The sequence below is a fragment of the Cucumis melo genome, chromosome 1 (genome assembly GCF_025177605.1).
Source record: "Cucumis melo cultivar AY chromosome 1, USDA_Cmelo_AY_1.0, whole genome shotgun sequence".
NCBI classification, from domain to species: Eukaryota; Viridiplantae; Streptophyta; class Magnoliopsida; order Cucurbitales; family Cucurbitaceae; genus Cucumis; species Cucumis melo.
Genome location: NC_066857.1, coordinates 35,545,993 through 35,685,507, shown reverse-complemented (window position 1 = coordinate 35,685,507; position 139,515 = coordinate 35,545,993). Strand labels below are relative to the sequence as shown.

At 31.2% G+C, this 139,515-nt stretch overlaps 18 protein-coding genes and 1 non-coding gene across 37 annotated transcripts in view; 14 read left to right on the top strand and 5 right to left on the bottom strand.

The window, feature by feature from the left end:
- LOC103499747 (protein MLN51 homolog) overlaps positions 1-2,423 on the top strand; it is a 5,811-nt gene extending 3,388 nt beyond the window's left edge. For all 3 annotated transcript variants that reach the window (XM_008462820.2, XM_008462819.2, XM_051089150.1), the window contains 8 exons: positions 1-81; positions 676-798; positions 1,165-1,217; positions 1,316-1,361; positions 1,498-1,568; positions 1,661-1,738; positions 1,858-1,944; positions 2,051-2,423. The exon at positions 1-81 is cut by the window's left edge and continues 34 nt beyond it. In XM_008462820.2, coding sequence (XP_008461042.1) covers positions 1-81; positions 676-798; positions 1,165-1,217; positions 1,316-1,361; positions 1,498-1,525 — 331 coding nt within the window. In that variant the 3' untranslated portion in view covers positions 1,526-1,568; positions 1,661-1,738; positions 1,858-1,944; positions 2,051-2,423. The remainder of the gene's footprint in view (positions 82-675; positions 799-1,164; positions 1,218-1,315; positions 1,362-1,497; positions 1,569-1,660; positions 1,739-1,857; positions 1,945-2,050) is intronic.
- Positions 2,424-3,620: 1,197 nt separating this feature from the next.
- On the top strand, positions 3,621-6,785 carry LOC103499748 (probable receptor-like protein kinase At2g21480). The gene has a single exon (XM_008462821.3). It carries the CDS (start codon positions 3,822-3,824, stop codon positions 6,444-6,446), a length of 2,625 nt encoding a protein of 874 aa, XP_008461043.1. The 5' UTR covers positions 3,621-3,821; the 3' UTR covers positions 6,447-6,785.
- Positions 6,786-7,552: 767 nt separating this feature from the next.
- Positions 7,553-13,325, bottom strand: LOC103499749 (centromere protein C). Of its 5 annotated transcripts, none has more exons than XM_017047149.2 (13): positions 13,028-13,312; positions 12,151-12,356; positions 11,973-12,061; positions 11,779-11,881; positions 11,463-11,674; positions 10,897-11,271; positions 10,426-10,809; positions 9,843-9,919; positions 9,562-9,655; positions 8,760-8,842; positions 8,308-8,383; positions 8,110-8,217; positions 7,553-7,948 (listed from the first exon to the last, which is right to left on the bottom strand). In XM_017047149.2, exons 1-13 carry the CDS (start codon positions 13,193-13,195, stop codon positions 7,821-7,823), a joined length of 2,103 nt encoding a protein of 700 aa, XP_016902638.1. In that variant the 5' UTR covers positions 13,196-13,312; the 3' UTR covers positions 7,553-7,820. The 5 variants fall into 5 exon arrangements, with proteins under 5 accessions (XP_016902638.1, XP_008461046.1, XP_008461044.1 ...); XM_008462824.3 differs by having other exon boundaries at positions 10,426-10,797; XM_008462822.3 differs by having other exon boundaries at positions 10,426-11,271; positions 13,028-13,325.
- Positions 13,326-14,092: 767 nt separating this feature from the next.
- LOC103499750 (DNA-repair protein XRCC1) lies at positions 14,093-19,111 on the top strand. Of its 4 annotated transcripts, none has more exons than XM_017047153.2 (8): positions 14,093-14,241; positions 14,676-15,031; positions 15,139-15,327; positions 15,824-15,935; positions 17,245-17,327; positions 17,539-17,649; positions 17,860-17,946; positions 18,686-19,111. In XM_017047153.2, the coding sequence occupies exons 2-8, from the start codon at positions 14,807-14,809 to the stop codon at positions 18,995-18,997; spliced, it is 1,119 nt and encodes a 372-aa protein (XP_016902642.1). In that variant the 5' UTR covers positions 14,093-14,241; positions 14,676-14,806; the 3' UTR covers positions 18,998-19,111. The 4 variants fall into 4 exon arrangements, with proteins under 4 accessions (XP_016902642.1, XP_016902641.1, XP_050945079.1 ...); XM_017047152.2 differs by having other exon boundaries at positions 14,112-14,241; positions 14,842-15,031; XM_051089122.1 differs by lacking the exon at positions 14,093-14,241 and adding an exon at positions 14,269-14,439.
- A 2,450-nt stretch (positions 19,112-21,561) lies between these two features.
- On the top strand, positions 21,562-36,474 carry LOC103499751 (N-terminal acetyltransferase A complex auxiliary subunit NAA15). Of its 2 annotated transcripts, none has more exons than XM_051089108.1 (26): positions 21,562-21,818; positions 22,230-22,308; positions 22,459-22,541; positions 22,638-22,787; positions 23,806-23,921; positions 24,581-24,686; positions 24,852-24,923; positions 25,479-25,594; positions 26,310-26,442; positions 27,734-27,811; positions 27,913-27,966; positions 28,127-28,197; positions 29,933-29,987; positions 30,082-30,177; positions 30,599-30,727; positions 30,853-30,935; positions 31,027-31,257; positions 32,146-32,278; positions 32,360-32,464; positions 32,543-32,674; positions 32,891-32,947; positions 34,421-34,518; positions 34,597-34,655; positions 35,135-35,246; positions 35,347-35,447; positions 35,693-36,474. In XM_051089108.1, the coding sequence occupies exons 1-26, from the start codon at positions 21,768-21,770 to the stop codon at positions 35,878-35,880; spliced, it is 2,688 nt and encodes an 895-aa protein (XP_050945065.1). In that variant the 5' UTR covers positions 21,562-21,767; the 3' UTR covers positions 35,881-36,474. The 2 variants fall into 2 exon arrangements, with proteins under 2 accessions (XP_050945065.1, XP_050945061.1); XM_051089104.1 differs by having other exon boundaries at positions 21,563-21,818; positions 32,357-32,464.
- Positions 36,475-38,939: 2,465 nt separating this feature from the next.
- Positions 38,940-40,233, top strand: LOC107991799 (palmitoyl-acyl carrier protein thioesterase, chloroplastic-like). The gene is made up of 3 exons (XM_017047165.1): positions 38,940-39,056; positions 39,320-39,388; positions 39,997-40,233. Exons 1-3 carry the CDS (start codon positions 38,940-38,942, stop codon positions 40,231-40,233), a joined length of 423 nt encoding a protein of 140 aa, XP_016902654.1.
- Positions 40,234-46,256: 6,023 nt separating this feature from the next.
- On the top strand, positions 46,257-48,724 carry LOC103499752 (auxin-induced protein IAA6). Of its 2 annotated transcripts, XM_008462827.3 has the most exons (3): positions 46,265-46,937; positions 47,098-47,191; positions 48,370-48,724. In XM_008462827.3, the coding sequence occupies exons 1-3, from the start codon at positions 46,331-46,333 to the stop codon at positions 48,452-48,454; spliced, it is 786 nt and encodes a 261-aa protein (XP_008461049.1). In that variant the 5' UTR covers positions 46,265-46,330; the 3' UTR covers positions 48,455-48,724. The 2 variants fall into 2 exon arrangements, with proteins under 2 accessions (XP_008461050.1, XP_008461049.1); XM_008462828.3 differs by lacking the exon at positions 48,370-48,724 and having other exon boundaries at positions 46,257-46,937; positions 47,103-47,192.
- Positions 48,725-49,472: 748 nt separating this feature from the next.
- Positions 49,473-54,074, bottom strand: LOC103499753 (D-glycerate 3-kinase, chloroplastic). Of its 2 annotated transcripts, none has more exons than XM_008462829.3 (12): positions 53,543-54,074; positions 51,678-52,063; positions 51,389-51,468; positions 51,225-51,276; positions 51,106-51,147; positions 50,938-51,016; positions 50,821-50,858; positions 50,662-50,730; positions 50,506-50,580; positions 50,266-50,382; positions 49,879-49,929; positions 49,473-49,791 (listed from the first exon to the last, which is right to left on the bottom strand). In XM_008462829.3, the coding sequence occupies exons 1-12, from the start codon at positions 53,739-53,741 to the stop codon at positions 49,648-49,650; spliced, it is 1,332 nt and encodes a 443-aa protein (XP_008461051.1). In that variant the 5' UTR covers positions 53,742-54,074; the 3' UTR covers positions 49,473-49,647. The 2 variants fall into 2 exon arrangements, with proteins under 2 accessions (XP_008461051.1, XP_008461052.1); XM_008462830.3 differs by having other exon boundaries at positions 50,821-50,852.
- A 6,543-nt stretch (positions 54,075-60,617) lies between these two features.
- LOC103499754 (cyclin-A2-4-like) lies at positions 60,618-66,826 on the top strand. Of its 2 annotated transcripts, XR_539916.3 has the most exons (13): positions 60,626-60,794; positions 61,804-62,151; positions 62,380-62,716; positions 63,277-63,401; positions 64,256-64,348; positions 64,602-64,735; positions 64,992-65,067; positions 65,563-65,639; positions 65,728-65,761; positions 65,879-66,028; positions 66,114-66,248; positions 66,340-66,474; positions 66,576-66,826. XR_539916.3 is itself a non-coding variant. In XM_008462831.3 (12 exons), exons 2-12 carry the CDS (start codon positions 61,855-61,857, stop codon positions 66,391-66,393), a joined length of 1,512 nt encoding a protein of 503 aa, XP_008461053.2. In that variant the 5' UTR covers positions 60,618-60,794; positions 61,804-61,854; the 3' UTR covers positions 66,394-66,826. The 2 variants fall into 2 exon arrangements, 1 of the variants encoding a protein (XP_008461053.2); XM_008462831.3 differs by having other exon boundaries at positions 60,618-60,794; positions 66,340-66,826.
- A 2,891-nt stretch (positions 66,827-69,717) lies between these two features.
- Positions 69,718-75,506, top strand: LOC107991810 (aromatic aminotransferase ISS1). Of its 2 annotated transcripts, XM_051089091.1 has the most exons (9): positions 69,718-70,529; positions 70,784-70,831; positions 71,711-71,839; positions 72,904-72,963; positions 73,198-73,354; positions 74,167-74,273; positions 74,409-74,467; positions 74,670-74,778; positions 74,861-75,506. In XM_051089091.1, exons 1-9 carry the CDS (start codon positions 70,467-70,469, stop codon positions 75,323-75,325), a joined length of 1,197 nt encoding a protein of 398 aa, XP_050945048.1. In that variant the 5' UTR covers positions 69,718-70,466; the 3' UTR covers positions 75,326-75,506. The 2 variants fall into 2 exon arrangements, with proteins under 2 accessions (XP_050945048.1, XP_050945049.1); XM_051089092.1 differs by lacking the exon at positions 70,784-70,831 and having other exon boundaries at positions 69,913-70,529.
- Positions 75,507-76,560: 1,054 nt separating this feature from the next.
- Positions 76,561-80,597, top strand: LOC103499756 (katanin p60 ATPase-containing subunit A1). Of its 2 annotated transcripts, none has more exons than XM_017047197.2 (7): positions 76,561-76,855; positions 77,627-78,101; positions 78,369-78,563; positions 78,994-79,238; positions 79,382-79,540; positions 79,666-79,753; positions 80,061-80,597. In XM_017047197.2, exons 1-7 carry the CDS (start codon positions 76,734-76,736, stop codon positions 80,340-80,342), a joined length of 1,566 nt encoding a protein of 521 aa, XP_016902686.1. In that variant the 5' UTR covers positions 76,561-76,733; the 3' UTR covers positions 80,343-80,597. The 2 variants fall into 2 exon arrangements, with proteins under 2 accessions (XP_016902686.1, XP_050945039.1); XM_051089082.1 differs by having other exon boundaries at positions 77,627-78,110.
- A 10,400-nt stretch (positions 80,598-90,997) lies between these two features.
- LOC103499757 (gibberellin 3-beta-dioxygenase 2-like) lies at positions 90,998-93,053 on the top strand. Its single transcript, XM_008462833.2, has 2 exons — positions 90,998-91,518; positions 92,289-93,053. The coding sequence occupies exons 1-2, from the start codon at positions 91,025-91,027 to the stop codon at positions 92,920-92,922; spliced, it is 1,128 nt and encodes a 375-aa protein (XP_008461055.2). The 5' UTR covers positions 90,998-91,024; the 3' UTR covers positions 92,923-93,053.
- A 1,058-nt stretch (positions 93,054-94,111) lies between these two features.
- On the top strand, positions 94,112-94,183 carry TRNAD-GUC (transfer RNA aspartic acid (anticodon GUC)). Its single transcript has one exon. It is a non-coding gene; the product is annotated as a tRNA-Asp (tRNA).
- A 1,278-nt stretch (positions 94,184-95,461) lies between these two features.
- On the top strand, positions 95,462-96,915 carry LOC103500014 (gibberellin 3-beta-dioxygenase 1-like). Its single transcript, XM_008463196.2, has 2 exons — positions 95,462-95,886; positions 96,288-96,915. Exons 1-2 carry the CDS (start codon positions 95,471-95,473, stop codon positions 96,913-96,915), a joined length of 1,044 nt encoding a protein of 347 aa, XP_008461418.2. The 5' UTR covers positions 95,462-95,470.
- Positions 96,916-102,809: 5,894 nt separating this feature from the next.
- LOC103500015 (gibberellin 3-beta-dioxygenase 1-like) lies at positions 102,810-104,225 on the top strand. Its single transcript, XM_008463197.2, has 2 exons — positions 102,810-103,315; positions 103,595-104,225. Exons 1-2 carry the CDS (start codon positions 102,810-102,812, stop codon positions 104,223-104,225), a joined length of 1,137 nt encoding a protein of 378 aa, XP_008461419.2.
- A 5,635-nt stretch (positions 104,226-109,860) lies between these two features.
- Positions 109,861-113,795, bottom strand: LOC127150631 (uncharacterized). Of its 4 annotated transcripts, none has more exons than XR_007823203.1 (8): positions 113,522-113,795; positions 113,310-113,402; positions 111,527-111,586; positions 111,352-111,410; positions 110,794-110,877; positions 110,528-110,732; positions 110,356-110,425; positions 109,861-110,121 (listed from the first exon to the last, which is right to left on the bottom strand). XR_007823203.1 is itself a non-coding variant. In XM_051089060.1 (3 exons), exons 1-3 carry the CDS (start codon positions 110,717-110,719, stop codon positions 110,075-110,077), a joined length of 309 nt encoding a protein of 102 aa, XP_050945017.1. In that variant the 5' UTR covers positions 110,720-110,732; the 3' UTR covers positions 109,861-110,074. The 4 variants fall into 4 exon arrangements, 1 of the variants encoding a protein (XP_050945017.1); XR_007823202.1 differs by having other exon boundaries at positions 110,528-110,674; positions 110,794-110,845; positions 113,522-113,793; XR_007823201.1 differs by having other exon boundaries at positions 110,528-110,674; positions 113,522-113,789.
- An 11,878-nt stretch (positions 113,796-125,673) lies between these two features.
- LOC103499758 (gibberellin 3-beta-dioxygenase 1-like) lies at positions 125,674-127,226 on the top strand. The gene is made up of 2 exons (XM_008462834.3): positions 125,674-126,267; positions 126,348-127,226. Exons 1-2 carry the CDS (start codon positions 125,774-125,776, stop codon positions 126,976-126,978), a joined length of 1,125 nt encoding a protein of 374 aa, XP_008461056.1. The 5' UTR covers positions 125,674-125,773; the 3' UTR covers positions 126,979-127,226.
- A 5,343-nt stretch (positions 127,227-132,569) lies between these two features.
- On the bottom strand, positions 132,570-134,150 carry LOC103499759 (probable 2-oxoglutarate-dependent dioxygenase AOP1). The gene is made up of 3 exons (XM_008462835.3): positions 133,599-134,150; positions 133,070-133,400; positions 132,570-132,926 (listed from the first exon to the last, which is right to left on the bottom strand). Exons 1-3 carry the CDS (start codon positions 133,973-133,975, stop codon positions 132,681-132,683), a joined length of 954 nt encoding a protein of 317 aa, XP_008461057.1. The 5' UTR covers positions 133,976-134,150; the 3' UTR covers positions 132,570-132,680.
- Positions 134,151-135,255: 1,105 nt separating this feature from the next.
- Positions 135,256-137,158, bottom strand: LOC127143784 (probable inactive 2-oxoglutarate-dependent dioxygenase AOP2). Its single transcript, XM_051089044.1, has 3 exons — positions 136,683-137,158; positions 136,084-136,408; positions 135,256-135,726 (listed from the first exon to the last, which is right to left on the bottom strand). The coding sequence occupies exons 1-3, from the start codon at positions 137,060-137,062 to the stop codon at positions 135,484-135,486; spliced, it is 948 nt and encodes a 315-aa protein (XP_050945001.1). The 5' UTR covers positions 137,063-137,158; the 3' UTR covers positions 135,256-135,483.
- Between the last annotated feature and the right edge of the window lie 2,357 nt (positions 137,159-139,515).

The window sequence follows — 139,515 nt, the reverse complement described above, 5'->3', positions numbered from 1 at the left end:
TGGAGTTCCTGCCGTTGGCATGGCATTTCCAGGATATGTTGCTCAGTCCCAACTTGGCATGGGAAATTCAGAAATGACATGGTAGGGACTCTTTCTAGTTGTCATTTTCTTGAGGATGTTATATTACATGCCATAAATATGCTGTGCTCTGGTGGATGTTGTTGATCTTGCAATATTTTGGTGACCAATGAACTGAAGTTCTTTTAACACAGATACGAATGTATGTTAGATATGTGTGTTAGTTTCTTCTATAAGATAAATTTCATTTTATGTGAAATTATAAAAAGACCCAAGCCCAAAGCGAAGTCCATTTTGTTTAATAATGAACATTGAGATGAAATGTATTAATTCACCAAGCAAATGCTGTTTTAGAGTCATTGTATTTAAGGATTTGTGATGTCTGTCTTGATTTTGATTCTTCCATTTTTTATTGTCTGGAATCTCTGGATGGCATTGCCCAATTGGTTTTATGTGACTTGAAGGAGCTGAAAGTCTGAGATAGATTAGATTGACAAAAATTAAGAAAAAGGATCCAAGTGAATGTCTCGATTTTGATTCTTCCATGCAGTTCCTCTAAATCTTCCTTTTTTTTATTTTTTCTTTTTCTGATAAAATCCATTTTACCACCCTATAGCCTGTTAGTGGTTCTCATTTAAGGAGATATATATTCTTCAGGTTACCAGTTTTGGCTGGTGCAGCTGGGGCTTTGGGAGCTACATATTGTTCGCCTTATTTAGCTATGGATGGGGCTTATCATGCTCGACCCTCAGGACAGACATCATCTGCAGGAATGTTGAGGTTAGTATATATTGTACTGGTTTTGATAATTCTGGATGCTGTTCTCTTGTCAGTGCATCATGTTGTTTGCGTCAATACACTTTATTGAGGTGTGCTTTAGTTCAGATACAGATTTTAGATTGTCACAGTTGAACTCTCAGTGTTGTATGAAAGCTAGTAGAGTTTTTACTATCAATATGCTCTTTGTTTAGAATTATTTTGGGGATAGATGGTGCCTCTTTTATATGTATATATATATATATGTATATATGTATCTATATATACCAGAGGGACTACCTGGTACTTTCTTGATATATTTTATGAATCCACTTCGACATGTGTTTTTCCATTGATTATTAGATCTTGATTTATTTCTACTCTCTGCAGCAAAGAAAATAACACAAACAAATCCAGTAACGAGTCAAAGCCTTCACAGAATGGTAAAATTGTCTTATTTTTACTAGAATATGATTGATTTTGTATATTTCTTAGATGGCAAAAACGTAGTTATGGTATAACTGATCTTTCTCCTTTGCAGAACTCGAAAGTGATGATGTTGGACAACGACAAAATAAGCCACGCAGGTAATTTTGGATATATTGTCTATTCACTCTTTTCTGAGTAGAAGACAAGGTTCAAAAACTTAACGAGTTGGCCTTGGCTCATTTGTGGATATCATGGTGTAGATTTTGATTGGGTTTGATGTTTTTCTCGTTTCAGATATTCAGAGATGAACTTTGGCCAATGAAGTAAGCAAGCGTATGTGACGGAGCCTATTTCAATAAGCAAAGGTTTGGAACCAAAAAGATGAACCAAACTTCTTTATATGTGCTTATATGCATCTCTATCTGGTTTCTAACAGTTTATATTTTATATTTTGCAGGCCTTCTTCTATGCCCTTCGTGATCTCTAGCTTTATTCTGGAGCACTTTGGGCTGCTATAGGTTCCAATAAGTATTAGGTAAATCAATTGGATCCTTATTCTTAGTTTGGCTCAAAGAAGATATAAATAAATGTGGACTGACAGTCACAGGCAGCATAGATCTATATATATAACGTTTTGGTCTGTTCATCTGACAGGACTATACGACGAACTCCTCTCCTGCCGTTAATCTGAGAACAGTATTTTTCAGCTTGACGTGTGGGCTTTTCCTTGTTTAAATTGCGGTACGGCGTTTGTTTAAATAATACTTCAGTTTAGTTTGTTTGGTAGGAAGTTATATACAGAAAAAGTAACTTTTATGTTTGGGTGTTGTTGACTCCATGGTGCCAGGTTTTTCTTGTGGTTTGGTTTTTGAATGAAGCAAGTGAGAAAAAAGGGCTTCCCCAAATATGAGAAAAATGAGAGAGAAATGGTGAAGAAAATTTGTTTTAGCAGAAGCTATAGCCTATGATGTGCTAATTGGAGTTTGATTATTACTCTCTATTCTATAATATGAATGAATATATGATATATTATATAGTGCTTTGGTTAAGAAGTTTATTTGTTTGTTACCTTACCACTATGGTTTGAGTATTTTTCTTTGTATGATATGATATTTTCTCTAATGTGGGATTCAATACTTAGGATGCTGTCGAGTAATGAGACCATTAGTATTCGATTTTGCGTGAGAGTATAATAATCAGTCTTGCTTTACTTTACCTTACCATTATGAGTTCTATGTCATTCTCACTCTCTTTTATGGACATATATTTATTAGCTATTTAGATACTCTTGAGGACAAATATATATATTTCAAACATTTAATGTACTTGAAAATATTGATTCATCTACCTATTGAACTTTCGGTTTGCTTAAAATATTGTTTGATTGAAATTTTGTACTATGATTCTATCAGCTTCAATTCCAACGTTTTATCAACATAAATGTCGTCCGTCTTAAGTAATACTATTATCAACTCAACTTTACGTACCAAACATCCTGTCTTTCTATCTATTGGGTTTCTAAACTTTTTAACTTATTAAAGATTATTCAATATGATGTACTGTGGACCCACTTTTATGATCGTTAAATATATGTGATAGAACTAAAAAACTAATCTTTTTGTTTTCTATTCTGAAATAAATGATGTCTAAAAAGGTTTAATAGCAAAGAATATCAACCATAATCGTGCGTAATATTGACTAGATTTAAAGGTATTTCATGAATAATATTTAAATAAAATGATTACAATATATGGTTATGAAATTTTATGGGAGCACTTGTAGAATGTTATATTTCCTCTCGAATATATTCTGTAAATTTCAATTAATTAATATTTCGATACATTATAGATATTAATAACTCTTTTTATAAAATCCGAGTATAACTCAATACCTTATTTTGTTAAAAAAAAAAAAGAAGAAAAAAATCCTTTGAACACTTTGTACCCCTTATTTGATTCTAAGAGGGTAAAAAACTTCCATTTTTGCATGTAATGAGTGCTGGTGGCTTTCGGTTTGGTTTAGAAATGCATAGTTTAGAGTTTGATATGTCCATCCAAATGCAAATCCATTATTGAATAGATTAAATAAAAAGTTAGACTTTAAAAGAGTAATAACTACTTATCATATCTTACTTATTTGATATATATATGTATCCTTTTAAACTAATTTCTCCACGACATTGGACCTTCATCATGCTGTATAAAGAGTTATTCGAAATTTCTTAGACAATACAATTGACATTCTTGTATTTTAATATGGGAGAAAATAACTTATGAAAATGAATTTATGATGCAAAAGCTACAAAGGGGTGAATGGTGAACCACAAAAGTTATGGCATTTTGACTGTTTCAAATGTGAGGTACTTGTGAAAGCTAAAAAAGGGAATTGGCCAAAAACCAACAAGAATTTCAATGGGCCAAAATTGTTGGGACAACCAATTCTTGGCTGAATATTGTTGAGAAATGATTCAAAACTACATCTCATCCATTTAAAAAAGATGGATAAAAATAACCAACTGGTTTAGGAAAAAGACATAATACACAACTCTTTTTAGAAATTCTTAGCTTTGTTTTGTTTTTCTTTTCTTTTTTGATTCAGACCTCCTCACCCAGGAGGGAATGGAGATTAAAGAAAAGAAGAGAACTTCAACTATCTCCTCTCCATTAATGTCATCTTCTTCGATGGCTATCCTCCTGGTTTTTCTCTGTTGCATTTTTAACTGTCCAAACATCGCATTTGCTGCCGGCCCCGGTGGTCCCTTCATTCCCAAAGATAATTTTCTCATTGACTGTGGTGCCAACAAGGAACTTGGTGCACTCCCTGATGGAAGAGTTTTCAAAACTGATGAGCAATCCAAGCAATTCTTAGATGCCAAGGATGACATTATAGCAACTGCTACGCCGGAGATGAAGGCACCGTCGCCAGTCGATTTGACAGCCAGAGTCTTCCTCCAAGAAGCTACTTACATCTTTCAAATGGCAGAGCCTGGATGGCATTGGCTACGCCTACATTTCCTTCCTGTTAAAAGCAATGACTTTGATCTCTTGCAAGCCAAATTTTCAGTGGTTACTGAAAAGTATGTGTTGCTTCATAGCTTCAACATCAACAATGAATCCACATTTGTTCTCAAGGAGTTTCTCCTCAATATCACTGAACCAAAACTCTCAATCAAGTTCTTGCCTATGAAGAATTCAGCTGCTTTCATCAACGCCATCGAGGTCGTCTCGGCTCCTGTGGACTTGATTGCTGATTCGAACGTGGAGTTGTCTCCAGTTGGAACTATTGAGGGCCTGACGAAATATGCATTTCAGACACTGTACAGGTTAAACATGGGAGGTCCTACAATTACTCCAAGAAATGACACTCTTGGGAGGACATGGGAGACAGATGAAGTTTTTAGGACACCGAAAGCTGCTGGTCAGAGTGTGGTTGTTCAGACCAATAGCATCAAATACCAAGGAGGATTGAAAGAAACAGGCATGTTAATTGCTCCTCCAAGTGTGTATGCAAGTGCAGTTCAAATGGGAGATGCTCAAGTTAGTATACCAAATTTCAATATCACATGGAAATTTGAAGCAGATCCCTCATTTGGGTATCTAGTTCGCTTCCATTTTTGTGATATTGTCAGCAAAGTACTCAATGATATCTATTTCAATGTTTATGTAAATGGGAAAGCTGCTATAACCAACTTGGATTTGTCACACAAGCTAGGAAGTTTGGCAACTGCATATTACAAGGATGTTGTGGTTAATGCTTCCTTGATTGTAGATGGACTGACAATTCAAATTAGTCCGGCTAATGTCGAGACCGGTGATATGAATGCCATTCTAAATGGTATAGAGGTATTGAAAATAAGCAATTCTGTTAATAGTTTGGATGGAGAGTTTGGAGTGGATGGTAAGTCTGCAAATGGATCTAACCGTGGGACAGTAGCTGCCGTTGGGTTTGCGATGATGTTTGGAGCGTTTGTTGGGCTCGGTGCAATGGTGATGAAATGGCATAAAAGGCCTCAAGATTGGCAGAAGAGGAACAGTTTCTCTTCTTGGTTGCTTCCTGTACATGCTGGTGATTCAAGCTTTATGACAAGCAAGACTTCATATGGATCACATAAGACCAACATTTATTCCTCTACTTTAGGCCTTGGTAGGTTCTTTACTTTGGCAGAACTTCAAGAAGCCACCAAGAACTTTGATCCCAATTCAATAATTGGTGTTGGTGGGTTTGGAAATGTGTACCTTGGAGTGATTGATGAAGGAACTAAAGTAGCAGTTAAGAGAGGAAATCCACAATCTGAACAAGGCATTACAGAATTCCAAACAGAAATTCAAATGCTTTCAAAACTTAGACATAGGCATTTGGTTTCTTTGATTGGGTACTGTGATGAAAATGCTGAAATGATCTTGGTATATGAGTTCATGTCAAATGGTCCATTCAGAGATCACTTATATGGAAAGGACTTATCTCCACTGTCATGGAAGCAAAGGCTGGAGATTTGTATCGGGGCAGCTCGAGGTCTCCATTACCTGCACACTGGAACAGCACAAGGAATCATTCACCGTGATGTCAAAACAACCAACATTTTACTCGACGAAAACTTCACCGCAAAAGTCGCCGATTTTGGATTGTCAAAGGATGCTCCAATGGGGCAAGGACATGTCAGTACAGCAGTGAAGGGAAGTTTTGGATATTTGGATCCAGAGTACTTTAGGAGACAACAGTTAACAGAAAAATCAGATGTTTATTCCTTTGGAGTTGTTCTACTTGAGGCTTTGTGCGCAAGGCCAGCAATCAACCCATCTTTGACAAGAGAACAAGTGAACTTAGCTGATTGGGCAATGCAATGTAAGAAAAAAGGGTGTTTGGAAAAGATAATGGATCCACTTCTAGTTGGAGCTATAAATCCTGAGTCGATGAAAAAGTTTGCTGAAGCAGCAGAGAAATGTCTAGCTGAACATGGTGTAGATAGGCCAAGCATGGGGGATGTATTGTGGAATTTGGAGTATGCATTACAACTACAAGAAGCATTCTCACAAGGCAAGACCGAAGACGAAAACGGAGCTGCAAGTACAACGGCAACTGTCGCCCCGGCTACACCTCGCACTGTCGAAGCTTCAACAAATGCATCCGACAACCGCCCTGTCGTGCAGCCAGAACAGAATAGGCAACCAGCAGAGGTTCAAGCCATTGATGATCATTCAGGAAGTGCAATGTTTGCTCATTTTTCTAATCTCAATGGTAGATGATTTCAAAATTTGGAGGGCCTTATAGCATACGTCATATGAAGATTCGAATTGGCTACTTGGCTGAGTTTGGATTGGCTAATCTGCATTCGATGTGTGTTCCTTATACTCTCTCTCTCTCTCTCTCTCTCACTCTTCTCTCATTTCTCTCTTTTTTTTTATTTTTTTTATTTATTTATGTGGGAGTGTCTGATTGCTTGAGTCAGAAAGGCAAAAACTAAAAGAAAAAAAAAGTTTGGTAAATATGTTGTGGTTTTCTGTGCTGATGTTCAAGAATGTAAAACATGCAGTAGAGCTAATCCCATAAATACTCCATTTATAAGCTACAACTTGATTTTGTAATCCTTTAGTATTTTTCAATCTTAGAATATGAATTCAGAGAATGTTTCCACTTTTAAAACAAAATTAATTTGAATTTCTATTATCAAGTTTCAATAAAGTTTTGAGCAATTGGTTCCTAACTCCCAATGAATAAATAGTCTAGAGATTCACAAAACTTAGTCAAATTACTACCATTTTGTTTTAGAATATGGTTAGCTTAAAAATTTAAATAGGATGGAGATGAATTAGGACAGCATAGTATACTGCACAATAGCATAAATTATATCTAAGATTCACTTTAATCCTATGCATAAAATGTAAGAGGTGTCTGAGGTAAGATAGGGTAATTATAATGGTTAGTAATTTAGGGATAAATAATTAAATATATAACAATATTTTTAAAAAATTATAAATATAATAAAGTATAACAATGATAAACTTCTATCATTGTCGTTGATAAATTCTTATAATAAATCGGTAATAGACCAATATTATCTATCATTAATAAACTTTTATTATCGACGATCACTAATAAACTCGACAGATTTTGCTGTCTTGCAATTCTTTTAAAAAGTTACTACTTTACATGCTAATATAGTTTGACTCTAATTGCTATATTTGTAACGGTCTCTAGTTTATAAGAGTTTGATATCGGTATATGGGACACTAATGATATTGTATACACATACACATCAGCCGACCCACAATATTTTGGTACAAAACTAGCTGCCTTTGCCCCAAGACAAAAAGAAAGAGTGAGCGAGTAAAAAGACAACGACCCAAGGTAATACACAAAGCTAGATATCTGGGTAAAATATGAAATTATATGACAAGTACATGAGCTCAAATACACAAGCGACACAGCTTGATAGATATATATATGATAGAGAAAGGTTTAGAAATATACACTGCAATGGCATAAGCTTAATTCTCCTCTACAGTCTTTACACGGAGACTGGATGTGTTGTTTCTATTCAAAGAGAATTGCTTGTTGTTGTTATACATGCAAAATCTAAGAAACTTCAAGGCTTTTTGTTCCCTTTTAGTAGACGACTCTCAGTGAAGGGCTGCTAAGTCGACGAGATCTTTGTACTCATTGGAGACTAGAGATTTCACCTTCATGGTTGGTTTGCCATTTCCTTTTTCTGGAGACACATACTTCAACCCGATTACTGTCGCTAGGCCTAACAAAAATGATCCGCACGTCAAAAAAGAGGATCGTAGAGTATAAGATAGAAGGACAATTTAGAAAGCTTTCGGCTTCGATTTGAAACTAAACATTATCAGTCCAAAACATTTACAAGTGTGGAATTGGTAAAAGGGATTTCTTCCAAGGTTCACTTACTCTCATGTACACGTCCGTACAACATCCTTTCACCTTTCCAGTACTCCAAGGGTCGTATTTTGAACCTGGTACTTCTTCTCACCCCACTTTTCCACGTTGTACCAGCACCTAGGGAGATTGGTAGATGACAAAGTATTTTAGAAAGGAAAATCTAAATACCATAAAGATCAATTTTTGGTTAAATCTACGGCTAAACACCTGCAAGGCTTTGCCTCCCAGAAATCTTTTTGCCTTTACGTTGTTTGTTTGCACGAGATTTTGGCTTGACCTGTTCCTACATCAGCAACCAAAAGAAAAAAAAAATTCTTGATCGTCTCTCAAAAGTAAAAACCAGAAATAACCATGTTCTACAAAACAAGTAGAGTTAACAACAGGCGGACTTTTATCATTTTCTTCCTTCCTGGGGTGGCGGCAAGTAAATTAATTTACTTATTTCTAACTTATTGTTATGTACAGACAGGAAGCTGAGTGGAGATGGTAGGCTACTCCCGATTTAAAATTGTAGATGGCGATATACCATTAACAAAATATAGCACAGGTAGTTAAGCAATCGTCAACATACAATAATAGTAATTGTGAGAATAATGGAACAAATACATGCCAGACAAAAGAATTAATGAGAAAAAAGAAAAGAAGAAAATGTCAAAAACCTCATCATGGTGATCCGTTCCACTGCTTCTAGATGTCCCATCGACAATTTTTTCAGCACAAGTAGTAGTAGTAGTTGATTGATCTGTTAAAAACAAAGAACGCACAGCCTGAAATCATCTAGTCCATCTACTGGGAAATGATAAGCAAACATGAACAAATTTCTGCCTTCTCAACATAAAAATAGAAGTGCAAATAAGCAAGTTGAATCTATCAATGGGTCTTCATATGAGAAAGCTGAAGCCAATTCAGAACAATGGCATGACTGAAAAATATTGAAATCTACCTATGCTTTCAGAGAAACAAATATTAAATACGGAATTTGTTAAATCATCTATGAACCCAAAAACTTAAGCTAATAGAATGAAGACAAATTTAATTATAAGTCATCTATCACTCTCCCTCACTTGTGAGCTTGATATATGAACAAGGTTCAACAAGTGAAAATCAATCTTAAATGGTGAGGAAATAACATTGTAGGAGTTTGAACATGGGACCTTCTTGGACCATCAGGTCCGATTAAATCACCGATTGACTCAAAAGCTTAAGCAAATGGGTGAACGCAAGTTTAGTTATATATCAAACAGAGTTCCTTCAAAATATGGTATGCAGTATGCTTCAACTACTAAAATTTAGTTAACTATCATAAAACAAAAACATACATGTCCAAAATTCATAAAACGCACAAAAATGAGCATTCTGCTGCAAGCCAATAACATAATGTTAGGTTTTAATATCCTATTTACATGATGATACAATAAATTATCAGCTAGTAACTAATGATACTGGTATTGAAGATCATACCCAACTGAATCTGAATGCCGACTGGGTACTCTTTAATCATATCCACCTTAGATGAGTTTGGTTGCTCAGAAGCTGATCCTTCGTGATCTTCCATCTGCATATTATCACAGTGTTTGCCATTAGTTACTAATACGTGCCCAACAAAATGAGTAATGAAACTGAGAACACTTCCTTTTAACAATGATAACCACAATACCACAATTTGACAAAGAACTCAGAGTCGTCAATCATGAGATACTGGAAATAAAGGCCCAAAAGATAAAGAAGAAAAGGTCAAAAACCTCATCGTGGTGTTCTGTTCCACTGCTTCTAGACGACCCATCAACAATATTTTCAGTACAAGTAGCAGCTGATTGATCTGTTAGAAAACAAAGAACAGAAAGCCTGAAATCATCCATAACTAGGAATTGATAAGCAAACATGAATAAATTTCTGCTTTTTCAAAGTAAAATACAAGTAGAAATAAGCAGCTGAATCCATGAAGAAAGAAAATGGATTTTCATAGGAGAAAGCTTAAGCCAATTCAAAACTATGACATGACTGAAAAATATTGGAATGTGTCTTTGCATTCAGAGAAACGAAATATTAGTTATAGAGTTTCTTCAAAATGTGAAGCATTAAAGTGGTATACTTCAACTACTAAAATTTAGTTAAATATCCGAGATGAAGTTATATATTATTTCTCAGACACATTTAGTTAAAACATACATGTTCAAAATTTATCAAAAAAAAAAAAGTTCAACCATCAAACACGCTAAAATGACCACTTGGCAGTAACATAATGTTAGGCTTTAATTCCTATTTACATGACAATAAAAGAAATTATCAGCTAGTAACTAATGATACTGGCCCTGAAGATCATACCCAACTGACTCCGAATGCCAACCGGGTACTCTTCAATAAGATCCACCTCAGATAATTTTGGTTGCTCAGAAGCTGATCCTTGGTGATCTATCTGCATATTAGCCACCACATCTGCTTGGGCTTCAAGACAACTTAATTTCTCATTTATTTCCACGTCTGTGCTGCTCCCACTAACATTTTTAGCATCTGTGCTGGCATAAGTTCCACTTAAAGCAGTATTGCTACCAACTTGGAGTACATTTAAAATATTACTTGAAGATATTTTAGACATGGAATCGTCTCCAGAAAGAATTTTGGATGGTTGAATTCCATTTGCTATAGTCCCACCATCTCTGGTTAAAAGTGGCTTCAACTTAGAAACGCTTGAATGCTCTGTAATACCAACTGCATCAGATAAGTGATTACCGAGTTCAAAAAGGTAAGGATCTCTTGCTGGAGATCGGTCGATGCCATGAGCTGAAAATGAATCACCTGATGAATTTGAAAGTGAAATTCGTCTATTTAGGGCTGATAATGATGCCAATGGACTTCTCATTGATGATGGTGTAGAAACAAGATTAACCAAATTTTCATTGTCCTCCTTAGATTTCAAGGTTTCTGTCTTTTGTAACTGATTGTCCACACTGATCAAACTACGCTTTGACAGATTGCCTCTTGTAGATTTCAAATTCATTGTTGGAATGGCTTCTAAATCTGGAAGGCATAATTTCTCTAAAGTAAGGGGTTTAATCTGCAAGCGCTCCTGTAATATGTTGATAGCTCGATCACCTTCTAGATCTTCACAATTGCCAGAGAGAAATTCATCCAAAATATCATTTACTCTGTTCTCTGCCTTCGTAGCTGAAGCTAAAAGGAAAAGGGAAAAAAGGGTCAAAGAGGGTCCATGCAAACCACCTTTAGTTTTAACAGAGACAGTGAGAAATGAAAAAGGAAGAGAGGAAAAGGACGGCAGCATGTGAGATAGATAAAATCAACTGAACCGTGATCCATGCGAAAAGTTGCATTTTGATCTCTAATCTCTATTATAAATTACTTACCAACGAGCTCCTCCTCCTCCTCCTCCTCCTCAAAGGCTACATCTTCATCAGTTTTCTTTTCTGAGTCAATTATATGTGGACTTGGGTGTGTTTCTGTGCCCAATTTCAATGGACTGAAAACACCTGAATCAAATGTCACTTGAGAAGGATCTACATTCTGATCATCTTCAGTTGTTATTGATGAATATTGATGCTTGTATCTAACAGATCTCCTGCATGCACGAGAAGATTTTGGATTGTCAACCACAAGAAAACAAGACACTAAAAAGAAAAGGCACAAAACTTTGTTAATAATATAAAATGTAAGTGATTATACCCAAGAATCCCTGGTCTACGCTGGCGTGTATTTGTCGATGGATTTTGTTGGTTCAAGTCCTTTAAAACTGCTCCCATCTGTTTTTGGATTTCTTTTTTGGCATCTATGGACCAATTGCAAAAGGGAAGAAAATAGTGACACATGTCTATATCATCTGAAATTTGAGTGAAAGAAGAAACATAAGAACAACTTACTTTCATGCTTTTCATAGGCCAAAAAGAACTCCTCAGGGTCTTTCAATTGTTTGATGTCAAATGTTGGTTCCAAGTTCACAGGAGGTTGCCTACAAAAAGAAGATCTCATAAAAGTTGGCCAGAATGTTATTTTTGTTCTTGAAAAAGAGTAGGAAAATTTCACTATTAAAAGCATTACCCAGCATCAGGTTTTAAAGAAAACCTAGCCCGCTTTCGGTTTAAGGCCGGCCTTCTTTCTTGAGGATTTTCCTCTGCCTTCACAGAAGCTGCCTCATTTTTCTCATTCTTCACGAGAAATGTAGCAGCTTCAGATATCATCGATTTTGAGTTGCCATCTAATATTGATCTGGCCTGCTCTAATAGTTTACTGGGACTCCTTAACACCTGACATATTTAGAAGAGAGTTGTTGATCGTTAGTTAAACCAAAAGTAGAAATAGATACAAAATGCTTCTTGAGGAGCCAAGATGGTGAGAAAATGAGGATGAGGTGGGAGAAAGAGAAACAGGGCTGTACCACACTAACACAATAATTTCCAGAATAATTTAGTTTAGCTTGTAATTTCAATCAATCTTGCATCGATATACTTAAAAACCCAGCCCCCGTCTTAAACCGGCGAACTAAACATCACGCCAGGGAGTATCTCAAATCTAAGTTCACAAACCAAATGAACTACCCAGCTATTACAAGTAAACCCAAAGTAGGCAGGACGTTTGGTTTTAAGGGAAGAAGAAACCATTAAATGCAAAGCCAAGAGCATTTCACTTCCCCAAATTTTCACAGTAACAAGGAACCCGAGTCTCCAATTCAACCATTGAGCTAAATCGTCACGACTAAGAAGGAAAACCACATCGCACTCAGGCATACTTACTAATAACGTGGGAACAGTATACGGATTCCAATTCATCCTCAAAACATGCAGAAATGAAAATTTGAAAAAAACACCGGCGATTGAATAGCCGACGGAGCTCTTGGAGCAAGCAGGAAGCACTGTAAACAAACTAAACCGGTAGATTGGAAGCATCATATGCAAGGAGTATGAAAAGATACTAATACCATGGATTTGAGGCGCTTGTGGATGCCGTCGAGGTCTGTTCCAAGATCATGTGGCTTTGACGGATCCGTCAAAGTACCAAATGCGGTCGGAAAGAGATTGATACCAGAATAAGCAGCAAGAGGATCGATTACATCGGAGGGTCGAGTTTCTTCGTTCACCATTGTCATCTCCAATGTTTGAACCGAACCCTAGAACCTCTCAAAATTCGAACGAGTGAAGCAAAGCGCGAAAACTCGTAATGTTTTTTTCCGTTCAAATTTTTATCGTTTGCAGATGAGGTCCTTCAAAACATTCTTCTTTTTCCTTTCAGCCAACTTATTTCAATGAAATTGTATTTATTGCGACTAATAACTTTAAATTTCAATTATTTTCCCCCGTTCTTTTTAATATATTAAAATAAATTAAAATATTTACGAATATAGTTTTATTTTATAATCTATTAAAGATAATTTAGGACAAAAACTATAAAAAATTCCATCATTTACTGCATAAAAATTTATTTAAAAGTTCTAATTAGCCACAATAAATATCGTTTTAAAACCTTTGTCTACTATGATGTATACTAGTTGTTACCTTTTTTTACTATTTTATCTTCATTAGTTTTTTAGTATTTATTATAATATTTACTATTTTCTTTCGAAATTAAGATTATTTACATTTTAAACATATACTTTTATAGTGTAAACTAAAATAACATACTCCGAACACAAATCGTTGTGATCGAACTATAATAACTTAGGACTATAAATCTATAATAATCGATTTTCTAATTCAAACCCATCCAAATAGGACACGTTTTATCTGTGTTTATTAATATATATTATCAATAAATTTTGAAACTATTTTATATTTCTATTTTCTTTCAACCTCTAAATTTTTAGATTACAAATAATTGCATATATCAAATGACTATCAAAAAGCCATTAAAGGTTATCAGATGTTATTCGTTTTTAAATGTTATTTTTACAATAATTTAGAAAATGTAATAACATTATCACGATATCATTGAATATTTTTGCTATTTAAAAAATAAAGAAAAACTTATCGGACCAAAGACACAAATTAATGAAATTGCAGGGATTGAAGTGTAAGTCTAACGGTTTCTAAAATTCGGAACGGTGGAAATGTGGGAAGGTCGCAATCGCGGGCTACGTGCAAACTTCTTGAATCGACTCAGAACCTTCCGAGTCAACTCACTGGAAGTAAAATTCAGGTATCGTTTTTAATTTCAATCATCATCTTCCTGCAATCTTTGCCGGTTTCTTGCTAACCTTACTCGATCACGAAACGCTGTTATGTCAGTGGTCAAATTTCACTTCAGCTTGGCGACTGCATATCGAACTTAATGCACTGCTCAATTTTTGAACAACTTGTGTTTTGACCTCGTTGAGCTTAATACTCCCATTTTCCTGTCGGTTCGCTACCAAATGTTGTGTTAATTTTCTATTATTATTCGTTATTATCTTGATATAAAGTGGCAACATTAGTTTTTCAAGTTCGATTGGGTATTGAGAATTGATGAGATGAAATTGACATGAATTCGTTTAGGTTTGGTTAGGTTTAGTCATTAGTGCTTCTATGTTTGTGCTTCTGGCAATAATTTGAAGTTGTTTCAGTATTGTAAAACAGCGTCCATAATTTTTGTAGGCTCTTACTCGCACCATTTTAGTGCTTTGAGAACGGGTGTCTTTAGAGTTTTCTTGCAAGTCTTCATTGTATTTGAGAAGAGCTGACAAATTTCAGCCTGGTAGTAGAAAGTTAATTGCTCTAGCAGGAGCATGTCAAATTCAAAGGCTAACGAGGGTGGTGGCAGTGCTAAGCGCAGTCTTCCTTCATGGATGAGCGGGAAGGACGATGGAAGTACGTCTCGAGGCAAGAAACCAAACAGTTCTGGTTCTGTTGGAAATGATTTGATGATCGAAGCTGAAGAGCCTAAGCAACAGAAGGGAAATGGTGAAGGTCCAGTGAGCAGCTCATTACACCGTGATTTCTCCAGACTTCTGGTTCACATATTGTCACTTTTCACCCATTGTTTTCCTTTGACCTGCTATTTTTACATATTTTGATAGTTGACGGTCACGCTAAACTAAAATACCAACGTTAAATGCAGGAAGGAGTAGTTTTTGTGTTGTCAGGTTTTGTTAATCCCGAGCGCAGCATTTTGCGATCTCAAGCTTTAGAAATGGGAGCTCAATATAAACCTGATTGGAACTCAGATTGCACTTTGTTGATCTGCGCTTTCCCAAATACTCCAAAATTTCGGCAAGTGGAGTCAGATTGCGGAACCATAGTATCAAAGGTTTTTTCTTTGAACAAAAACTTGAACATCAACCAGAGATTTTTACAAAGAAAAAATGTGTTGGCTTTGATATAATAGGAATCTGAGAGTTGGTTGCTAAATTTTTTTCTAATGCTAGATTTGATTAAAGGGAAAACTTGATAGCAGTATGTTTGGTGTCAATTATTCAACGATGTTGATGATATGAAATAAATGTTCTGCTTATTTTAGTAGGTTCTGAACATTCTTTGGTTTTTTTGAAATATTCTCAGTCTTGCTTTTGTCATGGGTTCTTTTTCTTGGATGATGAAAACTAACAAGTTTTATTCTTCATTAACATGTTATATCATATTGCTCCCTTTCAAGCATATCAATATCGGCACATTTTCTCCTAAATTTAGATGTATTTAGAAATCAAGTCTAAAATGTGACTGTATAATATCTGATTGTCACTGATACGGGGATTCTAAATTGTTGATCTAGGTTCTAAGTGCTCTCATTCTGTCTTCTTTCTTAGGAGTGGATTTCAGAATGTTATGCACAGAAGAGGCTCGTTGACATTGAAAGCTACCTCCTCTATGCTGGAAAACCTTGGAGAAGAAGCGACCTTTCACATGAAGCCACCCAAGGTGATCTAGAAATAATTATGTTTCCATGCTGTTGTTCCACTGAATGTTAATGTTAGTTACAAGACTCAAAACCACCATAGCCATAGCTGGCACAGTAGTCAACTATAGTCAAACTTGGTGCATTTTTTTCCGATCTACCAACTTTAGAAGAAACAAACTTCTTTGTGATCATATTAAAAATACAAAGAGATATACAAATTATAGGAGGTTACAAAAGCTACACCAATTGGTTGCGATGAGAAAGGTGTAATTATTACTTGAGAGGAAGAGAGTGAAAACGTAGCATTTAATCTTTTTTCCAAATAAAAAATATTCTCCCAACCTTACTGATTCCTTCAAAATGTTCTTTAATTCCTTTCCTACTGAACATTCTGAAGTGTTTTTACCACACAAACCCATGAAAACTTATATTTCTGTAGAAGCCACAAAGGAGTTAGTGAAGGTTCATGACTGGAGAATCTACCATACACCAAGGTTAAGTTCCTTAAAAACCTTACTCCAGCAGTTGTAAATGATTCTATAACTAAGAAAAATATGGTTCTTATTTTCACCGCCTTACATCAGAACCAGCTAGAAAACAATTAGCAATTAAGATTTTTTTTCCCTATATATTATTTACTGTGTTATGCTCGTTTTTGAACCAGAAACAACTTGTCATTGATAATATGAGAAGGAAATATTCAGGAAACAAACTCCCGATGGAGTGAGAAGGAAAAGGAAAAAAAATGAACCTTAAAACAACCTCAACTAGAGCATTATAACCAAAAAAAGAAGAAGAAAATCAGAAACAATGAGCCATAATGATCCAGGTACGGCAGCCCCCAAGAACAAGGCTTCAAGTCTCCAACAAAGAACCCAAAAACAAACTCTACGAGAAAATGATTTAAAAAAAAAATAACCAAAAACAAAAATATGAGAGAAGAAAGAAACCCCAACTATTGGAGTCAGCCAAACAAAGGAGAAAAAGTAGGCCCCTAAAAAAACATGGGAGCTTACTATACCCAGAGAAAGACGCCTTTAATCACCTAATGATCCAAAAGGAGAATTCGATGAGTAAATTTCCTCTCCCTGAGGGAGAACTTGATGCCTTAGCAAAATATCCTTGTTTAGTGGCAGTTTGACACCCCCCCCCCCCCCGGTTGGTGTCATGGCTTTGGACACTTGAAGTCTTGTACCTATCATTTTGTTGTTTTCCTGATTTTTTCAAATGTTTTGATGCTTTCCTTCCTTCGCCATGTACCTGATATGCCGAAAAATCATATTTTAATTTCCCGTCATTCATTTTCATCCCTGGGGTCTATGGTTGCAGATATTCCATCAGAATCCAAGAAACCTCAGAAAGTGGTTGAAAAAGTTTCACGTTCAAAACCACATGAGTCAGAGATAGCTCAGGTAAAAAGTCTAATTCTTTTGAAATTATATTCCATTATATCGTCTGTCTTTCCATCCTGATTGGTGATTTGTATGCTTCGTATGGGACGTAACAAAACAAAACCGACCTTTTGTGGGATGCTGGTTATTGTTCGGCTACATCTTTTATATTCGTGCACATACAAATGCTGATATATGGCTATTTGTACCATTGATTGTGCGAGATATCCAGAGTAGACAGAGTAATCTTTCAAGAGACTGCTTTTCTCCTTCGAAATTGAAGAAGTGGGCTATTGATGATTACCATAAGACACTTTCTTGGCTAGAGAGTCAGGAAGAGAAGGTAACACACGTGCTTTTCTGTTTTATGCAATGTATAGATTTGATTCTTCAAGCACAAAGTAACCCAATTGAGTTCAATGGCAACCTGGAATCTTCTCTCAATCCCTTGGTTGATTTTTAGGAATGTATGGGCTCTTTGGTTTTTCACACTTCAAATTTGGATAGATGGTGAGACTTCGTTGATTTTAATTCTTATTTTTAACCTTTGTAGCCAGATCCAAGTGAGATAAAGAAAATAGCAGCAGAAGGAATTTTAACTTGTTTACAAGATGCCATAGATTCTCTTCATCAAAATCAGGTAGACAGTTTTTTCCTATTTATGTATTTACGATCTATTTATTTCTCCTTTGCACTCACTGTGCTACTAAATGCTTGCCTAACTATATGTTGTTGAGATTTCCCTCTAGAAGGATTTGAAGATTCATATTTACTTATTATAAATCCATCAATTCTTCTTGTCTTGCCTTGATCAAGTTAACTTCCCCGTTTGTCACATGTGAATGCAGTATTTAAACATTTTTCATTCTTGGAATGGATTAAATATGTGATATTGGAAAGATCCGTCGCTCTTTTTCTATGTTTTTTTTTTCTTTTCCTGTGAAGCATACCAAATTTTGTTAGTCTGACTCCTGTAAGATTATATGGCTTTTAGCTCAAGCTTCTTATCCCTTGTTTTCTAAATGGTCTCGGTATCTCGCTAGTGTGAGAAAACAGATGATATTTCGGACCAATCAGCTATAATGTGAATGATCAGGCATTTCAACCCTTGACAGTTGCAACTTAGCATGAGAACCATTATAACGCTGATTTCTATTGGCTGGGTATAATTTTGAGTTCAACTGGTGTTGAATTTTGTACCTTCACGGTTCATGCGAGCGTCCTGTCAAATATTTTACTGTCACTTCTCTCGTTATCTCGCCTTTCTCGCCATGTGCTTGCGTGCTTCGTTGTTCAGTTATTTTATTCAACGTGAAATGGAAAAGGTATCTGCTCTCAGCCTTGGATTGGCACTTTAAACACAATTAATTCGTGTGCAGGACATCAATCAGATGATTGAAGAGTGGAAGTTCGTTCCCCAGGTGGTGGAAGAGCTGGCAAAGCTTAGCAATAAGAAAGAGTCGATATCAAAGGATGAACTTTGCAGGCATGCTACAGATTCTAAGAGCATTTATGAAGTAGAACTTAATTCTCTTCTTGACGGCTCCCCAGAAAGAAAGAAGAAGGGAAATATCAAGAAAGAATCGAAGAAGGGTCGTGAAACAAAGGAATATGATAGTGATGACACGATTGAGATGACTGAGGAGGAGATAGACGTGGCATTCCATAAAGTAGTTTGTAAGAATTCTTAGTTTAGGTCCTTTGAGATTTATAAAGAGTAAAACGCTTTTGGTGGTATGCATTGTTGCCATGGTATGCTTGTTTTAATCTAAAGAAGTGAGAATGGGTCCATTTTGTTGGCTCTATATTTTTGTGCTTCTCGAGTTTATTCTTGTTGTGTCTACTTAACATGTTTGATGTTTGGGAATAGTTTTAAAATATTATAATCACTTTTTATTTTGGGATTTTAAAATTGCTCTCAAACATACACACAAGATGCATTGAAAGATAAAAAATAAAGGCTAAATTACACAAAACTATCTTTGTGGTTTTTTTTTTTTTTTTCTGGCCCTTTCTTAGTTAGATTGTAGGGGAAAGATTGAACATTCAATAGTTAACCTTTGGCACGTGTGGGATGCTATTTTTCGTAATATTTGGATGTTGAAATGTAGTCAGAATTACTAGGGATTTTGTAAGTGTTTGAAAAGCGCAAATAATCTAAATCAAAATCAAAATAAGACCGTAAAACATGAAACACTAGAAAATATAGCTAAATTAAAATTGTCTTTATTAAGAATCGAATTCAAAATGCTCGATCAAAACATTGTTCGCATTACAGCACAAATTCATCAATTATGGCTCACTACGTTTAGACCAAAAAGTTGTAGTTTCATTTCTAATATTTTAAATTTTTAGGTGCGTCGTTTGAAACAAATTTAGAATTCAGAGATAATTTAGACTTATACACGAGATTAAAGACCTTGTCAAAAATATTTTATTCTCAAATAATTTAGTTTAACTATCACGTTCGTAGCTCAAAATAAGCGACTTCATGGTTTCCTATAGTCCCGATAATCTTTATTTCCTAATTTTGGTTTCACCCTTTTATGAGATTAGTACGTTTAATCATGTTATTTGTTTGTTTCGTTTCTTAGTTTCAAACACTAACAAAAAATAAAGCAGATAAAATATCTCTAACTTTGGATACAAATATAAATCAAAACTTTTTGGTTTCCCCTATCACAATATTGGTAGAGTTAATGTAATTGCTACTCTGATCTTTTTGCTATAAAATTATATATTGTAATTTTCATATATATATATATATATATATATATATATATATATATATATTTAGAGAAAAAAAATCACATTACAATTTTGAAATGAAAATAGAAGTGCCCAAACTATTTTTTTTTTTTTTAAAGAGAGTTTCTTTTCCTTTACATGTGTTTTATTTGAGCAATCGATGCTTTTCTTTTTAAATGGGTAAAAAGGGAAAAAGTATTTTTGGTCTAAACAAATATTTCTTTAGTTGAGATATATCTCTGTTCATTTATATATAAACCAGTATATTCCAATATTTAATCTATTGACTTAAAGAATAATTTGAATTACTGGTGAATTTTACACTTTGTTATTTAAAAGTAAAGTCTTTATTTTAATTGGAATGTAAATATTCTTTTATCATATACAAATTTGACTAAACTGGTTGTTTCAAAGATGATTTAGATGTACATTGGCTACTTTTTTACATTTGAAAGTAGATGGTTGAACAGGTCTCTATGTATTGTTGGATTAGGTAAAATTATGTATTTTTTATTTTATTCGTGTATTGATAGTACAACGAAATCCAATACGTTTAGATATCATAGTCAAACGATAGTTAGAATGAGAATAATCAAACAAATTATACAGAGTTAATTATATATAAGCGTACGTCGTTTTCGAAATGAATTAAAATGTTGTGTTTTTCACAAGTCATCGTAAGAATGTTGCAGTTGTTGGTATAACGCATGCAAAGTTTATCAAATTTGAACTTGAAAACGATGATATATTATGGTAGTTTTATGTGTAGAACCACATGACCGTGTCACTTTTATTTGTTTGTTTGTTTATTCATGTGTGTATTTTTAGTTCAACAAAGTATAGAGTGGAGCACCTGCACAAGTGTTCTTGTTATCACTACAGTTGCAGTTGACTATTTGTAGAGGTACAAGATTAAAGCTGGTAGAACAAACTTTATGCTTGTTTAATTCAATTTATTTATTTTTTTAATTCTTAAGGAGTGTTCGGAGTACTTGTTTGACTATATTATAGTTTGTGGAAGGTAATAATATGTATTTTATATAGTCCATGAATATATTTTGGTATAGATTATATTAGTATTTGGTTAGGTGCAATCTATTTCCACATGAATAGAGAATACTACGACAAGAAGTGACGTGAAGTAGAAATACAATAGTTTATAGGTTACATATAATAATAAACTATGTTTTTTAAATAAAAAGATTAAAAATTAACGAAATTTACGAGAATAGAAATTATAAACGAGAAAAAATAAAATAAATAATATATAAACTTAGATGGATTAATTATAAATAAGAAAGGATTAAGTTAGGTTGAAAGAATGATTGTGAGGGTTAAGGATTGATCCTTCCCTAACCAAACACCCGCTTGGAAGACAAATTATTGGAGGGGAAGTTCACGCGCGCATTGCGATGTAAATTACAACAAATTACAGAAGAAATATAAATCAATGCTTATTCCCTAAATTCCTCTTTTCTCTTTTTTTTTTTCCTTTCGGTCAATATTAATTAATTAATTGATTTATTTTAATTTTTTTTTCATCTTCTCCTTCCCCGTAGGGTTGCAGCAGATAAACGCCACCACTCCAAACCCACCTGTCTCTATAAGCTCACACCATACAAACCTCAAAGTTCTTATTTTTTTCACTTCATTTTTCACTCTTCTTTCTTCTCTCTTTCTCCTCCTCTTCCCCATCTCCTACTATCTGCAGCAATGGGTGCGTCACTTCCACCCAAGGAGGCTAACCTCTTCAAGCTCATCGTCGTAAGTTCATCGATTGCTTTCCATGCCCTTTATCCATCACTTTAATCATACTTCGATCGAACTGAAATATTTTTGCCCCCCCCCCCCCTTTTTGTTTCTTTTATCTTCTTTTGTTTTTATTAGAACATAAACCCTAGTTTTTGTACTGAACTTTATACTGGGTTTGTGTTATTTCATTAAGAAATGTGGAGAATAAAGGAAACTTTGAACATTCTTTGATTACATTCTCATTTCCTGGAAATAGGGAACGAGTAAGCTAGTTTTTATTATAATTGGGTGTATGCTACTTCAGTGGTTAGTTCTGTGACGTGATTTGGTCATTTTTTTAGTTGTTACGATATTCAGCAGCTGTGTTGTTGCATTGGCTAATTGAGTCTTGTGTTTTTTTTTTTGTTCTTACGTTTGTTGTAGAAATCATACGAAACAAAACAGTACAAGAAGGGTCTGAAAGCAGCTGATCAAATTTTGAAGAAGTTTCCTGAACATGGAGGTAATTCCAACTCTTGGTTAAATAACACTCAATTTGAATTTGTATGTAGCACCCGGGCCGAAATATTGGATATTGGACGAGTACTGTTTATTATCTTGTATTTTTATCTTTTTTACTATCTCGAATAATTGTTTTCCCCCATGATATCAGAAACTTTATCCATGAAGGGTTTAACATTAAATTGCATGGATCGTAAGGCCGAAGCATATGACCTTGTTCGATTAGGATTAAAGGTTTGAGTGTTTTTAATTGTAATTGAGATTCTTTGTTTCTATAATTGCTGATTTGCATCATAGTTCCTGATCATCTGAGTTATTGTTTTGATGCAGAATGACCTCAAAAGTCATGTTTGCTGGCATGTTTATGGTCTTTTATACCGCTCGGATAGAGAATACAGGGAGGCAATTAAATGTTACAGAAATGCCCTGAAAATAGATCCTGACAATATTGAAATTTTACGTGATCTGTCACTTCTACAGGTTTGAACCATATCTCATTTTTTTACCTGTGGTTTTCTGCATTACATTTGTGCAACATTGAAATTCCGTTTGTTACTTCTGAATCTTGGTAATGGTATTTGTTTTTCAGTAAATTTTAATTTGAGCTACTATACTAACAATTATAATTTACAAGAGCTTCTGACTGACACTAACAGGAACTAACGATCTAGTTGAGGTTATTATTAGGGAAGTTCATTTATTGTATAAGTAGTACGAAACAGTACCAAGCCTCTGACAGTGGACTTTTAATTAGCTCAAGTAAAAATTTTCGTTGAACTATATGCAATTTTGGTCACTGAGAGAAATAAACATTGAAGTTTTCTATCCTAAAATTTGTGGCTACTCATTGACTTGGTGAAGCTTCCACTTAAGGCACTGCAATTGCTGAATGAATAGCACCTATGTGTGTTGAGGTAACTAGAAATTTTCAGACTCCAAGCTGACAAAAAGTATTAGGTGATGAGAAGAGATGAAGTGAAGAGTTTAATTTGGGTGCTCAAGCTTTGTCCCTTAAGAGGAAAGTAGATTTCTAGATAGGAGTTGCAACAAATTGTAGCAACAAGGGATTGGACCATACTGACTTATCATTCATCATGAATCTTTTTCACCGGGAACATAGCTTCAGGATGCTTCTAGGATTGTTATCATTTTGCTATCTTTTTTGCGTCTGTTCAGAATATAATGTAAGTGATATTTTAGCCTTTCGCCACATCTTTCGTCTTGGCCTCTTAATGCATCTAATTTCACTTTGTATGAACTATTGAGAGATTTTATCTTGCTAAGTTACCTGGTCTAGAACGTGCATTAAAGGGAAGTTAAAGGATAGGAACTGAGAAATTGTATGTTTTTGTGGTATCTGTTTATTGGATAGCGGGTGATCCTTATTTTGATCTAGTCTTAATGACTTTATCACCATGATGCAATTATTTTCCTTAATATTTCATTTATTTTGGGGTATGGTTTTTTTTGCTCATGTTTCTTACCTTTAATGCTGCAGGCTCAAATGAGAGACTTGAAAGGTTTTGTTGAAACGAGACAACAACTTCTGACCTTGAAACCAAACCATCGCATGAACTGGATTGGATTTTCTGTTGCTCATCACTTAAATTCAAAGTACAGTCCTATCTGTTTGACTTGTAATTATATGTCTCATAGTTGTATCAATTATTTTGCATAGCCTCGCAGTATGATATTCAGAATTTTGAGTCATTTATATTACAATGTATGAATGGGTTTTTCTAATTTGGAATTGTAAAAATTATTCTTTCAGAAAAAGGAAGAGTATTTTTAATCACCATCCCCGGCAATGCCAGGGAAACATTTTAAGCTCACATATGTTCTCAGAGAGCTCCTGGAAATGGAAAAATGCCTATTACACAAATGCCGGAATCCTTCTTTTTTTGCTTAGTTTTGTGTGCCTGTGTATTCTTTTATTCTTTCTCAATGAAAGTTGTGTTTTTTCATCAAAAAAATAAAAATAAAAATAGAAGTGTGTGTGTGTGTATATATATAATATACGTTTTAAATGGTTATTCGAAACCCCATCTCGAGGTTGGTTTTAATTCTGTTTTTGTTAGATAAAGAAGTTGAGAACCTTGTGACTTTAATATGTTAGACAATTCATTGTTCTATCCAGCCTTAAGTAGATATTTCACTATTCTGGGTTTTTATTTGTAACAGTTGCCAGATTACTTGACGCAAGTATTTATTATTTTTGTGTACTTAAAGAGTAACACACGGTTTTCTGCTTAAATTTTTTGGGTCACTTTTAGTCCATCAAAAGCAGTTGAAATTTTGGAAGCATACGAAGGTACACTTGAAGATGATTATCCACCAGAGGGTGAACGCTGCGAGCATGGAGAGATGCTCTTGTATAAGGTTTGTTCTTTAATTACACATGCCTTTTCAATGAACAAAGTTATAATTGCTTTTGTAGTTCTTCTTTTATGAGGTTTCTATACATGTCCACAAGGTTAAACATTGTTGGTAGTATTTATTAGCAAGTTTAGCTTGGTCGATAACCCATCTGTATTCTTCTTTCAGATTTCTTTGTTGGATGAATGTGGCTCTCTTGAAAGAGCTCTGGGTGAGTTGCGCAAGAAAGAGCCAAAAATTGTAAGTTGGTTTTGTTGATTCTGTCTTATTGGTTTTCTAAACTAATTTTTCCACTTAACATGGGGTGAGGACTGAATTTTTTATGCCCATTTTGTGTTTTTATTTGTTATGCATATTATTATTTTTTAAATCATGGAATTATGCCTTGTTAGGCTTGTTTTGGGTGTTCGTTATCTTGTAACTTTTGAATTACTTTAATATTTCAGGTCTTATTCTTTTAAATCAAAATCTTTTACATATATATATTTAGCTTTTAACTAAAGGTCATGAGTTCAATTCATGGTGGCTACTCCAACTAGGAATTAATTTCCCATGAGTTTCCTCGACTCTCAAATGTTGTAGGGTCAGGCGGTGAGATTAGTTGAGATGCGCATAAATTGGTCTAAACATTCACAAATAAAAAAAAAAAAAGAACTTTCATGTAAAACAAAGAACTTTCATGTTCTCAATGGAAGTTTGATTTTTCATTGAAAGAAGTTTTTGTTTCTTGTCCCACCAAAAAAGAAAAATACAGAGTTCGAACCAGCGGTACTGACCACTGTTGCTCATTTACAGGTTGACAAATTGTCTTACAAGGAACAAGAGGTTTCTCTGTTAGTGAAGCTTGGACGTCTGGAAGAAGCTGAAAAATTGTACAAGAAGCTACTTGCAATTAATCCTGACAACTACAGGTATTAGATGGATTTATTTTTCTAGGTTGATTTCTTGGATTTCGATCTCCTGCAGCTGCTTCTCTTTGAGTGAAAAGATCTCAAACTATATGGCTTTTATGGAACATCTAAAGATGGATGGTTTGTGTCTTTGGCTCTAAAGTCCTATAGGAACCAAAAGAAAATTGGTCAAGTTTATTTTCTACTATATAGGCTGGTAGGTTCCATATTTAAATGTGTGTTCATATGTACTTTGATTTGTAAACTGTGATATGTTGGCATAATGGTGAACCAGTGATCAATGGCAGATGAAAAAGTGAGAGAACTTAGAGCGATTGAGTTCAAAGCATGATATGACTACCTGCATATGATTAAATATCCTATGAGTTTACTTAGAAACCAAAAGTACCAGTGTTGACTGCTATTTCATACCATCCATAAAATGATTATGGTTCCTATAAAAAGGAAAAACAAATATAGTAGGGTTGGTAGTAGTCTTGTGAGAGTAGTTGAGACATGCGGAACTTGGGTCGGAGTTAGACGCTTGAGATTAATTAAGATGCGCACAAGCTGATTTTAACAACTATAAAGTATACACACACTCTTTATTTCATTAGTTTGCATAGACATGTGTATACACAGTCTCATATATATATATATATATATATATATATATATATATATATATATATATATATATATATATATATATATATATTTTCTTGCCACTGACTAGATACTATGAGGGGCTGCAAGTTTGTGTTGGGCTGTTTTCAAAAAATTCAGAGTATTCTCCAGAAGAAATTGAACGGTTAGATGAACTGTACAAATCCCTGGGGCAGCAAAATGGGTGGTCATCTGCTGTTAAGGTATGCATTTTGACCATATTTTATAAATCCTTTGAAGTTTTCCTTCCACTCTCTTTCTGCGAGTTTAAGACTGGCTTGAGAAATATAACGGGCCATTTTTAGAACTTGATATGACTAGCAAACTGTAAGGGAATGTTTTGCGGCTTTTGCCCACTTATATGTGGAATGATAACTTCAGCATGGCATGTTAGTCAAGAATGTGTACTTTTTGGAAAAAAAAAGTTTTGAATTAATTAAATGTAATATAAGTGTATAACTTATTGAATGCTTCTTCTTTTTTTTTGTATGCATATTTCCTTCCTGGGTAGCTAAGCTGAATATTTTGTTTCCTTGTTACATTATGATATCTTGGTATGCCCTGTTACTGTATTTCACTAGGCCACGATCCTAGAGTATCATTTCTCTAGAATTTGGTAGCCGGGAGGTCTCAAAGCAGATGAACCACTAGAGTTAAGGGTCCTATATTGATTCGAAGGATGTCGAGTAGAATCTCATTTTACCCTTACTCCTTTCAAAACCATGCAAGTTGTTAAGAGGAACCTAAAATCACGATTCTTTTTTTGTTTTGGAAGGGCCATGGCTGCTTTTGCCTCTCTAACTTTTTATTTAACAAAATTCTTGATTAGAATGGGAGAACTCATTATTGCTTTAATGCGCTGTCTCGTTCTCTCTCAGTGGGGTTTTTATTATTGTCCATTTCGTGATCTTTCCAACCCTTCATTATTTGCCCTATTCCTCATAGCTGGAAACCCTTTATTTAGTGGTTTTCTTTCCTCCCTTTTTTATATATATATTTTTAAAAATTTATTTTATGCCCTTGTATTTTTTTTCTCCATGCAAGCAGTGTTTCTAACCCCCACCCCCCCCCCCCCCCCCCCCCCCACACACACACACACAAAAAAAAAAAAAGAGGCTGATGCGAAATGGAGCTTCAGTGAAGGGTGAGGAAGAAACGAACAATCATCTTTTTTCTGGAAGGGCACGGGTTTTTGGTACTGACATGGATTATGAATCGCAGTTGTGTATCCTATTTCTGAGTGATCATCTTATGTTTGTTTCTGTACCTCTTAATAAAAGAGGTTTCTATAGGGAATTCCTCTGTTAATGTCTGCACCTTATTGGCACTTTCTGGATAACTCGGTTGTCATTGTCCTTTTTGTTACTACTGTTTTAGTTATATTGTTAATGTTGTTATTGTCCATTTCGTGATATTTCCTAGTTTAAATTTATTGATGAATATTCTTATAAAAAAATAAAGAAAAATTTATTGATGAAAATGTTTCATTGGCAGAGAATACCCCTTGATTTTCTGCAAGGTGACAAATTCAAAGATGCAGCTGATAATTATATTCGGCCTCTCTTAACAAAGGTATTCGTGCTATGGTTATTCAATATGTGCCTTGGTTATCTGTTTTCTACTGGACGCTGGATTTCAAATAGTTTTTTTTTTAATTAATTTATTTTCTTCAGGGAGTTCCTTCTCTGTTCTCTGATCTTTCCCCTTTGTATGATCAGCCTGGAAAGGTTAGTTTGCCCAATCCTTTCATTTTTCCTTTTTTTCTTCTCTTTCTTTAAAGAATAGTTTTGGTACCCTTGAATGGAGTTCTAAAACTGTATGTATTGCTTGAATAATCATCAACTCTTATACTTTTTTTAACGTTGCTTTCAATGAATTCTTGTTCAGGCTGACATACTAGAGCAATTAATTCTTTGGTTGGAGCATTCAATCAGGACTAGCGGTCAGTACCCTGGAAGGTAATCTCTTTCTCTGTCTCTCTCTCTGATGATAACAGAAATAGCATTCTATTTATCAAGGGATCAGAGCCAGAAAACCCAAGAAAGGAAGGGATAAAGCATCACTCAAATGAAAGGAAGATTACAAATAACCTACCACTCAAGTGTTCACCCTCGTAGAAGATTAAGATACTCATCATAAAAAAAAAAATTCTTTAACTCTAGCACACCACTCTGGAAGTGCAATGAGCTGCCTTCTTGATGGTGCAAACTGCAAATAGTTTTTTGTTTTAGTTTTTCTGGGATAGGAAACAATTTCATTGATAAAATGAAATTATAAAAAGGCTAGAGCCATCCAATGGGATCACACAAGAATTCTCTAAGAGAGAATTTAGGCACAATAGTTGGCGAAGGGACCCATGTTTTTACAACAAAAGAGCATAAGAAAGGGACAAATCTAAAACTTCTTCTGGAGATCTTTCTTTGTTTTGGAATATCCTTGAATTCGTCTTGCCCCATATCTTTCAAATAACAGCTTTCTCAATAAAGGACCGAAGAATAGGTTAGCAGGCTTGAAAGGATGATCAAAGAGCATCAATTGAAGCTGATCTATGGAATCAGCTTGTGCTACAGTACTCCAGCTGAAAGGGGAGAAAATGTCTGTCCATATTTTTTTAGTGAAAGAGCAATGAATCAAGGATACACTGTGTTATTAAGAAAAAAGAAAGTACAAATTGAAGGACAAGGCATTCTGCTATAAAATTTGTTGGAGTTGCTGAAGAGAAGGAACTTCATGGAGTGGAATATGAAGGAAGAGTAATTGCTCATCATGTCAGTGATTTTGTGGGTTGAATGGCTTCTTCATTTTGGTAAGATGAGTTCATCTTTTTAAATAAAAAAGAAACAACTTCTCATTTGACGTGACAGAATAGATTAGAAGTATAGGAGAATATCCTCGGAGGTCTTCTTGGCAGACATTCATGTGAATTTCTTGGTCTGTTTCATATTGTGATGACATCAATGAGCTGGATCAAGTACTCGAACTAGAAGCTCAAAACAACAATTTTTAAAGGTTTCTTTGAAACTTTTAGGCATTGTTCACTTTGACGATTCCACATCCGTACCACGAAAATAAAGCAACCAACATCATTAATCCGAACCTTGTACAAGACCCAATGCAAATAGGATATGAGTTTCTTAGTCGTTATTGAGATGGGACCCATCCAAGTTCAGCCAAGGGAATATCCAGTTTTCTATTTTATCTTTCTGAAAATAATTTTGGTTTCCAAATTATTATGGAATTATAATCTCTCAAATTGTCACCAGTTCAGGTCTTTTTCTTTTTCTGTAACATTTTGGAGAGATCTGATCACTGGCAACTAGTTTATATGGTTTTTGAATCCTGTTGCTTTGGAGTATTCTTGCCAGCATCTCTTTGCCCTCCATCTCCCTGTTACCTACTTGTTTATATGTTCTATAAAATCGATGGAAGTTTTCTATGCTTGATGAGCAAGCATCAGACAGAACTTGGGCTTCTATTCTTGAAAGGTTTCTATCTTTATCGTGGTGTAGGGATTATGTTATTATTTTATATCCTTTACTCCATGGACGTTGATGATCCACCTGGGATGGTTTTTCTGAAAAATAGTTCAAAGAAAAAGCAAAACATAGTATCATAGGGAGGAGGATGCTTGAGAAATGTTTTTCTCAATTATCATTTTATACATTTTTTATTTTTTTATGGTCTTTGCTACAGTACTGAAAAGGAGCCCCCGTCAACACTCATGTGGATTTTGTTCTTACTAGCACAGGTTAGTGTGTAAGTTTGGCGATTACTTTGACATTGCTTTTCTGGTGATTTTATTTCATTAAAATATTCTTATGGTCACGGTATTTTGCATTCAGCATTATGACAGAAGGGGCCAATGCGACATTGCTCTCTCCAAGATTGATGAGGCTATAAAACACACTCCAACTGTCATTGACTTGTACTCTGTGAAGGTATGCGGAATGGGGAAAACAATGTTGCCATTGTCTATGTTCTAGTAGTGCTTGTTTTACAGTGGTTGGGGATGTTTTCCTACTATATTTAGGATTCTTTTTCTTTCCAAAAAAATATTTAGGATTCGTTTTGGTATGATTTAAATTAATCTTCATCAAATGATGGGCAGATGACTTTTGGATATACACAGGCATTCAAAATATTCTAGAGAAGGTGGCTTTAACGTTACATACTGATGTCTTAAGGCTTATAGGCTTGTTTAAATGTTATGAAACTTATTATCAAAACTTGGTTTTCATAATAAATCTCGTTGTTAATAATGATGATAGTTTTTTAAACTATTGATGAACACTTTCTTCATCTTTTATGATTCGGATTCATGCTTGATTATTATTGTTTTAATGTATTATTATCCTACAGAGCCGGATATTGAAGCATGCTGGTGATGCAGTTGCTTCTGCTGCATTGGCAGACGAAGCTAGGTGTATGGATCTAGCAGATCGGTACATAAATAGTGATTGTGTCAAGCGTATGCTGCAGGCAGATCAGGTTTTACGATGATTTTCTTTTCTTAATTTCTGCATTTTATATTGTTAAAGATGCACAATTTAGTTGCTTGTGTACTATCACTGAGCTTTACTATTAATGTTCCCAAAATGGCATCATACTTGAAGGTGGCCTTGGCAGAAAAAACGGCAGTTCTATTCACAAAAGATGGAGATCAGCACAATAACCTCCATGATATGCAATGCATGTGGTTTGTCTGCATCCTCTGTCTTGTCTGTCAACTGTCAACTATCATTGTTCTTAATTTCAACTAAATAAAACATTTTTTTTCTTTTATAAAGGTATGAACTTGCATCCGGTGAAAGTTACTTCCGCCAAGGTGATCTTGGACGGGCTCTAAAGAACTTTTTGGCTGTCGAGAAGCATTATGCTGATATTACTGAAGATCAGTTTGACTTCCATTCTTATTGCTTGCGGAAGATGACTCTGCGTGCATACGTTGATATGCTTAGGTTCCAAGATCGATTGCATTCAGAGCCATATTTTCAAAAAGCAGCTATAGGGGCCATCAGGTGAAGTCTTTTTATAGGACCTATTTTGTCTTTTTCTCCTCTGTTTGCATCTTTTTACTTCCAATTAGACTTCTGACTATTCTTACTCCGACTAAGATGCCATATGCATAATGATATGCCATTTCTAAGAACTTGGACATGATGGCAAATGTGATCAAAATATATTTCGTCAAGTTCATATAAATTTTACTCATTTTGACTCTTCATGTTAAGAAGCCTATGTTCTAATCGCAATAAGAAAAGAATAAAATATTGAACACGTATGAGAAGGTGAATAAACTAATTAGGTATTTCTCTAATTTGCCTTTTATGCACACCACAAAAAGATTATGAAAGATCTAATACGATGCAGTGTAAGTGTTCAATCAATTGCCAACGTCAACACAAGATTGCGAACTGAGAAGTTTCCAGAACTAAAATACCTTACTCCTTAATTGCTAGCCAAGTGTATACATAATTTTAGGCAGAAGGCCCCAAGACTTTGTTATTTTTTAAGAAATAAAAAATTAGTGATAAAATTTAATGAGATGTGATGTTTATTCAGTTTCTTACCCTCCCAAGAAAAGTGAATCTGATGTTTCATTGATTTGGGTTACAAAAATGTTTGCGAATAACAAAGGCCATTGAAACTTTAGTTTGAAGAATAAAAGAAACAATTACACTGCTCGGGAGCCTTGAGAAGTATAACCTATCAAGAGAGTTGTTCTTTTGTTCGTGCTATCATATTTGCATTCTTCCTTCTCCACTATTTTGAAGAAAGTTTACTTGGTTTCTTACCTTTCAATCCTAGAAAAATGGAAAAATGTTTGTGCAGTTTGTTTTCTATGCGGATTGTCTTCTCTTTTTTTTTTTTTTTGTCTTAACATTTTATTTGAATTTGAGGTGCAGATGCTATATCAAATTATATGACTCTCCTCCAAAATCAAGTACGGGAGAGGATGATGATATGTCAAACTTGCTTCCTTCTCAGAAAAAGAAGATGAGGCAAAAACAAAGAAAGGCCGAAGCACGGGCTAAGAAAGTATTGTGGTTTATTATTGCCTGTTATTGGGAGGCTTTCTCTCTCTGTTGATTTCTAATATATTCTGTTTCATATTAGGAGGCAGATGTGAAAAACGAAGAAACAAATAATTCTGGTGTCTCGAAGTCGGGGAAACGACATGTCAAACCTGTTGATACAGACCCGCATGGAGAAAAGTTGGTGCAGGTTGTTCTCTGTCTGCGCTTATGTATGTGGGTGGGCCAGTTTGTGAAGCTTCATAAATTTCATTTAATTTTCTTATAGGTTGAAGATCCATTACTAGAGGCTACAAAGTACTTGAAGTTACTTCAGAAGCATTCTCCGGATTCCTTGGACACACACGTACTTTCTTTTGAAGTAAATATGAGAAAGCAGAAAATTTTGCTTGCCTTCCAGGTATGTGATAAGTTTAAAATACAGCTTGGAATTCCCCCCTGCTTTTCTTCAGAATAATACCCTAGCTGTGGTATAAGGGATTTATTTAATTTTTCTGAGTGATCTTTTTATGGAAATAATTGCTCTAGCTGTGTCTTAAACCCGAACCCCTATTATTTCCTTTTTTTCCCAGTTCTATTATATTTATTATGCTTTTTTGCTGCTGCTTTCCTGTAGGCTGTAAAGCAGCTTTTAAGGTTGAACGTGGAACACCCAGATTCACATCGTTGCTTGGTATGTAGCATGTAATGTGAATAGTTTCATAGCTACTTGGAGGCTGTTTGATATATGTTTATTTTTCTTGCTTTAATATTTTTTAATCCATTAGGTTCTATATGGCCACTTTACACTGAGATTGTTTTAAAAAACGAGTCTATTTTATAGTAGTTTTTTTTCTCTTTTTTTAATTCAGTATTTCAAAATTATAACAAAAGAACTGCTGTTTAGTTTTTCTAATCACCCGTGAGAGCCTCCAACGAAGATCTTCATGGCTAAATATTCCTTCAAGCTGCTGTTTTTTGTGCAAAAAAAGATGTTGAAAATCTCATCCACCTTTTCAGCTTATGTACCTTTGCTAGATCCTTTTCAGATTTGATTCTGAAGGCTCTTTGGTTGGCACACTGCCATTCAATATGACATTTGGGATCTCCTTTTCATCCTGCTTTGGACATCCCTTTCCAGAAGGGTAAAAAAAAACCTTTGGCTAAACATCTTTTTGTGGTTCATTATCTTCACTGAAAAAGGGCATGATACTCTATTATATACCTACTGCTTCTTGGTGTAAATTAAATTCTCTCTTTAAAAACAATTTATGGTTCGTAGCCCTTTGGAGTTTCATTTTTCATTATAAGTATTGTAAATTTATCACATCAATAAAATGTTTCTTTTAAAAAAAATAAAAAAGAAAAACAAAGCGAGGTTTAGAAATTGGAATGAAAAAGGAATCTGTATTTTATTGTAACTCATAGCCTCTTGTTCTAAGCATCTCTCATCTTCTACTTTTTCCCTCCAAGCATCCCATCCCTCTCTCTAATCTCTAGCTTGTTATCTCTTTCAACTCTTTGTCGAGATAGACAAGAGGCTTCAATCTTGTAACCTCTCCTTCCACATTTTCTCTTCAACATCCCATCTCTCTTAGATTGTTATCCCTTTCCATCCATGGTTGTAAGCCCTCCTCTCTATCTTATGGCACCTCATTATTGACAAGATAGACAAGATGGTTTGGCTTAGTGGTTAATAAGGGTCAGTGTGGAAGTAAAGGGTGGTCAGCCCAATTTAATATCCTGCAGGCTGCTTTGACAACTAAATATAGTAGGCAAGACACTGTTGTGAGAATAGTCGATGTGTGTGCAAACAGGTCTTTATACCATGGATATATAGATATACCTAGCCATCATCCTTCAACTCCCTCTAGACCTCCTTTCTCTATTTCCTTTTACATCTTGGACAAGTCTCTCAAAAATACAATTCAATATATCATTTGATTTCCATTAAAGTTTCAAAATTTTGCGACCAAATTCTTCTATCACATGCACATTCATGAAACTTCATAATAAATACTACATTTGTGTTGTAACTTTTATTTTGATCAATATTTTGTAAATAAATGTTTTATTGTCTGAAAAGGCTTGTATCTGTGTTTTCTATGTATGTATCTTTAACATGTATGATTGTTGTGGTTTGTTGCCCCTATGTATTTGTTCGCAGATCAAGTTCTTCTGCAAGGTGGACTCGATGCCTGCTCCAACAACCGATGGTGAAAAGCTTGTTTGGAGTGTCTTAGATGCAGAGCGTCCTCTGATCAGGTTTTAGAACTTCTTTGAGTTACACCTAATATTCACTCTGTGGTTTACTCTAAATGGTTTTATCTACTCCTGCTGCAGTCAAGTGCATGGAAGATCTTTGATGGAGGCGAATGAAGTTTTCCTTGAGAAACACAAAGGTTATCATCCACTGGATTGCAGTTCCATAAACCATTATTTTAATTATGCATGGGATATCTTGTTCTTAACCACTTCATATCTTCTTCATCTTTTTTTTTCTTTTTTGTTTGGGGGGTGAAAACAGAACTTCTCATTTTGAATATTGGAATATTATCAAGAAAGTACGTCTTATGAGAAAGCAAATTCTCAAGTTCCAAAGCAACCTATAAATACAAACAATGAAAACATCAGGCCCTTTTCTAACTCTATACTTCCTTGAAAGAGTAATAGTGAAATAAACTTAAAAAAAAACCCACTCCAGGACATACTTATACACTTCCCAAATACAATTCTTAACTTTCGAAAGCTTCATGATGTGCTTGGATTCATATATTCATCATGCAATGTGTTAGCATCTGTGCTTCTCAGCCCACTGCTCCCCAGATGTACCGCCATATGCTTTTTATGGCTTCTAAAACAGTCTTTATTCCAATTGCAGATTCTTTGATGCACAGAGCTGCAGTTGCAGAAATGCTAAATTTATTAGAACCTCAGAGAAAATCTGAGGCTATCAAATTGATTGAAGGGTCAACAAACGGCGTAGTGCCAAGGTTAGTACAACCTCCCGAGTCCTATTATCTTCTCTTTATGCTGCATTACCTATATGTTTAGCTTTGCATTAGTAATTGAATTGGGATCTGGTTTTATCAGGAATGGGGCACTTGGGCCAATCAAGGAGTGGAAGCTCAAGGAGTGCATTGCCGTTCACAAGCTCCTGGAAACAGTCCTTATTGACCATGCTGCCGCATCAAGTAAGCGTACTAGATCCCTGCCAATTCATGTGTTCGATCTGATAGTCATAGTGTGCACTATTAAAGTTTTGAATGAATTTATGTTATTGGCCATAAATCTGACCAAACAGTATGTGGTGGCATACTGGCATGTGTACAAGCGGTAGATGGTAATTCATCATTTTGTGTAAAATTAGCATTATTCAAAAGTTCAATAAAAAAATCCTAATCTAGTGTTGCGTGTTGCTTATGTGAATTCTACTTAGGATGGAAAACCCGATGTTCGGAGTTATTCCCTTACTCGACGTACTTTGAAGGCAGCCTTAGCTCTGCCGTACCGAACTCAGTGAACCATCAAATATCCAAAGATGCAGAAAGGGTTGGTGCCAATCGAAGTGCCAACTCCGTTTCAGATAATGGAAAGCTTGATGGGTTCAAGGAGCTTACGATTTGAAGGCTATGCCTAATGCACAACATGTAAGGTATTGCTGCATTTGCAGGTTAAATTTTTGAGATGATATTGTCCTTGGATGATTCAAAAGCATATCATTCGGAAAGCTGCCCAAGAATCTGTTAATTACTTGCAAAGAATCAACAACCACCATCGCATGCTAGATTTTCATAGCTAGCTGTGATGATCCCGGTTTGTAGTTTGTTGAAGATCTTGTTTTGCTCTCTTTTTTCATTTTTCCTCTTTCATTTTTCTTTTTTCACCCATTTCTTCTACTTTTCCCAATTCTCTGATATGTATTCCTTTTGCAAATGTGTATAACTTCAGTTCCCAATTGGATTTGGAGGGTCCGACATTTTCAGTTGCTCACAATTTTTGTAGATTTTAGACACAAAGGATGTTATATGGGTTTTGCTCCAATCCAATCCAATATCTGAGGTTATATTTAGGTTAAGAGCTAGTTTTCTTTTTTCTCCATATCCTCCATGGATACATCATTATGCTACATACACATACTAAACTTAAAGATGTACCTTTCTCCATTTCACTGATTGCCATGTTATATAAAGACTATATATGGAAAATTTTGCCATTGAACTACTGATCTACTTTTTTGTATTTGATTAATGTTTAACTTATAGGAAGATCTGTTGATATTAATATATCATCTATGCATATCGGTTTCTCAGGCGTTGCCCATTGCCAATTTACATATTAGTTACCAACTCAAGGAAAATATAGAAAGCTAAAACATTAGCTGATACATGTTGACATTCTCTGTCTGGATATTTTAGTATTTTCTCAACCAAAAATTATTTTCTATCATTATTGACCCTAATTGATATTTTATTTACTTAATGAACAATAATTTTCTTTTAGTTTCATATGGTGGTGGAAGAATCAGACTTTGACTTTTTCGTAAATTGATGAATAAAACAGTATACATGGGATTCTAAAACACATTGATGTAATCGATCACAAGATCAAAAAATTATGAAAGATCTAAAATAACTAAGTTAATGACTAAGATAAACAAAACCATGAGATTTCTCCAATGTCATGGAGTAGCAAAACATGGTTGGCAATCCCAAATCCCAACAACAGAAAACATCTTTATTTCTATATAATAAAACTTATTTTAGATAAATAATTAGAACTTAAAACAACAGTTATAAACTATGTATCTGTGAGGTAAGCAAATACTCATTCTTTTCTGAGCTTTTTGACATATTAAAAATGGGGAGTTCAAACCTCATACTTTACCGTCACTGATATCTACTGTGTTTTAAGTTTTTAAAAGCTATAGATCTTCGAAATTTAGTGAAGGCATCTCCAAATTGAATTATAATTATCATAGGCGTCTAGGGATTTTTTGCACCATACATAACTACGACCACATGAATGACTCGTGTGAATGTATAATCCAAATTTAATAAACTTACTAAAGAAAAGAGTATGAAATAGTTATCGACAAGATTTTGGTTTTAGAGCTAGTTAATTAGTTGGTACTAGTTGGCTGTTTGTTCAGAAATTGCTTCCTATTATGCAAACTGCATTGTATTTGATGACTGCTTCTTTTTTTGTCATCTTAATGAAATCGTCTCTCTTGTTTACATCAAATTACATAGAGAGACTTATAATTTTAAAAGAAGAAGAAAATAAAACAAAACAATTATGAATTGATTGAGATACAAAACTCCACATCAATTTATAAGAACAATGACTGTCTTCTAACATCTTAAAACTGAAAATTCATGAAAACAATACATTAATGGTAATTATAAAGGTTTAAGTTAGTAGAAACATAAAAACTGATCAAAATTAAATGTAACTAAAGAAAAAAGCTTAAAAAAACCTCTCTTATAAATGATAATTCTCTTCTCTCTTCCAATGCTCCATCTCTGTCACTAAGTATTTTTTTGTGCAAAAGTTGATGATGGCAGCAGTATCCTCATCATATTGTTGCAATCTTGGTAAGAAATTTAACTCAAATTTGAAGAAAGAACAAAGATTTGGAGATTCAAATACAGGTAATTTGCAGCTCAAAAACCATCCCAAACTTTTCTTAGAAGGGCTCCGAACTTCTAATATTATTGCTAAGTCCTCCATTGCCAGTAAGATTTTAAAAACTCTTTATTGTTTTTTTCAACGCTTATGTGTAGAAGAAAGTTATAGTTGATTGATTCTTTTTTTCTTTTCTTTTGAAGGTGAAGTTAGAAAGATTAATAGTTATGAATCAAGAAATCTTGACATAACTCATGGAAACCTAACGATGGGAGAGTTACTAAACGATGGTTTGGTTTATCAACGCCATTTCTTGGTTAAATCGTACGAGTCAGGCCCTGATAAAAAGATGACGATGTTTTTCATCATCAACCAGTTACATGTTTGAGTTTAAATTTACAGTTTTGATCGCATTTTTGTACTATTAAAAATAATTTTAGATGATTTAAAGTAGTTTCCAAATGATTTTGAAAATAACAAAAGTTGTTTTTTCATTAGGAGTCAAAGTTAAACCACTTGAAAAGTTGTGGATTGGTGACGACAGGATTGGGCACAACACCGGAAATGACTAAAAGGGGCCTCATATGGGTTGTTCATAAATTGCAAGTGGTGGTGGACCAATACCCTTCTTGGTAATTTTAAATATTTTAACAAGTAGTAGTTTTGTCATAACAAAAATTCATTTTTGGTATTTTTGTAATATATAATCTATATACATATATATATTTATTTTCTTTTAAAGGAATGACATTGTTCAACTGCAAACATGGAGTTGTTTTTATGGGAAGAATAGTTATCGTCGAGACTGGATTGTTCGTAACTATAAAACCGGTCAAGTTTTGATTCGTGCTTCCTGGTAATTTGGTTGTTTATTCATTCTTCAATAATAATAATAAAAAAGAACATGAAAACCCTTCAAAAAAAAATTTAGTACAAATTGAGGGTATGGAAGTTGATGAAAATCCTCCAAAGTCGATCACTAATCAATGTGTGTTTTTTGCAGTTTTTATGTTTTGATGAACAGAAACACAAGAAAATTATCAAAATTTTATGATGAAATGAAGGAAGAAATGAATCCTCACTTCTTGAAGAGTGATCCCATCATTGAAGAAGAAAACATCATCTCAACAAAACTAGATGTTGATGCAATGGGTTGCAATTGCACATCTTTAGTGGTAATAAGTTTAAGCAACTTCCAAAAACAAAATACGTAAATGATTATATATAGAGATGACAATATTTTAAAAAGTTACAAATATTGGTCTATTAGAGTCTATTAACAATAGGAATTTATAACTGACCATATTGCAAATATTGATCTATAACTAATATTATTGATAGGATGTATTTCTATCGTTGATAGACCTAAGGTTACTATACTCTTGAATGTTGTATGTATTTATTCTCTATTAGTACTAACACATTTTTAAAAATTCAGACTAGACTGAGTGATTTGGATATGAACCACCATGTCAACAATGCTAGTTATATCAACTTCATCCTTGAGGTTTGTTATCTTTTGTCCTCTTCTGTTTCAACTCAAAATGTTTTGAATTTTCTCTTTTATTCATTAAGAACGATAAGTAAAATCTATGTATTTGAGCGATAGAAAATACTTTAAACAATTTATTACTAACAAAGTCAAAAAATATATATATATATATATATATATATATATATATATATATATATATATATATTTAAATATTAAGAGTAAAATTTAATTTAAAACTCATCCAATATAACGTTTGGTATATTATATTATAACTTCAAAGTCAGAAGTTTGATTCTCTCATTCTACCTATAGTAAAAAAAGTAGTAATAATAGATATAATATTGTCCATAACTCAACCCAATATACAATCAAACATGAACATAACTCATTTAAAAAAAAAAGTCAAAATTAGCATAACTCAACTGACATAGTGTTTTCACCCACGCATAAAAAAAATTCTTAAATCCTTATATATTATCAAACCAGTTTAAACCTAAACTCGAGAATTAAACTCAAACCCTATGTAAAAAGTTGTCACGTGCCACCTCATCAGTCTTGATAACACAAAAACATTTTTTTCGAAACTTTTATCACTCACACCATTTTCTTGATGGTTTCAGGGAACTCCTCGATGGATGTTGGAAAGTCATAGGCTTTCAACTGTGACAGTCAAATACCTTAAAGAATGTGGAGTTGACAAAATTTTGCAATCTTTGTCTATGCCTATTCAAAACGATGTCATTTCCAATGGCAACTCTCTCGTTAAAGAAAATTACATCAAACTCCACCACTCCATCGTGTCGGAGGGAATTGAGCTTGTTCGTGCAACAACCCTTTGGATACCATATTCCATTTAATTTGAAAAAGATAATTTACCTTCTCTACCTAATTTAAATTTCATTCAATCCATTTTTCATTTTTAAAGTTATAATTTTATATGACTAAGATATAGAAGATCCTAACATATATATATAAAAATGGGAAATGTAACTTATGTGATCAAAACTGCAAAGGTTAATAAATGAATGTGCAACTGAATTTTTTGACATTAACATCATTGTTCACATTTTAATGAGATGTTAAATATTATATTTTATAATATATAATATTTAAGAGAAAGAAAATTTGAATATAAAACGTTGACGATACATGATTAGAGTTATTCGATTATCTATATTTAGTTGTTCTTCTTCTTCTCTTTTGACGTAATAATGATTCTTTTTCTAAAGATAGTACAAATTGAACTATGCTCGTTTTGATATTTAATATTTGAATTATTAGATATTACTTGAAGCATTTAATTGCGAAAGAAAACACGTAGGTGGAGTGCAGTCGAGTTTATGGGCCATGGTTTGGTCCGGATTTTTCAAAGATTACACATTGGCCCAAATTCAAACAGAGCTTGGCCCATATTCTTAACCGCGTCCAAACACATGGCCCACTTCTATGTATCACATGTTTTCTAATTGCTTTACCCAATTTGCCCTTTTCCTTTTATTCACCCAACCCTCTATCGTTATTTAGGGATCAATTGTAGCATTAATTATGTTGATTATTTGTTGATTGCATTGAATTTGACAATAATATTTTAAACCATTTTTATTGGTGTATCAATTGCTTCTATTGAGTGCGAGAGAATGGATCGTTTCGAAATCAAGTTTCCTTTTTTTAAAATAAAACGTTATCTTACTTTACAAAATATGTGTAATTTAAAAAACTCATCGTTTTTCGTAGAAGTAAATCAATTTAGACTTTTATAGAAATCTCTAAATTCTTTGATTATTTGTAAAATATAATTAATAAAAAAAATTGAAACTTTAGGTATTAGTGATAAATGGAGTTTGTATTAAAGTAGTATTATCGTAATAGGAAAAATAGAAGGACAAACTTCAAATTTTACGATTTTTTCTTCAAAGAAATCAATTTTAATTTAAAGATCTATTTCACGAATAAAACGTGCAACAATTGTTATTTAAAAAATATAGAAAAAGATTGATATAAAGTCAAAATTCTACAGTATATTTACTATAAAATAATTAAAAAAATTATAAATAAATAAATTCGTAAATTAATTGAATCGATATATAAAGTAAGAGAGAAATAATATAAATGTAAGGAGGAGAGGTAACAAATGTTTTGTTTGGTTTGTATTAATGTTCGTAGTATATAGTATTATTATTATATGTATAGACACATGTGACTCTTGTCATGTGTGATGTTTTTGATTTTTAGCTAATTATATAGATTCAACCATCATGCCTTCTTGAGAACAAATATGTTGTTTTACTTTTTTTTTTTTTAAGCTAAACTATAATTTAGAGAGAGAATAGAAAAGATTTTATTTATTTATTTATTTTTAGAAAAAAAATCCATCCATTATATTTGTTTGGTAGAGAAGAAATATGAACAAATTATTGGGTATTTATAAAAAATCATAATATATATTTTTTTTGATATAATATTTTTTTATATTTGTCAAACGCTAATGATAATGATAAATTTGTAAAAAGAAAAACAAAGGTATATACTTAATGTACCGACACTCTTCATAAAAGCCCATAAGTGATTTTCAAAAGTTTTTTTTTTCTTTTCACTAATTTAATTTTTCAATTCAAATATCTTCAAGAAATAAAATTATATTTTGAACATTTCATTTTGTAAATATATTGGAGAAAGGTTATTTTTCTAATAAAGTGAAAAGTACTCTAAGGTGCTTGGGTGAGAAAGTAATAATAATATAAAGTGATATTGAATTGGTTGTTTAATTAAATACTTTTAAGGGGTGTAAAATCAAAGTGATTGGATTTTAAGCATTTGGATTAAGTTATTTTCTTCTCTATATACCAATAATCTTTGGAAAATATAATTCTTATAGATTTAATGTTTATAAGGTTTTAGTACTTAATATTCGGACCGATAATAATTTTTTTTTATAAAGGTTTTGAAAATAAAGATAACGCTTATAAACATTATTTCTTCTTTGACTTATAAGTTCTATATTTTGTTATTAATTTTTTGCTGATGTTTAAAAGATTTTTAAAAACGAGTATACAAATAGTAGTTTATTTTTAAAAATATTTTTGGGTTTATAATTTTGACTAGAAATTTTGAATTATGTTTTTAAAAAAGATGAAACTATAATTAAGAGTTGGATATGAAACAACCATTAATTTCGAAAACATAAAACTAAAATTGAAACCATCGTAAAAAGATTTAAGTATATAATGAGTTCTTAGATGAAAAGAAAGTAACTTTGAAAGGCAAACTAAAGAAAGAAAAGGGAAAAGTAAATGGTAAAGGAAAATGTGTCATTAGGTTTAATAATGTGTCATTCTCCATACTAAACCTTAAAGGAAGAAAAAGAAAAGAAAAACAATAATCATCTTACATGTAATAATATAACTAAGCATCATCATATGAACGGATATAGCGAAGAAAATGGAAAATTAGAAAAAACTAAATTAAAAAGAAAAAAGTAACTATTCAATGAGACTGTCATAATACAACAATTCTTTAAATGATAAATGAATAAAGATTAAAAAATTTATGTACATGGTTTTCTAATAATCACTAGATACAAATTCAAGATACTTTTGTAGTTTTTCCCTCGTATGATTTAAAGGATGAAAAGAACCAGGAAAATATAAAAGAAGAAAGTTGGGCGGTGGGTCCAATTTTGATTTAGGAGTGGTAGAGATATTGTTGAGAAGCAAAATCTAAATAATATTTATGGTCTAATTGTGTGAATGAAATGGGTTTGCGTGAAGGAACCAAAATTAGACATTGATGTCTTTATGATATGGGGGGAGACAACTTATCACGTGTGCCTTTTTCTTAGGGATATGTCTTTCCTCTCTTCTTCTTTCTTTCTCTCTTCTTCTCTTGTCCAACTCCAAGGAAACATATGCTCGATTGCTAACAAACATCTCTTTCTTTCTCTCTCCTTTTCTCTTCCTCTCTCTCTAAATTAAACCATTACTTAACTTACTGTAACACACTTATATTGCATTTATTAATGACACTATATTCACTTTTGGTGTTTCAATCGAAGAAAACAACAAAGAGCCTGAAGTAATTGATATAGAGAGAGTTATGTAGTTTGTTAAAAGTGTGTTAATTACGTCCGCTTGCAAATCGAGAAATCATATCTTATTAAGTTTAACATTGTTTTAACAATGTATTTAGATCACATCTCCCTCTAAATCCTAAAGTCGAACTTTTTAATCTTATGAGTTTTTTAATGAAAAAGTAATTAACAAACTTTAAAAGTTTGAAAAGAAAGTAAATATATAACGTGGTAAAAAGGAAAAGCTAGCTTATTAATTTCTTCTTAAAACTACTAACTAAGATTAAATAAGATTACACAAAGAGATGAAATAATAACTCTTGATGAGGAGCCTCTTAATTTTCCATCAAATCATGTGTTATGTGGTCATTTTGACTATATGTTGTTATTCATCCCTACACATAACATGCTTTATTGACTATGTTATAAAAACTATTTATGTGACAATCACATTATTTATTAATTTCTCAACATGAAAAGAGAGACTAAATCAATATATATTTTATTAATTTGTACTATCCAATTTTCTACATTATTATTTTTAATTAAAGGTCTATTTTAAACCGTAGAAATAATAAATATATGATATTTGAATTAACATTTTAAGATTTAAATATATTTAATGTTAAATCTATCTATTTTGGAAGTCTGAAACAAGTGATTATCTCGATTAAAAAGTGATTATGATATTTGGATAGAAAAATATCTTATATTTTAATTTATACGTTTAACTTATAAATTGGTTTCAAAATGTATAGGAAAAATGGGACCAGCGACCAGCTATCGAAAACATTATTAATTATATATAAATAATACAACTAAAAAAAATTAATTAAAAACTATCACTTCATTACTTTTTTTTTTTCAATTTATTGATTTTAGGTTTAGAAAACTTCCAATATAAAAAATAAAAATAAAAATTATATATAATTCAAATGATTTTAATGTCATCAAACTCAAAACTATACCCACATAGATAAATTACAAATAGAACCAAATTAAAGTTGATAGAATTGAGATAGAAAAGGAAGATTTTGATTTTGATTTATTGAGTTTATCTAAATTCTTTCAAGAAATATCAAAAATCACGAGTAAAATATATATTGAAAATGTACGAATGAATAATTTGTGATCATAATTTGATTTGAGACATAATTAATGTGAGGATTAGTTTATTTCATTATTTAATTTTGCACACCCAAATCTTCTTGAAATGATTCTCTCCTTCTTTAATTTCCATTGATGATGAATCTCACCTCTCTTTTTTCTTTTTTCATTTCTTTCCAACAAAAGTCTATTTTAAAATTTCCTTCTAAAAAATCATTTTGTTCATGCACAATATAATCAAACAAAACTAAAACTAATAAACAAATTTTTCAACAAGACCATCATCATTCATATATATATATATATATATATATATGTATGTATGTATGTATATAGATATTTGAATTTATTAAATTTTTTTAATTTCATATGATAGATTACTTATAATTTTTGTAAGTAATTATTTGTTTCTTGAGATTTAGAATATTTGGTTAAAATTTTTATAATTCGATTAAAAAGCAAAAGGTAAACAAACTTCATACACAATAGAAATCATAAAGCATAGATAATTTTGTTTGAAATAATGAGTACTTTCTTTTGTTCATTATTTCATATCCTAAAGGATCAATTATGATGGATTTATGAAATAGGAAAAAGAAAAAAAAAAAAGCATATCAAATATTATGTATATCATTGATTTGGTTACAATAATTAATTTCAAGTATATAGTAAAAACTAGTTAAAAGATAGAATGATGAACAACTATTTCAATATATTTTATTGAATGTTTGCTTGGGTTTGAGATCTTCTTGATTATTTCCTTTTTAAAATGTTTTGTATTGATATGTTGTTACGTTCTTTTTAAGCTTTAATTTATATATCGAGACTAGAAAAATCGAGAGATGTATGTTCACGTACAATTATCTATTAGTATGGTGTATCCTGAGATGCACTCATCTTTATTTATCTTTTTCTTCCTATCATTCACATAATCAATTAAACGAATCAAAGTTGAAATATTTCATAAAAGAAATGAGAATGTGACTAATTTGGCATTATTTAGAGTCAAACCCCTAATATTTAGAAATATAAGAGAGATTTTCTTCCAAAAAGTTAAAATAGTGAAAGGGAATGGGATATTTCTATGTTTCAATCTGAGTTGAGGCACATGATTTTGTACCTATAAAGCTATACATTTTAATTGACTAAACAAATTTTAACACATGAGTGATAAGTTTTTAAATTCTTAAATGATATTTAAACTAAAATTGGTTTGATTTCTAAATCGATTTTACCTTCTCTTTTATATATTATATAAAAATATAAAAGTAAATATATATAGTAGTTAAAAATGATTCAATTTGGTTTCAATTCAGTTTCAATTTTTTTTAAACCGGATCGAACCGAATTTTTCTATTTCATTGAATATTCAATTTAATTCGATTTTTTTTTTCCTTGGACAACAACCAATTAAGACGATTAACACCAAGGTCGTCTATTGATATTGTTTTCATAAGCAATGGCAATTAATTTCATGTGTCGCGACTACAAACCCAGATGGTTCAACAAATAACTTAAAAACTCAAATGTGAATCAACAGAACAAATAATCCATGTAAACATTTGTGAGAAATTAAAACAACAACGTACTCTTTACAATATAATGTGTGTCTTACTTCTTCAATTCTCTCCGGTTGATTTTGAGATGTTGAAATAAAATATCATGTTTATCGATCTAACATGGTATTCAAGAATGAAAGAAGTTTAAAAGAGTAGAGAATATTTATTAGATTAGAAAGAAGAAAGAAAAACCCTAAACATAAGTGGTTGATCCAACTTATTATGCCGGTCCTTAATAGTGTCTTAGGGAGCACCAAGACCCCACCTTTGCTTCTCATCTCCGCGACCATTAACCCCTTAGTTGACCTGTCATTGTTCCCCACTCCTTTTCTTCAATCTTTCTATATATCCCTCTTTCAGTTTCCATTCCCCTTCTCATTTTTTTCCCATTTTTCCAAACACCCTGTTCTTTTTTTTCAACAAATGGCTAAAGAATCCCTTGGACTTGATATCACCGAGCTTCGTCTCGGTCTCGGTCTCCCTGGAAACAGCGACAAAAACGAAAAGAAACGAGCCTACAATGATATTGTCAATGGGGGTCACGAGCCAACGAGAGACGGTGATGATGTCGGAAGAAAGAACAGTAACGCGACGAGTAAGGGACAAGTCGTGGGGTGGCCACCGGTTTGTTCATATAGAAAAAGAAATAGTTTTGGAGAAAAAGAGTCGTCGTCGTCGTTACCGCATGAGAACGAGAATTCGAAAATGTACGTGAAGATTAGCATGGATGGAGCTCCATTTTTGCGTAAACTTGACTTGGGTTCTCATAAGGACTACTCGGATCTTGCTGTTGCTCTTGAAAAGCTCTTTGGTTGCTTTGGAAGTACTGGTAATATTTTAAATTCATTTATACATGATCTACACACAAATAAATCATTGAGTTATTATTAAAATGGTGAACAAATCGAAAGGGTAATAAAAATAAAAAAGAAAAAGAAAAAGAAATGTATATGTAATGAGAAATAAGTAGTGGGAAAATGGATGGACAGGGAAGACATTAAAGCATGGAGAAAGTTGTGATTACGTTCCCATTTATGAGGACAAAGATGGGGACTGGATGCTTGTTGGAGACGTCCCTTGGGAGTAAGTTTTTCTTTCCCTTTTTCTTTTTTCAATTACTTCTCTCTCTCTCTCTCTCTCTCTCTATTTATTTTCCTCTTCCTCTTTTTTTACCAATTTCAATTTTTTTTCTTATTTTTTTTCAACTAACATGTTCACAAATGCAATGGTAAAGGTTCGGTTTGATAGAGAATCTAAAAACAAAGTTTGAAAACTCTAGATTTGATTAGATCAATAAAGTTGTATTTCATATTTTGTGTTTAATAGTAATAAGAAGAAAATTGTCGTGGATAGTAAAAAAAATATGAAACTCAAGATATATAGTAAAAAAATTAAATAGACTAGAGAGAGTTCGAGGAGTTTTACTATATTTTGTAAATAGCTTCAATATTTTGCTATTTTTAAAAAAGTCATAGCATTTATGAAACGTCGTTCTATGGTAAAAAGTGTAATATTATATAATTTAAAATAAATTGCATAATGCGTGTTTTAGATTTTACAAAATGAATTGAGTTTACAACATAAAAGGTTGTATTTTTAAATGCTTTTAATCTTTGTTTAATATATTTATATATTTAAAAATTAAAATTCAAAAGTTAGATATAATGAAAACATGTCGTTTCAAACTTTGCACGAACTTGTAAACATTTTTCAAGAACAAAATTTGGATTACCTATCAAACGCGTATTTGCACTAAACTGATTGAATTTAAAAACATAAAACGAAATCTGAATTATCAACCAAACAAAATCTAACCAACTATATATTATAATTTTACCTACATATATTAGGTTAAATTTACCATTATGGTCTTATGTTAGCAATGTAAACCTAAGGATTCAAACCTAAATTTAATTATATGACTTAATCTATTGGTTTTATTTATTTATTAAAGTTGTTAGCAGTGCTTTAAATTGAAGTCTTCCATCAAAGTCAATTTGATTTGATTTAATACAAATTGCAACTAATGTTTTTCTTTAACACTTAAATTAAAGCTTGGGCAAAATGGTATTTTCACATCTCTCATTTCATTCATCAGCTACCGACACGAACCAAACCCTAATAATAGTGTCACCCATTTTACTAAGTTGTCCCTCAATTAAATATCATAATAATAATAATAATTATTATTATTATTATTCTCTAATTAAAATTCTAATCATAATTAATTAGTTAACATAACAATAATTATAAATTTTCAGGATGTTTATTGAATCTTGCAAGAGATTGAGGATAATGAAGAGATCTGAAGCCAAAGGATTCGGCCTTCAATTTAAGGATCTATAAATGCCTTAAACATATATATTTCGGTTAATTAATTTTTATATTTGTAATATTTGAATTGCTTAATTGCTATGACTTTATTTTGTTTAAAAAGTAGACATAATTAGAAGTGATTCATATAGTTAATATAGGAGGATTTCTCTGTTAATTTTGTTTAGTTGATATTGTCAATGTCACACATGTGTGTGACTCTATTTTAGGAGGGACATATATAAAATTAGATTCTAGTAATGTATGAAGTTTGTTTACTTAATATGAATATGTTTAGTTTTTCTTTTGGGTATTTATTTTCAATTATTGATTTCTAGTTTTAGGTTGTTGGGTTATATTAAGTACATGGTTTATTTTGTTGGTTTGTCTACGATGTTTTTTCTTTTTATAAAAATGATTCCATTTCTATGTAGACAAGTGGTACAAAGTTTCAAAAATCTATGGGTTTCTTTTAGTAATTTAATGGTGCATTTTTTTCCCATTGACAATTCAATATGAGAAAGTGGAAGAAATATACTTAAAGAAATATAACATAAATCAACATTAAGAAAATATATTGTATTGTAATTTTTCCCTAATTGTAATTTAGACTCGATTGATAGTATATAATAATTGAATTTTATGTATCCTATGACCATACACCTTCAGTCGTATTCAATAGATTTGTATAGTTTTTTCACAAATCGTCGAATAAGCCAAAAACCCATTAATCACAAAATGAAAATTCTAAAACTTATTTGACACAAAAACCCATTATACACACCTTGAATTTTGAATATCAGATCAAAACAATAGATATCCAACCCAAATTAGAAATATGGCATTGATCTAAATCCACAGCAGGAGGCCGTAGGCTGAAGCATTACGGTTGAATTGGCTGAAACAAATCAAGCATGTTGGGCCTAGGCCCAAACTGTCATCTATTGGACTGACAAGCTCATATTGACCCAAACTTGTAAAGTTGAGGCCCAAAGATTTTTTTTTCGGAAAGATAGAGATACCAAAAAGAAAAAGAAAATACTATGATTGATTACATATAAGAAAAACATATTGATATAAATGAATGAATTAAGTAAGAGCTCCTACTTTAGAGAAAAGTAGGCAAGTGATATCCACATATAGGGAGGGAGGGAGGGGGTAGAAAAAGGTGGTCAAAAGAAGATGTGAAAGCTGAAAAAACCAACTTTCTTTTTTTAAATTTCCACCTAATAACCAAGAATTGGATTCCTTTCTTCATCAATTTCAACCACAAGAAGACGCTTTGGATCTGACCCACTTGGCCCTTCTGAGTATAACACGGGAAGATAAGCCTTATAGGCTGGCAGATAACGTGAAACAAAATCTCTAACCTGCAAATAAAAACCACAACTTCTCATCCATACAAAACCAAAACTTTTCCTTTACTATATTATGCAACTTTCAAACTCTATTGTTACCTCTTCGTCGGTCATTCCGGGTTTTCCGGCCTCTCTCATTGCAATCTCTGCCTGCAAATTCATAACATCAAGACCAGGCAGTTTTTAAAAGGTTTCTATAAGACTTCTAGTCATTGAAATAGTAAGATTAGTAGGTAAATAGCCACTAAGTTGGTTCGTGTTGTAGTTAGAAATTTGGGAGAGTCTAGCTCTTTCAAAAGGCTAGAGGTTACCTCATTAATTGTTCTTATGATTATAGCATATTTTTCAGTATATTTCCATACAATCTTATCTTTTAGTGTTCTTGTTGTTTGTTCTTGGTGTTCTCGAGTCCTCTTGTTAGGTGGTATCCTAACAGTTTCTTGAACCCCCAGGTGGTTTGCATGGTAATTGATGTTAATAGTTTACCTGTAGACGCCAATAGTAAACGCAACTGGGGTCGTTTATCTTGATCACGATCCACGCCTTTATGTACTTATCCCAAGCGTCGTAATACACTTTCATATTGTTGTTCACCGTCTCGAGCTGTAAAATTTGAAAGTTCATTTTGTTGAGAATTAAAGGTACATGGTTGAGATAGAAATAGATGTTAATGATTAGATAGACAAAGGAGGATCAAATAAGTTCTGGAAATTGAAAAACTATAACCTGTGGATCGACTGCTGTGACAGCTTCTGTGGGGAGTGGTTTGAAGCCAAGCATCCAGCCTTCGAATAGGACGACCTAGAGGTAACCAAATTAAAGTTCATGTAGCTAGGTGCAATAAATTTTAAGTTCCCTTTTTGTTAAATTAAAACTGCTTACTGTAAGTGGTCCTTCAACCTCTGGCCAAGTGGAAGGATCAGCTCTGTCACCTCTTCCACTGAATGCGGACTGGATTAAATAGACGACAAAGGGGATTGAGAATCATAAGTGGATGAAATAGTATATAACCAAACCAAAAAAATGGCTATTGTCACTTACTTTATCATATCTGGGAAGCTTCATCTTTAAACCTTTATCTTAAAAGAGAACTAAATAAGTAAAAAAATCAAAGTTGGGGAAAGTGGAAACAAAAGCAAAAGTGAAGGAGAAGCTGACCTTCCTTGGTCAACTTGGACAGAGCTGTGAGTGTTTCAACTGACAGTTCGAGATCATGACTTCCAGCATTTCCACGAAGCTAAAAATGGAAGAAAATAATTAACAGAAGAAATATAGATGAGCACAACCAGCTTTCCTTTATCTACAATTTAAAAGAAGGAGAGATACCTCTAGAAGTGCATTTCCGGGGTTTCTTTCCCTCAGTTGTGCCTACCATGAAACACTTAGTTTATTAATAGTAAAGCAAATTGAAAGCAAATGGTAGACGCCATAGATAACTAACCAACCTGCCCCTCAGCTGTCAGATAGAAGTCATCAATGGATAACATAGCAGACTTCCTGAGATAGAACTTCAGTCAGAAATTATATTTTGCCTATTATTTAGTCTTTATCACTGCTTCAGCAGATGCTCAGCTCTCGATATGGTATAATTACTAGCACCGCAGCCTACCTGCCTGTTACTTCAAAAAGATAATTGAGAGCATACACGAGTGTCGTCTTTCCACAACCTTGCGGAGCACTAAATCCTATCTGCATAATCACAACAAAAGTAGTCAGAGGGATAACAAATTTTTAGCTCTGACGGTGATAGTCAGCGTAATCAATAGGTCTCCAATAAAAAAAATTCCATGAAAGCCTAGCCTCATGCTAAACATCTCAATTCCTTGACGCTGAAGAACATATCAAATAAGCAGGTTTGAAACAAGAATAAAGTAGATATGGGAATTTCAAAAGCTTACCACTAAGGGAGGTATTTCTTCTCCTTCTTTAAATGAGGATTGGTGTTGAGAAATCTGATCTTCGCACCAAAAAAAGACGGGTATATAGTAATGATAAAACCTTGCTTTCTGAGGAATTGTGAGCTCCATTTCGTTAGCTTTGAACAATCGACAAAGGTAAGAGCCATAAGCTAGCCATTTATCTATGGCATCAGCCACACTTTCGGGGCTCAAACCCAGCTTTTCTATCAAGGGACCAGAGCAAATGAATTCAAAAAGATCCGCCACAGTGGAAACTTGTGCTGGCTTTGTGGGTAATGAATAACATACGGAACCTCGATAGCCCTCGACGGAGGCAGAAACACTGTGGCACAAGGAGTTATCTTGAATCCACGAGCATCCATTGCCTAGAGTAAAATCCCGAAGAAAACAAAAAGGAAGAGATCAATGATTAAAGCAGTTTGCATCTACACATTAAGAACCCAGTTGCATACTATACAAGATATGGTAGAACAGCATTGACCATCAAACAATAGAAACTTTGGCTTTCTGGAACTACATATAGAAGCTTCACAACAAATATTGGAAGGTTATTCATAAAACACAAGAATTTCAGAAGCTCTCCCTTATTTCATAACTAAGTACAAACTAAACAGTTGCAGCATGTTATGTCTATGGCCTTGGCCATTGTGAAGACCCATCCACACGAACGCAACCTTTTTGATCCCATAACTCATAAGTACACTAAAACGACGACATACAACCAAGAAGTCCAAGTGAAAAGGACAAAGTTGTAGGCTGAGAGTAACATTACCAAGAAACTACGAAGAATTATGTATCAAGTCCTTTCCTCAAGGCTTACTGACCAATATAGCACATTCTCAATCCATCTCAAGGACGAAATTCCCTTGACTATTAGCCCTTGAAGGCCCAAACCAACCTTTTAGACACTCTTTAATATAATTGATGGAGCACATTATTTTGCTAAATACCTCATTTTCAAAAAACCAAAATAACGATATGGAACTGTGATGAGAACTAAGAACTATTTGCACAGCACAATAGGTCAAGACATTATCTCTGTCCCTAAAAGTGAGAGGTTGAATCCTGTTGAACTCTGAGAAGAAGGGGGAAAGACACACACTCAGATACACAGTAACTAACCAAGTAGGCCAAACGTTGATAAGAGACAATAAAGCCCACATCTCATTTAACAGCAGCCCAAACTATTTGGCCGCTAGCTCTTTGTAGGCTTTTTCCAAGCTTATTTAACTTCGTTGTTGCCACCTCGAAGTAGAACGATACAAGCAATAAACCACATATAACTACAACTACCACACATTTGTTGAACCAAAAACGATAATATACCACAGAGAAATGTGAGAACAAAGAAAAAAAAAAGGATTAACTCTATGTGTTACACACCAAAAACATCCAAACAACAAGAATGAACAGAACCCAATTCTAAAAACAAATGATATTGGAAAAAATAAATAAACATAACGAACGTTTCGTTCTTGCGTCACGAAACCAATCCATAACTGAAGAACATGTCCCAACAATTTTCCTCCAATTAGCTCAGACATCAAGAAAGTCCCCAAACTATTCACCAAGATGCCAAACAGAGAATACCGCAAAACCAAACGCATAAAATTCCCATTGAAGTAAACCCATAATCAGAAAGTAGCACAGCATTTGGTAACAAAAAGAGGGTTGAAATTGAAGAACATTTCATAACCTTCCCAACACTTAACAACCAAGTACCAATCATAATCATCAAAAACCATTCCAATATGCAAAACAGAGGACAACCCACAACCAAATATACAAAACCAGATAAACATCAATAGAATTCCACAAAATTCAAGTGGGTATGAGGAAAATACCTGATTTGGGCAAATGGGTTTGCAAATAACATAGTCTAGAAATGGATTGATTGGTTTTAGCCATCGGCAATGAAGAAGAAGAAACAGAGACGTGATGGGAATAAAGGGAAGAACGGAATTTATAAAAACCGACTCCATTACTGTTGCTACAGAAAAGAGAAGGAAAAGTTGAAGTCGAAGATAGCGGCTGAGTTGCCATTCTTATCTAAAGCTCACTGTGAGAGTTTGGTCATCAATTATCATCTCCAAGTCTTGGTGGTTATGGTTTTTGGTCGACTTTTACGAGCCAGAGTGGGGAGGTGGGGGAAGAGAGATAAAGGAAGAAAAAAAAAGAGGAGAGAGAGAGATGTGAGCTTTGCTGTGCGGATGTGAATTGAGAATTTGAGATTACAATTCTCCTTCGTTCTCTTGGGAAAAATCTGTTCAACATTTTTTTTCTCTTTTTTTTTTTTTTTCATGTTTAAGAAAACTCTGTCGGCTCTTTGCATCATATTATTTTTCTTTTTAATTATTATAATATTTATTTGTAAATGGAAACAAACTTTTTATTTTTTTTATTTTACAAATTTATCACAATTAATTATAAATATTTCATTAAATATTCTATTTTGTACGATTTCGTATATTTTTTTCATTTAAATTTGTTTATTTAATCTTTCTATTAAACATAATATTAAAGTTTATAATATTTTGTCCCATTCGAAAGAGAGCTTCGTTCAATTGACGTTAATACATTACCTTTGTGTTACAATTTTAAAAATTTCAATAAAACGGAGGTGTTTCTAAAATAAATATAACCATAAACTTAAATTAATAATAAGTATTTTTAAACAATTTAAGATATTATTTTTATATTAATAACATTTTGCTGTTTATTTCTTTTTTTTTTTCGTGGATTTTTCTAATATTAAATGGTATCAATTCATTTTATATCGAGACTGGATCCATGAAAATGTAGCAGTGAAAATATCTATATGCAAACGAAAATCGAATACTACACATATCAACGAGTAAAGTAAGATTAAACATAATAATCAAAATTTTATAAATTTAGAGACTTATCCAACACTTATGAAATTTTGAAAACAAATTAAATGTAATCTTAAAAGTTCAAGTGTAAAATAAAAAAGAAAAAAAATATTAGTTCAACGATATAAAGGATGTGATATTTGAAATTTTAACCTATATTAATCGGTCATTTATATTTCTAATTTCTAATTGAGTTATGTTCATCTAACCGATATATATCTTATAAATTTAACCAATTTTATTTAGGGATTTTTTTAAATAGAACAATTAAACAAATAATTTTTATTATACTTAATTTTTCTATAAAAGTAAATATTATATTTAAAGAAAAATTGTGAATGTTTTTTTGGATGTAGTATTGTAAATTAAAGGGTGGAGAGTCGAGGGTGTATTGTATGTATATATAATTGTTGTTTATAAATAGAATATCATACTAACCATAGAATAGCTAAATTCTAAATAGAGTTTTTTCTAAGCAATGTCCCTAGATGCTCCATTTTATTATTATCACAATAAAAAAAAAAAAGTCATAATTATTCTAATTCATAATATTCATTTAGATATCACCAAAAAAAAAAAAAGAAATCTAATTTCCACCTCATATTTCAAATTTTATATAAGGTATTTATAAAGGGTGACCATTTCATAACAAATATTGCAATCAATAGACTTCTATTTGTACTATGGTATATTAGTGATAGATTTTCTAAGATTTATTTATATTTGCGCTTTTTCTAGAAGAGTTTTTTTCAAGAATAATAAAAAAATATAAACTATCTGCACTTTATAGTAAAAAAAACTACTAAATAACAAAAACTCATTACACTTAACTTTGCGATAAAGTATAAATAGTTTGTCCATTTTGTCATTTTTTATATATATATTAATAATTTTAACTTAATAGTTTTTGGAGAAACCCGAGTGAGAAGGGTGTGTTATTATAGGTTGGAAATTATATTTTTTATATGAATAACTAATGGTTTATAAAATTTTATTGAAAGATAAAGTAGAAAATTCAAAATTAGATTAGGTGAGATGGGATTTTTTGTCAACTTGTGTTACATTTCCAAAATTTTAAATAGTTCTAATTTCACTCTAATCACTTCATTCATTTATTGTCCTTTTTCTAATCTACCATTATAGATTTGATATCTAAATTAAATGTCAGTAGATATCAATTTAATATTTATACTTTTTTATTATTATGTCTTTGAAGGAATTGTGTAGATACATACACATATGAAAATATATTCTATATTACATTGGCTAAAAATAGTCATAAGCTATGCATAAATAAAGGTGTTAATTAATTACCAAGAGCTCCTGCTTGAAAAAGCAAAGAGAAATTCAACTTCAACTTCATCTTTTTCTTTTCTTTTTCTTTTTTTCCTTTTTCTTTTTCATTCAATTTACAAGATTAGTTATAAACTTTAATTTTGACTTTAGGTGTATGTTATCCTTTTCTGTTCTAACTTTTCCTTTCCATTTAAATTTAATCAGTTCCATCATGTCTTGTGATACAAACAAAAAAATCTTGTACTCTATGATGTGTTCAAGGGGACATGTTTGCTAAAAATTAATTTCAATCATATTTATATCATTAAATGTGAAATAAACTAGTTGATTTATGATTTTAAATTAACAAGAAATAGAAGAATATAGAAATGAGTTATCGTAGATTTTAAGTTTTATTAGATTATTATAGTCTGTGTTTGGAGCGTAGATTATTTCAGTTTGATAAAAAAATAATGAACACTGTAGTAAATAATAAAAAATAATTAATATAAAAAAAGTAAATACGGTAACAAATTATGAGTTTTAAAATAGTGTTTACTGTAATTAATTGAAGACTTTTAAATAATATTTACGGTGATAATTAGAGACAACGGTTATTATAATTATAGATAATATCTGCTTCAAACGGCCTTAGAGATTAGAGAAATTATAACACAAAAAGAAAAAAATAAAAGTTTACCTAATCGCACAAGTATGACAACGAGTACGAAGTAATTTCGAAACTAAGATGATGTTACTTCAACTAAAAATCAATTTTTTATCTTTTGTTGTTTTTCAGTTTAAGTGATGATTTTTTTTTTTAGTTGCTATACACTTCAGTTCTCCTCATTTTTACATTGATCTCGAAAGCTTCTATTTTTCTCGCATCGTTTATTGTTAGATTGATTTATAAAAATGTATCGTTATAAATATAAAGATCAAAAGAGATCGTGTAGCTATGTCTATTTCTATTTTAATGTAAAATGTTAATTATTTGGAGTTACCTAACAAATGTTAGGTATACCACTGAAGGAGCCAATCTACTTGTATTGGCTCGTGTGGGCCTCGTCAAATTAAATGATATTCAACATCAACGTAGGGTTGATATGTTGTTTCTTGTTCATGTGTGTGACTCTTTATTTATATTTATTTTAAAAACTATCGTGACATATCTACAAATAAATCTTAAATTTGATTTCTATCGATCGATGTTTTAGAAAAAAAAAAACATTATCTTATAGTATTTTCACTCTAAATTTTATAAAATATATTTATATATCGTATTTGTAATAATTTAGTCAATTTTAATAAAAATTAATTTTGAGGTAATATTTAAAATTTATTAAAATATAGACTAGAATTAGATATGAATTGAAATGATATTTTAATATTGAGCAAACAAATGTTTTATTTTCAACCATACAAAAATTTATTTTTAAAAAATCCATAAATTTATCAAATTGGGATAGAAAGATTTGATAAAATACATATAAATAAAGTGACCTTTAGATATACAAGAAAGGCAAAGTTTTAATTTTGTTTCTTTTAGAGCAAGGAAAAGGCATTCCTGATGTAAAATTTCTTGTCAAAACTTGAAAATTTCGATCAAACTTTCGAGATTTTTGAAGGATTCAAAATTTTAATCTAGAATTTTTTTTTTTCGTTTTTCTCTAATTTCAATAAAACTTTAAGAATATTCGGAAAATATTTGAGATATCAATAAAATTTTGAGAAATTTCGACCTTCGAGAAAAAATTTGATTTTTCTTTAAATTAACTCCAATTGGTCTATTCCAAAATTTTAAATTTTATGGTTTTGATTACGTACAATCCTATAATTCTACACAAAGCTTTATATTCAATTTAAAACTTTCATTTAAGAAGTAATTGATTTTGCAAAAACTCACAAATAAGTCGTTTAGCATGAAAATTATAGTAATTAAATCACTAATTGGTATAGTAAATATTAGATAAATCCTTAATTAGCTACGATAATCACAATTTCAAAACATTTTATTTGCTATATTATTGTAATAGTGTTTATTGTTTTCTTATTAAATTGAAATAGTTTATTCACCAAACACATACAATTATAACACGAACTTAAATCATTTACACTCCAAATACAAACTATTATAACCTAGACTATAATAATCAATTCATGCTCCCAAACTTTCTAAAAAAACAATATATATTTATTTTTATCATAATTCATTTTTTTTTTAAATTCTCACATCTAAATATTTTTTTAAATGGTAAGTTGTATTTTTATTAATTATTTATAACAATTTTCATCTCTTTCTATCGATTTTCATAATTTTTCTTCAATAATTATATTTTCATAAAATTGAAATCTTGATATTTTCGGACATTGATATTTTGAAACTTAACGAAGATTCTAAACAGTGAGAGTAGATGCGGTGGTCATGAGATGCTTCCCTATTCATGTGTTTATTTATTTGTTATTGTTTTCAGGTCTACCATTCAATGGACTTTTTATCCAAAAATAAAAAGTATATGTTTTCTTTTTGTGATCTCACCCTATAGATTAATAAGAGAAAACCAGGAGTATATAGGTATAAAAGACAAATAATGACATTCTTAAAGCTGGTTCTATTTTATTTTTCCTTAAATCGGTCAAGACTCTGTCTCATAGATTCTTGAAACAAAATCAAACCAAACTGCACCAGTTCGAATTAGATTAGGTTAGTATTGGACCAACCGATGGCGAGAGATCGGGAGCTTGAAAATGAAGGAAAGGAATGAAGGCAAAGTTGTATGTATAAAATTTAATTAACTTTGTTGATGTTAATCTTGTAATTCGGGTCACTGTCACTTTGTCATGAACCGATGTCATTTGGCTACACTATATCTTGTGTTTTTCGCTCTATCACGCAAAAATATAATTAACAAGATTAATCTTTTAAAAATAAAATGTCACGTGAGAGCATTTTATTGAATTACAACGAGATGCACCAAGATAAATGTACCAAATAGAACCCCAAATTTTTTCTTATTGGAAATGACTTTTTTATGCGTACAAAAAATGACCGATTTATCTATGAATATAATAAATTGTCAAAAGTTTCATTAATTCAAACAAAAAATGAAACCAGACCATATCACTTTGATTGATCCATCTTTTCTAGTCTTGATAACTACTCATACATGCAGTTCTTTCTTCTAAGCTACTAATTAAAATTCCCATAGGTGGACTCTCATTAAATTTAAAAAAATTTATGTTAATAATTATTGATCATTTAAGAATTAATCGTAGGTTAACACGAGAAATATTTATGATTTATTTTAATAAGATAAGCTCATCTCTAATTAGGTTTGATATGATTAATAGATGTTTAGGTTTGTTTTATTTGATCATCATATAGTATATGCTTATGTTTTTCACATTGCATAAAATACATTAACAAACCATGTTTATTTATTAAACCTCTATTCAAACATGCGGTACACGTGTATTCACGTACAAACTTTATTTAGAAGCTACCCTATCCATTAATTTCAAAAATTATTAAAAGATGTTTTGTCATCATGTGCACGATAGTTTTTAAATGTGCATCAAATGGTTGTTTAGAATACATACATGATTTTAAGAGACAACATGTTGTGTGTTGAATACATATGAACTTTTTCGGACATGAATTTGCTCTATGTACTAAAACAATACCATTACGATTAGAGTTTGGAAACTACACATACACGATAAAATAACAAAAAAAAGTAGACTTGTTTGACCAACCAATTCCGTAATCATCTTTATTTCGTGGTATTGTTGAATATTTCAACTTAATGTGATGCAAAATACATAATAACTTACTTGAATGGATAATGAGTATAACCATGAACTTAAAGCTCCAAAATTTGTAACAATAACGACTAAAAATAACCGAAGAAATAATTTAAAAGTCGGGAAATTTTACGCACATACCATAATGGAAAGGTAAGCCCAAAAGTTTAGGTCAAAATTTTGACAAAATAAACCATTCAACTTAAATATATTTCAAATTTCAAATTTATAAAGGTGTAAAAATAGATTTTAAAAAAAAAACTTTCATTTTTTTTTTTTTAAATTTAAACAGCTATGCATAAGCAGTAAAATTTTTAAAATTGGAAAAAGAATAAATTGTCACCCTCATATTGCATTAGCCTCTAATTTCTCCCCAAATTAGTGGAACTAAACTAACATAATAACACAAAAAAAGAAATTTAAAAAGTAATAATAAAGAACAAGAATTTATCTCAAAACCATTAAAAACTCCGTGTAGGAAAAACTACGTAGACTCGAAAGCATTGGCCAATAATAAAACACTACTAAATCAAAATCTTTTACGTGGCAGGATACAAGTGGTTAAATTTAAATTTTTAAAAAACGGAGAAGTAGAGGATCGGAGCTTGGTATCACGTAACAAAAATTAACCTGAGGATGGAAATTACAAGGTTACTCTTTTGGTAGGTGGAAAGTGGGAAAAGAATTTGAAAAGAAAAGGGTAATATGGTAAAAATAGAGGTAGAAAAGAAAATTGAGCTTACCGTAAGGTCATAATATAATAAAAATTGAAGAGCTGACAGCTTCGAGTCCACGAAGTGTCCTTTTCACTTTTTTGGTCAAAACAGCAAACGCAATTAAAACACGATTATTCATTTAATATTATTATTAATAACTGTTTTTTTTTTTTTTCATTTCTTTAAATTTCTTTGCCCTTTTTCTTTTTTCTTCTTTTAATTTTGTTCTTTTGAATCTTTTTTTCTTTTTTTTTTTTTTCCTTTTTTTTTTTGCCCTTATTCTGTGTTTCAAATTTCCATTTCGTCCCGCTCACTCCCCCATTCCAACTTTACTCACCCACACTACACTGTCTTTTTTTTGATTCAGCTTTTTTCGATCTTCATCTCGAGCTCCAATGGAGGTCTTGGAGCTTGGAAGATAGATTCAGGTTTATTTCTTGTCTGCATCTTTTTTGATTTCGTGATTGTTTGATGGATGTGGATTAGGGCGGAGTGGAGTGGAGTTGATGTTCTTGAAGATTTGGGGATGGATTTGATGTCTTGGAATGATGGGTTTTCTGGGTTTTTTTTTTTTTTTTGGAACTGGGTGGGAATTTTGGAGAAAGAAGTGGAATTTGGGTTTGAATTATTTCTTAAAATACTGTGTTATAAGGATATGGAGGTTCTGATAATTTGATGTAATGCAAGAATGGGAATTACACTACTGAAACTTGGATTTGGAGTAACACATTGTGTAGATCCTTTGATTTCCCCTCTTTTTCTTCTGCATTCTTGGAGACCAACCACCTTAGTTACTTGTTACATTTATCTTCAAATTTTCTTTATGAATTTATTTATTTATACTGGTAAGGAGCTTGGAAATCCGTATTTTTCATCGCAATCTCTTGAAAGAATGCCAATCGGTCCTTTAAGCTGCTCAATTTTCTAATCTAAGATTGGGCATTCCATTGTCGATGAGCGTGGTGGAGGTACTTCTAGGGATAGTGTAATTAGAGTTATGTTGTCATAATACGTCTGTTTAGATTTAATATGTTTTGGCGTTTCAAGAATTGTAAGATGTTAGAAGTTCGTATTGGATCTATTAACCTTTTAGATTCGTTGAACCCGCAATCTGTTATCTGTCATCCAGTATTGTGCCAATGTAATTTCAATCATGGCTACGGTTAAGTACTGGATTTGTGATAGTTTGCCACATGTGAAAACCGTTGACTATTTTAATCAAACAGTTCACTTGAAATTTGCGGCTACCGTATTGCTTTTTATTAGAAATTTAAACACTGAAGGGTATTTGTTCTGTGGACCTCCGCTATGTTTCTTTTATCCCATAACATCTGTAAGACCTTTCTGTTTAATGCAATGATCGTGAAAGCTTAACAGTAAACACTAAACAGTTAACTTGTTAAGGTCACTTCTTGAGAGCTGTTCATTTTACCACAGGTTTTACTCAGATGCATTTGGATGATTTAATCTTTTTTGAGACCTTCAAATATGAGAAAAGAAGAAAATCATACCAGGGCTAATATTGGAGAATTCCCTGGTAGAATTACACGTGCTCGGGCTGCTGCATTTACTGCATCAGCACAGCTGCCTCCAAAAGTTCCTGCACATCAACATGAGAGACGGGTTGCACGAGCTAATCTGAAAAGAGCCGCTTCTGAAGAAAATAGCTGCAATTCTATTGCTAAATCATCTCGACCATGTAAAAGGAGGGCTGTGCTTCAGGATGTCAGCAATATAGGCTGTGAACCTTCGTACTCAAATTGTTTCAATGCAGCTAAAATTGAGGTGAACGGGCTTCCTTTCTCCATAATATTTGGTTTTGGATCTCTATGAGCCTTAGAGTAATCTTTCCCATGTCTTATGGGCCACTGTTGTATTTAAAAATTGCCTCGTGCATTTGCATGGCCATTCTCTTATACTAGATCTTAACTTGCATCGGGGACAATAGACAAATGTCTTGCAAAGTTATGCAGCTTTGTGGTACTGGAACTTAGCTTTTTTTCTTTTCAACAGCCCAATAGTAGGAAGACAACAATCAGAAATTATCTCAAGAAGTCCAAAGGAGCCTCATCAGTTGGTGTGGTTAACTCCAAGGTTCCTCTAGGTCCTAAAAACAAAGGAACTTCATCAGTTGGTGCCGCTTACTCCAAGCCTCTTGATCTTAGAACGGAAGGTGTACAAGCAAATGTCAAGTCAAAAGCTAAGTTGAAAGTTGAGCTTTCAAGTAATTCTGAAGACCACAAGACACATCATCGAGTAGGGGGTGTAAAGGAGGAGGTCACAAGTGATTTTCGGGATGATAATTGGAGGTCTCAGAGTCATTCAGAGTCTCAAAATTTTCAAAATAAAGGTAATCATTCCTAAATTTTTGTTCTCCAAACTAAAACACATTCACAAGTCTCTGAAGAAGGAGGAAAAAGATAATTCAGCTTTCTACTTATTGTGCTACTCTTTTTACACAGTCATTTTCTACTTTCACTTATTTCAAAATACGACTTAAATGCATTTCACTAGATACAGAGCAATACAAATAAACTGATAAAAGTTGTAAATGTGATTGCAATCTTTTTTTGTAATAAATTTAGAAGGAAATTAATTAGTTTGGTGTGCTTAAGGTGACCATACAATATAACAAACTTGGTTTTACTCTTCAAAACCATTTTGATTTTTATGCTCATAAAAGCCATGTTTCATATGATGAAGTTGGTGTTGGTAATGCTAATAAGAATGCTGGTGTTAGAGCTTTTAGGTAACATCTGAAACCATGTTTGAATCGATTATAGAAGCCATGTCTCATAAGATAAATAAATTACATTGAAATTCTTGATTTCAAGTTTGGACACTGGATAGTGTTGTCACATCGAAACATATAAACTGCTGACAAGTATTTGTTGGAAATGGAAATGGCAGAGAAAGGGTTGCTTCTGGGGACTAGAAGCAACCTGGACATTACAGACATTGATTGTAATGACAGAGATGCTCAGCTGTGCACCGTCTATGCCCAGGATATCTATAACAATTTACGTGTTGCTGAGGTATGTGATGTGATTCTGTTCTTTTATCAACTTTCTTTTCTACTCTTCATATGGCATTTTAGCTCATGGTCGGTGTGAATAAAGGGAGGAACAGAAGGGATATTGCACTTGTACAATTGACAATAAGGAAGCAATATTTGTTCAACAAATCGTGATTATATATATTTTTATTGTAAGGGGTTCTGATAAGTTGGAACCCAAATAAGAAATGTGAGCATGAACCATTTAGTCCTACGCATTTCTCTGTCGGATCATTTGGATTTATGTGTTCTGTGAAAAAAAGATTTAATCATATGGATGTTACTACTTAACCTCAGCTGTTTCGGGCTTTTAGCATTATGAGATGTGAAAACAGTACTAAGCAATAGCTTCTGATGGATGCAAACAATCAAGATGACTCTCCTTGTGGGGGTCAGTTCATCAGGCTTTATATTATCGTGCACTCTTTCAATGTTTAATGAAAGTTTGATTTCTTATCTAAAAAAGACAATGTCCTAAAGTACTAAGGTCGGAAGTGTTAAACAATTGAAGTGTTTTGTTTCCTGACGTGAAATGGAGCATTAAGATCCCACACTTGCTTTCTTCAATTCACATAGTCAACCCTATAAAGCAATCTGTTTGAAATGACGAACACCCTTCCTTGTGTTCCGACCTTTTACTCATATTCTTTTTCTAGGATGATGCAATCATCCCTTTTGCACCTTAGGATCTGTAAGTTTTTGCCATATATTTGAGAAACCTGAATGTATTTGGAATGAAATATTGGTGTTAGGCCATATACAACTCAGTTCCCACTCTCAAGATTTAATTTAAAAATTTTATTATCTTAACTGATTGAATTTTCCTCTCTATAGCTAACCAGAAGACCACGTCCCAATTTCATGGAAACAGTGCAGACTGATATTACCCAAAGCATGCGGGGTATATTGGTTGATTGGCTTGTAGAGGTTAGTGTTGCTTCATTAAGGCTTCTTCAATTATAATCTTTTCTCTTTATTTTGTTTGTAAAAAGAAATTTTAGGTGAATTCTTGATTTCATGGATCTGTTGATGGTACTTGTGTTTCTGATATCTCCTGGTTCTTCCAAATTTCTTAAATTTTAACGAACTTATACCTTGAAAGAAAAGAAGTTCCCTGAGCATTCATTTTGAAGCAGAAGCTCAATTATGCAATGGCTGATCCACGAATTCTTTGTTTCAGGTATCTGAGGAATACAAGTTAGTACCAGATACACTCTACCTAACTGTTTTTTTCATCGATTGGTTTCTCTCCCAAAATTACATCGAGAGACAAAAGCTTCAATTGTTGGGTATCTCTTGCATGTTAATTGCCTCGTAAGTTCCTCACATCTAGAGAATAGTTGTCTATGTATTTCATCCCAAAGTCTAAATAGTGTTCTACGTGAAGTGATAAACCCCCGTATTTCACAATTATTGATGATATTAAAGTGAACAAATTTAATGTCCTCATAACAAGTATTTTGCAAATATTATTCAGTATGAGAGCGCAAAAGCTCATCCAAAAAGATCAGTTGTGCTAAATTAGTTTAAATATGAAGGAAGTAACACCGGTGGTCCTTGTGCCCTCCAGGAAGTATGAAGAAATTTGTGCACCACGTGTTGAAGACTTTTGTTTCATCACTGACAGCACCTACACAAAAGAGGAGGTATGACATATTTGCCATACAGAAAAGTGGATGGTATATAAGATGAATTGATGTTAATCATTGTTTGATGAGTGGTCGAATGGCTGTCCCGGAGAAAAGAAAGGGCAATAATGAAAGGAATGAAATGGAAGGAAATAAAACCTTTTTTTTTATATATATATAAATTGATTAATAACACAGGGTGTTGGGTGTTTGCTTCTCTTTGGAGAAAAACATATAAGATCGAGAATGTTTTGTTAGTGGTTTTGCCATAAACAATGAACAAGTTCTAGACTGGAGTTTCCTAGTTTCATGGGCATGCCCCACCAGATAATTGTTTTCGTTTCTAGAATGGAACTTAAAAACAGTAGGGCAATATATTTTCTCAAGAATTACGTTTTCCTCTAAAAACCTGGTAATTTCAGGTTTGGATTGTTTAAGAGGGTGACTGTATTACAATAGCAGATTTCTCCTTCTGTTCTCTGCTATTTAAAAGTTTTCTTGGTGATTCTTTAGGTATTGAATATGGAAGGTCAAATATTGAAGCACATGGGCTTTCAACTTTCTGCACCAACTGCAAAATCTTTCCTCAGGTAGACGAGCTGCACAAGCAAGGCAGTTCACATATAACTTTTTGTGTATAGCTCAGTGTTCTTATCTGTGCATGTTTTTGGTTTCCAGGAGATATGTTCGAGCTGCACAAACGACATATAAGGTAACAATGAGGTGGTTGTAATTGTAGTTGTAATGTATTGCCAAATAATTTTAGGAGCTTCCTTGCTTTCTCTGTCTTGTACACAGCTTATATTTCTTGACTTCCATTGATTTGCAGACCCCAAGTCTTGAACTCGAGTGCCTCGCCAACTATCTAGCCGAATTAACACTAGTTGACTATGGTTTCTTGAATTTTCTTCCGTCAGTTATAGCTGCATCAGCTGTATTTCTATCCAAATGGACGTTGGATCAGTCAAGTCACCCATGGGTATCATTTTCCCGCCGCTCATCCTTATTCATGTCGTCCTAAAATCCTTACCAGACTTTTTAATTTTTCATTCTCTTTCTGACAGAATTCAACACTGGAATATTATACCTCATACAAAGCATCAGATCTGAAACAAACTGTTGTTGCTTTACAAGATTTACAGTTGAACACCAATGGTTGCCCTCTTAGTTCGATTCGCGTCAAGTATCGGCAAGAGAAGGTAAATGAGTAATAGAATAAGTCTATAAGAAACCATATGTTGTTACTTTGATATGCACGTGTTTTCTCACGAACTGTTGTCCCATTAACAGTTCAAAGCCGTCGCAACTTTGTCTTCCCCAAAATTACTTGATACGCTATTCTGAACCACGTGTTATATGAAGGCCAACCATCCACAAATTGCCAACAATATATACTTGATATAGAAGTTAAAGATTCTCCATGGAGTAAATTTTTGTCATTAACTCTACATGTTTAAGCTTGAGGTCTAATGTTAATCCTTACCCTTTCCCATTAACATTCTTTCTCTTACATTTTTTTTTTGAAGCTTTCTGTTTATAGTTCTGTGACTTTGGTCATGTTCCTCCCGAATTGATCTCGTGCCGGGCAGAGATTGACCGTTGAATATACATTGACAGAAGGACGGTTTGTCTGTAAGACCATGTAGAATTGCCACCCAAGATTTCGTTCATGTATTTACTGCTAATCTTGTACTTTGGTTCACTTGGCCAAAGTTTGACCCGTCTGTTTTTGAGACTCGAAAGTTCTTAATGAATTCTATTACCAGACTTTGTCTCATTGTTTTGCTCTCCTTATGCATAGTTTGCTAAGTTTTTGGCAGAATTTTGGGCATTGTAATGGTGTTGTTTAATAAATTGATTGGTGCCTTAATACATGATATGATGTTTTGTACACCCCAAATTCAACCAATTGTTGTTTCTTGAGGAATATTGTTTCTTGCTTTGAGTGAAATGTTCTTCAATATAGGAAATATTATTCCACGTGGACATCAAATCCTGCCACATCAGCAAGTTCGACCAAGACACTTGGTTTGGCTTGATGAGCCAATGACTGATCTCCACCTAGCTTTGCCAAATCTGGATGGGTAAACCATCGTGTTGGCTTTACCATTAGGCAAGAATGGCCTATTAGGCTAAACCAAGAAGTGGTTATTTTGGTTGCATATGACATTGGCTCATTACAGAAGTGCTAGTCCTGACATTCAAATTAGAAGGATATTGATTCTTGGCTTGGTTACTTGGTTCATATCAATTTTTGGTCACCTCTGAATTGAGATGTGATAAGTACTTTGTATGTTTATTGTTTGGTGTTAAGGTAAAATTTGTTTGATGATGCATCGTTCTTAGGGTTTAGGGTTTGAGGTAAAGTATGTCGGGAAATAAGATGTCTCGATATTAAATGGTAGAGTTTTATGAAAATATTATGTTTGTATTTAATTTATAAAATTAAGCATAAAAATCTAATATAATTGTAATTAATTTATTAATTAAAATTAAATATTATTATATATATTAATAAAAATTAATTAATTAACGTTCAATAATGATTTTATTTGTTTATAAATATCTTCATCTTTTAAAGTAGTTATGTTGATTAAAGAGTTAATTAACTAATTGATTAATGTTCATTCTATGCCTTCTATATATACAAAAGAAATTGATACAAACTAGTTGATTTTATATCATCAAGCAATGTCCTTAATTAATTAATATTTTCAAAAGGCTAATTGATATTTTTAACAAATAATTTTAAAAAAATTTCGTAAATATAACAAACTATTTATTAAAATATTTACGGCTTGAGTAACAAAGTCGTTAGCTATTTTTTAAATATTCCATGTTTGTCCTTCTGTATTTCTTCTCTTCCTCCTACGATTTTTCTATTTGTCTTTCTTCCTTTCATTTTTTTCGTTGTGATTTCTTTTCATCGTTATTTTTCTTTTCCTTTTTTTGTGATTTCTTTCCATCATCTTTCTTCTTTTTCTTTTTTTTTTCATTGCGATTTCTTTTCATCGTATTTCTTATTTTTTTTCTTTTTACTTATGTGTATAAAGAATCTTGGAAAAAAATCAATTTAAACGATTGTATACCAAAAGAATAAAAAAAATGATCGAATTAAATGATGGTGTAACCAAATTAAACAATAGAAATGAAAAGTAAATCGTTTAGATTTAGAAATCTAAACGTGTGACTGAAGGTGCAATTTTTGTATTTTTCATCGTAGATCCGTGGATTTTTCTATTTTTGAAATTGTTGTAAAAATATTTTTTCGATTTGTTATATTTTTAAAAAGAGTCCAATAATTTATTATTGGTGTAAATATATATTGCCAGATAAAAGAAGAATTAAGAAAAAGATAGTTAAATCTTTTTCATTTTAGTTCATAAAAATAGAAAGATAAATTATTATATTAGGGTTATTATCAATAAAAATCAACTATATATGTCAATTATAAATTTAGTTTAAATATATTTATAAAACTGTTTGAATTAAAATAATAACAAAAAATGAGAAGAAGAAGAAAAAAAGTAAAGTAAAATGAAAGGTAAAAGGTAAAAAGTAAAAAGGTAAGAGTTAGGAAAGCTAATGGAAATGGAGAAAAAACCACCAATTTGAGAGGTTGAGAGGCTATGAAAAAAAAGCTCAATTGGATGGAAATATAAAATGCCTTGGTAATAAAATTTTCTCACTCCTAAGGTTTGTACCAAACATGGTGAAAAACTTTTATTCCCATGATTCAACAACTCGATACATTCTTTGATGTCATTTTGCTTAATTATTATTTTTATTCGGACTTGAATATCATTCAACGTTGTAGACCTTTTGTAAATTTGAATCTTTGACTTGCGTCTCCCAACCTTGTCTCAAGTTGTTTCGAACTGCAGTAATGTGGTAGTAAGCTTAGCACACTTTAGTTAGTATGGAAAGTGCAAATTCACACAAGTAAGATTAGAGATATGCTTGGAAGATTACTTACAAGTGGAACTGTTTATATGCATTTTTCTAACAATTGTCTTGAGTTATATGTATACTGTCAATGACGTTAGAGTTGTTCCCAATGCTTGAAGATGAATAGTGTTAGATCGAGATTATCTTGATTGCTTTTTTATTCAATATATATTTACAGACTCTGCTAATTGACCTAAACCTCAAGATACTAACTTTGTTCTTTTGAGAAAGTCATTTTCATGTGCTTCTTCTCATGACCTTGTAGTCTTAAACAAAATTGAAATTTAAAAATAAAAACGTTCTGTTGATAAGTCAATCACAAGTGTGGAAATTTTGTATAATTTAACCCAAAAGAATTCATAAAATTAACTCAAAATGAATGTGAAATCTGTACACCAAAGGGATTAGTACTTAGTACTTTGAAGTTTGAATTCTTCTCTTAGAATCTGTCAAAGAAAACATAATGATGAAAAATGAGATGAGTGGTCCATTTTCGACTCCATGAATTCATCAAAGTGAGCGATGCAAGGAAGCTTGAGCGAGAGTACGAGTACTCCTTTGTCATCTCTCGGACACCGACAAAGAAAAAGAAAAAAGTCTTCATTTTTCAATTTGGGTCCAGGGGCCTGCCAAAGCAGAGCTTTTTGTCTGTGCCGTCGAAGAAATTGGCAATTTAAAAGGAACCCAATATTATAATGCCCAAATTTCTCTCATTTCTTGGAAAGTTATCATATTACCCAATCAAATCAAGGGAAAAACAAAGCTTTCCATGGTCAAAATTGCACAACAAAATGTGGGTTTTGTTTCATTACAGAAAAAAGAAAAGCAATTCCTTTTTGTGGGTTTATTTTAACCCGAAGGGTTTTTTCTTCTTTCTCCATTTTACTGGATTTTCATTCTCATCGGTGGAAGTGGATCTTTCTTCGCATAGGGTTCTCCTAATTGGCGCGTGTAAAATTTTGAGCTTAGAGGACGAAATTTAACAATATTCTGAGGTGAAAACGGACAAAGGCAGTGAGCCAACGAGCCAGAGAAGTCAAAGTAACGCACAAAAGTTCGTAATAGCGTGTAATGTAGCCATAAAACGTCCCCCACTTCACTCTCCAAAGCAGAATAAAAAGGAGGCAGATCAAAAGTCATTTGGCTTTATTTTGCCTTATCTTTGACGAGAATCATTTGTTATTATTACTACATTGGCGTCCTTCAACGCGTGCCTATCTCGATACCTTCACATATAAAAAAACAGTCTTTTCTTTTCCCCCAAAATCGATTTTGGGTTGGTGGGTCTTGGAGGAAAAGGGCTGCTAATCATCTATTTTTAAATTTGTTTGAGTTTCTAGGAAAGCTTCAGAATCTGGGCTTTTAGGGGTTCGAGATCGGTTGGTAAAGTAGTTTTACTTCTAACTCAAGGAGTCTTTTTTTGGGGGATTGAAGTTGTTTGGGATTGGTGTGGGAAGGAGAATTGGGAAATGGGTTCCTATGGAAGACTTGCAAGAAGGGCATTGGAAACCGAGATGCCTATTATGGTTAAGGTATTCGAGCCTTGTCTTACTATAATCAGATTGTTGTTTCAATCCCACTTCTCTTTTGGTGTGTATGTTCTTTTGCTCAACAATTGTTTGTTGAATCGAACCATTGGTATCTGTAATGATAACTAGTGTGTTATCGTGCTCTGCTTGGATTGACATTTTTCACGGGTGTTGATTCGTCTAATGTGCGTGCGTTGTTATTTCTTGGTTAGAGTGATGGGTTCCTATTGAATAACTGATGGTGAAATCTTCTGCAGATTCAAGAAATAGTCCGGGGAAGTAAAAATGTTTTGTCACTTGCTCAGGTTAGAGTTTCATTTCAGTTACTTGGTTTTGTTTTTTGATTTGTTATGAGTTATGATAATGAGGGGAGTTTCTTAAAACGAGTTAAATGGATGTGTTTTGGTTTTTCAATGCTGCCATGGTGCTAATGGTCATGTATAATGTATTTTTATATGTTTTTTTTTTTTTTTGTGTGTGTGTGTTGTACAAGGAGAATCTTCTTTTTATTTATTGGGATTGGAAAGTCTTTGGATGCAGATTTTGATACAGGGGTGAACTTTAACGAAAATGTGTTTTTTGTAAGGTCATTAAAAAATGGTTTCTGGAAACTTTATTTTCCTAGAAACGGATACATGTTTTCCTTTTCTTCTATATTAAATAAATAATCTTTGCATTTCTCAGTTTTTTTATTTTGTCTCATGTTTCTTCCAACTTTTGAGCAATAGTTGAGTCCCCTGTTTGGTTTTTTTCCTTTCTTTTTTTAGTTTTTGAAAATTGTGTTTGTCTATTTTCAATTTCATACAATAGTTTTCATGTTTCCTATGTAAAAGAGTTGAATTCTTAATAAAATTCATAAAAAAAACATAAAAACTACTTTTTCTTTTTAATTCTCAAAACTTGTCCTGGTATTTGAGAATATTTGTAAAAAGTAGATAACAAAGTGAAGATAACTAGAGGTGGATGGGATACTTATAGGCTTAATTTTTAAAAACCGAATGTTTACCAAACAAGACTTTAGTTATCCACCAAGCTGGAATAACAAGCTTTGGACTGAACTATTACACTGTTATGGTCTTTGAACTCTCAAATTAACAGTTCTTACAGGTGCAATCTTCAAGTTCTAGCTGCTTTTATGAGTTTATCTGGTACTTAAAGTTCCTCATTATTATAACATGCTGTAGGGAGTGGTCTATTGGCAACCTCCACAACAGGCATTGAAGAAGGCTGCAGAGCTTGTTTGGGAGCCTTCAATCAGTCGCTATGGGGCTGATGAAGGTATACCTGAGCTGAGAGAGGCGCTGACAAGAAAGGTATATACATTTTTATCTTTATTTTTGTACTCTCTCTACAGGGGGAGAATATGCATTTGGACTCAGCTCTAGTTAATGTTGATGAATCGTTTCGAGGTTTTGGTAGTTGGTATCTTCCCAGAGTGCATCATTGGAAGTTTATGTTAATACTTTTTATAAAAAAAAAGTTGATGTTAATGCTAAAAGAGGTGATGCAAATTTTTTATTGAATACAAAGAAGATTGTACCAATGAAGGAGAATTAAGTGCTGAATGCCGAATATATTAATCAACAACCCGGTACTTACAGTTTATTGGGTCAATTGAAGTCATTTAGTCTCTGGAATTAGTCTTTCTACTTTTACAAAGTTGAAAACAGTTAATTGCTTTTTGATGAATATTTTGTTGAGTTCTTTGCAGAAATTTACTTCCAGTCTATTTAAATTTTCAATGGTTCTCGTGATATGTATGAAGGTCACATACATAACTTCCTTGTGATATTATGAGGGAATATACAAAAGAGGTTCAAATATCTTTTTCTAGGTAAAAATGATCACATTTGCAGACTCCTGGTCAGTTTCGGTTCCCCAGTTAACTGAAATGCGCAACATACAGCAATGTTAATTTCACATCTCTCATTGTAGTACGTTCAAGGTTATAGGGTCTAGGTTCCCCAGTTAACTGAAATGCAAAACATAATTCAAATTCTCCTTGTCTTTTGTAGCTCTCTATTTGACTGCATCCTATCCTGTATCTGTGAATTTGCTACCCGAAGTCGTTTTTCTTTGCTCTGCTCAACCTATCATTTTGCTTGGTTTCTGAAATCTTGAAATGATTGACCTTGTCTACTTTTCATATCGATATCTTTCTTGTTCCTTTATTTTTTTGGATAAGAAACAATTTCATTGAATAAATGAGATATCCAAGGATTTACAGAAGAGACCCTCTTGAAGGGTGCACAAGTAAGATATTGAATTCTCATTCTTTAACATGACAGATTGTTCTCTCTCTGAAATTGTGTTCCTGTTTATATTATGGAACTAGACAGACATGGACTTACTAAATCATTGTTTTTTTGTTTTGCAGTTGAATGAGGAAAATAAACTGTACAAGTCCTCTGTGATGGTTACAGCCGGTGCAAATCAGGTGATGATAGTGCAAATCATTGAAATTGTTTCTAATAATGAATCAAAACTGGCAAGAATGGCCAGCTTAAGTTGCAGCATTACTTATCTATTAGACATCCTACCATTCATTGGCTTAGAAGTACAAAGGAAAAACTCGGTTAACGCTTGCATATATTATCAGCTTTCGTTTTGGAAACACTTCCTTATGTTGATTGTCTTCTTATGGTAAAATGTAGTGCTGATTTTACTGCAGGCATTCGTTAACCTTGTTCTTACATTGTGTGATGCTGGGGATTCTGTGGTTATGTTTGCTCCGTATTACTTCAATGCCTACATGTCTTTTCAAATGACTGGTGTCACTAATATATTGGTTGGTCCCGGTGACCCAAAAACACTTCATCCTGATCCAGGTTAGTCTTACAGGTTGATTTTACATAGCCATGTTACTTTATTCAATTCTTAAGCATTATGTCTTTAGCTCGTCCATTATGACCCTTGCTTTTGTTCTTTCATTGCACTTATTATTTTAGAAAAACATGTGGATATAATGATGAGAAAAGTACTAGCAACTTCTGGTCTTATTATGATGTATAATTTGGGACTGGAACTAGAAAGTCAAGCTTCTGCATATCTGCTTCAGCAAAAGTTTAAAACATCTATATTATTATTACAAAAGAGATCTTTAGTTCAGCTGTTGACTTGGTAGATGTTAGTTTTAATTCTTTTTTAGATGCTCTGTGCAAATGAAAGTTCTATAAAAAGGGTCTTTAGCTGATATATGTTATGTGTATGGTTACAAAATAGCTCAGACCTAATACTAGAAGAAGAAGAACATTCTTCTAATTTGGGATGTGAGAATTAAGACCATAGTCCTTGCCTGATCAGAATTCTGCACAAATAAAACTGTCTTATGTGCTTACACCGAATAAATATATGTATCATTCACTTATTACTGTTGGATGATAATCTTCTATCACAGATCTAAGTTGGTCGTCATTTAGTTATAGAGGGGAATACTTCACTTGAATTTACACCGTTCTATGAATTGCTAGTTATTGGCGAAATGTGCCCATGTACTAGTTTTGATTCTACATGTGAATATCTATTATTGTCAAGGACATTACTTTGTGTTGCTTTTAACAGAATCATATTCTAAAGCATACTTTTGTGGCAATTTATCAGCAGTTTGACTCATAGCTTGTTATCATTTTACAATTTTCAGATTGGTTAGAGAAGACACTGTCTGAAGTCAAACCGACCCCTAAACTCGTTACTGTTGTTAATCCTGGGAATCCATCTGGTACCTATATTCCGCAACCTCTTCTTAAGGTTTCCATCTCTTGTCTCCCTATTACTCCTGCTATCAATATGTTTTCACATGCCTTAAATTTTCCTTTTCTTCTTTTTTCTCTTTTATTTGTTACCTGAATCTACTTTTTGCTGCTTTTTTATGGACTTGCATAGAGATTAGCAAATATTTGCCAGCAGGCTGGATCTTGGTTTGTCGTGGATAATACATATGAGTAAGTTCGTTAAAGTTCGCAGTTCCTTATAATTTCATGATAGACATTGTGTGTGTGTGAACCTTGACCCACAAGGCAATTCAGATTTATAAATAGATTTAAAACAAATTCTGTCAGCAAATTATTGGTTTTAATACTTGTTTTGGATTGGAGGACAAACGAAAACAATAAGTTTTATAGTTGTTGAAATTTGTTGTTGCAGGTACTTCATGTTTGATGGCTTAAAACACTGTTGTGTGGAAGGGAATCATATTGTCAATATATTCTCCTTTTCAAAAGCCTATGGAATGATGGGATGGAGAATTGGATATGTAAGTCATGTCTCTCTCTCTCTCATATCTGTTTGTCGTTATTTACGTGTTGTTGTAACTGATGATTGAAATGTGCAAGCAGATAGCATACCCTACAGAAGTTAAAGGCTTTGGAGACCAACTTCTAAAAGTTCAAGACAACATTCCCATTTGTGCTTCTATATTGTCACAGCATCTTGCTCTCAATTCACTGAAGCTAGGCCCAGAGTGGGTCACTGAGCAAGTAAAAGACCTTGTGAAGTGTAGAGATATCATTCTACAAGCACTCTCACCTCTTGGACAAGATGCTGTAAAAGGAGGGGAAGGTGCCATATACCTGTGGGCCAAGCTTCCAGACGAGTTCGCTGATGATCATCAAGTCGTTCTTTGGCTCGCTCGTCGACATGGGATAGTTGTGATCCCCGGATCTGCGTGTGGGTCACCAGGCAATGTCCGGATCTCATTCGGAGGACTTGTGGAGGACGATTGTCGAGCTGCTGCGGAGAGGTTGAGGAAAGGTTTGGAAGAGTTGTGCAGTGCTGGAATGGTACAGTGTGAAGATTCATGAAAAAGTTGATTAGAGATTCAACTTGCTGTCATTTGAATAAAACCTTTTAGTCTTTCCCACCCTATTGGCTTACCACAAAAAAGAAGTTAGAATCGGGTAATAATATTTATTGAAAATGTGACACAAAACATCAATCACATTTTCATGACTCTTGTTTATATAAAATTGTCTTCTTTCCATTTATTTTCTTTGTTACTTCAGTAATACATTTAAAATGGATTTTTTTTAATGTTATAAAATTAAGAAGTTTTTATAAAAATATATAAAACGAGCGGTAAAGGACAAGAGCCAAAGTTAAAAGTCTTTGTGAAACATTGGCGTTTACTTTCAAGTTTAAGTTTTCAAGTTAAAGGGAAGAGTTGCAACATTTTATTCCTGTCTTTTGGATGGGTTTGAAGCTTGAAAGGTTCTCTCCACTATACCTTGAAATCTTAGTTTAGAAACAAATACTTTAATGATTCTCACTATTGTCATTGCCACTTACTTCCTTATCACTCTTTCAAAGAAATATCGTAGTTTTTAAGAAAGTCCAACGTTGAAAATGAGATCTTATTAGAAAACTCACTCCAAGACAAGAAAAAGAAAGGTTTTTGTTTTTTTTAAAAAAGCAGAGAAGTAAAAGGTAAGGTTAGATGTAGAACAAACACCAACTCCTTTTCCTTCTTTTTATTCCACACTATGGTCATTTATTTTTTCACGAGGTCACCATGTTGAATCTATAGTCATCTGTCGTCTTTTTTTTATGGTAGAAGTATTTTTTCTCTTTTATTTAAGAAGATATGAGGCTTTATAATCTAAATAGTTTAAACAATATATACTTTTGTAAATATTTCTACAAGTTTTAATTGCAATAATATTATCCCATTTAAACCCATAGAAATGGAAAAAGTTTATTATTTAAAATTTAATGCATGCAATGCAATGAAAGTAAAAATCATTACTTTTACAAAAAGAAAAAAGAAAAAAGAAAAAAGAAAAAAGAAAAAAGAAAAAAGAAAAGGCTAATTATTGGAAGTGGGCCCATTTGGCCCAATTTTTAAACTTCAAATTAAAGCGGGCCCATTTTGGCCCAACTTCAAACTTCAAAATTCATTGCGCGGCTCTACGTTTGTAACGGTTCTAACCAACCTTTCCTAAAAGGCAAAAGTGAAATAATGGACCTTTCTCTCAAACGAAGCCCAAGGTTATTTCAGTAATTTTATATCTTCTTCCCCGATTTCTCATTCCTTGGACTCTGAAAGCTCATACGTCTCTGTCATACTTCGCTTCTCATCGACTTTTAGAGATAGAAAGAAGAGAGAAAGAGACGAGTCTCCGGAGCTTTCTTTCTTCTACATTTACATGAGTTGGAACTCTTTTCGTTAGGAATTTCCCGTTAGTGAGTGAGATTGTGTCTGATTGAGAGAGAATGGGGAGCAATACACTGGTGGGATTTCAGGACCATTTGAAATTGGCGAGGGAATACGCTCTTGAAGGGCTGTATGACACTTCAATTATCTTCTTTGATGGTGTTATAGCTCAGATCAACAAGTAATCTCTCTTCTTTCATCTGGCTTTACTAATTTCATAAGTGTAGAACTATACATTTCTTTCATTACCTGATTTTCGTTTGAGTTTGGTTTTTCGATCTTTTTTTTGTTGTTCATTTCCTTTTATCGCTTTGAATTCAGTGTAGCTTGCCTGCCTCTTACTGTATCTTTCTCTTCACTCGTCTTTCAAAGTTATATTGATGCGATATGACTTCTTTCGGTCTGCTGCGAGTAATTTGAAAGAAATGTGTAGTATATTAGTGAAAATTTAGTGTTTTGTTATTGCGCGGAAGTGCCGAATAATGTGGAGGTGTTTAATTCTAGAGAGTATTGTTTTGAGCGTCAATTATGTGCGGAAGTACCGAATGACGAATGGTTTCGTTTCTTCTTATCCAAAACCCTTAATAGGAGGATGGTCGTCAATCCCCTCGTTCTTTTATTCTGAATTTTTCGTTAAAGCTAGGGAATAGCGGAAGAGATAGGATTAATCATCCGGGCTTTTTTTAGTTCATTATGTGAATAGTTAAGTTAGATCAAATGTCTTGGAAAGGTCATAACTTGTGGAAGAGGATTGCATTTTGGTGTTCTTGGTTAGTTTCTGTTTTATGTGAAGGATGTATGAGAAAAAGAGAAAAAAATGTGATGATTGATAATACTTTAGTGCAGGGGAGATGAACTTTGTAAAATTCCTCGTTTTTACATCTTTCATGTTTTTACCTATGATTTTCTTCAGTATGATTCTCATTCAAGTTCATTGATTTATAAATTTTAGGCATCTTAGTTCAGTAGATGACCCTTTAATGCGTGCAAAATGGATGAATGTAAAAAAAGCTCTTTCTGAGGAAATAGAAGTTGTAAAGCAGTTAGATGCAGAGAGAAAGGCTTTCAAGGAAACACCCATGGGTCGGCGTGCAGCTTCTCCTCCAATTCATGCCAAATCATCATTTGTTTTTCAACCATTAGATGAGTACCCAACTTCTTCAGCTCCTCCCATGGATGATCCTGATGTATGGAGGCCTCCAAGTAGGGACTCGTCAAGTAGAAGGCCTGCAAGGGCTGGTCAAGTTGGTATGAGGAAATCACCACAGGATGGGGCTTGGGCTCGTGGTTCCACCACCAGACCAAATACTACTGCTCGTGGTGCGAAGGCTGGTGGTTCAGGTCGTGTTAACTCTGGCGTTCGTGCATCAACCGCTGGAAAGAAGAGCTCTGGTGCTACTGGTAAATCTAGCAAGTCAGATTCTGCAGTAAGTTCTGTGAGCCCAAATTTAATTCTCAGATCTTTTTACTCCATGATGAACTTGGTTCATATGCACGTGTGAAAGCCAAAGATCTCAGTTTGTAAAACAATTTTTCTTAACAAATATTGAAATCTGTTTTAAGCGCAGGTTGCTGCACTAGCCCATAACAAAAACTGATTCGATTTAATGAGTTATTGATTTATTGTGCATGCCATCTCAAGTTTGTGCAGTAGGTCATGTCTATATCATTAAACTAATGAATGATATTGTTAGAATGGTGATGAAGATGGAAAATCTAAGAAGGGACAGTACGAGGGACCTGATCCTGACCTAGCTGCTATGCTTGAAAGAGATGTGTTGGAAACCAGTCCAGGAGTGAGATGGGATGATGTTGCGGGCTTGAGTGAAGCAAAAAGACTTCTGGAGGAGGCTGTCGTTCTTCCCCTGTGGATGCCAGAATATTTTCAGGTGTTCTTGAATTAGAGAACTAGATACATATGTAGCCACTTGATAGGTCTGCAAATTAATGATACGAAACCAATGATTACTTTTATGCTGATATTGATATCGTGACTAATATGCATGGTTTATTTCTTGCTAATCTGTGCTTTAGTCTTCAGCGATCGAAATCATTTCTAGGGTTCTATTCAATCTGGCCATTAGGAGGGATTATTATGTTACTGCCAAATGATTGATAGAGAAATGGGAATTTTACAGAATATGAGCCTAAAACTTATAGCTTTAAATTTTATTCTGCAGAGTGCAAGTGATGAAGTTGGTGTATTCCTTTGCCCCATGTTGGGCATAGTGTGCCTGTTGTCTGTTTGCATGTGTCACGTATGCTTGTTACCTGTGTCCATGTGTCATGCATTTTAATGTTGATGCTTTTTCCCTGCAGGGAATAAGGAGACCATGGAAAGGAGTCCTAATGTTTGGCCCTCCTGGGACTGGGAAGACGTTACTTGCTAAAGCTGTGGCAACTGAGTGTGGCACAACCTTTTTCAATGTTTCTTCTGCCACCCTGGCTTCAAAATGGCGCGGGGAGAGTGAGCGCATGGTCCGGTGTCTTTTTGATCTTGCAAGAGCTTATGCACCAAGTACTATCTTTATTGATGAAATCGACTCTTTATGTAATGCTCGTGGGTAAGATTCTTCAAATAGTTCAAGAGGATTCTTGGTTTCTTTTGTATGCAAGATTTTTGCTTTAAGTTTTACTCCTGTCCCTTTCCCAGTCTCCCTCCCAACTTCTGTTAAGGAAAATAAATGTGTCAAGGTTTTTTCTTCAGGGCCTCCGGTGAGCATGAATCTTCCAGAAGAGTGAAGTCAGAACTTTTAGTTCAAGTAGATGGTGTAAACAACAGTTCTTCAGGCGAAGATGGTAGCCGTAAAATAGTGATGGTTTTGGCTGCTACGAACTTTCCATGGGACATTGACGAGGCACTTAGGTTGGTTCTGTTAACATGTCTTTTCACACTTCATTCAAGTAAATTTTATTGTGTATGTGTGTTGCAGCTACTCTTATCTGGAATTATTTGTTGATTTCTTCTTTCAATTGGTGCTACTATTTCAGGAGGAGGCTTGAAAAGCGTATTTATATTCCTCTTCCTAATTTTGAGAGCAGGAAGGAGCTTATCAGAATAAATCTGAAAACTGTTGAGGTAAATCAAGTGCCTTTTCACATTAAGTATCAGTACCACTGCTGGACTCAATGTACTTGAAATTATTCTGTTAATTCTTATCTTCTTCAGAAATTTGAGACGCCTAATTCTTGTACCAATTGGATTATTTTTTGGGAAATAATTGAACCAACTGGATTGTTTATCATGGTTTGGAAAGAAAGTTTTATTCTTAGTCTGTGAATAATATATTTTAGTAATTTCATAACTTACCATGCAATAAGCTATATTTGCTTAGTTTGTGAATAAACTTATTTAATGCAAACAAATTTTGATTATTCGTATCTAGGTGGCTCCTGATGTGAATATCGATGATGTTGCTCGCCGGACAGAAGGATATAGTGGGGATGATCTCACAAATGTCTGTAGAGATGCTTCCTTGAATGGAATGAGACGTAAAATAGCTGGAAAAACTCGTGATGAGATTAGAAATATGGCTAAGGATGATATTTCAAAGGACCCTGTTGCCATGTGCGACTTCGAAGAAGCATTGAAGAAAGTACAGAGAAGTGTTTCAGCTGCTGATATTGAACGGCATGAGAAGTGGTTTTCAGAATTTGGGTCTGCATAAATTACACACTATTACGAAGATCAGCAACGAATTCACCACTTTCCCTTCTGCCAAGTGATTTGTTTATTAATTTTGTTTTTATGATAATCATTGTGTTGTCACGGTGTGATTAATATCTGCAGCCTTCTATACATCTTGTAAACTTCTGCTTCCTTTAACCACTGATTCCATGTAACTTTATCATTTACGAAGAAATTGAAGCTTCGATCCATTCACTTCTGCACCAAGGAAATGTATTGTTTTCTTTATCTTTTACCTCATTGGTTCCTCGTGATATGAAATTGGTTTTGTAGACTTTTCGAAAACCAGCCTCGAATTTGATCCTTGTGTTCACTAGTTTATGATTAATTCAACTTCTTTTCTTCTTCTTCTCCTCTCTTTCTCTCTCTCTCTCTCTCTCTCTCTCTCTCTCTCTCTCTCTCTTTTTGATAAAAAAATTTAATTTTAAATATGGGTTTTGTACTAGAGATTTTCATTATTTCGTCACAATTTTCAACTTTTATATTTAGTATACAATTTAGCAGGAAACATCATGGAAGAAGGCTAGTCTCTGCCTCCTCATCCTCATTTCTTTTCAATTCTTCGTTGCTAAGCGGAATTCTGAACTCTTTAAGCTCATCACAAGGTAGCAATTGAAATCCTTTTTCTGGCCGGGTCTACAGCTTTTGCTTTTATCGTTCACTTCCTTTGGTTTGTTAGGTAAGTTTGATTCTATTTTGAATCTGCTGCTTTGATTTGCAGGTACTGATGTGTGCTCAGTCATAAATTGTGGGCAAGGAACTTGCAAGGCATCTATCTAATGATTCATTTCTTGGTTTCGATTCTGAAGAAGACAAATGGATGTATGCCCAAAGAATATCTCTATGCATCCACCGTAGCCGAAGTTAAAGCCAAAGCCAAAGCCAAACTATAACTCAAATCACTTTTCTTTCTTTTTTGGATCCTTTTATATTACTCTTTGTTTTTTATATTGTCTCATTTATGGGTTACATACAAAACTTAATATCCAACTTGCTTTCAATCTCATGCCTTCCTTACGTGTGAGCTTAATTCATTGTCATTTCTTCTCTTAAAAAAAGAAAAAAAAAAAGTAATTTTGACCATCATAAAAACGTTAAGGTTTTTAATAGATTGAAAGGAAAATTTTCATAAATATAACAAATTGGTAAAATATTTACTACTTGTATAACAAAATGAAAAAGTCCACGAAGCTGACTATTTTTTTTTTTTTCAATATTTCAGCTTTGTTCTTCTCTTTTATCGTCTTTCTATGTAACTTTTTTCTTCTTTCGATCGTCTTTTTTTTTTCTAAACTGTACAAGATCGTATATCAAATGTACAAGATCTATTTTTATTTTTTATTTTTTTTCAAACTGTTATTTGGTTGTTCAAAATTGTATACTAAATATAAAAGGTATTGAAAAAAAAAATGTCGTACCAAACCTAAATGATCATTTACAAAAATGATCAAATCTAAATGATCGTGTAATAAAAGAATATTGAAAAAAAATGGTTTAGCCAAATCTAAACGAACGATTGTGTGTACCAAAAATCTTGAAAAAAATAAAAAAATAGTCAAATATAAATGATCGTGTAATCAAATTAAATAATTGTGTACATAGAATCTTGAAGAAAAAATCATTTAGATTTGACTATCCGAAGGTAATGATCAAAGATAAATAATCGTGTACCAAATAATAGTCAAATCTGAACGATTGTGTATTAAATATATTATGTGCGTTGTTGATGAGGCATTTTTGATATTTTTTATTGTGGACTTATTGGTTTTTTCTATTTTCGAAATTGTTCTGTACAGTAAAAATATTTACCGCTTTATTATATTTTTAAAAAGACTCCTAATAAAAAAATCCTTAAAAAAAATGTTTGATTTAGAAGAAATATACTTTTTGAAAAATTTATAAAAAAGAAAATCAAAATCAAAATAAATATTTTATCATTTAAGAATGACTTAAAATGTTTCTTATTCATGTCATTATTGCAATATAAACATGTACTTTTGACGTTGAGTACATAGAATAGGTAGACATTAATAAAAATATTGACGTGTCGATAGAATTTAATATGTCAATTTTTAATTTCTCTCGTATAAAAATCATCACTTTTAATTTATTTCACAATTTATATATTCTTTCTTCCAATTACGTACACTTACACACACGTTCTCTATTACATGTTTTCTTCATATTCTGTTGTATGTGTTGTAACTCTCATTTAATGTTCATTTTATTTATTACAAACAACCTCATGAATTACAAGAAAATATCTAAGTTTCGTCAGAAATGTTTTTATTCAATCTTTATTCATTGTTTACTATACAAAATTAAATTTTGTATTGCATGGGATATTAATAAATATGTCCGCATGTCGTTGATGGAAATTTAATACTATACATAAAAGTATCGTAACAATTTTTCCCTCCCACCAAAATTACGACTACTTTTAATTTATTTCACGATTCTCTCTTCCAATTATATATGCACATAACATATTTATACATACGTTCTCTTTTACATGTTTTCTTCGTCTCTTCTCTTGCGTGTATTGTAACTCTTATTTAGTGTTTATTTTTGTTGAGTAATAAATTTTGGCCAATTAAATTCTGTCACGTCATCACAATAAATATTGTGATAATCATAATTTGATTAGGTTTGGATAATTAAGCTTTCTTGTACCTGATCTAATTAAGCCTTAAATATAAATTAGGGCAAGAAATAATGGACCAAGCCCGTCAAACAATTGGGCCCAGACACGAACCCAACAAGCAAATGGGCCCAAGCCCAGAGTGTCAGGTGGGCTCAAGCCCAAGCCCAATAAGCAAATGGGCCAAGCCTAAGTCCAACAGACAGATAGGTCCAAGCCTAACAAACAAACAGGCCCAAGCCCACTTAAAGCCCATAAAATTTCTCTATAAATAGAGACATCTACCATTCATTTGGGGGAACCTTTGGTTGAAAAGAAGAATCGAAGCTCTGAAGAATTTAAGACAAAAACTTCTAAAGACTCTCAAGACATGCAAGTTATCATCAACCTCGAAATCATCCTTCTGAAAGATCGAAGACTTGGAAGATCAAACTTTCCTTGAATTCCAGAAGATTGAAGCTCGAATTGACTTGTAATTACAACATCTTGAAGATCGAAGACCACGAAGTTCTAAAATTTATTTTTTTGGTATTCGAGAGAAAGAATCAAAAGAGTAAATATTAGAGATTGTATCCACAATACATAAATCAATACAAAGTTCGATTCCACGAATTAAATTTCGCCCGAAATCTCGTGTGAACAATTTTACTTGCTACAAACAAGCCCATAAATTGAACAAAAAATAAAGCAAATTTTCATTCTATCTGTATTCGTTGTTTACTATAAACAAAATATTTACAAATATGGTAAAACTTGAACTACATATCACAACCTTGACTCATATTTCCCCTTCTAAAAGGTCCCTCGTGACATCATTAACATGAGAGGAATATATAATCACACAAATTCAAAAACAAGTATGTTATTTTCAATAATGTTGAAATAATAACAGATGATAAAACTTATATATTTTAAAAAAGTTTCATTCATTTTGATTCGATAGGATAAAATAATAACTTTTTTTGTTTGCACAAGGATCAATCAACCTCACAAATATTAATTCTTTTGGGGTTTATAATTATTATTTGATCTAACATATTCAATTTGGTTTCCTACCATCTTAAAAGTTTCAAGTTTGTATTTATGATTTAGTTAATTTTTGTTGATCCTCATAATCACTTCAAAACATAATTGATGTCTTCTTATTGTCTATGACATATCTTGTAACATGCTAAGACATTGTAACCATGAAAGGCTGTATATTCAAGAAAATACTCTTTTTCTTATTTGTCTACGAAGATTTTGTAAGTTTCTTGGTATGTTATTCTTTTTCCACCGCGGAGATGATTTATTCTTCCCTCGAAGATTGTCTCTCGTATAACCCATAATAGATTATGATCTTTTTTCCTTTCGATTTTAGGGTTGAACTTGTGTGTTTTTAAAATCACAAGTGTGTTAATGATCCATAGGGTTGTGAAAAGTTTGTTGTCGTTGCAGATTGATCTTGAGGTGGCTCTTCTAGATCGTTGTAAATCTTATTCATTCGATACTCGAGAAAAGATTCTCAAATTTAAAAAGAGTCAAGTTCATCAAGTGAAGCAGTGTCTTCATTCAAAGATGAAAAAAAGATAAAAGTTCATCAAGTGATTGTTTCACCGATATTCTCACACTCAAGACTTAAGAAGAGCCTAAAATTAGAAAAATATTTTTAAAGAGAAGATAAAGGTTTTAAAAGAATAGTTTTCTAATTCAAAATGCCATATAGTTATTTAATATAAAATAATTAACAATAAATTATTTAATAAATTTTTTAGCTTGTTTTCAAAATTTTGGAGACTAAATTTAACATCGAAGGAGTCGGTAAGTGAACCGAACATCTTAATTACGTTAATACCCCGTAACATCCTCGATAACAATAGTTATCGTATTATTAATTACCCTCTCCACTGGTTTTGCTTATTCCTGTCATATGTGCTCATTTTTCCCCCCATGCAGCAAAGACACATAATATCATTATTTAATTTTAAAGAAAAAAAGATTTTAGTTTTTAATTTTGGTAACAATGTGTTGGGAAGGAAAAAATGAGAGTTTAGGTGCAAATATAGAAAGAGACAATAAAAGATTAACAAAACTGATCAAAATTTGAACACATATGGAATATGAACAAAATGGTGTATGACTTGTGAGAGTTACATGCAATAACCCTAAATCATGAATACGACAACATACTATTCAAAAACTGACATTAAAACCCTTCTTCTTTAATTCTTTCTTAAGGTTCAATGCATCTATTCAATACTATATTATTTTATCTCACACATATACGCTACAAAGTTAGTACTTCCAAATTTCAATCTCGAGAAATACATAACACGTTCTTTAAAAAAATCAAGATCGAAAATATATGGATATAGATAGAAAATAACAAAATTTAATAAAATGTTGTTTTATTTAATTATAAAATGATATAATGTTATAAATATGATTAATATAGTTGCAGATAAAATAAATAAATGATGGAAAATTAGTAAAAAGATAATGGACTTAAACAACAACATAAATGTAATTAAATGAAATTGATCACGTTTTGAATTATTAGTAAATTATCAGTAATAGTATTATTGATTACAATATTATTTTTATTTTACTATAAATGAAAGTGATAGATTTAAACGAACACAAATCTTTCTTAATTCTCGTCGGACACCGAGATGAGTTAAACTAAACTTTTTTTAATGAATTAACGAGTCGATTGTGATTACATGATAGTAAACGGCAATAGGATTTTCTTTTTATGTCTGGGATTTTTCCATCTCCTCCACGTGATTGTTTCTTACATATAACAATAATTGAATAATACATTCTCCAAGAATGTTTCCATTCTTCACAGAATAAAATAATCAAAATTATCACATTGATTTCAATACATAGCTTTTCTTCTCTCTCTCTCTCTATATATATAGATATATGGTCTCTCCCTTATCCATCGTACATAATGTATCTATCAATTCGATAATAACTTCTTCTCTCCTATGGGTTATCTTTTTTCTCTACTTTGTCCCTTCAATTAACTTTTGGACTTTCAAATAAAATATAAAATTTCTTCCTGTATCTTTTACAAGTCTCTCTCTTCCATGATTTGAGGATTTTTTTTTTCTTTTTCACTTTGGAAACTGTATGATTTGAGTATATATATATATATATATAGAATGTAACGAAGGGCAGCAGATTCTTTAAAGGGAGATGATTAAATAGGCAGACTACATTCATTGAAAGGGGAAAAAAAAAGAAAAAGATTAGTTTATATCTTAAACAAGAGATTTGCACTCATTAATTAATATATCAATTTGAACTTTGATAAACTTTTACATCATCGTTTATCAATCATGTGGTATCAACTTTTCCATTATATATTTCGTTTAAATTCTTCAACTTTCGTATGTAAGTTAAACTATACATCAAATTTTATCAACTCGATATTTGAAAAAATCTATACAATGTAAACATGGATGTATATGAATGATTTTTAAAGGCATTTAGATATTTAATCAATAGATAGAATTATAAGTTTCAAACAACATTAAGTTTATATATTAAAGAGAGTAAATTAATATACCAAAAAATTTTAAGGTTTAAATCGATACTATCTTATAGGGATGTAAGAATAATCCGAGCAACTCAACAACCCGGACTACCTAACTCATATTATATGAGATGGATTGGGTTGCGGGTTGGAGGATTGAAAAATTCGAGTCAACCCAACCCAATCAGAATTAATATAATAATATAAATATAAATATAAATAAATAAATATTATATTTCATTATTATTTATTTATTTAATAGAAGTTAAACAATCTTGAGTTACAAGATTTTTTTTTGCTTAACTTTATGCAAAATATATTCGATTTACGGTTGATGATTTCCTACAAACATTAAAATTTAGAAACGAAAAAAATTAAATAAAAATAATACAACCCGATAAACCCTACTCATATTTTTTGGGTTGGATTGTAAACTTAATTCGGATTAACAACCCAACCAACCCGAAAATAATGGGTTGGGTTGAGAATGTCTCCCAACCCAACTCAATCCAACCCGTTTACACATTTACTATCTTATATATTAAAAAGAAAAAAAGAATGAGAAACATAAATTAAAATAATAGGTACAGAAAAGAAAGTTCTCAACTATGATAAGATTTGGATTTTCTCTTTAACTTTTTCAATTTTCTTTTCAATGCTTACAAATCAACACACCTACAACTATTCTATTTTCTTTATGTATACACACATACACATACTGGTAAAATTAAATCTTTCTTGGGAGACAAACATTTGGAAGTTATCTAGTATATATATATATCTCTAGCTAAGATTTGGCTCTTCAATATATAATATATACCCCATTAACATATATATATATATATAGTTTTGCCCAAAATATATAATAATATAAAAGATGATGAATATATAAAACCCTAAATTTCAAAATAGTGAAACTTGTCACATTCTGCTCTGCCACACCCACAAAAATATTATTCTTTCTCTTCTTTTTATTATTATTACTTATTTGATAAACAAACATATATGTATACATATTAAATTATTTGGGGGAGAGGGGGGGGGGGGGGTTATGTTTATAGTGAAATACTCAATAAAAAGAAGAAGAAGAGAATTGATTATGATGATAATGAAAAAAAAAAGTTTTATTCATTTATTTATTTTTATTATGAATTGGATATGAAGATAAAGATTGGTTATTATTAAAATGTTAATGCAAGGGCAGGAAATTGCCATCAAAGCCATGCCTTTCTACCTTTTGTCCTTATCATTTCATTTAGGGCTACACCTCTATCATTTATCATTATTACTATAATTAATATTATTATTAAGGGGAAAATAGTGCCTCTTGGGAAAACAAAACTTGCCCTAGAGGGAAACCATAACATATATTATTATTGAAGATAGATTGAGAAATAATTATCACTACAAGGGTGTCAACTTTAATATATATATATAGAAAAGTTCTCGTACTACAACCTAATATATATTATCCAATCATAATTTGAAATAGTTTCTAAAATTTTACTAATAATTGTGTGGTAATCGATAGGTATAACATAGGAAATATGGACAATCAAAAAGCTAACTTAAGTGCCTTATCAAAAGAAGGAAAGTATAGGAAGGTATGATACATTTAGCTTAATGAAATTACAATAATAGTCATGAGCTAATTAGAAGTAAAATAGAAAGAATTTTGACAAAAGGGGAAAAGGGTTTGGGGAAAAAGAGTTCTTTTGTTTTTTTTTTTAAAAATCACAATGATATGATGGAGAAAAGGTGGGAAATTGGAAATCAGTGGTCTTTTCTAATTGCTCTATATTATTATTGTTTGTTGTTATCATTATTAGTATTTGAATTTTGTCCCTCTCAAACTTAACTCAAATCAACACATATAATCTCTCTATTAATTCATTATGACTGAAAATGGAGAGATCATTGACACCCCCAAAGATGCATGCGTTTGAAAAAAGAAACCCAAAAGAAAGAATATATGATTTTGTTTTAAAGAAGTTGTAATTTCAATTAAAAGTTTTAATTATATCAATTTCAAATAGAGATGGATAATTGTATCAACTCAACTCTTATTTAGTAAATTTTTAGTTTTCTATTTTAAATTTTTGAAAACTAAACGTCATTCTATATCTCTAATAATTTTTTTTAATTTGTTATTACACACTACCAATTTGAAGATCAAACTAAAAGTAGTTTTTAGAAGTTTGTTTCTATTTTTAGAATTTAACTAATATTTCAATACTTTTATAAAAAAAAATAAGATGGCGATAGATTTAATTTTTGAAAAATTAAAATAAAATTAAAATAAAATAAAAAATTAAAATAGAAAACTCATCGTTAATCTAATTGAGATATATATTGAAAGACCAATAGTCTAGTTTGAGAAACCTAATAATTGACATAACCAAAGATCTAAGAGGGTTTGTTTATGAACATTTTAACTAAATAAATCTATAATTAAATCTACGATTTTTTTAATGTATATTTTTTTTCGTTTTGAATGAGAATGTAAATTAATTATTTTAATTGATACAAACTTTTCTTAATTTCCTTTTTAGTTTCTAGGATCTACTGCCATATGATAACTAATAGATTTGAAAAAGTAAACTAATGATCTAATGATCATCGACAATTTCTCTTTAATAATTTCAGTGATTGTATCAACATCATATGTCAATTGAAAACTAATATAAAATTATTAAAATGGAAATTATAGTTTCCTGAGTTATTTTTAAAATAAAAGAAAATAAAAATAAATGGAATAGGAATATGAAGGGATGTCAACTTCAAATTAATAGGATGGAGCACAATTGTTGTAGGTAAATGAAAATGATAGAACCAATTATAAGGTCCGATCCAAACCAAAAAAGCATATTTTACTCTCTTTAATCTATATCATAATCATACAATATTATTCTTAACCAAAATCATTACTCCTAGCTACAACAAAAGGAATGCCACACTTTTCTAAAATTTTGGATATTACTATCAATCCCCACTTTTAATAAATTCTTCTACACCACCTTCAAACTTCCACATTCCTTCTTCCATATATAATTCTTACTTAATATAATTATAATAAAAGATGGGAAAAACCTCAAAATGATTAAACTAGTTTAATTAAGTCAATGTTTGCTTGTAATAATCCATCCATATATACATATACATACATTGATTATGTTGGAATTAAATAATGTCCCATATATTATATGGTCAATCCAACTAGGGAATTGCATGAAATTACATGACAAATTAAACAAAGAACATCATTAAAAATCTTCTTTTCTTTATATGTTTTATATGTCCAATCTGACCATAACCCATAAGAATGCAAAGAGACGAAGGGTTTTGGTTATGATCATAGAAAAGAAGAAAAACAAAAAATTGGTTCGTTATTAATTAAATAAATACAATCATAGGTGAGAGTTAAAATTTTCTCAACCATCATAGCAACACACCATACACTTGAAAACTATTATCACAATAACAAATATCTTTTTTGGGTCTGATCTTTTATTTTATTATCTTGTATTATTCTCCACACACCCCGTCTTTGAGGTAAAAAGAAATTAAAATCAATTTTTTTTTGTTAGTCCTATTTGGATCATTATAAAAATGATTATAAAAACATCTCTTAGACAATGTTTCAAGATAAGTTTTCAAATCAAAAAGAAAGTTCATATAGACAATCCTAATAAATGTGGTGAGAGTATAAGAGGGAAGGAGAGCTAGAGGATTACAAAATAGATAGATAAGTTGATGTATGTAAATTTGGAGCCCCACATTGATCTCAATAAGAAGACAAAGACAATGACAAAAACACACAACTAACTCCTCTCTAGATCTCTTCTTCAAAATCTAACTGATCTTAAAACACCAAAACAAGCTGTACTATTCTTCATGTCCCTAATGTCTAAATCAACAATTGTTTTTGTTTATTATATATATTGCCCTTTCTAATTGTACAATACAATACATTCACTCTCCTCCTTTCTTGTCTTGTCTCCTTACCTATTAACTCTCCTCTTCTAACGTACCATCAAACACGACTAATATTTGGTGAAGTAATCTCTTGATCAAACTTATTTTTATAAAATTTAATGTAGATCCAATATACCTTAACTAGATTGACACTTTTTAGTGTCCTTTCATCATATATATCCATGACTAAGTTGAACACGATTTTATTATTACAAAAACATTTTATCCAAGATAAGCACCCAATTCTTTATATTTTTTTTTACTTAAAATTATTTTCTTTCTCGTTCTTTTCTTCAATTTTATGAAATTAATGAGTTGTAAAAAAAGATAGATAAAGTCTAGAATGATGAACCGAATATTCCTAAATGTGTAATGTAAGTTAATTAGTTGCCAACATCTCTAATAGGCACCATATAATTTAACCTCTATTAATAGGGCTAGAAAACAATGGTGTTGTTTATTTAAATTCCTCATGATTTCTCAACAACACAAAATATAACACATAACATCTAGATATTAATATATGAACACCATCCCCAAATTAACCGATGTTTACAAAACTCATCCTCTCGACATTCCCACCAACAAAAACCTCGACTCTTTCGAACAACTTCCCGACACCTATGATTGGATTCAACCTGATTCTTTCCCTTCGTCATTGACAGACCCGAATGTTTCTCTATCCGATTCTGTCCCTTTAATTGACCTTTCTGATCTCCCTAATGCCCCTCATCTCATTGGCAATGCCTTAAAGACTTGGGGGGTATTTCAAGTCATTAACCATGGTGTCCCCATTTCTCTTCTCAACTCCATGGAATCCTTCACCAATGCTCTCTTTGATCTTCCTTCTCCCCACAAACTTAAGGCTGCTCGTACTCCCGATGGCGTAGCGGGCTATGGCCTCCCTCGTATCTCCACCTTCTTCCCTAAACGTATGTGGTCTGAGGGCTTCACTATCGTCGGTTCACCTCTTGAACACTTTCAAAAACTCTGGCCAGATGAGTATTCCAAATACTGGTATTTTACTTTTCATTACTATATCTTCGTAATGGTTATGATAAATGTGGTAACTATATTTATTTGGTTTTTGAAAATTATGGCACATTCAAATGTATGATTTTTTTAATCTACATTTTACAATTTTTTCTTTTAAAAGTATCCAGGCACATTTCTTAGCCTATAAAATAGTTTTGATAAATTAAACTTTTCTTTTTATTTTAGAATTTTGGTAAGAATTCAACAAGATGCTCATTATTGTAAAAAATTCAAAGAAAATAGTCTTTAATTTAGAAGTCTAAAAATAAGAAACAAATTGGTTATCCAATTAGGTCAAAATAATTCGAATACATATGTACTCTAAATTTTCGAGATGGTACCAATTTGAATTATAAATTTTCCATTACATCCATTTCCAATGTAAACTTAAGCTAATATGCCTACTATTTTAACCCAAAAAGAAAAAAAAAAAAAAAAAACAAAAGAATGTAAAATTGTATAAAAAATTATTAGTTTGATTACAAATAAAATTTCGTTCAAAAATTTGAACAATACATATAAATCATTATTCAAACAATTCCCAACATTCATAAATTAAAAAAAAAACCGTAATAAAATTTTAATTTAGAAAAAAATTCTCTCTTTAATACATATAACAAAAAAGAGAAAAAAACTTCTTAAACAATAATTTGGTTAGAAGTTATTTAGATGATTAAAATTGCAGCTCTAATTTAAGTTGAAGGTTAAAATACTTTTTTTATAAATTTGAAACTTTATAATTTGCTTTGAAGTGATTTAACGGAAGAATACAGCCGAGAGATGGGGAGTCTATGTGGAAGGCTGATATGGCTTGCATTGGGAGAGTTAGGCATAACTCAAGAAGATGTGAATTGGGCAGGCTCCAATGGGGATTTCAAGACCAGTACTAATGCAGTCATCCAATTGAACTCTTACCCTATCTGCCCGGACCCAGACCGGGCGATGGGGCTCGGGGCTCACACCGACAGCAGCCTCTTAACCATTTTGTATCAAAACAACTCAAGAGGGTTACAAGTTTTGAGAGAAGGGAACCGGTGGGTGATGGTGGAGCCGGTAAACGGTGCACTGGTGGTTCAAGTCGGAGACTTGCTACATATTCTTACAAACGGGTTGTACCTGAGTTCAGTCCATCAAGCCGTCGTGAACCAAACCCAGAAACGTATATCGATAGCCTACTTTTTTGGACCATCGGAAGGTGTTGAAATTTCGCCGATTAACAAACTTGTGACCCCAACTCGACCATTGCTTTATCCCACGATAACTTGGACTGAATATCTTCGTAAAAAAGCTAAGCTTTTTAATAATACACTTTCATCTATCCGTCTTTGCGCTCCTCCTAGTGGTGTGTTAGACATTAACGATCACAGCGAGGTGAAAGTAGGGTAATGAAACATACCAACTCTTCCCCATTTTGGCTAACTATTTAAGTAATAATAATGTAATTAATTAAAGCCAAAATGGAGTTTAGGGTTTTACTATTATTATTATTATTGTTTTAATGTTTGCATGGGTTTGTGTGTGGAAACTAAAAGTAAATGTACATCGACTAATCATTATGGTCTATGATGTGTTTAATTTATTTGGGGTGTAATTCACATAATATTACTAATACTAAGGTTTATATCAAACATGAGTTCTTGTTACAAGTTATATATGAATATGTACATTTATGAATTCATATTTCTATGCTTTTTTAGTTTTTGATTTGATTGGAATAATATGGTAAAAAATCAATAATCAATAATCAACTTTTGTTATCGTGGAGTCAACTTTTGATTTATGTGCACATCAAAGTTTCGACAAAAATAGTTTTCTACTCTTTAAGCATATACATCTACTTTGTATCAAATTTAGCATATTAGAAAAGTTTCAATTAAATTATATTATTACTATGATCTATTATAAAAAGACTATTCTTTCATTACAGGTTTATCTCTCTTGCTACGAACTAAATTTATTATAAATTTCATTACATAAGACAGAGAAAATTTCAACAAACAAATTATATACCTTCTACCTAATTAAAAAGTGCAATGCAATTGTGTAAAAAAAAAAGTTATATATATTTTGATCGTTTGTTCAATTTTAATCTTTATATTTTCAAATGTCTAATTTTAATCTTAAACTTTAATATACTTTACATTTAGTCCTTACTACTAGTTTATTGACTAGTTTATCATTACTTTTTATTTTCTTTTAGCATTTTAACTATAAATTTTAAAAATATATTCACACAATGAATTTCTTTGCATGAAAATTATTATGATTATTTTAAAATATAAAATAAAAATTAATTTCGAATGGCTAAATTTAAGATTCACTGAAAGTACAAAGACTAAAATTGAATATTTGAAACTACACAGATTAAATTTAAATTAATTTCAAAATATACGGAGCACAAGAGTGTTTTAAGAAAAAAAATACATATACACACACACACACACACACACATATATATATATATATGATGTAATTTTGTATTATAAAATATATTTTAATATTAGATATTGCTTAAGCTTTATATCTTATTTAAAGATAAAAATGAAGATGACAAAATATTATTTAATATCAACAAGTCGTTGTAGTATAGTGGTAAGTATTCCCGCCTGTCACGCGGGTGACCCGGGTTCGATCCCCGGCAACGGCGATTTTGATGTTTTATTTTTTCAAAATGTGGACTTTAGTTCAATTTTTTTTCTTTTTTTAGTTTATCCCTTTATGTAAATCGTAACGAAATGAGAAGTTTAACTTAAAATTTGTAATCAAATTTTGACAGGAATATTACGTTGGACCCTACTATTTGTTATTGTTACTATTGTGGTTTTCATTGTGATTATTGTTTGTTATTGTTAGGGTCGAACAACAATGATAATGGTAAAATGTGACAAATTCATAATTCTAGGTAAACACGATAAAAAACAATTTAATTGTATTTACAATTCAGATCTATTATATGACTCATTCATCAATGGAATTTCATTTCAATTGCAACAATTTTTGTTGCAATTTGACAAACGTGGCTTGTAGTTCGGTTTGACTAGTACTATTTTATTTTTTGTTTTTGGTTTTTTTTTTGTTTCCAAGTTTTAACTTAGTTTTCTAAAATATTGATATTGACAAAAACGAATTAAGAAACTTAGAGGTTAAATTGGTGTTTACTAGTTTAATTTTCAAAATGTAACTTTTAAAAGATTAAAATGTAATTTTTAAAATGTAACTTTTAAAAGATTAAGACGAATGTACTTCTTTTCATGTGTCTAATGCCTAAATCTAGATAATCAACTTCTCATTTCTCTTTTTGTCTCTTTTCATTAACTCTCTTTTCCTTCGGCACCCAATACTCAACAAGAGTACTTATCTTTATACAACCCAATCCAACTTAATTGTACGTTCCAAGATGTACTAAAAAAATTTCTTAAATCGATACGAGAAATAATTCATAAATATTTTTTCACTAAAACATTGTTTGGTGAAATAACCAACACTTCCTTTTAACACATTAAATCGATCCAATACAATATGCATCCTCTTCAAATCACCCAAGAAACAAAAATGTATCTTTTTTTAACGACACAAGACTAGGTGCAATTCAAAATGCACGCAAGTATTTTACCACATAAAGTTACTTTCTTCCTTTTCTTTTCTTCTATTATGAAAGAATGAGTTTTAAAAAGATAAGATAAAGTGTTAGGATGGATAACAAGAGTATTAATTATATATTATATTAACTTTTTGAGTGCATGTGTGTAAGTTGTCATCATCTATAAGGCCATTAATCTCTATAAATAGCAAGAAGAAGACACATTATGGTAATCTCCTTACACCTATCTCTCATATTCCTCTCTATTTAAACTCACCATCCTATGTTTTAATTGCCACTCTCCATCATATTCTCAACCACAACATATTTTACAATATGACCACCATCCACAACATGAGCGACGTCTCCAAAATTCACTCTCTCAACATTCCCACCAACAAAAACCTCGACTCTTTCCAACAACAACTTCCCGACGCCTCCGACACCGTCCCTGTAATTGACCTTTCTCACCCTGATGCCCCCAAGCTCATGAACAATGCCTTTCAAACTTGGGGGGTATTCCAACTCGTTAACCACGGCATTCCCGTTTCCCTACTCAACTCCATACAATCCTTCATCCAGGATCTCTTCGATCTTCCCACTTCACAGAAGCTTAAGATCGTTCGTTCCCGCGAATCCATCGCTGGCTTCGGACTCGTTCCTCTCTCCCAAGTATACCCTAAACGTCCGTGGGGTGAGGGCTTCACCCTCATCGGTAACCCTGTCGACCATCTTCAAAAACTCTGGCCTGAAGACTGCAAAAAATACTGGTATTATTACTATTAATACTATCATGGCTAAATATTATGATAATGTGGTTAACTATTAATTATATTTAGAGTAGTGCATGTTAATTATATTGTAAGAAATTCAAAAGAAAATAGATTTGATTTTCGAGATCTAAAAACAGAAAACAATGTTACCAAATTGAGCTATAACGAAAGCAATTATATATAATGAATAGAGCTGCAGCGCCGCATACAATAATAAAATAAAGGGAAAGAAGTATTGATTCTACATTTTTCACATTGTATTCATTTGAATTATAAACTTTCAATTTCATCCATTTTGATTCCAAAGAGCAGAAAGAAGAAAAAGCATTTTAACAAAAAATACAGTTAAATTTGAAGTTGGCACAAATTAAAAAATTGATATATTGTATAACTTGTAGTGATTTAGCGGAAGAATACCTCAAAGAGATGAAGAATCTATGCGGAAAGGTGATGTGGCTTACATTGGGGGAATTAGGCATAACTCCAGAGGACATAAATTGGGCTGGATCGGATGGGGAATTCAAGACCAGTAATCAAGCCCTCCGAATGAACTCTTACCCAGTCTGCCCAGAACCGGACGAGTCAATCGGGCTCCCGCCTCACTCCGACTCCAGCGTCTTAACCGTTCTGTACCAAACGACAAAAGGGTTACAGGTTTTGATAGAAGGGAAAGGGTGGGTGACGGTGGAGCCGGTAAAAGATGCACTGGTGGTTCAAGTCGGAGACATGCTTCATATTCTTACAAACGGGTTGTACTCTCCATCGGTCCATCAGGCCGTCGTGAACCAGACCCATGATCGTATGTCGACGGCTTTCTTTTTTGGTACGCCGAAAAACACCGAAGTTTCACCGCTTAAGAAACTTGTGACCCCAACTCGACCATTAATGTACCCTACGGTAACGTGGGCTGACTACCTCAGTAAAAAATATGAGCTTTTTGAGGAAACACTTCCATCTATCCGTCTTTCCGCTCCTCCCCCGGGTCTGTCAAATGTCAACGATCAAAACCAAGTGAAAGTAGGCTAATGTAACCTTCGTCAGTACTTCCTTCGATTCCATCCATAAAATAAAAACACATCTCTAGAATTAAGGTAAATTAAAGCCAATATGGAGTTATTAATTAGGGTTTTCTTTTTTCTTTCTTTCTTTCTTTCTTTTCAATCGGAGGAAGAGATGTCTATGTTATATCGATCTATGTAAAAGGACACATCATGAATTAATGAAACTATGTATTTTCTTTTTCAATGTTTAATCTTCTTAATCCTTACTACCTAAAATGGTTTTCCAAAATGTTTAACTCAATCGTTAAATCTCTTTTTCTTTTAAAAAATAAAATACAATAATGGAGGATCTAAATTTCAATTTGTAAGAATAATGGATTACATACTTTATCCATAAATTAGCTAGCTGATCTAATTGTTACAAAGTAAATTTAAATATTATTAAATGATTGAGTGAAAACTCTTTTTAGTGGATAGATTTTATTATATTTCCAATTTATAAACTTTTTTATATATATTTAATTATTATTCATAAAATTACTATTGATTATAATTATTCAATCGTTTTAGCATACTAATTACATCATGCTAAGTGGGTTAAATCTATTAAAGTGTCGTACTTGATATAATATCAATTATTTAATAGATATTTGGGTGTTATAGTAATAAATTTTCAACAAACATATCATAGATTTTCAACTGAAAAATGATGCAAACCTTTGAATTCTAATTCATATAAATGTTATATATTTGATATAATCAATATACAACATATAGTTATGGTTTAATTGAAAATATTATCTTTTGTTTGTGCATTATGTTTACTGAAATACAATTAGATTTTGTGAATATGAGTCCATATCGTGGATTGTTAAGTTCTTTATTAATTCATAATTGTAGAGGTAAAAAATATAATGTAATTTTGTCTCTCTAATTTAGTGAAGATTCAATAATGCATTAAATTAAATAATGCCCCAAGAATAAAAGAGACAAAGAGTATAAATAATATATAAAATTGAAAAATTAAGTCTATTTTTTACTCTAGTTTACATTCTTCAAAAGTATTAGAAAGATTGTTAGTGAAGTTTAGAAATAAAAAATACAAACAAGAACAAAAAACAAGCTAAAAATATTGGATACAAATATTGGAAATAGTGCTTATAGGTTTAACTTTTAAATAAATACGATCCAATGAGTTATGAAATATGACCTTACAAATTTTTACCTCAATTGTGAAGCATATGTGGTAGCAGTAAATATGAATTATAGAAACCTCTAATCTCTAATAATGAAAGATCGAGATACTTTTTATCATTTGAGATGTATATTTAATTATATAAAATAACTCTCAACGTCTATTTGAATAATCTATAGTATATATAAAAGTCTCAATGTGGAGAAATTTTCCATTGAGTTTAGTTCTATGTTTTAAATCACTCTTTGGCTTTATGGTAGATTCAATTTTAATTTTTTATCGTAATATATATAATTATAAAAGACACACTCTCTTCCACTACTTTTTGAATTAATTATACTTAAGTTTAGAGAAATTAAAGTATATAGGATGTGAAGAGTTGGAATGCAAAGAGTATTTCAGTTACATTTTAGAAATTAATTAAAAATTAAATATCTTATTAATTATAATTAACAATACAAATTTAATTAAAGACTTGAAAGTTCAAAAATTTTTGTAACCTTTTTTTTCTATTATATAAAAGACTTCATTGATTTTTTTTTCTACCAACGTTGTTATTGAGAAATTTTGATTCATGATCAAGTGGATTGTGTAATGAGATAAGATTGATATGTCGATCATTTAGCAAAAATATTATACATGCTGAAATAACAATGAATGATCACTTAGAAAAACAGGTTTTTTTTTTTCACGAATACCATTAAGTCCATCAAATGACAATGAATATCCATTCAAGTTCAAGAGAAAACAATTCTCCATTTATTTATGCTTTGTAATGACAATTAACAAATCATAATGACAAACGATTCCTAATGTTGGAATATATAAAAAATGTGTTTTCTCATGAACAACTTTATGTTGCACTATCTAGAAAAATTTCAATGAAAAAGAAAAGTTTGAATCAAGCCTATAGGTAACAATAAGTTATTTTCAAATTGAACAAAAAATATTGTTTATAAAGAAATTCTTTTTGATATATGCAAGTCTTACATTTAAATTCTTATATTTTAATCTAATTATTAACTTTTTCAATGTACATATAATTCTATTACATTTTAAACTTCATACCTTTAAATTTAATATAACCTAAACATATACATGTAATATTTAGTATAATATAAAGTTACATAATATACGTGTTTGTGTCTTTTACTAGTTTGTAAAAGAAAGCAAGGGTGACAATGAATCAAGGTTTAGTTCTATCTATGCCTTTGACCATATTTGAGAAGAAGACAATTGCATGTGGCCAAAGATTTCTACATCCACCATAAGCATAATCAAAGCCAAAAGAAAAGAGTTCCAAATACTTTTTTTTCTCTATTTTGTTTAATTGTATGTCTTTATTCTCTTTTATGGTACACCCATAAAACTTAAATAACAACTTGCTTTTGTGTGATGTATTATTACTTCATGGCTTCCATTGCATGTGCATGCAAATAAATAGAACAAAAGGGGTTTCTTTTGCTTGAATTTTGATATGGGGATATTTAATTTGCTTAGGCTGGCTAATTCATTTCCCTATGATGTGTCTTTTTTGATTCTTTTTGCTTGTAACTCTCATATTCTATAGTTCATTTATGTCTAACAGAACACCTCACGTTTATATATACTATCTTATATACAATAATATAAGATAATGTTATCGATTTTAAATATAAAATCTTAATGATTTATTTGTTGGTAGGATACTATCTTGTATAAAATATTGTCTATTTTAAATATAAAATTATACGATTTATACTATATTGTTAAAATATTGTCTATTTTAAATATAAAATTTTTACGATTTATTTGTTAGCCGGATATAATAAAATTAGTTGTTTTCATTTATATACTATGAATTGAGATTTTATTTTGTACCTAATGTTTGTAATTAATCAAATAAACAACAAAATTTACGTGTAAAAGAATAAACCAAATTTACATAAGTCATAAAGGGGGTGTCCACCTTATGGAAATGTGCTAGTGCAGCTACTGATCCATCGTATTTTTTTTAAAAAAATATAAGTCATAATGTATCATTTTTACTTTATTTATATTCAAAGTTTAAAATGTTGATATCAACACAAATATTCATGGAAATACCGATAAAACATTGTTGTTATTGAATATTTTAGAAACAATTATAGAAAAGAAAAGACTCAAGTAAATTATTTAAATTAATAAATAAATATTTTGTGTTTTTTAAAAATGTTGAAATGGTTATTATTTATATTAATAATATGTATGAATATTAAGATATCTCAACTAAGTTGATATATTCTTAGTAATTTCGTCATACTTTCAAGTCAATAGGTCACGATTATTATAGAATACAAAAGAAATATCACTCCTCCATTCCTTATGTCAACTTTGAACCAACGCAATAAAGAAATTATACTATGGAGATATGTCAATATATATATATATATATATATATATATATATAGTAAAATACCATAATTGCATGGAGATATAGAAATCTATAATTTTTGAACAATAATCGTCACAAGGCAAGAGGGATTCCATGCATGGCAGTATACTCTTTAATCCCTCTATCTCTAATATTTCATATATTTATTGTTTAATTTTAATGCATGTCGCACGTAGGACCTTGTCGTGTTCTCTTTCAAGTCTTGCATGTAACTGTCGAACGTAAAACCTTCATCACCTTTTGAGAATATTCATTTAGATATTAACAATGTTAATTACTATTCGTTTCTATTTGCATGTAACTGATCTTATGTTCATATGTGGTTCTGCATGCTTTGCTAAAATGGACACTGATGAGAGAAATAAGGAAACGAGCAAAACAATATTAACTGCAGTTTGTGTCGTATGATTCGACGACGAACAATTCTTAAGGTCATCATGTATCCATCATCTTACCTTGTATATTATTACATGAAAATTGAATTAAAATATTTTCGAAAAAGAAATTAAACAAATTGGTGAGATATACAAGGATAGTCGTTGCTACCAAGGAATTCGCCCGATTAGTATTTTTGTGGATAAGTTAGTGGAAAGCATGCATGTACGATGACGATTCTAACATGGATTGTATTAAGTATTTTAGTCCCCTATTTGGTTCGTGATTCATCTTTGTTTTTATGTTTATAAAAACAATGAATATAAGGAAAACAATTAAATGGTGTTTAATGTACTTATTTTTTAAAACTATTTCCAAAATAAATTTTTTAATAATAATAAATTGTCGTTTTTTTTGTTTTAATTTTGTTTTGATAAATTAGGAACATAAGATACACTATTGTATTTTCAAATTCACAACCAAATTCAAAATTTTATTTCTCCCTTCCTCCCCTCTCATTTTCCCTCTCTTCCTATTTTTCTATAATTCTCTCGCTCTCTATTTCTCTCTTCCTTATTATCTCATGATTTTTCACCTTTCAATAATTGATTACTAATTTAAAAATATTTGTACGAACACTATGAGTTGCACCCATATTCTTTTTTATAAAATACATAACGGGTTAATAGGTTGCACTCATCTTTCTGCAAGATACCAAATTGTCAAATCACATTTTTTCTTGTGACGGTTGGAAATGTGTGATAAAAGAGTATAGACATTTAGACCAAAATTTCTTTTGTTATTGCTCCTTCATTCATTAATTATTCTAAACATTTCATACCTTCTTCACCATTTAAATAAATATAAATTAAATATAATATTCTTTTTTGATATTAACATATTCACATATATTTTCTAGTTTTTATAAAAATTATTCGTTAAAAAAGTTTATCAAATAATTTAGATTAAAAATTTCAAATAATATATTTTTTTAAAAAATATATGTACACCATAATTAATCAACCAAAATTAATTAAAATATTAAGTCTAATTATATGGTTCATACAATTAAAGCTTGCCAATTTAGTATTATTTTATCTAACATGTAATTTCTTAATTACAAATTAAAATTTATCAAACACTACTTTATTTTATTTTATAGAAAATTGCGACAAATTTTTTATAGAAAAAAACAGTCTATAGCATCTCTTTTTCTACATATTACAAATATGACAAATAAGACAAATAATTATATATATCAGACGATTATAAGAAGACTATTAGAGAACTATTCGTTTTTAAATTTGTTACTTTTGTAACTTATAAAATACAGTAACATGAGCATGTGTTATTATAATTTTTTTTTCTATTTTTTCAAATTCCCTTTTCTTTTTTATAATTGTTTTTCCAAAAAATAAAACTAGTAACTATTATTATTAGGGTAATTATACTAGATAGCAAATTTTAAAATAATTATTAAGTATGTAGCAATATTTTTTAAAAATTGCAAATATAGCAAAGTCTATCGGTGATAGACTTTTATGGTTTATCAGCAATAGATCAACATTTGCTACATGGTCTATCGGTGATATAGTTCTATCGTCATTGATAGATTTTGACAGATTTTGCTATATTTGCAGTTTTTTTTTAAAATGTTGCTATATACTTCATTATTTTGATATAATTGTTATATTTGCAACTATCCTTTATTTTAAAAGTTACAACAATCTCATACGAAACCATTTAGCTCTTGAATGTTCGCTTATATAAGAATTAATTTAAATGACAAGTTCAAGTATATGACAGCAAGAAAAGTTAGGAACCTCTATAAATAAAGTTAAACATTGTAAGTCTCTCACTCTTTTAATCTTCCCTATTTTACAATCATCATCCCAAGTCCTAAGAAAAGTGCTGTACTTATCTTCATATTTCAAACATGGCCACCATCCCCAAAATAACCGAGGCCTACAGAACCGACCCTATCCACGCTATCACCAACAAAAACCTTGACTCTTTTGAAGAAATCCCCGACACCCATGATTGGGTTCAACCCAACTCTTTCCCTTCCTTTAGAGATGATCACTCCAATAATATTTCTGATCTTCCCGACACCGACTCTGTCCCTTTAATTGATCTATCTCTCCCTAATGCCCCTAAGCTCATCGGCAATGCCTTACGAACTTGGGGAGTATTCCAGGTCATTAACCACGGCGTCCCCATTTCTGTTCTCAACTCTATGGAAACCTTGCTTCATGATCTCTTTGACCTTCCCACTCCCCAAAAGCTTAAGGCCGCTCGCGCCCCCGATGGCGTCAATGGCTATGGTCGCTTTCGTATCTCCCCCTTCTTCCCTAAAAGTATGTGGTCTGAAGGCTTCACCGTCAGTGGTTCCCCTCTCGAACACTTCCAAATACTCTGGCCTCATGACTGCACCAAATATTGGTATAACTATTAGTCTATTACTCTTCTTCGTTTGACAATCATTTCGTCGGGTTCACAAACACTCTCCCTTTGAATCTTTTGTTTTATCAAACTATTTTTATCATTATTTTCAAAAACCAAACAAAATTTTGAAATCTACCATTCATCAAATGCATAAGATAATTTATTTAACGATAAGTGGAGTGAGAATCTATTGGACGATTAAATATTACCACTTATTTAAGTTTATGGTTAAAACTATATATTAAAAAAAAAGTGAGAATGTATAATTTGTTGTAGTGATATAATTGAAGAATTCGACCGAGAGTTGAAGGCTTTATGTGGAAGGCTGGTGTGGCTTGCGTTGGGGGCATTAGGCATAACTAAGGAGGACGTGCATTGGGCCGGACCGAACGGAGATTTCGAGACCAGTAGTGGAGTGATGAATTTAAACTCTTACCCGGTCTGCCCGGACCCAGACAGGGCGATGGGGATTGGAGTTCACACCGATTCTTGCTTCTTAACCCTTTTGTATCAAAACAACACAAGTGGGTTACAAGTTTTGAGAGAAGGAAAACGGTGGGTGACTGTCGAGCCAGTTACCGGTGCACTGGTGGTTCAAGTAGCAGACTTGCTACAGATTCTTACAAACGGGTTGTACTCGAGTCCATTCCATCAGGCCGTAGTGAATCGGGATCGAAAACGGCTCTCGGTGGCGTACTTTTTTGGACCGCCAGAAAACGCCGAAATTTCACCGATTAAGAAACTTGTGACCCCGACTCAACCATTACTTTACCCTACGGTAACTTGGGCTGAGTACCTTCGTAAAAAAGCTGAGCTTTTTAACGACACACTTCCATCTATCCGTCTTTCCACTCCTCCTACCGGATTGTCAGATGTCAACGATCACAACCAGATGAAAAGAGGCTAATAAAAGAAAACACACATCTTCCCCATTTTGGCTAACTACATAAATATTAATGTAATCACAGCCAATTTGAAGTTTAGGGTTCTTTGAATTAATAATTTTGAATCACAGGGAGGTTTTTGCATGGTTGGTGGGTGTAGTCAGTAATAATTTCTAATATATCCAGTGTGTTTGAAATTAAAGATGATACAGAGATTGAAGAAATTAGAAAGGGATGATAACTAGCTATTCTGCCTATGTAAAAGGAGACCTAGTAAATTGATGATTTATATATATATATACATTTCTATCCTTATAAGTAAGCATATATATAGTGTGTGTATATAATTTTTGATCTATGATTTGGAAAAGATATTTTTCAAAAACATAATCAAAAGAGGCAACACTTCCAAAATACATAAAAGGAAAAAACAAAGGCGAAGGATAGAAAAAACAGAAGAGTATATAACAGCATTCTTCATAAGTTATAATGGAAACATGTCTTTTTTTTTTGTTGTCCTTCACATATATCATATGATAATAGAAATGTGCATTAATTTTCCCAACCCTAGTTACCCATTGCGGTTCATTTCAATCATATCAAATTAAATTAAATAGTACGTTAATGACGATTTTGTAAATATAGACATAACTTGATAATGGTTAACCTATATTTGTGATTGTTAGTTCAAAGTATCCTAGGAACGTGGTCCATAACCCACAGGACCGAAACCTGTCTCTAATATGTTGTTTAAAAAAGTATCCTAGTAAAGCTTTATATAATTTTAGATTTTATATCGTAGTGATCATAAGACATATATATTTAGCATGCAATGCAACAACAAATGCTGCTTAACTTCGTCAAATATATTTATTTAGATGGATATAGAAATTTCATATTCACAATGTCTTTTAATTTCTTTAAGCAAGATTCATAATATGTTTATGTGAAATCTTGACATAAATTCATAATATTATCACTAAGAAAAAACAAATAATATTTCTACTTCAAACAATCTAAATTAGTCTCTTAACTTTTTCAATATAAATCATAATTAAAAATATTTCTTTTCCAACATTTATTGTGAATATATTTTCAAAATTATTGTTATGATTGACTATTTTTGCTTTTTGAAACATAAAAAACTAACTGTATGGTATATTTTTAGTCAAACACAAATAGTAGAGTTCTTTTTTTTTTTTTTTTTTCTCACTTTGGTTGGTGGCCATTTACTTGTTGTGTTGGTTGGTCATGATATCAATAGTGGGAATTTGTTGCCTTCCACAGCATGTTTGTTTCAAATCTATACAATATCTAGACAAAAGGGTTTGAAATATAAAAGCAATTCTTTGCATAGAGATCTAAGTTTTGGATCTAATATATACATTGTTTAGTCAGAGATAACATTATATTCATGTTGTACTTCTACGTGTGACATAAACTATAGAAATATTTGGTATACGATCGTTATGTTGACGTTTTTCTGTTTTATGGTCTCGGGTTTTTAGTGTCAAACCTAGGCATTGTCAAGCACCTTAATGTTCTTTGTTATGTCTTTTTCAACCTCTCTTTGACTCTATCTCTAATTATATATACATGACCTTCCTAAGGTTTATTTGTGTCGTCGTTTTGTTCAGATTAGTCTTTAAACTTTTGATTCCTACAAATTTGTTTCATCGAATACAAATAAACAACAAAAACTAACCAAATCATAAACTTAAAAGAACACTTTATGCGCATGAAAAACTTAAGCCACATTTGATACCTATAATATTTATTAGGAAATATTGCATCAGATGATAAAAAGAAATGTAGAAAAAAACAGCTTATAGCACATTTTTTTTTGCATATTGCAAATATGACAAATATGACAAGTAATTAGATAAATTAGAGAGCTATCAAAGAACTATCTATTTTTAAATTTGTTAATTTTACAATTTAGAAAATGTAGTGATATATGAATTCTATTTTTTTGAAAAATGATACTTTGGGTCAGTTGGGTGCACCCGGGCATCTCCACTAGGTGGATACCCCCTTAGCACCCTCATCACTCCCGCTTCATTAATAAAAATATTCAAATAGTACAAGAAGCGAAAGTAGGGCTAGAGAATAGCCCTATTTAACAAAAGCCGAAATGTTTAATGTTTAAAGCTATGTAGTGATATGAATTCTATTATCATAAAATGTTTTGCTATTTTTACTAGCATCCCTATTTTTGATTACATAGAATGTTGTTGATTTGATTTACATATTTATTTGACAATAAATTGATTTGAAAGGTAGTTGAAAAACTTTTTTGATTGGGTTTGAGGTATTTTATTGTTCATACAAAGATTATATAGTTGACTAATTGTGTAATAGTCAAACTTTTAATTTTTACTTTAGTTTTAAACTTTGTTCAAAAAGTTTTTCATTTCTTTTTTGTAGAATATTCGATTCTAATCAATAATTTCACATACACAATTTTTATAAATAATTATGTTCGTTTTTAAGCAAGAAGGTGAGTAGACGAGAAGTTTTAAATTCAAAAGTTTTAATTAATGATATTTAATTTAATAATATTTAAAATTCAAAATTTCAAGTTTCATTTTTTTCTACTTTCGAAAATGTTCCTAAATTTTCATTTTTTAACGAATTGGGTATGTTTTCTATATATATAATTAAATTATATTTAAATTAAAAAAACATATAAACGAAAATGTTAGAAAAAATAACACATGAAACAAGAAATGATTGTTGAACAAATTTTTGTTTATGTTTCTTTTTTTTTTTCCAAAAAAACCAGAAACCGAAATATTTATCCAACATAATCATGTTTTCTTGTTCTTAAAACTAAGAGAAGAAACGAGAAACATGAAACAAGAAATAGAAAACAAAAAATAGAAATATTATCAAACGGACTCTTAACATCTTCGTGCTTTAATTTTGAGAGGTTGGTTTTTTCCATACGTACTTTTGGCAATATTATTTTAGAAGAGGATAAGTGCATGTGGGGGAAAGAAGATCTCTATATATCTACCATAGCCAAAGTTAAAGCTAAAGCCAAAGCCAAAACAAAAACTCAAAAACATTTTATTTTATTTTATTTATTTTATTTATCCTTTTCACTTCTTTTTGTTTTTTCTATTGTCTCTTTTGTAGGTTACCTACAAAACTTAAATACCAACTTGCTATTGTGTGATGGATTCCATGGCCTCCATTGCATGTGCATGCAATAAAGATTATTCTTTCATTTTTGCATTAGTGTTTGTGCATGGATTTTTCTTTTTCTTTTTTTCCTTTTCTGTTTGAATTTTGAAATGTGATTTGCTAGGCTGTTCTTTTTTTTCTTTCTTTTTAAATTATAGAAATAGATTTGCTAGGCTGGTTGCTCATTCCATGTCAGATGTCTTTTCTCTCTGTTGCTTGTAAATAACTCTCATATATATTCTCTATTGTTCATTTGATTACATTATTTGTTACAATCTTATTGATAAAGACAATAAAATTCTTATTTATTCCCATCAATAATATGATATTGTCTATTTTTTGTTATAAAATTTTATGCTTTTTGTTGGTGCCTCATGATCATGCCGATCTTCAAAACCACTCAAGAAAATGCTTTAATTTTTTCAATTGATTTTAAGTAGTTAAATACGTATTTCAGATAGTGATTTTAATCATTTTAAAACCTACTACCAAACATGCTATTTAGAGACGTTCTTAAGCTGAGTTGAAACACTTATTAGACTCAACTTAATAATTCAGATTATGGTAAGTTTCTTCACCAAAATAAGTCATATTATACTAAATAATGATTCCAAACCATCCATAAAATATTTTGTTTGGATTAGTATAAGGGACTTGAGTCATTTATTTTAATTTTCTTCAAAAGTTAAGTAAAATGCTAATATTTGATTTGTTTTTTTTTATAGGGCTAGTATCTAAAATTTTGTTTAATTATTTTTATATATTGAATTATAATTGGGTGATTATGCATTTTTTTCGAAGTTCTAAAAAATATTTTCGGTTTTTGGTAAATTATTTTAAAAAAGAATGAAATAAAAATTAATACATGTATATAATGGTTTGTATCATTAGCAATATTTTTTTCCTTTAAAATGAATAATACATTTTAGTTGGTTTGAATTATTTTAGATGAATTCATATATAAACCAACGTAACACATAAAAATCAGAAATTAAGTGGAGAAAAAGAAAATACTTTATTTGTTTATCATTAAAATTTGAAGTTTGAAAAAGTTTAGACCGTTGTCTATTTTGATTTACTCGAGAAAAATAAAACGTTTAACTAAGATCTATGAAAAGATTCATTCACTTAGATTCGATAAGATAAAATAAAACAAACAATAAATGTCATTATAATATTTATTTTTAGACCATTTTCAAATACAGTAAAATAGATTAAAATATTTATAAATATATCAACCATGTTGATGTTAGATTATTTTATTAAATATAAAAATATTTTTATTTTTTTACTTTATTATCTATTTCTACTCATGTCTGAAAAAAAAATCAAATTTTGAAAGAAAAAAAAGTTTTTAAAATTTTGCTAAAAGTTCATTTCTTCTACGTAGAAAGATGAAATCCACTATAATAAATTGAAACACTTCAAAATAATACAAAAATGGTTTTGGTTTTTTATCTTGTAAAAAGGACAAAGGACACATTACTATTAATATTGTCTTTCTCTACCCCAAAACTATTTCAATCTCATATATTGTATACTTAGCTTAGCATTCCAAGTTTCTCTTTGTTTCTTGCCTTGTCAACTTCCTTCTGTTCTTTCCAAAACTCCATCCTGTCATCATCACGATCTTCTCCTATATGGTCAAATTATTTAAGTTTTCATTTCATTATTATTGCTGTTTTTGCTGTCTAAACACTTCTATATATATATACTTACTAATCATTTGAATATGTGATATTTATGATCTATGTTGTGTTTTGTAATTTGTGCTATTACTCAACAAATTAAGAGTATTAAAAGAATATTATGCTTTGTTAAGATAGCTAATTATTATATCTTAATTAACTATGTCACTACAAGAAATTTGACCTTTAATGTCGGTTTAAAACCGACATTAAAGGGCTTTAATGTCACTTGACAACCGACATCTTTGCGAGCGTTATTAAAGGCCTTTAATGTCGGTTGGACTTTAATGTCGGTTTAAAAACGACATTAAAGGCCTCTTTAATGTCGGTTTAAAAACGACATTAAAGGCCTTTAATGTCGGTTTTCAACCGACATCTTTGATAGTGTTATTGAAGCCCTTTAATGTCGGTTTGGCTTTAATGTCGGTTTTAAACCGACATCTTTGATAGTGTTATTGAAGCCCTTTAATGTCGATTGGGCTATGATGTCGTTTTAAAACCGACATTAAAGAGGCCAATAATGTCAGTTTAAAACCGACATCAAAGGCTTGTTTTTTGTCCATTTTTAGAAATTTATATTTATTTAATTGTTGTATTATTGTCCATTTTTTATAAACCAACATTGAATCCAACAAGTGAAATTAACTACAAACTTGAAACTACAAGTCACATTCCGTAGGAAACCATATTATTCAAGTCTGATTCCACCAACAATGAAAATGCTATTAGCACTTGCACATAAATCTCATTCATATCTTAAAGCAACAATAAATCTCATTCATATCTTAAAGCACATAAATCTCATATTATTCAAGTCTGATTCCACCAACAATGAAAACACGCTTGTAAAATTAACTGCAACCAAACATAATTATATAAATTCAAAAATCACGACATTTTAAAGGTCTCGAAAATGCTTCTTCAAACAATTATTAATATTGGAAACAGGCACCAAATGCAGCAAGGGCTTGACATTCCTCTTCCTGAACTGTAGCTCAAACCTTATCTAGAAACTTATCATCCTCCTCTAGTAGAAAATGACCTGGAAAAATATACAGTTATCTACATTCAATCAAGCACGACAAAAACAATTGTTATCTACATATAATATCGGAACGCTCAAAGAACACTATTGTACAAATATCTAAATGATATCAAATATCTAAATCAACCAAAAACACTCTAAATCTCTTTAGTGGTTATAGGTAAATGATATATATCATCAAAGAAATTAAAGATGTAAATGTTTTGAGAAGCAAAATCTATAAACACTTACCAACATACAAGACAGTTATGAAATTGCACCAGCTACTAATCACAGCACCAACCCACAAGCTTACTATGGCCTGGAAATACATTCACATTAAAGTATCCACAAAAAAGTCGTCCAGGTTAAGATGGTTGTCACAGACAGCTTTCTAGTAGAATCATAATCCAGAACTTTTTACCTTGAGGGCAATTTGACGAACTTGGCCATTTAAATCTAAGCTTCGTCCCAGAATCCTTTCCCAATACAACTGAACAATACCACCACAAATGTTGGTATCTCCGGCACCAGCAGCAAAAGGTACACTTTGGCCACTCTCCACGCATTGCTTTGGTATATGCCCCATTGCAGTCAGTGTTAGAGATAGAGCCATAAAGCAAACAAAACTGAAGGCAAAGATCAGAAAGCCATATATGTTTTGTCTACTGCAGAGATATCAAATATTACCTGTTTTTTTTAACGGTGGGAAACTACTGAGTTTGCTGCTGTTCCCATGCCCCTACACACCATCATTATGGAAAGATTCTTCTACTGCCATTATTGAAATGCAATATTTCTCACCAATAAAATTTCAGACCACAGAGTTTCAAATAAACCAATTAGTTTGTATGCGTCTTTTTCATTTTTTATTGCATTAATATACTTCTAAATGTAAATATTAATGGTCCAAAGTTATAATTTATCACTACCAGGCTTATCCCAAAAGTGTTGCTTCTAGGATAAGATAAATTTATACAATTGTAAACTGTTATATATTCATTATAAAACTAAGTCTCTATAGTAAGAACAATGCAGGTGGTTAAAAGGATAGAATATGAACACTGGGGAAAAGTGAAGAAAAAGTAAAGAATAAGAGATTCCCAGAATATTTGAGCAAAAGGGTACATAGAAAAGGAGGAAGTTCAAAGCTCATCCTTCTCTGTCGTTGAGAAGAAACAGTGCTTCAGGGACACAACGTTTGGGTGGTCTAGAAGACGCATGGTCTGCAACTCCCTATTCTTGTACCTCTTGTCCTGAAGAACCTTTTTAATTGCAACTGTTTCACCAGTTTCCAAGCATTTTGCCTGCAAAATTACATTGATAATATATCTTGTTTCTTAAAAATAAAAAAGATGAAATGTACTCTACTCTTAGCATGCTCACTACTAATCAAAAAGCTTTAAAGCTCTGAACAACATACCTGAAATACAACTCCAAAAGAACCGTGTCCTACAGCTCGCTCGGCCATGTAACTGATAGTCTATATTATGGTAATAACTTTTTGATAGCATTTATAAATTAATTACATATGCATATACACAAAAATAGGTTCTAAGAAAAAAAAAAAGATAATAAATTAGCAATTTTCAGCATAGGAATATATATAAAGCAACAATCTCAAACAAAATTTTGTGCCAAGATTAATTTCTATTAAAATCAGATAGTTTATAGAAATTGTTACTTATCTTTTTTTATCAAATAAATGGTTAGGTAAAAATTGCCTTCCATGAAATTAAACTTCAAAATTGATACAAAAGTTATGAACTTTATTTGGGTAAGTCTATTATATTTTTGTTTTTGTTTTTGGTGGCTAAAGATTCAATTAATCAAGGAAACAAAAGAGAATATTTTGCCACAAGAACAAAAGATCAAAAGATCAAGCTTAACATGGAGCTCCATCCACAGAGAACTTTTCATTAACACTAGAAGCTGTGAATATTCTTGAAGGTGCGATTTTGAATAATCATAATAAAAATAATGGTAATTAACTCGTACTATCTCTCAGGATTTAATTTTGTAATTGACAGTAACCAAACTTACGCTCTCTCCGTTCCTTACAACTACAACATTCAAGATTTTTCTTATTTTATTCTTAACATCGAAAGGGAATTTGGAGCAAACCAATTGGGATACGAAAAAGAAACACAATGGAATGTTTATTGGTCGGCTATAAAAACAGAGTGTGATTACTATGGTACTTGTGAGGCATTTGGGATTTGTCATAAAAAAGCGTTTCAATCTGGTATGGTAGCTGTTTAAAAGGACTTAAGCCAAAGAATGAAGAGGAATGGAATCAAGGGAATTGGAGTGGTGGGTGTGCGAGAAGGAGACGTCATTCAAATGCATTAATGGCAATGATGAAGAAGATGAGTTTTTAAAAGTTGAAATGGTTAAACTGCCTCAATTTGTAGGATGGTCTACTTTTGCTAATTTTTCTGTGATTATGGTTGAAATGCCTTGAATTCCGTATATGGTGTTATGAACAACCTAACATGAGGTCTCTTCAACTTTTGTAATTGCGACAAACATGAGCTTTGAGCAATTGTTCGGGTAATGGGGTTATGCATATGAAAATGGAATTGGGTGTATAATTAATATTGTATGGTATGGAGAAGGGATGAGTTAATTGATATACAAAAGTTTGAGAAGGGTGGAGCTTCTCTTTACATTCAGATCATGCCATTTAATTTGCAGAATTAGATCATAATACAAGTATGTAATCTCTTTTCCTAAAGTTTTCTACAATCAGTTTTTTATTTGTGGCAAAATTTTACATTCAGACTTTATGTTTAATTTCGAAAGATGATTATTATATATATGTAAAAGACAAGAAAGGAATTATCATAGCAATTGCGTTACCAACGACCTTTGTGGTGTTCATAATCGTTGCTATATATTTTTGGTGGAAATGGAAGACTCACAAACACGGTAACTAAATTCCCCATAACTATTTTCATTTTTTTAATGTGGTTTTTCCACTTTAAGTATTTGAGTTTTTATTTGAACATTGTGTACTCATGACTTATTTGTATTCCTAACATATATACATATAAACAGAGAAGAAAATAAAGATTTTAAAACTGACAAGAGAGAATGATATCAAACTTGAAGAGAACTACCTCGATCTAAAACAAGTTTTAAAAGAGGAGTCAGAAAGGACGTTAAATAACAGTAGTCTTGAGAATAAGTTTTTTGACAATCACCTGCTTTGGTTGGCCGTTCTTTCCACCAATGGTTGTTACAATTATATGGCCTGTTTCAGTACCGTTTCCATCAACAACGGTGGCCTCAATTTCCTGTTCCATCCAATTATAGGTTAGAAGAACTGTATTGTCCAAACTTATATGAAAAAGAAAGTCAAAGTAGATTTAACTAGCGCCATGGAAGGAAGAAACTAAACAAAATATTTGGGTACCTTATCATCCCTAATTTTCATATCATTATCGGAGTAGTCGGAGCCTCTGGAAGGCGGATTTCACGGCGGCGATGGTGAAGGTGGGGAATATGAAGGTTTTGACTGGAAGCCAAGGGGAGATTAAAAAGTGATGAGATTGAGAAAGGAAGAAAGGGAAGAAATGTTGAGAGAAAACCTTCTTTCGTAGGGTTTGGTAGAGAAGAAAGGAGAAAAGAGTAAAGTTTAGGGTTTGGTAGAGAAGAAAGGAGAAAAGAGTAAAGTTTAGGGTTTGGTAGAGAAGAAAGGAGAAAAGAGTAAAGTAGGAGAGAGAAAAATTCAACTTTTTACAAAATTAAAAAAATAAAAAATAAAATAAAAAAAACCTTTAATGTCGGTTCTAAAAAACATGATGTTTAATGTCGGTTTTAAACCGACATTAAAGATGAAGCTTTAATGTCGGTTTAAAACCGACATTAAACATCCGCTTTTTGAAAACCGACATTAAAGCTTATTTTTCATTTTTTCCACCCGACATTAAAGACCAGATTTCTTCTAGTGTGTAAACCCTCTAATTCTAGTTGTAACTTTATTTGTGTGGTATAAAAACACAATTAGGAGAATTATATTGAGTTCATGGCACTTTTTAAATTCATTTTTATATAGTTTTTAAATTCAACTTTGAAAATGTTTTTAATAAATCAATATAAAGTTTATTTATATAAAAATTACGATATAAAATTAAATATTCAATTGATTTTAAACTATCAACATGTTTGTTAGGTATATTTGGAAGTGATTTTGAATCTTAAGAAAAATTATTTAATCACTTCAATCATGTATTTAGTTGATTGCAACTTTTCCCTTCCAAATTTTTACTTTATTTAAATCAATAAATTGTTGCAACCACTTTAGTTGTCTTTTTTAAGTTCAAACTTTTTTTCTAATAATTATGGTGCTTTTATTAAATCTAATCGTTATTATGATGCTTTCATATTATTTTGTATGTTTTTTTCTTTGAAAAAGGATGCGATGAGTCAGTTGAGTGCACCCGAACATCTCCACTAGATGGATAGCCCAGAAATAAAGAGAGTTCAAGAATAGAGATAAGCTCAAAGTAAAAGTTATACACAAGTATTAATATTTAAAGCAATAGAGCTAGCGCAATAATTAGAAAAAAACTTTGATCTTGTAAATCATCCCAAATCTGGGCAGCACTTCCTTCTGAGTCTTTGAAGATCCTGTTAGTTTCTTTCGAGCCAAATCACCAATTACGTGACAGCAATGATGTTGAAAGTAATGTTATTTTGTATGTTTTCTCACATACGTGCAATAAAAGTATCATCTCCTTAGTGTATGAATAAAATAATTTAGAACCAATAATTTAGATCAAGTGGTTGTATGTATGGTCGTATCAATTTCAACCTTATATCAAATGCTTTTAATAAAAGATTTAAGCAATGGATATTTAGGATTTTGTGTGTGTGGCAAGAAACTTGTAAGGATGCAAGGAAAAAGACAAATATATATACATATACATATAAGGAACCAAAGTAGTCTTTTACTCCAAAGACTACTTTGTTAAAGTTTCTCAGAAGATGTTCGGTGTGTTAAGATGTTGAGAGTCTTACGTTAGAAAAACAAAAAAGACTCACACTTTATATGATAGATGAACTATTTTTTTCATTGTCTAATTAGTTTGAAACCCCATACTATCAGACATGATAGTTTATAATGTAACGTGATTCAAAATCCATGTATTTGAATTCAGTCTTTTTGAACTTGATATATAATATTATATACCATCTTTCAACATTTTTCTAATTTTCAGTAATTTCGATTTTATAACGATGTTAGTTATGGAAAAAAATTTGAAAACATATGGTTTAGTTTGATTGTTTGCAAATTTAGAAATTGAAATATACTTTTGTTCAAGGATTTGTTTGATATTAGTTTTAGCGTTAAGTTGAGATGAAATTATTATAACTAACTGATTAGTGAATAATGAATATGATTTATATGACAATAATTTTTTGTTTAATCATTATTTTACTATATGAGGATGAGATATTTTTTTTATTCTCTTAAGATAGCAATGGCTTAGATTATTATAAAAGTTAGTCACAAGGAATATATTTATCCAAGATGTGAATCATTTCTTGGAAATGAATGGAGAAGTGAGGGGAGGAATTTATTTATAAGATATTTTTATTCTTAGATAAACATTAATATTAATTTTAAAGTTAATATCTAAATTAATCCCAACTCTTTTGTTTTATTAATTAATTAGGTTAAATTGTATAGAAGTAAAAAATCCAAAAATATTTACGGTTCATGTAAAAAAACAAAAAGTTTATAAAGTCGGTAAAATATTTTCATAAATTCCTAATTTGTTCTTGATATTGCAGACGATTCGCTACCTCTTTTTTTTTTTTTTGCGATTTATATTCTTATCTTTCAGATTTATTCAACTCGATTTCCAATTTTTTTTCTTATATTTCTAATTGATTTATTCTTTTATTTCATTTTCACCACTTTTCGGCAAGATTTTTTAAAACTACTTCATCTTCCTTATATTCAAGAATATCACTTTGATATGATCTAAATGATTAAAAGAAGTACACGATCGTGTGAATATGATCTAAACAATTACTTACCATAGTCAACATGGTCTAGCATGGTCAATACGATTATTTAGATTTGAAGCATTTTTCCATCGTTTAAAAAGGATCGTGTAAATATTATCTGAATGATTGTTTACCATAGTTAACATGATCATTTAACATGGTCAACACAATCGTTTAGATTTGGTACATTTTTTCCATCGTTAAAAAGGTCTACACGATCATATTGATACTATACCTACACGATCAAGTATTATGATACTCTAGAAAAAGAATTACATGCGCACGTGTGGCCGATTAATCGTGTGTTGACGGAGGCATTTTTCATATTTTCATTGTAGACCTTTGAAAATTTTCCATTTTTAAAATTGTTCCAATGTTTTACCGGTTCGTTATATTTTTGAAAAAACCCCAATTAATTATCTAATATAAATTATTTAATAAAAATAACTACTTTTTCTTTTTTTTGGTAAAATCCTATTTTTAGATACATAAAGAAAATAAAATTTAAAATAAGATATGTTTGTAACAAAATATCACAATCTATCTAATAGATTCATAATAGAACTAAACTTATACAATAGTCTATGTTGCTCTATAGTTACAATGTTCTAGATGAACTTTTTGAATGGAGTTTTTTCTTTTTTTATTGTCCACACGATGTGTTTCTTACGTAACAATAATTGAATACATACCCCAAGAAATAATTTAATTTCTTGGACTCAGCACAATACTCAAAAGGCAATTATCGGCCATACTCAAAAGGCAATTCTTCACCATACTGCTCTTTATTATTATTTAATTGAAACTTTGAATGAAAGAAAGATAAACTAAATGCTCTAACACACTATTATTTGATCCTCAGCAAAAAAAAAAAAAAAGAAGAAAAAAGGACATTAAATTTAAGGATAACTATTAGTATTTAATTTTAATTAAGTAGAAGATGAATGATTATATATTATTGAACATGTTGATTTGATCAATATATAAAGCCCTCTCTCTTATATCCATCATGTATATCTATCTATCTATCCAAATTCAATAATGACCTCTCTTTTAGGGTTTCTTAATGGTTTTTTCTTTTTCTTTTTTTTTTAATATCTTGTCTCTTCACATAATTTTTGGAATTCCAAAAACAAATAAAATCAGATTTTCTTCGTATCTCTTTCCTAGTCTCTCTCTTCCATGATTTGAGGATATATAGAATATAATGAAGAGGCAGTAGATTCTTAATAAACTGAGATGTTTAAATGGGCAGACTATATTCAATGAATGAAAGAAAAAATAAAAAATAAAAAGACAAATATTCTTGTACGATCATTGTTATTGATTGATAATAAAACTCGAGAGAGAGTGAGTGTGATCATACCATAATTAATGCACTAAGTTCTATTTAAATCCTATTGTTATGTGTATATATCTGAACTGAAGGAGAGTAATATTAATTTGGATGTGTGATTAGTTAGGAAATTCTCAGGTTAGTGCATCCATTTTAAGAAAACAAGAGAAATACTATGTAAAAAAAATGTTAGATTAGGAGCCAAAAACCTAGAGAAAAGCAAAATTAGCCTAGCTAGGTTGCCAATGTTGATTACATTATTTGGAATTTCTCCTAACTTTTTCATTTTTCTTTTCAATGCTTACAAACATATATAATATATATTCATTGGTAAATCTACCCGAGCAGACAAGCCATTTGGAAGCTATCTAATCTTTTGCCCTTTCAGTATACCCCTATGTATTATATATTATAATCCAACATATAAATAAGTTGCCAAAAGCTGATAATATATATAATGAAATTATGAAATGAAAAAAGGAAAAAAGAAGAAGAAGAAAGCCCTAGATCTCAAAATAGTGAAATTTGTCACATTCTGGTCTGCCACCTACACAATTTATTATTATTTTATAACTTATAATTTGATAAAAGAAAAATAATATAATATTAGGTTTATGGGGTATATATGTTTTACAGTCAAGGGAGTGAAGGGAAACAAAACAAAAAGAAAAGAAAAATAAAAGGAAGAAGATGATAATGGTGATGAAGAAAAAAGAGAAGGTTAATTGAAAAAAATGGATATGGGATAAAGATTGTTAATATTTAAATATATAGAATGTAAGGCCAAATAATTGCCATCAGAGCCATGCCTTTCTACTTTTTGTCCTCATCTCTTCAATTCTATCCTTCACTTCTCTCTTAGGGTTACCATTTTTCTGTCACTTTGCTTTTATATATATTTTTTGCTGCCTATAGTCATGTGATTGGTTGGAAGCAGGAATTTATATATATAACCAATCTTTTATTATTGTTGTTGTTGTTGTTGTTGTTATTATTATTATTATTATTATTATTATTATTATTATTATTATTATTATTATTATTATATAAATTGTAAAAGGGGAAGAAAAGATTGCTTTTTAGTGCAATGAACTGTGTGCTTTGGGGGTACCATCTCTTGCCCTAGAGGATCCACCATATATTATATTATGATCAAGATGATGAACAATAACTACCACTAGAATGGAATTAACATATATATATATATATATATATATATATATATATATATATATTATATTGATTTCTTTTCCTAAACATATATATGGATTATTTGTTTTCACCTATTGAGATTTCTCTATTTAGTTATCTATCTTTTTAGGAACATTTTTAATAATTAGAGCACGGTTTGAAACATGGGAAAAAAATGTTTTTTAAGTTTGTGCTCTTGTTGTGTGTGTTATGATATCAATGATTAAGCAATACAAAAATAATGTAAAGATCAACACGTGAATATACATGATTCACTAACAATATAATAGTTACGTCAATGAGTAGAGGAAGAATAAATATTTATTAGAGAAAATATTTCAGAATCCAAAGTGGATGCAACTAGATTAGAGAATTTATCATTAATGAAGCGGGAATGATGAGGGCGTGCTAAGGAGGTCTCCACCTAATGGAGATGTTCTGGTGCATCTACTGACCCAAACGTATCATCTTTTTTTAAAAAAAAAAAAAAGAAAAAAATAATATTAGAGAATTTGTATATGCACTTTCTAAACCATAGAGTCAAAATCGTAAATAACTACATATATGTTTAATTACAAAAACTAAAGAGCTTTTAAGGGTCAGCGAGATCCCGTATTGGGTTGTTTGTAGCACCACGTAACGAATTCAAAGCATTCCAAAATTTTGAAATTTGGGTAGTAATATCGATCGGGACAACGAACCTCTAACTATCTGCACAATAGTTATTGTTATTGCATAATGGTTGCTGATCTTTTAACAAGAAAAATTATCTAATTTGCAGCCTGTCTTGACGCTTTCCAAGAAACTTCTTTCACGATGTGCAAAATTTGTCTAAAAACACTTTTCACATTTTTGGTAACCATACTGCAATAACAATAACTATACTTCGTAAGTGAATTCTTTCGATTTTGAAGCTATAAAGTTGTGTCATACATATTGATTGTATGGTTTTCGTGTAGGGTTAACGATAGCTATTATTATCTTTGTTATTACATGGTATAAAATAGAGTATTGGTATAAAGTCCATTCAATGTGTTGCTAAAACAAATATGTTAAATCTTATCGTGGAGGTAAGGGTTGTTGATAGTCATTTAGATCACTAAGTTGTTCCAATAATGAAACCCTAAACCCTAAACTATGGTAAAGAAATAGTAAGAAAACCAATTACAATTCTTAAAAACTAAGAATGGAAGAGAGAGAAAGAGAGAGAGAGAGAGAGGAAACAACTATACATAAATTTTAAAATAAAATTTAAAAAAAAAACGAAAAATGAAATTGCTATATATTAAAAGAAAAAAAAAAAAAAAGAGGCCTTAATGAACAAATTGATGGGGTCGTGGTTTTTAGGTTAAACGTCATTCAATTAAATTGTAGTTGGAAATGAAAAGATAATGAACATTTAGTTGGGAAATTGACAGATGTTTAAACCCCTTTTTTATGATTACTAAAATGGGTAATTATAATGTTGAGCTAATTAGATGTAAACATGGAAGGATTTTTTTGACAAAGTGGGAAAAAGAAAAAGAAAGAACTTTGGGTTTGTCAATAAATAAATAAAAAAAACTAGTGGGAAATTTGAAATCAACCATCTTTTCTTTTGATCTAGTTGCTCCCCCCATGCTTTTTATTTTTTGAGATTAATGACATAATCTATGTATTTAATATTATTATTCTAATGGGTTTTCTTTTCTTTTCCCAACACCATTTTTTTTAAAAAAATTATATTATTATTAGTCTCTCTCAGATAAGGCTCAAATCAATCTTTATCTATTTATTGGCTAAAAAGGGTGAGATTGACCCAAAATTTTGCATGCGGTTTGAATAATTTATTTGTAAAATAAAAACAACAAAAAGAATGGTTTTTCTTTTAGGGGTCTGCCGCTGAGTGATGATTTCATTTGATTTGATTTTATTTAATTTAATTAGTTTTGAAATTAAAAGTAAGCATTGTCACAATCTCTCTAACTCTTAATTAATTATTTTTTTATGTTATTAGAGTTTGATTATATATATTAACAAATATATTATTTCGTTGACATTTTTTTGCCCATTAAAGTGCTAAAAAGGGGAGGAAATTATGGGTCACTAACCACTACAATTTTTCATATAATAATAATAATGTTACTATACATACATACATACATACATACATATATATATATATATATATATATATATATATATTACTATTTAAATTGTGTTTTCTACTAATATACTATTCTCATTTAACCAAATATCTTTATGATCAAATGGGATCTTTCATTTTTATTTTTTTTAATATATATGTTACTTAGATCACAAAATTTAATTTTTTTTTAAAAAAATGAAGTTTAAATCCGTTTACTTCAAATACGACAATTAGACTTTGAATAGAATGGATTATAGTTAAAATAGTTTATACTTTAAATACAAAGTATTATAATTTAAGGACTATATACTAATCACTCATAATTATAGTTATAACGCACCGAACTTAGACTTAAACCACCTAAACTTTTTTCAAAATATCTCATTAAGACAAACTAATTCTCAAAGTTCTGATTCCCAGTCTATAGGGCCAACATAAACCAAATTATATCCTAAATTGTTGATAATATAGATTCATTTATGGCATATATGAATAAGGGTTTGGTTCATGCTTAATTTGAAAAGTGTAATGAATATGAGCCATGTCAATAAAGTCTTTTTTTTTTTTTTCTTTATGAAGCTAATTTTGAGAAACAAAAGAAAAGAAAATAAAAATTCATCTGATTTTGTTTTCTTTTCTTTTCTTTTTCAAGTACGGATTTCATTTTTTTAGTGGGGAGAGCCCACAGAGAAACAACACACAAACATTTCCACAAGAATATGAATACACTACATAAGGAAAGAAAGAGCAAGACCAATGAATTGGTATAAAACTAATCAAACATTTTTTGGGTTATGTTTGATCATATATATATATAAAAAAAAAACATGACCTATCTTTTCTGATATGTACTTCGGATTTGATTTTACCTCAACATATTAATTAACTAGGGGCAACTTAGGACGGTCCAACTCGACTACGACAAGTGTCATTCTACTCCCCTATACCTTTGTTGTCTCTAGCTCACTTTGTTTTCTTCCCTGAACTTGACAATATACAAACCTTGGTAGCTAGGTTTTGCATGTCTTAATATATATATATATATATATATATATGATCAAAAGTAGAAAAAAAAACAATCGATCATTTTTGGTATTGTTCCACCATTTTCACGCATGATTAAGTGTCACATATACATGTTTTCATTTTTAGTGATGGTTTTGATTTCCCTTCTTGAGTGTTTTTATAAAATAGGTTTTTCTTTTTATTGAGAAAATATAAATAGTAAAAAACTTGAAAAAGAGATTTGTGTAATTTATTGATGGCGTGTTAGCTACATCTAAAAATAAACGAAGATCCTTATTTCTTTATTAGAGAAAAATATATTAGATAATGCAAATTAATTACACAAGTGAGATTCAATGTTATTTGATCATTTTAGATGGTAAGTAACATATTTAACATATCATAGTTCAATAGTTCTTTTGGTCGTATGATCGCGTTGAAATTAAAATAGGCAAATATAGACATCGTTTTTGTCATGTTTTCCGATCTATGGTTTTTCCTTTGTGATGATTTTTAAACACGATCAATTAATGTCTTCTTTTTTCCATTTTGTTTTTTTCCTCATTTCCATCTATCATTGCCTTTTTTCAATAGACTTTAACAAATTTGAATATATTAGAGAAGAGGCTATAAAAATAGGTCATTCGTTGTTGTGTATATATTTAATTCATATACGAGTTGTCTTGTCCCAAAGTCAAGCCAAATTGTTGAACTATTTTTCAGATGCCATTTTTTGTCTTATTACTTGTTTCAACCATTAAAAACTTCAAAAACTAGTAAAAGTTACTAATTGGGGAAATCTAATTTTTCTTGGTGTTTCTTTTTTTCTTTTTTAATTGAAAAAAATTGAAAAGGAAAAATAACGAATTAATATGAAAAATGTCAACTTCAAATGAATAACATGGAGCACATTGTTGAAAATGAAAATGATAGAAACCAATAAGGTCCAAACCAAAAGAATCTTTTGCTCTCTTTATATCATGCAATATATATATTCTTAGCCAAAATCATTAGCTCTAATAACAGAAGGCTGCGATAATTCCAAAAGTTTTTGATATTACTATCAATCGTCCCCACTTTTCTTTCTTCAAACTTCTATATTCTTCTTCTATACATACTTCTTAATAATGTAATAACAAATACTATACGTTACCATATGTACATAGAATATGAAATGTCTTATTGGTATAAGCATATTATATATATATATATATGAAGAGAGAGAGAGAGTGATTTGTTTTCGTGTAGATATATATATATATATATATATATATATATATATATATTAGAGGAAGCAAATTAAGGCATGATTTTGTGGTATATGAAATGACCCGACCTCATGATGTTTGGGCCACGTGAAAAGCATATGCATGTAAAATGACCATAATATAATGTATTTCGATGTTGGAATTATGTCCCATATATTATGGTCATTCCAACGAGGGATGGCATGAAATTGCATGACAACAAATGACATCATAAAATCTTCTTGTTTTAATTGTCCTCTCTCATAACCACTCAAAATGCAAGAGATCGACCAGGGTTTTGAGTGGTTATGATCATATATAAGAAAAGAAGAAAAATGGTTTAACCTTAAATAAATGGAATTATAGTTTAATCACTCTTAATGACGAGGTATGAATGCTAATGATTTTTCAATTTGGTTAAGATATTTCAGTGTATCTTATTCAAGAAAATCTTAAAATAAATTAAACAAGATCATTGGATAAGAGTTACGCTTCTTTCGATGATCACAACACAACTCCTAGTCGTCATACATTTGAGAAGATGTATATTCCTATATGGTAATTTTATATTTACTCTTTTCAAACATTTGTATCAAAAGTACTATGCCTCCTAATTAAACATGGCTATGCCAGTGGAATCCTTCAGTACTAAACAAAGAAGTGGGAGCCTCGGAGGAAGACGTAGTCATGGTAGGTATATATATGCATGTTGTTGAACCTTCAAAATGGACAATGTATTAAGTGTAATTGAGATGGTTGACTACTTCATGGTTAAGTTTGCAATACACCTAATGTGTAATTCAAAGATTAGAGGACTCTTTGAAATATGACGTTGGTGATCCTTTGTTCAAGGAGAAAATTATTGGAAATGCCATCAAAGTTCCACAATGACAAGGTAAGAGGAATGATCATAATCATGAAAGGATGTCAACTATCTCTAATGATAATGATATGAAAGTTTCGAGTGAAACAAAAAATAAAGTCTCAAGGTGTATATGTTCCAAAGAAGGGATAATATCATACAATCATGAAGATATATTGATCAAATCTACTAACACTTTTGTTCTTATTTTGGTCGTAGGTTTTTGTATATTGTTTTTTCAAAAATAAACAAATAAAGAGTTAGGATTGTCTATTTTGAAATCACTAATTATTAAGAAGGATGACAAACTTGGATAAAATCATTAAAACATATCTTAGACATGTTTCTAAAGACATTTTAAATCAAGTTAAACATAAGGAAAGGAAAGTTTATAGACAACCCTAATAAATATGGTAGGAGTATAAAATGGAAAAGATCAGAGAGAGGATACAAAGTTGATGTATATAAATTTTGGAGCCCCACATTGGTCTCAACAAGACAAAGACAAAGACAAAAAAACAAAAACATACACAACTCTCTCTCTCTCTCTCTCTCTCTCTCTCTCTCTCTCTCTCTCTCTCTCTCTCTCTCTCTCTCTCTCTCTCTCTCTCTTTCTCTCTCTCTATCTCTATCTCTATCTCCCCTCAAAATATAACTGCTAAAGACCAAAACAAACTTTACTACTTTTCATAGCTAATGCCCAAATCTTTTAATTGTTTTTGTTTATATATAGAAGAAATATCCAAAATTTCGAACACAACACAACCCACCTCTTTGAATTTTACTTTTCATTTTTTACTGATCTCTCTCTAATTTTCTCTTCTTTTTCTTTTTCTTTTTCGTTTCTTCTTTTTTTTTTTTTTTTTTTGTGGTATTTTGTGTGGGGAAGAGACAAGATTTCCCTTGAAGATGTATCCAGATATATATATATATATATATATTGAAAGGCATGTGTGTAAGATTTGAACTTTTCTTTCTCTTGTGAGTGGAGCCCATATTTAATTAAAAATTATATATATAAATAAAAGAGGAAGGGTAATATGGTCAAAATGAAAAGAGGAGTATTGTCATGTAATTTAGAGTGAGTATATTTTAGGAAGAGAGGAAGAGTGAGAGGGGGGTATGTTTGATTTAGATGGTTTTCTACTTGAAGACAAGACAAAGGCACATGGAGAAAGGGCAGTGTATGTTTTCTTAACTTTCATGGAAATTTTTATCCATTACTTTAAAATGAAAAATAAAAAAATATATATATATATATATATATATATATATTATTTACAAAAATATTATTAAACAGAATAAGAAGAGAATAAAAATAAGAGATATAGAGAAAGGGTTTTGTATAGTTAAGATAGTTTTGTTGGAGAGGACAAAATGGTCCTTTCATATTTTGTTCTTTGTATTGTCCAATACAAAACACTCACTCCCCTTTCTTTTCTTGTCTCCTTCCATTAACTCTCCTCCCTCAACACCACTCAACAATGGTGAAAAAACCACCACTCCTTCCAACACACACAACATTATACTACACTCACACCCACCTTTTGTCACCATCCTCCTGTCTATTTTAATAATCTACTTGCACAAACTTATTTATCGAATGCAGTTAGAAACCACACTCATCTTAGTTGAATGATATAATATTAAATTTATCTTCACAAGATAGTATCAAAGCAAAATGTTTGTTCAATTTAACTATACAAATAGGGAATCCCATAAATATTTCTCTCTCATATTATGAGTTTGGGTGTGTGAGTTGAGAGAAGTTGTCAGCATCTACAAAAGCCATGATCTCTATAAATACCAACTATATTGTAACCTCTTGCCTTAACCTTCCTATATTTCTCTAAAAGAAAAAAACATTCTTCCAAGTCTATATGGGGAGCAATATCAAAATAACAGAAGTCTTCAAATCCCACCCCGTTCATATCCCCATTCACAAAAACTTTGACTTTGATTCTCTTCAGGAACTACCCGATTCCTATGATTGGATTCAACCTGATTCTTTCCCTAATTCTTCCCTGTCTAATAATCATCTCTCTGATTCCATCCCTTTAATTGACCTTTCTCTCCCTAATGCCCCTCATCTCATTGGCAATGCCTTCCGTACTTGGGGGGCATTCCAAGTCATTAACCATGGTGTTCCCATTTCCCTCCTTCACTCCATTGAATCCTCTGCTAATTCCCTCTTCTCCCTTCCTGCTCCACATAAACTCAAGGCCGCTCGTCCCTCCGATGGTATCTCTGGTTACGGCCTCGTCCGTATCTCCTCCTTCTTCCCTAAACGTATGTGGTCGGAAGGCTTCACTATCGTTGGTTCCCCTCTCGAACACTTTCGAAAACTCTGGCCTCACGACTACACTCGTTACTGGTATTCCGACAGTCACCCTTCATTTATAATTTTTTTTTCTTTAAATTTTATATGGTGTCTTATAATTCTTAAATTTGTAGTGATATAGTGGAGGAATATGACCAAGAGATGAAGAGTCTATGTGGAAGGCTGATGTGGGTTGCGTTGGGAGAATTAGGCATAACTCGAGAGGATGTGAATTGGGCCGGCCCGAATGGGGATTTCATGACAAGTAATGCAGCGACTCAATTCAACTCCTACCCTGTCTGCCCTGATCCGGAACGAGCCATGGGACTCGGGGCTCATACTGACACTAGCCTCTTAACCATTGTGTATCAAAACAACACGAGAGGGTTACAAGTTTTGAGAGAAGGAAACCGATGGGTGACGGTGGAGCCAGTACCTGGTGCACTAGTCGTCCAAGTTGGAGACTTACTTCATATTCTTACAAACGGGTTGTACCCAAGTCCGGTTCATCAAGCTGTCGTGAACCGCACCAGGAAACGTCTCTCGGTGGCTTACGTTTTTGGGCCGCCGGAAAGCGCCGAAATTTCACCGCTTAAGAAACTCTTGGGTCCAACTCAACCGCCGCTTTACCGGACGGTAACTTGGACTGAATACCTTCGTAAAAAAGCTGAGCACTTCAACAACGCACTCTCCTCCGTTCGTCTTTGTGCACCTCTCACTGGACTGTTAGACGTTAATGATCACAGCCAGGTTAAAGTAGGCTAATTAATTAACCTCCATCTCTTCCTATTCCTAAAACACATTATAATATGTAATTTAAGCCAATTTGGGGCTAGGAATGTTTTTGTTTTAATTTCAATAGAGTGAAAAAGAGTTTTGCATGGTGGGTGAGAAGTGAGTAAAATCTAATCCACAGTGTGTGTGTTGTTTTTGTGTGGATTAGATAGGTTTTATGTGGAAAGCAAAAACAAAACATTAATGAAAATAGAAAAAAAAATTATATTTTTGACATATATCTTTGGAAATTAAAATTGTATTTGTGTATTAGTTATTGATTAATTTTAGGGATGGGATGGAAATAGACATATTCTTTCTCTTTCTTTCTTTCTTTCTTTCTTTCTTTCTTTCTTTCTTTTCAACGAGTAAAATCAACTTAATGATTGCTTGTTAATATAGTGCTTTTGAAAAATGATTAACTCAATCATTAACTACCCTTTAATTAATCATCATAATTAATTTGTACACTATATTAACAAAAAAAAAATTATAAAAAGAATCTATATTTTGATGGGTGTTTGTTCTTAAGCAAATTAAAGGAATGAGAATCTTTTATAAATGTGTGTTACTTTGTATTTCAGTGAATTTAATTAAATTTGGCTTACATGTTGAATAATATATGTTGTTTGTCTCGAGGGTTGTCAACAATATGAATAATTTTTTAGATATATGTATATATATATTCTTGTTGTATTCCAACAACTACCCTCCAAAAACTTCACTTTCCCTTATACATATATAAATTTCATATATTTACACTTTTTAACCAAACCTTTTGTCAAGATGAATTGGTCTAGTGGTATTAACATGACTTTGATCTATTCCCAAAAACCGAAGGTTTACACTTGGAAAAAGTTGTTTAAAAAATACAAACCATTCATATAAATTAACACACTTGTAGACTTAAAAATATAGTGTGTAATCTTGTATAAAAATAATTGATTGAAGGAAAAGAAAAATGGGGATAAAATATATTAGATGGTATAGATATTCACATATTAACCTAAGAGGTATTATTTTTTTCTTAACCCTAATTAATATGTATTTCCACTTATTCAATCATTTCACATATTTCAAGCAATGAAAGTAAAAGAGAGTGTTATATGATATAATATTGAATTTACATTTTCTTATTAGTTTAAACTTTAAAACGTACATTTTTGGGTCGATTAATGATTTGATAGTAAAAAATTAAAGAAGGTGTGAAAGGAAGAAACAGAGACCAATATGGGAATTTGTGTGGATGTTTATCATTGAAAGATTAGAATAATTATGGAAATTATTTGAGAAGACAAAGAGCAACATATGGGTTTCATTCTAAGAGATCAACATGTATATCCTCAAGATAATAGTTCTTATATATTTTTGAGTAGTTTACCGTTCTTGGGTCGATTGGGTTTCGGAATTTAGTAACATAAATTCAAATCATCGTCTTGAGAGGGCATATATATATATATGAATTACTCTTTTTAATAATTATGGATAAGTTGGAGATGAAAGTCCATCATATTTATGTTATATATTGTTGGAGTTGGTGGATAGGATATTGTCCTATAAAAGACTGCTACCATGTGTTTGTTGGTATTTGAGCTTTTCCAACTTGACACTGCCATTGAAACCAAAACCAATCATCTTCCCCTCTTGTCATCAGAGATGGGGCAGTTTTTACCGTTTCTTCTCCTAATTTCTCACATCTCTTTTAGATGTTTTTTATTACTTTATCATTTCTTTTTTGTGTTTAAATTATGTGTCAATAGAATGAATTGATGGAATTAAACTTTGAAAGTTTACTTCTTGTTTTTCTTTTTTATTCCATCGAAACTTAAAATGTTTACTCTTCAAATACGAGCAATTATATAAAAGACAAACGATTAGGTGCATCCTAGAATTGAAATTATCTCAAACGCTTCTTATCTTTTCACTACAACGGAAATAGATTTTTTTAAAAAGATATTTGATAACTTTATTTTTGTGTGATAGAAAGATGGGAAACACGTGAGGATGCACCCAAGTTTTTTTCTTACATAAAACTTAAAGGAATGTGCGTGACAGAGTTATAAGGTATAGTGAGGATTGACTTAAAAAAGGGTTTGTAAACCGAAAGAAACTTTGTCGACAATTTTTAATATTTTTAATTATCTTATAATTTTTCTTATTAACACTTTTGAAGTCTCTTTGAAAGAAAAAAAATGTAAAGTTAGTACTTTTTTATTAGAAAAAGATGACGTTACATATTAAATGTGATATCCTTTATATTTTCAACGTGAGATTCCTAGATGACAACTCAAAATAGTGTTTCTTTGATTATTGAATTTCAATTAGTTTTATACCACAAATTATTTTGACTTTTTAGGGGTTCTAATGTTATCCCAAAAATAATTAAGTTATGTGAGAAATTATTCATATACATTGTAAAGATTGTCAAAGTTTCCTTATTTTCGAACTGTCTCTTTTTTAAAAAAATGATCTAACATAGTAAGCCTTCCACATACATAACAAAGTTTAAATTTTAAAATTGGTTTCTAAAGTTAGAATTGTGTCTCTATAATTTTGAACATTAAAATTTAGTTTCTATGGTTTTAAACTGCATGCAAAAAAAATTGATGTGGTTTGATAAAACGTTCAAATATATATAGTCTATGTTTCATAAATAGTCCCTAAAACTTTTTATGAATGATAATCTTCCAAATTTACACTTTATCGAAAGTAAAAACAAAACAACAGCCACGGAAAAATGTGTTTATTACATACTTTTTAAAGTCAATTTCCACTAGAACTGATTTATATATATATGGAGACATACATGGCAATGATAAGACGTAGTCTTTGCACTCAACAACTCTCATTTATTCCCTAATAAAAAAAACTATAACTTAGATCTCGTTTATAATCATTGTGATTTTTGGTTTTCAATCTTTTGAAAACTACTTTTTTTAACAATCAAATTAGTGAAAATTTTATCATGGAGAGACTTAATTTTTAAAACTAAAAACGAAATAATTATCGATATAATCAAAGACCTCAACCACTTTAAAAACTAAAATTTTCTTATTGAAATGCCAGTTTTCAAGTGATCAACAACTGTTGAATTGTACAAAAATAGGTGTAGACGAGCCTAACACCTCGTGTTTTTTTTTTTATTATTCATACATTAATTTGTGAAGGGGTAGTACTGTACCTTTGGCAGTCCATTTCAATCACATCAAATTAAAAGCCTTGCCTATGCTCTTAACTCTTAACTTATACAATGTCCAAATTTACATATTGTCATACATACACATTCTTTAGTTTTCCCTACTAAAAAAAGATTATATCATTTAATTTTTGACATAAAGTGTTAGTGAGTGGAAAATTTAAATCTTCAAATGATGTGAAATCTTATTATTATTGTTATTTAGAAAAAAACAACATTTTTAGAGCACCTTAACAATCAATTTTCTTTTCAAATTAGTTCCTAATTTTTGTATTAGGACTTCATAAACCCATTATTCCTTTAACATTTAGAGCAAAATAAGTTATTGCTTCTAAATATGTTTCTATAATTAAATTAAGTTATTCTATAAAATTAGTTTATGAGAATTATTGATGACAATTAACATGTAGCAACTAGGACATGGGCATGTTGTTTATTTTTTAGTAATTTGAGGCAAAGGTTTATTGAAACACAAATATCAAAATTTGAAAGAAGAAAAAGGAAAATTATTCTCTTATCAATTTGGGTTGGTGGCCATTTGTTTTGTTTGTTGGTGATGATATTAATAGTGGGAATTAATATGTTGCCTCCCACAACAGTTATTTCAAATCTCTATACAATATCTAAAGAGTTTGAATTTAATTTGTATAACCTAAGATATATAATATTTTAGTACATATATATATATATATATATATATATATATATATATATATATATATATATATATGACGTGTGACATATAAGTTTGAAATATTTTATATGAATTCTTTGAATTGGACATCGTAACTAGTTTTCTTCTCATTATTCATTATTACCACTTGATCATATATATACTTTGTTTTTTTCTTTCGAAACAATGATCATATCATCATATATATATTCATATATTGTACTATCTATCTATATATATACTCATGAAAATATATGTATAGAACTTATTCAAAAAGCAAAAAAATGGAAAGAAAATAAACACTGAAGAGAATATCTTAGGCAGTTGTCTTTTTCTAAGAGAAAGCATAGAGTTTGAATTACAAATTCAATACCATGTGTGAGAGTGGAAGACAAGTGAGAAATATTATAATCATAACTTTGGATGATTCTCATTTCTTGTAAAGCAATTATGACCCTTAGACTTAGACTGTGTTTGGATTACATTCTCAAAGGATTAAATCAAGAAATAAGTTGTTTTGGAAAAAATATCTTGTATTTGACGACCACCTAAAAAAAATTTTGAAATAATGAATTTATAAAATAATGTGGTTTAGGATAAACACCTAAGACCAACTGTTAGAAAAATAAATTTTGTGTGTTTAATGGTTAATGTCCCTAAGTTTTGGTCATCTTTTTTGTGAGCGTCGTTGTTGGCTTATTTTTGTTGATTGTTTTATGGTAATTGTTACCGGTCAGTTTTTTGTCAATCGTTTTTCTATGTTTGTTATCGGCCAACTGCCAACGACTATTTTTTTTGCAATTTTTCGTTGTTTGACTTCCAATGACTATTGTCGTGAACTTCTGATTTATCATTTTACGGTGAATGTCTCTGACCACGTCAAACCTCCATCTTTGATGATCGTTGTCAAACTTCTATCAAAATCTCCATGGACAAATTCTATATATATATATATATATATATATATATATATATATAAATTTTTTACTCGATCTATTACAAATCAAAAAAAAATTTTGCTTAAGAACATATTTGAAAAAACAAAATTGTCAAACACGTACACATGTGTTTTTCTTTCAAAGATTTTTTAGAATAAATGTTTAAATGAAAAAATGTAATTTTTAGAAAACATTTTTTCTTAATTCATTCCAAACAGACCCTTAGTTTTTATCTTTTTTCACAAGAAAATATATATATTTTTCTTTTATTTTTTTTTACTATAATAATAACATTGGATTGAAATCCGATGGTTATCAACGTAAAAATGATTGTAAATGGCAAAACTACTAAAATTATTTTCAAAATATAACAAAATTTCAGTTTCATCCTTATTTATCATAGATGGAATCTAAATTATAATCGACTTTCCAATACATAAATCAAAATATCATGCCTATATATCGACAAACCCAACAACTTAATCTTCATTTGATAACCATCTTTATATTTAAAATTTGAAACTTAAGCTCGTAAAATACATTACATTTAGTTTACCTATGAACAAGTAGCGCTTCGTTTAATTATCTATTTTAATTTCTAACGATATACTCCTAATAAATCATGTTAAATTAATCGAAGTGGTTGATAAAGATCTTTTAGCAACTATGCAACAATTTTTAGGATACGAAAGCCATAATTTTCAAAATTTTAAAATCAAATTGTTATAGAAGGATACCTTAATAATTTAGAAAAACAAACACAGCATATATGAAAGAAAAATGGAACATTATTTACAATACGTTAATAATAAACATTGAGGGAGTATTATTGTGAAAGATCAAATATAGGATTGTTGAGTGGATGAGGAAGGGTTTGTTATTGAATTCAAAGTAGGCCACAATAATCTTTGATACGAGAGATAGTATTATGAGAAGCATTAGCTTTGTCATAAGTAAGGAAGTCATAGTGATTAAATGGCTTGTAACGTAGTGGGTTGGCATCGTCCACAAACCCTTGAGGTACTTCAATTGTCCCATTCTTGAATGAAAACATCCCAATTGAGTATCTTGTTTCCTCTCCTCTCATTATCACTCTATGTCTACAAGACCTTATTCTCTCGTTGCTCCATGCCTACATACACCCACCAATTAATCATATGGTTTCACGAGACAAAATTTATGCTTTAAAGATCTCTATTCCGATAACTAATGCTCATGAACTAAATTTTGCGAAAAACAAAAGAAAAAAAGAAAGGATTGGTGTGTAGTACTTACCATGAGTGCATCGCCAGCCATGACAATGAAGGAGCAATGGGATGAGGGGTGAACATCGAGCCATTGATCATCATTAAGTGATTGAATTTGAAGACCAGAAATGAGATGCTGATGAATTATGGAAAAGAAAGTTAGATCTGTATGGGAATGCAAACCAACATCGGTTTCATCTTTCTCAGCTACTCTGTATTTGAAGAGCCGAAGAAGGTAATTTGTGGACTCCATTATTGGTTCATTCACAACCTTTGATACTCCATAGCTTTCCAACACCATTTTTGTTACCATCTTCTCCAATTTCGCCACCAATGTTGAGAAACGTTCAACAGTTACACTGTCATCAACATAGACACCGAGAATTGAAAGTTTGAGGTATTATTAAAATTGGTTCATAATCAATTTTTGTTCCCCTAAAAGATTTGTTGCGATTTAAGTGAAAATCAGAGTTAAGATTTAAGTGAAACTAAATAGATACAATGGACAACAAAAGTACTATATATAGTGTGTATGTATGTGTTAATAATGAAATTACCAGAAGTGATTGTTATCTCTAGTAGGCCACATGAGATTGGCAAAACTCTGAGTTGATTTTAGCTGAATTGGATTATCAATAGCCATGGATTCATAGAGAGGAAGAAATGAGTATCCACCAAAATAGCCATGGTAAGGCTTTTCACTTGTGTTCTTCATTCTTGTTTCAATTGGGAGATGAAAAAGCTCTTTTGTTGCTTCAACAATGGAGTTATGAAGCTCCAAAGAAACTTTGTCATAAACCACTGAAAAACAACCAAATTCTTCTAAACCAAATCTCATCTCTTTGCATGCCAAACCCCATTCTTTTGTGCCTACCTCTAATTTTGACAAATCTATTGTGGGAATCACCACTTTGGATTTTGCTTCACAAACCATTTTGTGTCCTTACAACCTCTCATAACTCTCAGCTTCCATTTTTCCTTATGTAAGAGAAAAACAAAATTTTAAAAAAAACACACACACACAAAAAAAAAAAAAAAAAGAGTTCTTTAATTTTGATTTTGGCTCTATATGTGAATGATTGATCTGATTTGTTGTTTTTTTTCTATCAAGGATGTGGGGTTATTTGAAATATATATTTAAGTGATAATATGCTTGATTTATTTGAATTAAGTTAGCTTTCTTTGAGACAAATTAATGATTAAATTAAAAGAATATGACCAAAATATGAATATGACACATGCATGAGCATATATATATATATAATGGAATATAGTTCTTGAATATTTAGACAAACAGATAAAGACAAAAATGTTGTTATATCCAACACTAAAAAGTTAATTCTACTTGTTAATACACATATTTGTGATAAAATCATCAATATCTCGTATGATCCTACTCTTCAAATTGGGTTAGGTCTTGTTTATTTTGGTATTTTTTTTGTTTTTCGTTTCTTTAATATTAAACATATTTTTCATCAAAAGATTTTACAATTGAATTATTCTTAGCTAAATTCTAAAATAGAAACTAATTAATTTTTTAGTTTTAAGAAAGGTAATTATAATGGATAGCAATTTTTAGAATAATTATTAAGTATGTAGTAATATTTTTAAAAATTGCAAATATAGCAAAGTCTATCGTTGACAGACTCCTATAGTTTATTAGTGATAGACCAACATTTGTTACATGGTTTATCAATGATAGGAGTCTATCACTGATAGATTTTGACAAATTTTGCTATATTTGCAATTTTTTTAAAATGTTGTTATATACTTAATTATATTTAATTATTTTGAATATAATTGCTACATTTGCAACTATCCCTTTAAGAAATTGGTTTGATTTTTTCCTCTGGCCATTAGAATAATTTAACCATTATGGTCACACCTTGACTTCTTCCGAGACTCACTATATCCTCCTTCACTAACACTAGAAGAATTTACGTGCATGAGACTTTTGGTATCATATATATTAGATAAAACACATGTAAGTCGGTTACGTTTCATTCGTAAAATCAATTGACAACGCATATGCGCATGTGAGAAAATAATTAACGCATCTATTTCATTTAGAGTGTGAGTCCAATAATCAAACCTAAGATTATCAATAATTAACCCAAGTTGTTATCATCTGCCTTTAATTACTTGTCTACTTAGGAAGATGTTTGTAATTTGAAATTATGAATTCAAAACAACAACAAATGTAAGAGGAGTACGTAGGAAAAGAGAATACATATACATATATATTAAGAGAACAAAAATTACAAGTTTATTAGGGGAGAAAGTTCTTAAACTAAAAGCACAAAAAAGAAAAACAAACCAAAACCAAAAGCTTATACAAACACCCATATAGGAACTTACAAATATAGAACATTTATACAAATTGGATATATATATATATATATATATATATATATAGTAGTACTTTTATTGCATTTTTATATTTTAGATTGCACAATAATCTTTAAGAGGAGATTTGGAGTTGAAACCCTCTTTAGAACGGAAGAAATGAAGCAATCCAATATGATCAAAAGGTTTATATCGCAAAGGATGATTTTGATCAACAAGTTCTTTTGGCACTTCCACAATTCCATTGCTGAATCCAAACATTGCAAGAGAATACCTATCTTCATTCCCTCTTATCATCACTTTATGAGTTGGTGATTCTACTCTATCATTGCTCCATGCCTTCTCAACCCCAAAAATAAATAAATATATAATGATTAGGGTTTATTCTCAAAATATAATGGTCATGAAATTAATAAAAAGTAGAGACTTGACATAGAGAACTTACATATCTATGGATATGTTTATCTAATTATCTTTTGTTAGAGTCCATTGTATTATCTTTTTTTATCGATTCTCTATGGTTTACAATTTTTTTTTATCTTTATTTGTCGATTTTATGATAATAACGAAAGAATGAATTTTACTAAATTATTAAAAGTGTGATATTTCAACTTTCATGTATTTTTTTTTTTTTTTTTTTGTTGAATATGTCTCTAAATTTTAAAAATTGTATGATATGTATAATAATAATTCGACCTTGAATGCGTCTCCGGCAATGACAACGAAGCTTGAGGGTGAGGAGTTGTCAACTTGAATCCATTGGCCATTTTTGGTTTTGAGCTCCAAACCATTGATATGATCTTGATAGATCATGGTGGTGAAGCTCTTATCAGTGTGATCCACAAGACATAAAGTAGGGTCTGGAGATTGAGGAGCTTTGTTTTTCAAAATTCTAAGAAGATAAGTAATGGAATCAGCATGAGAGTTGTAATACTTTTCCACTCCATAGCTTTCAAATATCATTTTGGTCACCATTTTGTCCAATTCTTCTGCTCTCTTTGCAAATGAATGCAAAGTTGCACTGAAAAACAAACCAAAAATTAAGAACATTATCACTTCTCTCTTCAACCAATACAATAATCATTCAAACCCCTCCAAATAAAAAGTTTTATTTTTGTCCAATTCTTTCATTGATCTTTCATTTATTATCGTTCTAGGCTACCTTTTAATTTCTCCTCGGAGTTTATTTGAACATTTTATCTCAAATAAAAGGTAATCATTGAAGAACTATGCTCACTATCTGAAAAACGAAAAATCGAAAGAAAGAAGGATGTAAAAGAAGAAGAGAAAATGACCTAAAATGGTGATTTCCCTCCGGCCACATGAGATGAGAGAAGGATTGAACTCCATTGAAGTTAGTAGCATCATCAATTCCCAAGCTTTCATGAAGAGGAAGAGTACGAAGCTCTCCAACATATCCATTAAAAGGCTTTTCATATTTATTCATCTTCTTCCTCTCAATTGGAAGCTCAAAAAGTTCTTTCACTGCCTTCAAAACTTCCTCTCTAAGTTCTTTACCAACTCCCTCATACTTTGCTATAAAACATCCGTACTCTTCCAAGGCTTCCCGGACTTTTTTGCTCGTTCTCCGCCACTCGACGCTGCCCTCCGCCTTCACTTTTTCGTCGCTGAAATTGATCACCGGCAGCCTCTCCTCCATCGTTTCTGAACCCATTAACCAAACACCTTATTAGTCGTTATTCTCCCTGCTGCCTTTTGATCTTATGATGATATTTTGCTTTCTTCTCTTAAAAGTTCAAATTAGAGGTTTAAAATATCCATATGACAAAATAGTTCCTTTGTTTCATATAAATTAAACAAGAAAATTCTCAAAATATACTAAAATTTTAAACGTAAATATTTTACTTTATCATATTTAAAAATGTTATAATTAAATAAAAGTTGGAAGAAATTATTTAAATTAACAAATATGTATTTTTTTTTTAAATTATTTTATTGTTTATAACATATTTGGTTGGTTTTGTATGTTTCATGGATTATTCTATTATTATATTTCATATAAATTGTGAAAACATTAATAAAAATGGATCTTTTCAACAATATAACAAAGCATCCAAATATTTTTCAATTTAAAAAACCGAAAAAACCACAATCCTACAATGAAAAATATCATAAATGTCACGTCCGTCATATTTGGTACACGTTTAGATTTGAGTTTGATACACAATCGTTTAGATTAGATTTGAACAGTCAATTCTAAACGATTTATTTTTCAATTCGATTACACGATCGTTTAGATTTGATTGATTTGATTTGGATAGTCAAATCTAAACATGTTTTTCAAAATTTGTTACGAATCTTTTAAATTTGACTAAATGAATTCTTTCAAGATTATTTTGGTACATAATCATATTTTTTTCAAGATTATTTATTACAAGTTTACATTTGGCTAAACAACTTTTTTCAAGATTTTTTATACAAAATCTGTAAAAAATAACGTAAAAGGAGAAAAAGTCAACCTAAAACATTTAAAAAATGGCTAACATACATTTTGTTACCCGACCATAAATATTTTTCTAATTTGTTATATTTATAAAAATTGAGTTCATAACACTTACTCTAACCCTTTAATTTCTCTTCTTCCTTTTTTTATTTGCTACTTCCTACAATTTTTTTAACAAAATTAATTTTCAAAAGTTAAGTTGGTTTAATAAACATTTGATTTTTTTTTTTTAATAAGGTGTTTTTTTTTCAAGAAAAAATGGTAGGAAATACGAAAAGATAATTAAACTAGATTGAAAATAGTTCATTCCTAAAAATATATTTCTGATTTTAAGATAAACATTTCAAAGTATATAAAGACCAACAATTTCTACGTCAAATGTTTGAATGAGATCTTTGAAAACAATTCTTTTAAAGGTCACTATCGTCCATTTCAAAAGAACAAACAAAAAAAAATATATATCTGACCAATAATGTTTGAAAATTAGAAAATAAACGACGTTTAATGGACTCAAACTATTCATTATTTTTTAAAGAAACGAATATTATTTCTCTGTTTATTTTTATAATAACATTGACAGAGATCGATAGAATTCTAATCTATCAATACCTACTAATATCTATTATTTATAAAATCTAAACATTTACTATATATATGATGTAAATATTTTTATTTATTTTATTATATATTTGAAAATGTTCACTTTCTTAACTATTTTTTAGAATAGTCAACATAGAGATCAAAAAATTTAATCTAATTTATTTGACAATCATTAATAAGACCAGTAATGATTAGAAAATTACAATGGGTTGCAACCTAAGAATAAAAATATTTAGTGTAATATATTTTTTTAATATATGTATATATAAAGTGTATTAGGCATATCAATGTATTAAATTAGTGTATATTAATTAAGTGTGTCCCTATATATATTTTTTTTTTTTTTGTCATTTTATAGATTGAATGTATTTTTTATCATTTTGAAAAAATAATAATAAGTTTGAATTGTAAAATTTTATATTGTAAAATGACTAATTTGTTTTGAATATATATGAGCTGATTAAATGCATAAAATATAATTAAGATGAATGCAATATTATTCTAATTTGTGGTCCTCTAAATATGGACCACTATTTTTTAATTAATTTGTCAAGAAATATATTGTAATTTATGTTCTTAGATTTGGAATTTAAATTTCTAAATTATTTGGGTCATGTACCATTAAATTACATATAAAAATGGTCATCTTCCATCATATAAAATATAATATATACATATTGATTAATTATATTAATGGTAAGAAAAAGACAAAGAAAGGTGAGACAAAATGAGATATAATAGTTAATTAATGATTAAAATATCTTACATCTTCACACTAATAACAAATTTATGACTTAATTATTTATTTAAATAAAACAATAAATTCTTTCGGTTATCATTTGGTTTTTCTAAAAAAAATTAAGTCTATTTCATTCCATTTTTTCAAGTTCTAATGATTGAATTTTAAGCTAAATTTTAAAACCAAAAACTAAAAAGCTAATAACTTTTACTTTGTCTTTTAAACTACGCATGAAAAATAGATAGTAAAGAAAGAAATTTGGATGTGAAAGTAACGACTACAAGTTTAAATCTTTAAAAACAAAATAATTATCGAACACAACATT

Bases quoted from the DNA above. Each gene is read 5' to 3' on its own strand.
- LOC103499749 (XM_008462822.3), bottom strand. From the start codon at position 13,195: ATGACAATGGTGAACGAAGAAACTCGACCCTCCGATGTAATCGATCCT. The intron at 12,357-13,027 runs GTATTAGTATCT...TAAATATGTCAG, and splicing joins ACAAGCGCCTCAAATCCATG to GTGTTAAGGAGTCCCAGTAA. The intron at 11,272-11,462 runs GTAAGTAATTTA...TTTTCCTTTTAG, and splicing joins GGAGGAGGAGGAGCTCGTTG to CTTCAGCTACGAAGGCAGAG.
- LOC103499748 (XM_008462821.3), top strand. From the start codon at position 3,822: ATGGAGATTAAAGAAAAGAAGAGAACTTCAACTATCTCCTCTCCATTA.
- LOC103499753 (XM_008462829.3), bottom strand. From the start codon at position 53,741: ATGGCAACTCAGCCGCTATCTTCGACTTCAACTTTTCCTTCTCTTTTC. The intron at 51,469-51,677 runs GTAAGCTTTTGA...GTGATTATGCAG, and splicing joins AAGAAATACCTCCCTTAGTG to ATAGGATTTAGTGCTCCGCA. The intron at 50,383-50,505 runs GTTATAGTTTTT...CAAATTTTACAG, and splicing joins TCACAGCAGTCGATCCACAG to CTCGAGACGGTGAACAACAA.
- LOC107991810 (XM_051089091.1), top strand. From the start codon at position 70,467: ATGGGTTCCTATGGAAGACTTGCAAGAAGGGCATTGGAAACCGAGATG. The intron at 72,964-73,197 runs GTGATGATAGTG...ATTTTACTGCAG, and splicing joins TTACAGCCGGTGCAAATCAG to GCATTCGTTAACCTTGTTCT. The intron at 74,468-74,669 runs GTAAGTTCGTTA...TTGTTGTTGCAG, and splicing joins GTCGTGGATAATACATATGA to GTACTTCATGTTTGATGGCT.
- LOC103500015 (XM_008463197.2), top strand. From the start codon at position 102,810: ATGGCCACCATCCCCAAAATAACCGAGGCCTACAGAACCGACCCTATC. The intron at 103,316-103,594 runs GTATAACTATTA...AATTTGTTGTAG, and splicing joins CATGACTGCACCAAATATTG to TGATATAATTGAAGAATTCG.
- LOC103499756 (XM_051089082.1), top strand. From the start codon at position 76,734: ATGGGGAGCAATACACTGGTGGGATTTCAGGACCATTTGAAATTGGCG. The intron at 79,541-79,665 runs GTTGGTTCTGTT...CTACTATTTCAG, and splicing joins GACATTGACGAGGCACTTAG to GAGGAGGCTTGAAAAGCGTA. The intron at 79,754-80,060 runs GTAAATCAAGTG...ATTCGTATCTAG, and splicing joins TAAATCTGAAAACTGTTGAG to GTGGCTCCTGATGTGAATAT.
- LOC127143784 (XM_051089044.1), bottom strand. From the start codon at position 137,062: ATGGGTTCAGAAACGATGGAGGAGAGGCTGCCGGTGATCAATTTCAGC. The intron at 136,409-136,682 runs GTCATTTTCTCT...TTTGTTTTTCAG, and splicing joins GAGGGAAATCACCATTTTAG to TGCAACTTTGCATTCATTTG. The intron at 135,727-136,083 runs GTCGAATTATTA...GGGGTTGAGAAG, and splicing joins TTGCCGGAGACGCATTCAAG to GCATGGAGCAATGATAGAGT.
- LOC103499758 (XM_008462834.3), top strand. From the start codon at position 125,774: ATGGGGAGCAATATCAAAATAACAGAAGTCTTCAAATCCCACCCCGTT. The intron at 126,268-126,347 runs GTATTCCGACAG...TTAAATTTGTAG, and splicing joins CACGACTACACTCGTTACTG to TGATATAGTGGAGGAATATG.
- LOC103499752 (XM_008462827.3), top strand. From the start codon at position 46,331: ATGCCGGTCCTTAATAGTGTCTTAGGGAGCACCAAGACCCCACCTTTG. The intron at 46,938-47,097 runs GTAATATTTTAA...ATGGATGGACAG, and splicing joins TGGTTGCTTTGGAAGTACTG to GGAAGACATTAAAGCATGGA. The intron at 47,192-48,369 runs GTAAGTTTTTCT...ATAAATTTTCAG, and splicing joins GTTGGAGACGTCCCTTGGGA to GATGTTTATTGAATCTTGCA.
- LOC127150631 (XM_051089060.1), bottom strand. From the start codon at position 110,719: ATGGCTCTATCTCTAACACTGACTGCAATGGGGCATATACCAAAGCAA. The intron at 110,426-110,527 runs GTAAAAAGTTCT...ATGTATTTCCAG, and splicing joins TTCGTCAAATTGCCCTCAAG to GCCATAGTAAGCTTGTGGGT. The intron at 110,122-110,355 runs GTAAGTGTTTAT...ATATTTTTCCAG, and splicing joins CATAACTGTCTTGTATGTTG to GTCATTTTCTACTAGAGGAG.
- LOC107991799 (XM_017047165.1), top strand. From the start codon at position 38,940: ATGAAGGAAGAAATGAATCCTCACTTCTTGAAGAGTGATCCCATCATT. The intron at 39,057-39,319 runs GTAATAAGTTTA...TTAAAAATTCAG, and splicing joins GCAATTGCACATCTTTAGTG to ACTAGACTGAGTGATTTGGA. The intron at 39,389-39,996 runs GTTTGTTATCTT...TGATGGTTTCAG, and splicing joins ATATCAACTTCATCCTTGAG to GGAACTCCTCGATGGATGTT.
- LOC103499750 (XM_017047152.2), top strand. From the start codon at position 14,153: ATGTGGGAAGGTCGCAATCGCGGGCTACGTGCAAACTTCTTGAATCGA. The intron at 15,328-15,823 runs GTTTTTTCTTTG...CTTCTTTCTTAG, and splicing joins GCGGAACCATAGTATCAAAG to GAGTGGATTTCAGAATGTTA. The intron at 17,947-18,685 runs GTAGACAGTTTT...ATTCGTGTGCAG, and splicing joins ATTCTCTTCATCAAAATCAG to GACATCAATCAGATGATTGA.
- LOC103499754 (XM_008462831.3), top strand. From the start codon at position 61,855: ATGAGAAAAGAAGAAAATCATACCAGGGCTAATATTGGAGAATTCCCT. The intron at 62,152-62,379 runs GTGAACGGGCTT...TCTTTTCAACAG, and splicing joins TCAATGCAGCTAAAATTGAG to CCCAATAGTAGGAAGACAAC. The intron at 62,717-63,276 runs GTAATCATTCCT...TGGAAATGGCAG, and splicing joins TCAAAATTTTCAAAATAAAG to AGAAAGGGTTGCTTCTGGGG.
- LOC103499751 (XM_051089104.1), top strand. From the start codon at position 21,768: ATGGGTGCGTCACTTCCACCCAAGGAGGCTAACCTCTTCAAGCTCATC. The intron at 22,788-23,805 runs GTTTGAACCATA...TTAATGCTGCAG, and splicing joins GTGATCTGTCACTTCTACAG to GCTCAAATGAGAGACTTGAA. The intron at 24,687-24,851 runs GTTTGTTCTTTA...TTCTTCTTTCAG, and splicing joins GAGAGATGCTCTTGTATAAG to ATTTCTTTGTTGGATGAATG.
- LOC103499757 (XM_008462833.2), top strand. From the start codon at position 91,025: ATGAACACCATCCCCAAATTAACCGATGTTTACAAAACTCATCCTCTC. The intron at 91,519-92,288 runs GTATTTTACTTT...TTTGCTTTGAAG, and splicing joins GATGAGTATTCCAAATACTG to TGATTTAACGGAAGAATACA.
- LOC103499759 (XM_008462835.3), bottom strand. From the start codon at position 133,975: ATGGTTTGTGAAGCAAAATCCAAAGTGGTGATTCCCACAATAGATTTG. The intron at 133,401-133,598 runs GTAATTTCATTA...TGTTGATGACAG, and splicing joins AGAGATAACAATCACTTCTG to TGTAACTGTTGAACGTTTCT. The intron at 132,927-133,069 runs GTAAGTACTACA...GGGTGTATGTAG, and splicing joins TGGCTGGCGATGCACTCATG to GCATGGAGCAACGAGAGAAT.
- LOC103500014 (XM_008463196.2), top strand. From the start codon at position 95,471: ATGAGCGACGTCTCCAAAATTCACTCTCTCAACATTCCCACCAACAAA. The intron at 95,887-96,287 runs GTATTATTACTA...TATAACTTGTAG, and splicing joins GAAGACTGCAAAAAATACTG to TGATTTAGCGGAAGAATACC.